This window comes from Dipteris shenzhenensis, chromosome 23 (genome assembly GCF_047967505.1).
Source record: "Dipteris shenzhenensis isolate YYH24624 ecotype China chromosome 23, Dip_SZ_1.0, whole genome shotgun sequence".
Taxonomy (NCBI): domain Eukaryota; kingdom Viridiplantae; phylum Streptophyta; class Polypodiopsida; order Gleicheniales; family Dipteridaceae; genus Dipteris; species Dipteris shenzhenensis.
The window spans coordinates 28,280,652-28,424,830 of record NC_141618.1 but is presented as its reverse complement, the minus strand read 5'-3'; the positions used below and the strand labels follow the sequence as shown (position 1 = coordinate 28,424,830).

The 144,179-nt window shown below is 40.9% G+C and overlaps 2 protein-coding genes across 3 annotated transcripts; one reads left to right on the top strand and one right to left on the bottom strand.

Annotated features, from left to right (window-relative positions):
• Positions 1–8,525: 8,525 nt before the first annotated feature.
• On the bottom strand, positions 8,526–23,967 carry LOC147887213 (uncharacterized). 2 transcript variants are annotated; one of them, XM_087394114.1, is made up of 10 exons: positions 23,628–23,967; positions 23,046–23,089; positions 19,045–19,171; positions 18,800–18,926; positions 17,981–18,681; positions 17,447–17,819; positions 17,030–17,342; positions 10,570–10,731; positions 9,962–10,489; positions 8,526–9,814 (listed from the first exon to the last, which is right to left on the bottom strand). In XM_087394114.1, the coding sequence occupies exons 1-10, from the start codon at positions 23,815–23,817 to the stop codon at positions 9,503–9,505; spliced, it is 2,877 nt and encodes a 958-aa protein (XP_087250240.1). In that variant the 5' UTR covers positions 23,818–23,967; the 3' UTR covers positions 8,526–9,502. The 2 variants fall into 2 exon arrangements, with proteins under 2 accessions (XP_087250240.1, XP_087250239.1); XM_087394113.1 differs by having other exon boundaries at positions 8,527–9,814; positions 17,981–18,687.
• A 36,545-nt stretch (positions 23,968–60,512) lies between these two features.
• On the top strand, positions 60,513–132,236 carry LOC147887212 (putative UDP-glucuronate:xylan alpha-glucuronosyltransferase 3). Its single transcript, XM_087394245.1, has 7 exons — positions 60,513–60,744; positions 60,841–60,937; positions 62,385–62,453; positions 129,753–129,965; positions 130,085–130,770; positions 131,051–131,421; positions 131,643–132,236. Exons 1-7 carry the CDS (start codon positions 60,513–60,515, stop codon positions 132,234–132,236), a joined length of 2,262 nt encoding a protein of 753 aa, XP_087250371.1.
• The last annotated feature ends 11,943 nt before the right edge of the window (positions 132,237–144,179 follow it).

The following is a 144,179-nucleotide window of genomic DNA, read 5'->3' as shown; positions in this document are numbered from 1 at the left end:
CTAATCGCTTTCTTTTATACACACTCTCTGTACACACACCCGCACGTGCACACACACACATGCACACACACACACACACACACACATATATATAGAGAGAGAGAGAGAGTCTGTGTAAGAGAGAGGGAAATATATTTTGATCCCTTCTCTATTACATTAGAGAACTAAAAGTCTTTCTGGAACTGTATTTCCATTTCTTGTCTATTACAACTTTAGAAAACACATTAGTCTCTATGGAAGTAAATTTCCATCACTTGACTATTACACCATTAGAGAGAGCATAAGTCCTCGAAAGTGCCTACTATGGCATTGGCTTCATAAAAACAAGCAGACTTTAAATCCACAGACCATGCATAACCAGGACTGGCATTGCAAATCTCCTCACAGACTCTCCTCACAACCTGTTTCGAATCTTTTGCTAACTTGTGAGCATTGAGCAACTCCTCTTTTCTCTTCACCGTTTCGTTTAATACATCTTTTAGCCGCCGTCATATCCTGTACAAAAATTTAGCTCGTTAGCATAAGAGTTACGTGATTAAAAGAAGCAAAAAGGAAAGCTAGAGTTATTCACCTCTTATGCTGAGTTCAAATCAAGTAGCCATGTGCGTAACATATCCTCCTCGAATGATTTTTTGCTCATGGGTCCATACAAAAGGGATCTAAGACAGAATTTGAGTTCAGTAAATGAAGTCATGAGTAACTGGCCATTGTCTTGGAAGGAAAGTGAGAGAAGGAAAGTGAGGGAGCGATAGTGAGGGATGTGCACTGAGCCACCCCTCCTTCAACAATGATAGAAAGTGAGGGAACAGACAATGACATAAAGTGAAAGAAACACCCTTCTTGTCCTCGATCACTTTCGGTAAATTATTTATTCACTTTTTGTATACTTTAGTTTGAAATGGCTCTAGAGGCAATATGGGGTTAAGTGGCATGTGATGTCAATTAGTGGGCTGGCCCAACTGCTAGCAAAGGTCGCAACTTTTTGCAAACCATCTGGCATCCTTCTGCATGGTTGGCCACCATAAACCCGCCTGTAAAATTTTCTTTGTGGTGACCTTGCCTGCAAAATTGCCACTCGAAACCCCGCAATGGGCTTCCATTAGCACTGCCTCCTACTCGTGAGGTGGAACACACCACACCAACGCCTCTATCAGGTGTCGCCGATACAATTGGCCTAGGACTACAAGGATCGGCTCTGCAATGCCAAGCATTTCCTCTGGTCTCTATTCATGTACTTGGGCATGATGCCAATAGATAGGAGTGAGAGCATCTCATCATACCACCATAAGCATGGTCCTTCTAGAACGACTTCAGCCTCTCCCATGATCAGATCCCGCCTAAAAAATTGCCGCTAGTTCCACATCAGGACACTTGTCCTCTACTCTTGTTGGCAGTTCTCCAAACTCTAATCGAGATAGGTAATCTGCAACTGCATGCTCTGAGCCCGATTAATGAATCACATCAAAATCATATTCCTAAAACAGTAGCAACACCCAACGTGCCAATCAACCTGTAAGACTTTGTTGTTTTACCAAATACAACAATGTGGAATGATCAACATGGAGTACAAAAGGTCGGCCCAAAAAATAATGCTGGAATTTCTTAACGGAATAGATCATGCATAGTCCTTCTCGCTCCATGACAAAGTAATTCTTTTCAGTTGTTGAGAGTCGACTTGTGTAGTACATTGGACGATACCATTTATCCACATCTTCTTGCATCAAGACACTCCCAATAGCTCTATCTGAGGCATCCACAAACACATGAAAATTATTGTCCCAATCTGAAGATAGCAGCACCAGTGCTCTGGAAAGCTGAATCTTGAGTTGTTGGTATGCTTAGTCGCACTCTGTGGTCCACACAAATGCCTTTGGTTCCACATGAGCCAATGCATTCAAGGGATTCGCCATGTGAGCCAAGAACCGCAGATGTCTACCATGCCATTGAATTTGGCCCAAGAACCACAAGCACTCCTTAGGTGTTGTTGGCGCTAGGGCTTGCATAATTATTGCCACTTTGTCTGGATCCACCGCAATTCCTTCTGTCGAGATCACATGCTCCAGGAGTCGGCCGCTGCAGATTGCGAATACGCATTTCATAGGATTCAGACTGAAGGAAACTTCCTTGCATCGTTGGAAACACTTCCACAAATGCTCTAGGTGCTCAGTGAATGTTCCAAACACACTAAGGTCATCCAGGAAAATCCGCATGAAATCCATCAAATAAGAGCCGAAAATCTCCTACATTGCTTTCTGAAAAGTCGAGGGAGCAATTAAACCACAACTATGCAGACATACACCCCCCATGATGTTATGAATGTTGTTTTGGGCTATCTTCGAGAGCCGTTCAGATTTGGTTGTACCCGCTATATCCATCCAAGAAAGAGTACACCTCATGCCCCGCCACTTCGTCCAGCATAGAATCCATGTACGGTAAAGGAAATGGATCAAGTACAGTGGCCGCATTCAACTTGCGGTAGTCAACACAAATCCGCTGATGGGCTTTTTTTGTGTGACTGGTATATTTTTGTATCAAATGAAATATGCTATGTAAATCACAAATAAGAGCACTCATGCGTAGAAGATAGTAGCAATGACCTGCCAAATGCAGCACTATTTCAAATTGATATTGTCCCTAAATAGTGCATAGGGATAATTGGGTATTTAATGACATTGAAGACCACTCCCTAAAATGAAACCACTGGATGCTAACAAGTTGATCCTAAAAGTTCCCCCTTATCAATTGATAGTAGGTCAACTATACAAGATGAGTAGGGATAAAATACAAAGGAGATGTGTTATGCCCCATGAAATCATGACAATATTAGAGAAGCCCATGAAGCCATAGTAGGAGTTCACTTTGCTGGTGAAGCAACAGCAAGGAAAATCCTCTTAGCAAAATATTTGTGGCCAACACTTTGGGCCAATGCCTATGACTATGTGAATAGATGTGATGTATGCCAAAAAATAATTAAACTACAACACAAAGAGTTCAATCCCTTGACAATGATTGTTTCACAAAAAAAACCATTAGAAAAATGGGGGTTTGAATTTTTTGTACCAATACATCCAATTGTAATGGGAACATGATCATGCTACATCATTGTGGCCATAGACTACTTGACCAAGTGGGAAAAAGCTAAAGCAATAAGGAAAGCACATGCCAGAAGCATAGAAATTTTCTTATATGAGAATGTGTTCATGGTATGGATGCCCCATTGAAATTGTGTTAGATAGAGGCACACATTTCATCAATGAGGTAATCAAGGAATTTTGATTGGCTTTATGATTGTTCGTAGAAAAAGCATGGGGTAGTCTAGGGTTATCGGTGGTTTTCTATCATTACTACAAAATCCCTCAATCTTATCCCAAGGTAATGACATGTCCACCATGCCAACCTTGTACCTGGTGATCCCAACTCACAAAGAAAAAGATGCATCGAAGGATTACTTGGCCCATTTCACCTCTAACTTGACATATCTCACCACTCTCTCTACCAATCTCATAAGCTCACTCCCCCTTGCTTCTACCACTCTCTTAACCTTTCCCAAGCTCCAAGCAAATATCTTTTCCCTTCACTACCTCTTTACTAATGCCTCTCTACCACTTCCACCTCTCCCAACACTCTCAAACTTGCCAGCCCCTCACTCTTAACTTCTTCTCTTTTATTGCTAATCCAACCACTAAGGATTACCACCTTGCTCAATCCATTTGCTCTATCCTTCTGCCACTCCCCTCATATTGCTCCCACTATTAGACCCCATCCGATTGCTCACCATGTCCCCAAGTTCTCTCCATGTATTGCCATCACATATGACACCGATTGAGATGCGTTCAGCAAAATGGACATGATATTTGATTTCAGTATCAACACATGGATGATATTAATTGCACTCTCATGTCCAATTCCAATTATGGGAATGATTATGATGTAATTCCAATTTCAAGAAACCCCATGAAGGAATTCTAGGACAAATACTCAAATATGAAGACTCGTGCGGATGGGACCTACTTCCTTGTCAACATCCACTAACATCAGATAAGTTGGATCCCCAACTTGATTGGAGATTACCCAAACTCTTTTGATGAGTTCTTGTTGAATTAATACCTCTATGCACCTCCATGCCTCAGTACCCGTCCCAAGTTCTATGTAGTGCCACACCGGCACCATTGGGATACCAACATACACACCTTGGTGAGGATCATACCATTGATTAGCCACGAATCAAGCCATACTCTGGAATGGAATGGAACATCCAAGGCACATTGCTCCGGGCACTTCAACAACATGAAGAATGCATGCACAACAACATTGACTGCATCCTACAATAAAACGCTATCTTTTGCAAACCCTTGGAATTCATTCTTGAGGTTCCGCTCCACATTGACCACTATCTACCTACATTGGAACATGATCGACTTGCATGCGATGAGTTCCACAGCCATTGGGTTATGTGCATGGCTTCCCAACCCTTTTGATATCACAATAGACCATAACCGAGGACGGGCAATGAAAATGTTCTGGCACTATGTTAACTCCATGTCAACGAGGGATCAAGAAGCATAGAATGTATTTGTAGAGTTGTGGCAAGGCTCTGCTTGTGCTTACATGAGTATAGTAATAATCTCTCAAGAATCTTTCTTAGGAATCCTACATGTGCATTCTACATGAACTCCTACATGTGATTCCTATATGTGCATTCTAGATGCAAGTTCTACCTGCAATTTCTACATGTTACAGAGAGTAGATCTTCAAACTTTATAAATATCTCATGATGGAATGAAGCCCATACTTTTTGGGGAATTGTGTCCAGTTCTACTTTGGTGTTCTATGCAATTGTCTCCAAGTGTCCATGCTCATTTTACCTAAGACAAGAAGCTATTATCTAGGGGTATGAACTTGTATTTCAATGCTCATCTCTTGGGTAACCCCACGTGTTAATAAACCAAATACTTTATTGGAGCATTGTATGTGTATTCTATGTCAGCTTGTGCATATGATTAATCATGTTTAAAGGATAACGATCAAACATCTCATTATAAATGTCTAACTGAGGATACAGCCTCAAAAACATCCTCTCAACTGTGTAAAAGCACAAAGCTCTTTTTGAGCTTTAGAGGAGTGGCTTCTGAACTCATTTAAGGACCTGTAGCACCACGAAAGATGACGTTTGGATATCTTAGAGATTTTTTGTCGTATCTATTTAGCACCATATAAGAATGTGCCTTAACGCTTCATAATTACATAAGGTGAGTCAGGTATGTACTATGTGAGGCACAGTATCAGACAATGATCCACATGTGGGCAGATACTAGCTGTTGGTAATAAATGCAATTCTTTCCCAAAGCAACATGTCCCCCCACCCTCCCCCCAACAAAAACACATTACACCTTATAATAATTAATAGGCTACATCTTACACTACTATGCTCATTAAAGATCTGATACATAGATATGGCTTCAACTTTGATTGTTCATGTAATACCCAAAAAATAAGGCAAAGGAAATGAAATACCAAGAGGTTGGCCTAATTCATTTGCCTCATGTATGCACATCTTGGGGCCTCTAGCCACCTTTTTCAACATGTATCCCATTTCCATGTAAGGTTGTACACATTACAATACAAACATATTGCATGATAGATCACTTCAAAATGGAGTCTTAGAACACTCAAATGCCCTCTATGTTTGTCATTCATGTTATTATACTAAAAAATCTATCTTGCTTTCTCAGATGCATCTATTGAGTGCATCACAAATATGTAAGCAATCTCAAATCTAATGCTTCTACAATGCCACTCCATGTCTCCAATGCCTTGAAATGCACAAAAATCCAACCCCCTTCCATCGACTTCCAAGTAGCTATGGGTCACCCCCAAAGAGTAGCAAATGAGCTCATCGTTGATGCACTTCCAACGTTGACTATCTCTCAATGATAGTTGAACTCCAATGGAAAGGTCTATGACAATGTGGATTATTTATAACTATAGCTAGTATGATTCCATTAATCTAGTTTGCTCACTTTGGTCTCATTAGGTCAACAAACATTAGAGGGGTCCTCTCCTATTTCGATCTACCCACTTATTACCTCAACTCAATCTTATTTTCTGAGCTCGACGAGGTCATTTTCAATAGAGTTTTGCAACAAGGTTATGGAGAAACTTTAGCCATGTAGAGCTAAATTTTTCTCTCTCTTTTTCATGTTCCTGAGGTGTTTTCTAGGGCGTATTGATGTTGATACATTTTAAGGTCAATTTGCTCCACTATTAAAGAGCATTGTTACAAAAAGGAGTTATTACAAAGCATGTTGTTGGGCTATGGGATCGTCATTAAGACCAAAAACTTGAGACTTTAGGGCTTCTCTAACAATGCTTTAAACTAAAAGCCATGTTGATTTCTTCAATGAAAATCTTGACAAGAGAAGTTTTTTTAAGTATATAGAAGTTTGATAAGAATGAACAAAATTCCTATGGTTAATGGCGCCTAGGCACATCATGTTGAATGGCACCTACAAAATCCTAGCCAAAGCTATGGTTAGATGGGGTAAAATTCATTCTAGCTAGATGTATTCATCACGGGCAGTATGGCTTCATATACGGGCGAAATATCCATGAAGCCATTCCCAACATGCTCTTGGCTATTGAGGCGGCTGTGGCCAGCAACCACTAGTTCCTTCTGATGAATCTAGATTTGGAAAAAGCGTACGACAGGGTGAGCTAGGAATTTATTCTTCAAACTGTGTCCAAGGTTGGTTATGGTGAAGAATTTCTTAGTATGACATCCACCCTTATCTCCAATTCCCCGACTACTGTTTGTATCAACGTATAACAATCATGGAGCATTCTCCCTCCGTCGCTCTGTTCGTCAGGGGTGCCCGTTGGCCCCCCTAGTCTTTGCTATAGTGGCTAAGCCGTTACTACGTCAGCTTGATCACCATGTGCAACGTGGATCACTTTCCTGATCAGAGTCTATTTACAACCCAATTTTTTGCAGAGGACAATACTAACTCATTGGTGGGCGATAAAGAAAATCTTGATTGCTTGCTCAGCATATATGCAAACTTCGCTGAAGTGTCTGGACTCACGGGTAAAGACCTAAAAGACCACGGCTTGATTCATCCACACAACTACATTGGCTACCCACCTACGGTTATCGCACTATTTCCCATGGTGAACTATTCAAATACTTGGGTTGTCCATTAGAATGCGGGGTCATGCTCAAGCAAAGAGCAGATTCGTGCATTGACAAAGTTCGACACATCTTTTACAAGTGGAAGGATAAGACTGTCTCTTCACAAGAGAATCACTATTCTCAAGCATGTCACAAGAGGCCTTAAAGGTTTAGTGTGATCGTTTATGCGCAAAGTGGCTGATCAGGCTACATACCTTGCAACCTCGGGCAGTCATGAGCAGACATTGGATACAGCAAGAGGGTGTGGTCAGAATCGACCACAGAATGGCCACCTGGCAGGAACTGCTACTGTGACCTTTTGCTCTCCAAATCTCACACTTGACAGCATTGATTGCTACATGGCGAAAGATGTTGGGCAAATGCTAGTGCGTGGGTTCTCAGGCAGATAACTGGAGATGGTTCTTTACCTCAAAATATACGGATTAGCCGCGACGCATTTGGTAATCACATAGCGCTTGTACAAATTAAACCGATTGTAGCAAGACGAATGAACGCACGGGGCATCTGCAACAAGTGGTCACACCTATGGGACTTAGTACGCCACAATTGCCGCTCACCTATCGAGCTACAGCAACAATTTGGCCTGACTACAAATGCCTTAGGTTACAATATTTCGCAATTGCATTCGATAAAATATTGATGAGTAGAAGCTACTCATAAAGCCTCTGAAGCAAAAACTCATTTCAACATGTAAGATTTACCTCAAACAAGCTCTAAAATCAATGTTTGATTCGGTTCCTCCAAGAACCATGTGCTTCAAGCTTAGACAAAAGGTTAGAATATTTCTTGATTGCATTCAATTAAATATTGACGAGTAGAAGCTGTTCATAAAGCCTCTAAAGGCTTAAGCAAATTCTCATTTCAACGCTTCAGATCTCAACAAGGGCTGTTCCAATTACACATTGGAAGAGTGTTGGAAACCAATGCTTCTTATGTAATAACGTTTAAGGTCTAATGGTTGCTTAGCCAATTAATCCTAGAAGGGTTGTTTATAAGATCACAAGGATAGTTATGTGGTGTACTCATGTCTCTTGTTGAGCTCTCCTCTCCACCTTCTATACTGTGCTTACGCTTGTGTGAACCTGAATCCACAAATCTTTACACAACACCTCTAGTAGATCCTAGTACCCCATGGAACATCCTTCCGCTGTCAAGCAAGGTATGCTTGCATGGGGGTCCTACGCTTACACAATGTATGTGTATAAAACACAAGCAAACCATGTCGGTGAGTGGGCACCCCAAAAAAAAAAACAAACAAACAAATTGACAAGTCTTCATTTTTTAAAATTTAAGACAAGTAGGATATCCAAGGTTTCCATTTTGGAGATTAACATTCAAATATAGGCCAAAAGGTTTGAATTCAAAGATAAGATAAAAGTTGTATGCATAGCTAACATTTGTATTGATTCAAAACATTTAGCTAGATAGAAGACTTATTAGCAGCTTTTAGTCAGTCTACCAGATGGCATCCACCATGCCATAGATTATAGAGCATTGTAACTCGTAAGTAGTTTTACATGCCCTTAGCATCCTTACAAAGTTCTTCCAGCGAGATCAGCACCAACTCCAACAAATAAACATTTGGTGTAGTTTTGAGCCCTGCCTGCCATACAACGTTGGTGCACCATGAGAAGTAAACATACACATTGCATGTAGACGAAAATTACACATTGAAGTAAAGCAGGACAGCATCACACAGCAAGGTGATAGTTTCGCATGCCAGCGTATTATTGGAAAAGACGAGATAACTCCCTTGCAAAAAGGCATGAGAGCACTTCTTGAGTTGTGACTGCTTGCCATTGGGAAGACTAATACAAAGCAGTCTGCTTCACAACTGGCAAAAAAATCTCTGGCCAGAAACCCTGTAACATGATTAATATCTAAAACCAAATCTTGCTCTCCTATATCCTACACAGTTATGTGAGCAAAAGACATATTCACTGATGTGGACACAGAAACCTGGATAGAATCCTCATCTCCCGGCTTTCTCCTTAGGTCGAATGAGTCCAATATGGAACAATTGGGGCACTTCCAATGTTAAAATCCTTCTCTTATCCCCCGGTTTCATAACTCCTTGTCAGTGTATAGACAAACCCTTCAAAGTAATTTTCGGCGTAAATTAACACTCGCTAAATGAAAATCTATCAGTTTTGCACACTTATTATGTACACTCTGCCCAGAACTGTGGTTGTCCCACACATAGCTACCCACCAAGCCTAAAGGGAAGCCATATCTCATCAGTGCCACCTGGCCATCTGTCTGAATATGACAAGCTTGCAGCCCAATGGTCAGTTGCTACTTTCTATTTGTCTGTTAGTAATTGTTTGTCCAGTTCAGTTGTCCACGCTGTGGTTGCTGCTGATAAGCTCCACTTTGGGCACCTCCTCCAACAGCACCTAATGATTGAGGCTGCTGAAGCAGTTGATGGACAGTCGGGGCTGTTCCCGACTGCGATTGATGATACAAATTTGCATAAGCAGCAGCAGGAACTGCATGCATAGGTTGTGTGTGAGCATATCCTGAATGCTGGCCTTGACCCAGCATGTTATAGAACGAATTAGTTTGCATTCCCGCAATGTCACGTGATGGCTGTGTCTGGATCCAAACTGTAGAGCCCTCTGCTTGCTGCATGGAAAATCAGTTGAAGAACTAAGCATTAGTGAGGAGATGGACCAAAGTCTAACAGGCTTAAAAGCTTATACAGCAGAATGCTCATAGCAGTCTAAGGGACTTAAAAGCCAACCAAAACTGCATTAAGTTGGAATCACATACCTGTTGACCTGGAATGTACAGATTATTTTCTTTATACTGTGGAACACTAACATCGTCATAGCCCGAAGCAGTTGCAGTAGTAGCGGTAGGATTGACAGTAGCAAACCCTGCAGGAGATGCAGTAAAATTCCCATAACCTGCAGCTACTGCTGCATGTGGTGCACTAGCTGCCGCTGCTCCAGGTTTGTATTGAGGTAAAGAATATTTAATAGCAGCATTACCAGTAGGAGTGTATGGACCAGCACCAGCAGGTGCATAACTGTTGCCCGAGGGTGCTTGAGGGTAGCCTGTATTTGCTGTATAACTATGCTGATAGGGAGAGGGCATATATCCATAGCTAGGGGGTACATACTGAAACCCAAAAACGTTTGCACTGAATGGAGTCATTGGAATGCCTGCATGCTGTGCAGGATACGCATGAATCGGTACGTGCTGCTGAGGTATCGTCAGGCCTGTTTGTGCAACACCCACCATCTGTGAAGTCTGCCCTGTATGGCCAGTTGCAGGCATGACTAAAGAGTTTCCACCCTGATATAGAAAGAACACTTCAGTAAGGATCTCTTTTATTAATAACTCCTTGCACGAAGCTATATTTCCAAAACAACTACCTCTTGTGAAGAAGAAAGACCTTGTCCTGTCATCAGACTGACCCCAGAATTGTACTTGTTTGCAGTGTTTGTCGGTACAAAATGGCTGTAACGTGCATCCACATCAGAGGTGGGTCGAAACACTGGACTGTAGTAATTTCCACCTGCATCCGAGTAATGTGACTGCATCCAAAAAGTACCCTCCTCATGTTAATATGGTAAAACAAGAAAAAAATGGTCAGATTACTTAAAGACACTTGCAAAGTTTCAGCTGACTGCGCGATTTAAAACGGTAGGTACATAGGAACGTACACAAGTGCATACCTGTTTTAGTCACACACGCATACACTTGCATGCACACATACATATTTATGTATAATTTACATACATATACGATATAAACTAAACAATATAATATGCACAAGCATGCATTTGCACGTACCTAGGTACACATGCATCTATGTATGTATATCTGAATCCAGAAATATACCCGGACTTATCATGTTAAAAAAAATAAAATTGTAATTTTATATTCCCACTAGATACATCAATTCTACAATGCATTTTGGGGACTAGAGATATCTTCACAAACTTCATCACTACCACATAGAATCTATAGATAGATTGTACAAAGCATATCAACAAACTAATCCATAAATGAAGATACATTGTACAAAGACCCCTAAAACAATTCTCTAGGGACAAGAGCTGAAAGCCAACCTCCAACTTTGACGAAGACTAGCACATGGAAAAAACTACAATAATTTTTTCACTTAGCCCCCTAGCTTAGATGAACCTTTTTCATACATACATACATACATACATACACACACACACACACACATATATATATATACAAACACACAAACTTTGTTCATCTCCAAGACAAAGAGTTCTAAGAAGAATTGCATAGGAAAGGTAGCTGACTGCACATACGCAGTCACCAAACTAGAGCCACATGGCTTTGTAAGACTAGAATATCTCAAATTACAAACCTTGAGAGCCGTTTTACATACAAATAACCAAAAAGAGTGCTGCACAGGAGAGAGAGAGAGAGAGAGAGAGGTAGAGGTATTCTTCAAATAAGGAATATAAAATCAAAAATCAGCAACCGTTATGTCTTCCTTTGACTGTTGCTGGCCGAAACTCAACAAAAATTTCTGTAAGTGAAAGTACATGTGATGCATGCCCTGCCTCCTCTCACGCTTTCCATCAGCACCCAATCCCAATCTCGTCTCCCTTTCCACTCCATCACTGCCTCCTGGCCTTGCACAGCGTAGATCCCCCTTGAGCTGTCTTTGGCCTCTTTGGTCCCCCACAGCCCCATCCTAACTAGCTGTCATTTGCCCCTGGGTTCATCTCCATCCTCCCTTGCAAGGATGATCCCTCTATTTCACACCTTCCCTTATTGGGGCTGCTGGGCTACTCCTTCACATCTTTATGTGCTGATCCACAAAAGCCACACTTCCACATGCATGCTACTCCTTTTGCATTGTCATATACCTTGTCCCACCAAAGAAATTTTGGTTGACCATAGGTAAAAGGTCAGAGGATGAAGGAGAGGGAGAAAGAGGGGAGAGGAGCTGCAAAGGCATATCGGTCGACAACATCAAGCAAAATCTGAATGATCATTGAAAAAATGCAACCAGAGACTAGCTTAAATGGCTATGCTCACTAGGAAGTGATGAATGCTTAATGCTACAAGTAGACATTTGCAAATTGGGCTTGCATGCCCATTAGACAGATGTCAAGTTAGCTTTCTCAATGGAGATTATACTCGGGTCACTAAGGTGACTAACTCGGCTAGTCAGAGCATTTGCCCCGATGATTCAATCGAGGGACTCAAATAACACGAGCGATGTCAAACTATTTACACTTGTCTCCAAAGGAACTTGCCTACGGTCTCCCTCCTATCAAGAATGTTGACCATAGGATCAAACTTGTACCTCTTGTGGGTTAGGCAATATTACAAGGCTAGCTCGACTAGAGAGGATGAAATTGCGCAGCAACTTCAAAATACCTCAGACCAGTTCACTTAGGAACAAGGTTGTTCTAGAGCTAAAGGTCACAAGGAAAGATTGCTCTTGGAAAAGTATTGAATCTCTTTGACACCAATTTTCAAAGTTTGTCTTCGTCCTTCTCTGAATAATGTTATGTCCACATCAATGCATAACGTCGTTAGTATTATGGAGGCCCGGTTACCTTAGAATCATGTAACCAAGACTCTGACAATTAGAACATGAAGTACCTTTGGTACAATTAAGGTGATCTTAGGGTTGAGACATGCCTTAACTCATTTGGAGCATTCTTGGGGTGTGAAGTCTCTCGAGAATACCTAACTAGGAAGGAGCCTACCCAAGCATATGATTCCAAAACACATCCATATCAAATGGGGATGCATGGCATGGGACACGTGCTCTTACTTGGGAGATCTCTCATTTGAAATTACTAGACATATAGCTCAAAGGTGATTCTTGCGAAGATATGGTTGGGTGGGGACGCACTAGCCTACACCATGGGTGTCCCTGTGTTTGTGTTCTAGCCTCTAATAGTAGCTAATTGATACAAGACTGTGTAGATCCCCAGGGTTAGCTGTGGCCAACCCATGAGGGATGCTACAAAAGGAGGGAAAGGCGAAGGTGGGAGAAAGACGGATGAGGGGAAGGGAAAGGGGAGTAGAGGGGTGGCCTACGAGGATGTACCACCCCCCAAGACAATCCAAGCTCGCAAGCAGTGGCCTAATTTTGCAGCCACTTAGGCTATAGGTAGAACAGCATTCACTCCAAGCTAGAGTGGAGCAATAGTGTCCAGCCAATTTACACCAGACCAATTCACACTTTGTGAGCATGAGCATCGCACGTTGACTTACTTATCTAGATATGCAAATTTCACATTGTGTGCAAGTCTTGTGAGTGTGATTCTCTGGATTGAAGAGATCCTTGGGACACCATATTCTACTAGGGGCTAGCTACAGGTGTGCTGCCCTAATCTTTGACATGTTACTCAAGAAGGAAGGATGCCCTTTGATTGACCGAAAGCATCTCCACAATCGATTAAGTATGAACTATCAAGTTTGGTGCAAGAAGGATTGAATTTCACTTTGCACTTTCCATTTTTCTCTACTTCTATGTATTTGCATAAGCCCATTCCTAACTTCAATGAAGGAGGGACGTAGGATGGAACAAACTATCCTTTGTTATAGTGTCACACACATAACTACCTATGGCAAGGACGATTTGAAACAACATCATGAATACGAAGCTCAATCCATGCTATGGGAACGGGTAAGCTAGTGACAATTGCGACCTAGGAGCGATTCAAGAGTGGGGAGACAAGAATGTCACGGCGCTTTCCACGATCGTCGGGATGACATGCTTTGGGCAGCTTCCACCATATTGTTAAAATCATTTGCTCCTCCGAACTATCCAAGGGAGGCGTACAATACAAAAAGCTTAGATAGTGCTCAACTTCTAGAACCAATCATTTACAATTGAGGGATTATGAGTGTGCAAAGGTGAAACGTCATCAAAGACCAACAAACAATGATGGGCTATAAGGCTATTAAAAATGACCCAACAGAGGGTACACACAGTGGAAGACTTATAGTAATGCCCAGGAGCTCACACAGTGTGGTGTGGGGTGTGAAATCACAAACTTCTTTACTTAATGTGCATCACATAGATGTGCAGACTCATCAATAGACAATGAACCAGCCACATATAGAAGACACCAAAACTTATATATTTCCGTCCAAAACTATGGACACAATACAAAAGAGATAGATCCAGAGTCCCACCAAGGGTGTGGTCCTCTGATCTAACCACAAGGTCCTCCTATCTGCCGGCTATCTCTAGACTCGAGTCCGCGTTCTCCACCTCGAGCCTCTGTAGACTTTCCGTCCAGAACAATCGTCTCCACCTTGCTGTCTGGAAACCAGCCTAGGTGGGCTGCCACTCAAGCTCAGTCTGCAGCTCCTTCAGGGTCACCTTCACCTTCTGTGTATAGGCCCAAGGCTTGCCTTCTTGCTGCTCCTGTCCGCTGTCAGAGGGCTGCTCCAAAGAATGTGATCACGACACCTTGCTGCCCTAAAAGACAGCCAAGGTCCAGCCTCTAGGAACTCAGTCTGCAGCTCACCTTCAACTCTCCTTCACCCCCAGTGTGAGGCCCAAGGGAGTGGCTCCTGGCTGCTCCTGTCTACTCCTGCTTTTGCTGAGCTGTTGGATGATGAATGAGGGCTGGAGGCCCTCCTTTTATAGGCCCAAGGGCCTGTCATAAAAACCGACCAACCTGCCTCATACTGGCCGACCAGTCTGCTGCTGGTCCAGCCCTTTAAGAGCTCACAACCCGGGGCCTTTTGGCCCAAACTTCTAGGGCCCTTGGCCCTCCAATTAAGGCAAGGGCCCTAGCCAGGCCCTTTTGGGCTGCTGCTAGGCTGCCCTTTGCTGCTGCTGGAGACCCTATTGCAGGCTGTACTCCTGCCCATAGCCTCTGCCATCTGCCCTGTATCTTTCTTCATGCAGGCGCCTTCCTGCTGTAGCATCCTTGCCTCCTGCCAGGCCTTCACCAGCCACGTATGCATACCGTACCCTTCCGTACTGCTGCGCCGTCTGTCCTTGCTGGAAATCCCTGCGCAATCAGGCTGCTGCAGGTCCCTGATGTCCATGTGTCTGCCCTGTACATCAGGAGCTCCACGACTTGCCAGGTACCCTTCTTGCTTTGTGTGAGGTGCTGCCCATGTGGCAGTCCCCCTCCCTTTCTCTTCTCTGGGCATCTTCTGCCCTAGGTCTCCCTCCCCCACGCTCTCCTCATTTGGGGGCTTACAGATGGGGAGGTGACCATTCCAACAAAGGCAATATGAATGCATTAGCAATGCTCTTGCTGAGCAAAAACCCACAAATATAAAGACTAAACACTGCAAAATGTTCAAAGCTCCTCACTTTTGCGTGATGTTAGTGTAAGCGCAAACTATTAGAAATTAATGCTCAATTAGCATACTCGTTGATGTTATTTTTGCACCAATCAATTAACCTTTTAAAAATCTGGCATCAGCATGTATATCATGTCAAAAGGCAAAGTACAGTTAAGCTAAGCACACGTAGCTTATCATTACAATGGGCACTAGTACATCAGCTTAGGGTTTAGAAACCCTATCTTTTCAGTTTGGTGTGTCTTTTTTTCATGTGAGTACTTCACACGTGTTTTTGTGTGCTGTCCTCCTCCGATTCTGATAGTTCTATCAATACAAGCAGACTATTTTCTCATTTCCACCTACTTCACGATGTCCCAACACAAACGAGGGTGAAGATGTTCGATGAATATGATGACAAGGGCACAATCAGAGTTAAGGGTAAGCCAACAAGGTAAGCCCACGAGGGATGAATACTTCAAAGGGCAAAAAGTCTTCGAACAATGGGGACGAATAAAAAATGAAATGTTACTAGTGCGATAAGCCCAGACACTTTGCAAGAGAATGCAAGAAGAAAAAGGTAAATTAGAAGAGCAAAAAGAAGGGCGAGCCCAAAAAAGAAGATTCAAAATCAAATGAGGCACGTCTCTTGAAGAGCTCTTGAGGCATCCATGCACATGTCTAACATGCATCAGTAGCTATGATGAGTATCCCGCCACATGTGTATAGGAAAAGTTGACTACAAGAATCATGAGAAAGCTTCTGGTGACTGTACTTCTTCTATGGTGAATAGGTTCACTTATTTGACAGATAAATATCACTCTAGTAGGCATTTACAGTGCTTGGACACTCTAAAGTCCCATCCCATCCATCGGTTTGGTTGTGCAGTACATTTGAGAAAAGGATGGTCCTCCTTCAAACCCACTCTTGTGTCTTCTGCAAATGCACTCTCTTTAAGAACTCAACCTTCATCATGAAGTGTCTCAATCAATCTTGCTGTTCTATATCAGGAGTGTATCTTCTGTGTAATAATATGCAGCAGAGTTCTTCTTTACAGAGATGGGACCCAATGCAGTGTCACTTGTTCCTTTTCCTCTTTCCTCTACCTTGAAACATTTAGATTCAACAAGTTCAGTCTTCCACTGTGTAGTTAAGTTATCTTGGTGTATGAATGTCATGCCAGTATGGTAAAGGTTCAATGTAATTTTACATTCCATTTCATTTGTGAAAATGTAGGTGTATTTCGTTTTCATTTTTAACCCTCGGGGTTGTAAAGACAGCATCAGGGGTTGGTTGCCTCTGCAGTTATATCAAGAGGCATTTGCTGCCATCTTTTCACTCTTCTAGGTGATTTGGGAGCATCCGCAAGCTGATCATGTAAAAGCAACCAAGAAATGCTTACACTTATTCTTCACTTGACATAGATATGTTTTAGTGCAAGCAATTAGAATCACTTGATCGAGAAGCAACAGTGTTTGATATCCTGAAATATAATTTACAATAATTTGAGATATGGAGAGCTTATCCATATGCCAGTAACGAAGACGCTTGCACTTGCTATGGAAAGAGACTTACCACAAAACTAGGCAGCCGAGAGACCTCTTGAGGCTGAGATTCTGAAGGTTCGTATGTATACTGGCTGCCCATGAGCTGAGGCACTATCCCAAAACCCGGATAATTGGGTAGAGTTGAAAGGTAGGGATATTGTGCACTTTGTTGCACAACTGGTGCAGACTTTGACACCTCTGGCCGTGACACCACAGGTGAAATCACAGGCATAGGCATACTAATTGCAACATCATCACTACTAGGAACAGCCTCTACAGGGGGGGCTGTAGACTGATAACTGTAAGTCTGCTCAAGAGATACAGGTGTGGAGACCTTCAAGCTGCACATACCATCAAGTTCAATTAGTCCACATAAATAATACTCTACGATAACAGCCACTGCAAAAGTAATGCCAAATGACATCAAAGGTGTTCAAAAATAAACCTAGAGGCATTCGGCGCCTCAGCTGGAGCCTCTAAATCATCTTCGACCCGTACTGAACTCTTGTTGTCATCTTCACTTGAAAAATTAGTAGAAAATGGGGTATCAAAATCCTCTCCAAAGCTTCCAAAATTCAAATGAGTTCGATCTGCCTCAGGAACCTGCAGGTGATTTGGGATGATGACAGGCTGATCATCCTGTATGCTAAGCTGTTGAAATTTAGAACTGGAATCTAACAGCATTCCTGTGCTATGTTGAGGTGTTGCAGGTGGAGATTGTCTAGCAGCTTCGTTGACTGAAGATGCTTCTATTACAACCTCAGAAAATACATTACTTTTGATAGGAGGTGATTTAGGCTTCCATTCCAATCCAGATCCTGCAAGATTCCAAGACAAAATAAAAATATACCTTTGTAAGACTAGAATATATCCAATCGTACAAATTCAGATTTTTGTTGTTCCAAAGTCCAAAATAAGAACCTTCAAAACATTTTACACCAACATTTCAAAGCTTGCACAGGGGGGTGGGAGACTGCACCTTTTTGACTCCCCACGGGCTGCTGTTGTGTCTGATAGACCACCCTGCCATTGAACTGGCTTGAAATAAGAGTGTTCCTTGATACAGAAGCTGCAGGCGACCCTGAGGAGGGTGAGATAACCGGTCCTTCGGACAAGCTACCAACTTCCATCAGTGGAGCTTGAGTTACAGCTTGCTCCTGAGGAGACAATGAGACTGAAGGAGAGGGGATGTCAGCCTCATCTACTTTTACATCAGCCTCAGCAGAAAATACATTCATGCTTGATTGAGGAATTTGTGGTGACAACTGTAAGGACTCTATCATTGGACCAGCCTCCATGGAGAGCAGAGGCGCCTCCTCTCCAGCAGATCTCTGAATTGCCTCCATCCCAATGTCTTCTTTACCATCCAGAGGACCCCTTGCATGGGACTCAACGTACGTCTGCTCAACAGGATCTGTTGATGGTGACAATACACCAGGGACCACATTGGGACTTGATGAAGCAAGCTGCTGAGTCGCCAAAGCTTTTGAGTTCGATACTGAGGCTGTAGCAGTAGCATACTTCTGTGCACTGCTGGATTTGACAATGTCAGCCATCGTAGCTTGACCAGGACCTGCACTCCAGCTTCCACGAGACATTTGAGGAGGTCTTGTATATGGAGCACTCCCATTTGGTACCATGATGGAATCAGCAGCCGTTGTGACCACAGCATTGGCATTGCTACCACTACAACATAAAGGGGGGGAGAGTTGTTTTAACACACAGTTGACTTGGCATTCCTTCAGCGCAATAACACTGAGATATCGATGTACCATGACAAACTCAATTGTTACGTCACCTTGCACCGCCCAAATTAGTCTTGGTCTGGACCTGTGGCTGTACTGGCTGCACTGACGATGTTGAAGTTGGTGCTCTTGAATTGTCCCTTCCACTTAGGGATTGCCCTCTGCCACCGCCACTGAGTTCTACATCATATTGTTGAAAGCCACGGTCCTTAAAAAATACAGAATATTACAGCCACTAGAAAACGCCACAGTTCCTGAAAGGCTGAAAAATGAACAGGACTTTATGCCCATTCTATACCAAAGTTATAGCGTGGAATATAATTTCCCCGTCCAGTGCCACGATCAGGGACCCTTCCACTGCGCAAAGAGGAGGAACCTGCACCAGAAGGCCTTGACCTGGCTTCTCCAGACTCCTTGCTAACATTCTACACAGTACAACAAGAAATAGTTTCTGAACTGCTGTCTAATAAAGAAGTCCGAATCTTTCACTTTTAACACACACTTTTTTTTTTATAATACTATATATTTTAAAAAACACACTTTTAACACAACGCACGCACGCACACGCACACGCACGTATATGTGTATGATCCTCCCCCCACCCCACATGGTCCAATTTAAAATAATCTCCCAAAAAAAATTGTTCAGACTAGGTCAAGATTACAAAAGACACCAGATTCAGCAACCCCCAACATCACTACTTTTTGGTGTCTGATGAGCTAGAAGATCGCACACTCACTGTGTGCCTCTTTACTCTAGATGCAAACCTCCCACAAAGCCCAAGACTCTAAATTTTGCAAGGTGTCCTCTTAGTATTAACGCTCTGCCACATGCACTCGAACTTCAGTAACATCAAATCCACAATCCTGATGTTCCAAACATGACCTAAGTAACTATGGGATTAAGAATCACCTAGCACACTACCAAAACTTTAAAAAGCGACCAAAACCTCTCCTAATAGTCAAATCGTTGACTGTAAGCACTGTAGTTACTCCACAACCAGTCGGAGTCCTTCAACTTAGGAAAGCTCGTACATGAGCAGACCATTGAGAGCTTGTTCATGGGCACCTTCACTCAGACACTCACCAAGATTGGTCTACATGCCTAGTGCAAAGGCTATCCATCAGACAGCCACTTAGCGCACATGGGGATTTCATTGCGGATGCACACAAGAAGCACAGTGGGCAGCATGCGCTACACAACCAGCCAGAGCCTTCCAGACACACTCGGTCAACGGCAGATTGGATACAATACCTGCAAGGATCGAAGCAATCACCATCATTACTGCCTCTCAACATCAAGCCACTTCATGTTACCCACGAGGACAAATACTCAAGGACACCTGCAGCAAATAGCGAAAAAGTCCCAATTTTTGCCCAAAAGGAGCTCAAAGATACAAGTGACTCACATATCACACATGACATGGCAAGAACTACTCCCAACACATGGAGCCTTTTCCTTGTTTTTACTAGATTCATCAATAGCCTATTGGAGATATGATAGATACCTCTAGCAACTAGTTCCCACCACGTGCGGTATACTATCATGATGCTTTCAGTTTTCAATCTCATGAACAGTACCACTCTCTCTCAAGAGGGGCACGGTTTTGGGCCTCTCAACTGATCTATTTTCATGACCAAGTGTGTGTTGGTCCCTATTTGATGGAGATGCAGCGACACAAAGAGACCTTATTGCAACAGTTCAAACAACAAAATTGACATGTGATGAGAGACAAAGACAAATCGAGCTCAACGACATGTCACGGATTTCTACGCATTCACCCCTGCCTCAAGAGGACATAGTGGAATTGAGGAGGAGATAGCCAGCATGAGAACAGCATGGATCAGTGGGAAGGGATGGCAGAGAGCGGTGGAGCCAGAGACACAAAGAACACACATGATGCAAAGTTTGACCAGAGCATGATGGAGGTTCAGCCCATCCCAACTCTACTAAAAGGGGAAGCATCGCTCTTGATATGGACAACCAGATATAGAGATCACAAAGACTACGCCCCCCACCACAACAAGAGACACTTGTCTCATAGGCCTGCTATCCCTCCCTCCCTCACCCCCTCCTCCCTCCCTCACCCCCTCCTCCCTCCCTCCCTCCCCCCCCCCTTCCCCCCTTCCCCCCCCCCCCCCTCTCTCTCTCTCTCTCTCTCAACCAACAACAAGCTTACAAAGACACCTAGGGTGCTTTGCAGAGAGAAAGACTTGACAATCAATATTGGGAAGACCAAGGGTACGACTTTCAACACCTCGAGAGTAATACTTCATCGACACAACTTCACTTACTGAGGGAAGCAAGTGGAGATCATACAGTCAAGCATCTATCTAGGCACAGTCTTCACAGGGCCAATTTTCACGGTGACCCAAGCAACCAAGACACACGACCTACAAGAGAGCTCTGGATCGATGAGAGCAAGTGTTTCGAGGACCCCTCAAGGAAGGGGTGGCTGTTTGATACACTTGTGAGATGACAAACATGAATGCAACCCCCTTCTAAGGAAATGACCTATCAGCAATTGACTTGAGGCGATTTGAGAGATTCCATGTCGCTATGGGATCCAAGATGATTCGGAGAAAGCCCTTAGTCTCCCACCAAATTGTACAGGCAAAGTTCACCATAACACCACTTTAGATTGATGCCATCTTCTAGACAATGACATATCTTGACAAGGTTTGGGCCTTATCTAGCAACATTGACACTGGTGACATCCAGACGACTAGCTGATAGAGGGATTAGCACCGCTTGGTATGCACGCATATCCAGATGGTTTGTCAATCAGTGGATTCAAACGGACAACCTCCTCTCCTTTCAGTACAACTTGGATGCCCCTGATTCTCTGATCCCGCACGATGGGATCAATCGTATCATACGGTTCGATCTACTCCAACCATATACATCATAGACTTTCGGGTAACCAAAAGTTCCCCACCAAGGTCTAGTTCTACCGTGACCCCTTCATGAGAACATCAAAGGATGGAGCGATTATCAAACTAGTATCTAGCAAGGAGAGCCACAAGCACACCTAGAGAGCAACAGATCTACAAGGTATGCACACTAGCGAAGTGTTGGAGGTGGTGGCCTTTACATCTAATGCATACTTGGGTTAATATGAAAGAAAGATATCAAGCAGGGATGCCTGCACTGTTACACATGTACAAGAGGAGATATCCATACCTTAAGCATATCTACCCTTGGGAAGGGAGACCTTGTATATATTAGCCTCTTCAACCCTCCACAATCATCCCCTCCCAGGGTTTTTTGGGAGACTATGGAGCTTTGGTGGGCAGCTAGGGGTCGAGACGTGGAGACCCCGTACCCGACTCACGTCTCGGGTGCCACATGGCACATTCCGCCCACACATTCAAAGCAAATTTTAACGGCAAATGTCACATCTGTTGACACATGGCAGGTTGCACAGTTTTTGGAGTCCAGACATTGGGTCTATGCGCTCATGCAAAGGCATCGTAGAAAGAATCATCACAACATCAACACGCAATAACTTGGACAAAAACTTCACAAAGGAAATTTGCATGTCCGCTACTGTTCAAAAACATACATCTATTAACATGCCAAACTCATATACCTAGATGAATCCAGGAACATTCCCAAACTTATCCTCTAAAACCACAACATAGTGTAGTTTCAATCTCACGATAGTCACTCAAGAGATTGAAAACCATAAACTCCATCACGCATAGCAAGGACTAGCTACTATGACATCCCCACTGACATCATCAACGCCCAACAGTGGGTGTAGACCATAGTATAAAAATTTGCTCTCACACATACAAATCCACACACCCACACATACTTGAACATCCATTTATATAAAAGTCTTCGTACTGAGTTTCTGTCGACACTCCAGAGGTGAAGGGCAAACTCAGCCATGATGAAGGCTAAATATCTAGACAATAAAAGGCAAGAATCTGGTTACTAATATACTATTATACTATCTCCAACTAGAAAACTCATCACCTCTAAGAAAACTCATCACCTCTAAGAAGGGCAAGAACATGGATTCTTGTTCTTAGTTATTGCACCTGCAAAGAAGTTGAGCTTGGATACATACTGTCGCTTACACAAGATATATGATATGACTAAAAAAGAGAGAGCCGGTAAAAATTTATTGACAAAACCAAATGTCTCTAGGTGGCATGTGGACTTCATAAAGTAGTAGTACATATATGACAACAATCGCATAGCTTCTCATGCAGATCCAATTTGTATATAGGGTGTACAACATGTATTGCTACTTCGTCACAATCATACGCTCAGATCAGCAGCACTAACCTCTTTCTTCTTGTCTCGCTTCCGCTTGACTTCATGAAAGGTATCTGCACTCCACAAGTCACCCTGATCAGCAAGACAATCCAAGCAGAACCATACAATGCCAGAATGACTTTGAGAGTTGAAAGCGCTGGCAACAGCTAAGAACACAGCAACAACGCCAACGGGCATACAGAAAAACAGACTTTTTAAGCGAGATAAGCTCCGAGGCATCGAGGTAATGAGTGCAATACGTGCACACTAAAAAGCAATGCGAGATCATTTCAGGGAGGTAAATCATTGAGACGCGAGGAGTATCACGGTCAAAATCTAAGCGCCGATGTGCACGAACAGAAAGATTACGTTGTGAAGACGAAGGACGATGTGAGGTAACCCATGTCATCCCAGCGTAAGATCAGATAGCGACCAGCCTCCGATAGTTTCTAGGGAGTGATCTGACTTTCCCGGTAGAAATTACGGACGCGACCGAGCACTACGCTACAACAGAGATGCAGCAATCTTCTGGAGACGACACAATTTCTCCCAAATTTCCGGCAAGGGGATGAGGGACGGAGCCAAAACCGGCAGGAGGGGAAGGAGGGCTACCTTGACTGAGGAGTCGTTGGACGGTCTCATTGGGATCCATGTTACATTCTTTGAGCATAGCATAGATCTCATCGTCACTGTTTCTGACGATTTCCTTGAGGTCCTGGACGACCTTACGGGCGTTGGAAGGGATGGAGGAGGAGGAGGAGGAGGAGCCGGCAGGAAAGGCGAGGCGAGCACCAGAACTCATGGTGGGGGGAAGGGAAAAGGGAGGGGAGGTAGGATATGGTGAAGCTAAAGCATGAAGCTTTAGGGTTTGGGAAGGGGGAAGTGGGGAAGAAGAAGAAGAAGAAAAAGTAGTAGTAGCATCAGAAGAAGAAGAGACAGTAGTAGCTCAAAAGACTATACTGTGTTTTTTGTTTTGTTTTTTTTTTAAGTATACAATACAAAGACTATACAGAGCAGTGCTTTTTTTTTCCTTCCCCTTCCAATTTTTGTAAATCCTCCCTCCTTTCCCACACTTCCCACATGCCCTTATATCCTCTCCCCTCTCTCCTCCTTCACCCCTCCTCTTCTCTCTACACTTTTATCATGTCCCTGAGAGTGTTCAAGGAGAGGGGGTGGTGGGGTAGGGGAGGGAAGGTGCGGGCGCACGGGGTTTGTAGGATATAGAACTCTACATATCCATCTCGTCATCAAGCAATGTCTGACTCCCTCACCCCTGTCCCCTTCACCCTTCATGTCCTTTCTACCCTTTCATCACCTCCTCACTTTCCTATATCCCTCTTTCAAACTCTCCCTACATAATCGATCTCATCATCGCACAACCATGTGTGACTTGCTCACCTATGCACTTGCTCGCGTCCTGGGCAGCAAAAGCCACTAATTGCTTTACAGAGCCCAACCTCCTAATCAATCACATCTATAAAGCTTTACGAATCATGAAAAAAAAAAATGCACGCACAACATGTTAACAAATCAGCCCACAACCCAACCCCCAACTCATTACCCTCATGTGTAGTGGCAACAAACAAGACAATTCTCACTTGGTGGGGCTAGCCAAGGGTCCTAGCACCTAAATAGAACTCGGATGTGAATTAATACATATATTTCCGTTGCATAAAAGTCCATTGATACTCTATAACCATTTTGACACGTGCTGACATAGGGTTGACTAGGATAGGATATATGTAACCACTTTTTCTATCTATTGTCTTAAACATAGGTTCCACGCTACAATCTCAAGGCAGTTCTTAAGGATGGGGGGAAATGTGTGTTTATTCCACTCAATTCCCATTCTAAATCAGCTAGTTTAGAATAGGATGAAAGCGTGGAATACAAGTCCATTATAGCCCCATCCTAAATTATTACATCCATTAAGACTCTAATAATGGCCCTATTCTCTGGCATTTCCTTATAAGTCTTAGACATCCCTTCAATGTATATGAGGTTATTGAAACCTCATTCCACAGACTAAAGTGGAAATCATTTAATATGTCCTACAATATATAAAATAATGGAACATATGCATGTATATTATACTAGTAATGCATGAGGAATTATGTCAATACAAGCTTTAAAATATAGCATGCATGCATGTAGAGAAATGCATGAGGAGCTGTATGTTTATGTGATATATAGTGGAAATCATTCAATATGTCCTACAAGATATAAAATAATGGTACACGTATATCATTCTTGTAAAGCATGAAAAATGTTGTGTGTGTGATATATAGTAGATAGGACTCTATATAGTTGCCAAGTGTTGAATGTGTTGGTCCCACATAGACTAAACATGGACTTGTAAATTGCATGCTTTAAGTGTTGTTGTATTAGAGCATGACCCCTCGCAATAAGTCATAGCATTGTTTCTTTGGAATTAAAGCACAAGTCACAACATTATCCCTTTGGAATTGGAATGTCTATCTTGAGTATCGCACATATTTGCCTTTTATAGAAGTGTGTAGTGGATGTTAAGATGTTGAAATTTCACACATGGATGTGTGGCACTACATGAATACTATGATAATCATCTCTATGTCTCCCATTGCGACAATTTTGCTATGTTCATTTTTTTGTGTTCTCTTATAGTAAGGACAAGCTGTTTCATTTGAAATATAAGCAGTAGCCACATTCAATGAGTTAAGTGAGTACATGTAAGTTATGCCTTTACATGTGAAAGACATCATGCATGTTGAAACGTGAATTGATCGACTTTTGCATATAAAGCAAATGTTTCCCAAAGGTAATCATTATTCCCTACAAATAGTTCATCATTGTTCCAAAGTCAGCCATTGTTCCATACAAATAGTTCATCATGTCGGTGTTTCATCAATGCCCATAGCATGCCATTTATGCACATCATTTATTTATTGCACTAGCTTTATTAAAATTCAAGTACACCTTATCGTGTTAGTGTTTGAAAAAACTATTGACTATGTGCAGCGTATTCTTATTTTAACATTGTCTATAAGTACTCTAAGATAGCTCATTCCTTCTATTGGAGATACATGTGTAGCCATATCACTATGATGTCTCACAAGACACTCATATGTTGATTTAAATGTCATGTGGCACTCATTTTACAAGGAGAACATACACTCAATATTGATTTAGATTTCATTGATTGAATTTGTACTTTTAATTATGGCAAACAAGTCGATATATTTGATCAATTAGTGGTCACCTAAGGCATGCGTCATGCAATTTGGCTATGCTTGCCATTATTTGTCCATTTATTCCTCTACTCTAACCCTATAGATTCATAGACCATGCATCTTAAGCTTGAATGATCATGTAAATAACCTCACAATGGCACCAAATATTATTGTTGGCTCATATACATTTTGCATTTTGCAAAATGTCATGTAACTCTGTTTGGCATGGGATCGCATGACATTTTGCAAAAAGCAAAATTCAACGCAATATTTCCTACATCATATTATCTAAGGTTATGTTACAAAATGATTATTGACCAAAGATTTTGCTTGACTGTGAGAGAACGTGTTTTGAAAATACATTAGGAATACAAGAGTATAGTATATAGCTATTCTATTTAGATAAAATATGCATGTGAAATAATAAGTCATCAAGGAATAGATGAGGAATGGCACGTTGTGTTTTAAAAATTCTTTAGTATGCCTTGATACCTCTTGATAGCACAAAGACACAATACATCACCTAAATTGTTACAATAAGTAAAGCAAGAAGCTAGCCTATAAACTACCTAGTTGCCTTAAGATGCTATTAGTCTCTGCTAGTCTCTTACAAAACCACCGAGGTAGTCTAGAATTTGCTAGACAAGGACACTAGATGGTATTTTCAATATTAATATTACTTTGAAGTCATCAATTCGCTACATGTAAACTTTTCTTTTCAATGCACACAGTGTAGCTTGCTTCAGCAAAATAGTTTGATAAAAAGAAGTGACTATTGTAGGCATGCCTAAAGCTAGCAATATGTTAATGCATAATTTTTTTTACACCCCATGCCTGCTTTGATGGTGTCAGTAATCAGCAAATGGGACTCTCCATTAGTGCCTCTAAATGAGCAAGTGTCAACTACTAGGTAGCTACAACTACTTCATTCTACTTCAAATGCTTGTGACTACAACTCAAATAGAAGCAATTGAATGACAATACATGCAACACGCCCAACCTATGACACCCATGACATAGCAATAATGAAGTGGAAGGTTAGCTAAAAACTAGCAATGGCTTGTAAAGGCAACAAACATAGATGAACACAATAGATCAACATAGACATCAAGTGTATGAACGAATAAGCTCGACTACAATACAAACACGGATGACCAGCTTATAACTATTCTCATACTAGTGCATATACAGCACCACTAACGCTATGTAGAGGCAAGAAAGCAACACATTTTACCACGATTGGCAAAACAACCGCAATGGAAAATAGATAGCAACTCTAACTATAGTAGCAATAGGCATAGGGGCCGAAGCAAAAATGTGCCAAAACAATTGCGATGGAAAATAGACAGCAACTCTGACTACAGTAGTAACATGCACGGGACCGAAGCAAAAATACAGAAGTAAGAAACTATTGAGAAACCATCTCCACATCATATATTCAATATTGTGCATAGCACTAACACATAGAGTGCTATAAAGGAAAGGGTTAGATGCTCACTTGCCTCTGAGATTGTGTGGGAGCTATGTATTAGCCTCTATATCGACACATTTGACCCAGCACCTAAAATGAACAAAGAAAAGGAATTATTTGTTGCTTTTACTTTGCTCGACGGTTGGTCTAAATTTGGATCAGAGTAGATTAGAACATCCTTATAGGAGATAATTCACAAAAGCCAATCCAAGCCATGCCCAAAAGATTCCTAAATAAATCCTACTCAAAGCCAGTCCCTTCGCTCACATGCGGTTTCACATCATTACATTTTTTGAAACTTGACGTTCCACAGTTCAGTGAGTAGACCTCAGAGTGTTCAGAGGCATTGATCAATTGATCAGAGGGCGAATAGCACATGATTTGATTTTACACACATGCCCCATGTTGAGAGTTCACACTCAACATCATGTGATCATGTGTGCATAGAACCATACGTGATCATATGTGCATAGCACTAACCTTATAGAGTGCTATAAAGGAAATGGTTAGATCCCCTAACCCTAACCCTAAAAGGGTTTGTATATATTCTATTTTTTCAACTAAATCTAGTGTATAGTTAGTCATTTGTGGTGTGCTCTCTAGCTGTGCCCTCTCTCCTCATCTCCACTCTTCTCCTCTCCCCTCTTCATATTTTGTCATGGTATCAGAGCTCCCTTGCCTTCCACTGAGGCATTGCGATTCTTGAGAGTGATTGAGAGATTGAGAGTTCTCTTGAGTGATTGAGAGATCCTTCCCTTCACTTCCATTGAGAGAAATTTCTATCCATTCATTTTGTGAGAGTTTCATTGAGAGATTCATTCAACTCTCTATTCCGTTCATTCTTCCGTGAGAGTGAGTGGTTCTTCATAGTGAGAGACATCTCTTCCATTGAGAGATTGTGTGAAAGAGAGAGTTCATTCCCTTTAGAGATCTATTTTGTGAGAGAGATCTGTGATAGTTTTTCAAGAGAGAGAGCTTTGAGATTTTCAACAAGAGCAACCGACTAAAATGGCCTCCCTTCCACCGACTCTAAGCCACAGCGCTGTCCAGCCCCAACAACTCTCCATCCTCTTGCTCACGGGCTACTCCATAGCTTCTGCTTGGGACTCCTTCAGTGGATGACTCGTCCTAGCAGCAGTGACATGGCCTACTTGTAGCTAGCCACCATCGACGACCAGCAAGCAGGTCCACGAACCTCCTACTCCAAGCGCCACTACAACCCGCTGCTCTAGTCGACATAGAAGACCTTCGGCTTCACATAGAAGCTCCGAGCTTCATCAACAGCCTCTACACATGCAAAATGGCTCGCACTACTACCCGCGGCTTCTCACCTCAACGACCAAGCACAACACTCCCTCAACGAGCCAAACAATGGTAGGCTCAGCTACGGATTGCATGCCCAAGCCCTCTCCATCAATGGCACCATCCCCAAGGATTGCAAAGCTCCAACGAAGAAGAAGATGGAATCTTTGAGATTCTGTCAAAATCTCAAAAGATTTTGGTCGTCCTCCTTACGACACGTGGTAGTTACCTTGGTCAACCTTATCCTCAGGGTCACCACACTAGGGCTTCAGCCACGTGATAGACCTTATCTACCACATCACCATCGGGTGCCACATCATCAGCTTATCCCTATGCCACGTCAATAATCCATGTCATCAGTGACACATCATCAAGCCATGCCATCAGGCCATGTCATCACTACCATGTCACCTGTGCCACCTCAACAATGCCACCTCATCAATGCCACCTTAGCAGTGCCACCTCAGTAGTCCATTTAGCGCTGACCTCTGCAGGCACATATAGTGCTTCACAGTCACTTCATGTGACCACTTCTGCCACCTCAGCACAGGACTTCACAGGCACACCTCTTGCTAGGCATAGTGCCACATCATCACTGCATGTGACTCACAGTGACACATCATCATTGAGCACCATTTGCACTCCTTTTGCCCCTCCACCTAGATCAAGTCATATCTCTTGATCCAGGAAGAATTTGAGGGCGCTCCAAAAAGGAAAGTCACTCATTTTTTTGTGCTCTACGCGCTCGTCACATCATGCACACATTTTGGTGCAAGTTACACTCACATTTGAGCCTCGCCGACAAAACCACTTCCTTCACGCACATTTGCCTCTACATCGATGCATTTGACCTAGCACTTAAAAAGAACAAAAGAAAAGGAATTATTTGGTGTTCTTTCATTGATTGACGGTTGGTTTAGATCTAGATTAGAGTAGACTAGATCGCCATAGAGGGGACGCTTTGAATTTTCCCAAGTTGCCAATCTAAGCCATGCCTGAAATTCTCGACTAGTACCTACTCGGAGTCAGTCCGTACGCTCACATACGGTTTCACATCATTACATTACCTGAAACCTTACGTTCATCAGTTCAATGAGTAGACTTTAGAGAGTTCAAAGGCATTGCAGATTGATTTAGTGGGTAGATAGCATTTGATTTCACACACACATGCCACCATCGTAAAGCCTATTCGGCTATCTCACGGCATCGTGCACATCATTTTAGCCTTGTAAAGCCTCTTCGCTATTCCCGTCATTGCCACAAGCCTTGTAATACAGAGCAGATTTTATATATTGTAGTTCTATCTTCATCGATGGTTCAGAGATTTCACTTGGCATATTCAGTGTATTTGTAGTTGATTCATACAGAGATTTTCATGACACTTTTTGAGTACATTTCTTGCACCATGTCGACTGGCAACCTCAATCTAGAGGCATCTGCTAAGTTAGACAACTCCAATTACGGTATATGGAAATACCAAATGGAGACCATTCTTGTGCTTCAGGACAAATGGGCATATGTTGATGGGTCCACACCTAGACCATTGGACGATCCAGCCACCAGTAGCTCTACTCCATCTGTTGTCATAGCACCAGCAACGGAATCTACAACGGGATCTACATCTACACAAACGGTTTCTGCACCAGTAGCAGATCTTGCCATTGCCGGAGCTGAAGCAGAATGGGATAAGAAAGACAAGTATTCCTATCACCTGATCAAGCAGAATGTACAAGATGTCAACTAAACACAGTCAAGACATCAAAAGAAGCATGGGATATGTTTGCAGCTCTCTACGAGTCCAAGAACACATCCAGGATTCTCACCCTGAGAAACCAGATCAACCAGAGTTTCCGCAATAGCAGTGAAACTGGTCATGCTTATGTACTCCGCATAAAAGACTACAACAATCAACTTGCAGTAGTAGGAGAGACTATGAACCCTGCAGAAATGGTTCAAGTAATCCTAAATGGACTATGAGAGGGATATGAAAATCTAGTCCAGAGTATTTCCATCCAACAGCAAATTCCGACACTGGAAGAACTTCAGTCAATTCTACTTGGTGAAGAACTCAGGATTCAGGCCATTCAAGCATGTAAAGGTCATTCTAATGATTAGGCATTCACAGCTTGAGATAGAAGCAGAGGCAAAGGTAGAGGCAGAGGTAGATCATACCAGAAAAGTGGTCATTAGCAACAAAATCAAAGTTAGCATCCGCATCAGCATCAGCAACATCGAAATTAGCAAAGAGGAAATCATTCCAATCGAGGAAGATTTCAAGGACAAGGGAATGCATCCACCAATGTGTCAAACATTCAGTGCAACTACTATCACAAGTTTGGACACTATGAAAGAGATTGCCGCAAGAAGTAGTACGACCAAGGCGGTCAATCCAACAGTAATCGAGGGAATTCTCGAGGCAGAGGAAATCATCATGGTGGACATTCTAGTCACAGTCATTTTGCAAATGAACATGGAAATATGTTTCTTGCAAGCGAGGAATTGCATTAGACTGATACAGTGTACCTAGACACTAATTTCAATCCCAAAGAGGATTACAGCTATCAAGTCAACCAAGTGGAACAGGATCCTTGGTACATCGACAGCGGTGCATAATCTCATGTGACAAATCATCAAGAATGGTTCATAGAAATGAAGCCATTAGAGGGACAAAAGAATGTCATCTACACAGCAGACAATACACCAAATCCAGTACAAGGGACAAGTGTTATCCCTATGAACAATTTCACTGGTACAAAAGGATTAGTCAAAGATGTGCTCTATGTTCCGAAGCTTAGCAAGAACCTTTTGTTAGTAGGTCAAACGCCGGAACACAACTATAAAGTCATCTTCGACAGTGATGAATGCATTATCAGAGACAAATCCAAAAGATGTCAGCTAGTAGCAAAAGGTGTCAAGGAAGGACGCTTATACAAAATGCTAGCTACAGTACTAGATAAGCATGCCACATCAGCTCAAATGCAAAAGATGCCACTATCTGCAAAATGGCACAAGAGATATGGTCATATCAACTTCAAGTACTTGGTAGATCTCAGGAATCAGAATATGGTAATTGGGATTTCGAAGCTACAGTTTCTTGGAAAAGTTTGTGAAGCATGCTTCGGCAAACAAAAGCGAGCCAACTTTGTGAGAAGTACCTCTCGTGCACGAGGTATTCTTGATTTGATTCATACAGATGTATGGAGTTATGCCTGGACCTGCAGCATCAATGGTTCACTTTACTACTTGACCTTCATTGACGACTATAGCAGATATTGTTGGGTCTATTTTTTGAAAGAGAAATCTGAAGTGTTTTCTAGATTTCAAGAATTTAAAGCCATGGTAGAAAACCAGACAGGTAGAAAGATCAAGGTCATGAGATCAGACAGAGGCGGTGAATACATGTCTTCAGCATTCATGAATTTTTGCAAAAATCACGGCATACAAAGACAATTCACATGTGCAGATACTCCTCAGCAGAATGCAAGAGCTGAAAGGAAGAAAGGGACTTTAGCAAACAGTGCTAGAGCAATGCTTAGTGACAAGCATCTTCCAAATCAGTATTGGGGAGAAGCAATAGCTATAGCTAACTACTTGCTTAATCAGCTTCCTACCGAACTGATACAAGGTATGACTCCTTATGAAGCATTCACTGGACATAAGCCACGCATTGGGCATCTCTGCATATTTGGTTGCATAGCATATGCCCACATACATGATGATCATCACAGAAAATTGGATGCAAAGTCATGCAAATGCATCATGGTTGGCTACAATGAAGAAAGCAAAGCATACAAATTGTATGATCCCATCAACCACAAAGTCATTATCTCCAGAGATGTAATCTTTGATGAGGAATCAGAATGGAAAACCTCACCTACACAGGAGATAGAAGCATCGACTTCACAGTCATCTACAGAACAGGTTAATGAAGAAGAGCAAGAATTGCTAGCAACACCCCAAGCAGAGCCACAGCAACTCAGACGGTCTACTAGGGAAAGCAGACCTCCAGCCAGATTGACATATGCTCAAAAAGGCAAAGCAATTCAGGTGGAAACCACCAACTATGCTCTTATGACTACATCATGGCTACAGAAGAGCCAGTGTACTTCGAAGACACAGTAGACAAGCCAAAATGGCAAACTGCTATGAATGAAGAAATGGATGCTTTGTATAAGAATAATACTTGTGAATTATGCGACCTTGCACCAGGAAAGAAGGCCATAGCCAACAAATGGGTATACAAAGTGAAGTACAATCTAGATGGTAGTATTCAGAGATACAAAGCCAGATTAGTTGCAAAAGGATTTGCACAACAATATGGTTAAGACTATGATGAGACTTATGCTCCAGTAGCAAAGATGGATTCCATACGGTTCTTGATATCACTAGCGACACTCAACAAATGGAATGTGTATCAGCTCGATGTCAAGAATGCATTTCTCAATGGTTACCTAGATGAGGAAGTCTACATGCAACAACCAGCAGGTTATGTTGAACCAGGAAAGGAGAATAAGGTTTGCCATCTCAAGAAAAGTCTCTACGGCTTAAAACAAGCACCTAGAAGTTGGTACAGTAGAATTGGCAAGTATTTTGCTGATCTGGGATACATGAAATCCAATGCAGATCATACTCTCTGCTACAAAGTTCAAGGGGAAGACATTACGATTGAGTTCGACATGAAAGATCTTGGACTTATGCACTATTGTCTTGGAATTGAGTTCTGGAGAGATTCAGATAGCACATTCATGAGTCAGCTTAAGTATGTTGACAATCTCCTGAAGAAGTTTCATATGGCAGATTGCAAGATTGCAGCCACTCCCATGGAACAGAGTTTGAAACTTACTAAAGATTCGGAAAAGCCTATAGTCAATGACCGATACTACAAGCAAATCATCGGATCTCTTATATATCTGACAATCACACAGCCAAATATTTGTTATGTAGTAAGCTCACTAGCACAGTTTATGGCAAATCCAAAACAGTCTCACTGGAATGCAGCCAAAAGAGTCTTGCGATACATCAGAGGTACAAGACAGTTTGGGATAGAATACAGAGGAAGTCATCCACAGTTGCATGGATACTATGACAGTGACTATGCCGGAGATCATGAGACTAGGAGATCGACACATGGATATGCATTTTTCCTTGGTCAAGGTGCTATATCAGCCAAAAGACTATGGACTGAAGCAGAATATAGAGCACTCACTACCGGTGCATGTGAGGCTATATGGCTCAAAAGACTAAAGTTAGAAATAGATTACTTTGATGAATCAAAGCCAACAATAATATACTGTGATAATCAATCGACTCAAGCATTGGCCAAAAATCTAGTATATCACTCTAGGACAAAGCACATTGATGTCAGAGAGCACTTCATCAGAGAAAGAGTGTTACTTGGTGATATCACACTACAGCATTGTGATAGCAAAGAAAATGTTACAGACATCTTTACCAAACCACTCGATAAAGAGCTATTTGAGAAACACCGACTAGCTCTTGGTTTGACGCAAAGGAAGGACATTCCCATTAAAGGGGTGTGATGGAATGTAATGCTCAGTCCTTCTTCGATTCCCCAGAATCATCATCTTGAGGAAAGGCCTACTTCATGATGTTGACCTTGAGGGAAGGTGTTGAGAGTTCACGCTCAACATCATGTGATCATGTGTGCATAGCACCATCACGTGATCATGTGTGCATAGCACTAACCTTATAGAGTGCTATAAAGGAAAGGGTTAGATCCCCTAACCCTAACCCTAAAAGGGTTTGTATATATTCTATTTTTTCAACTAAATCTAGTGTAGAGTTAGTCATTTGTGGTGTGCTCTCTAGCTGTGCCCTCTCTCCTCATGTCCACTCTTCTCCTCTCCCCTCTTCATATTTTGTCACCCCACACATGCCATCATTGTAAAGCCTATTTGGCTATTTTCTGACATTGTGCACATCATTTCAAACCTTGTAAAACCTCTTGGCTATTCCCGGCATCATATTCCACAAGCCTTATAACAGATTGGTTATATATTGCAATTCTATCTTCATTGATAGTTCATATTTCACTTGATACAGTCAGTGTATTGCAATTGATTCAGACAATGATTTCACAAACACTTTGCATACATTTCTTGCACCATGTCTACGACTAGCAATCTTAATTTGAAGGCATCTACTAAGTTAGACAACTCCAATCATGGAACATGGGAATATCAAATGGAGACCATTCTTGACACTGGGAGTATGTTAATGGGTCTACACCTAGACCATTCTTGACACTGGGAGTATGTTAATGGGTCTACACCTAGACCATTGGATGATCTAGCCAATAGTAGCTCCACTCCCGATATTGCCACACCACTAGCGGTGGGATCTATAGCTGCACCACTAGTCTTTGCACGTGTTATCAGATCCTGCCATTGCCCGAGCACAAGCAAAATGGGACAAGAAAGACAAATATGCATATCATTTGATCAAGAAGAATGTGCAAGATGTCATGGTTGGACAGCTCAACACAGTCAAGACATCAAAAGAAGCATGGGATATGTTTAGAGATCTTTATGAGTTTAAGAACACTTCTAGGATTCTCACATTGAGAAAACAAATCAACCAAAGTTTCAGCAATAGCAGTGAAACCAATCATGATTATGTACTTAGGATCAAGGATTACAACAATCCACTTGCAGCAGCAGGAGAATCCATGAATCTCGTAGAAATGGTTCAAGTCATCCTATATGGACTAGGAGAGGGATACGAGAATCTACTCCAGAGTATTGCCATTCAACAGTAAATTCCAACACTTAAAGAGCTACAATCAATTTTACTTGGTGAAGAACTCAGGACGCAAGCCATTCACGCATGCAAAGGTCATTCCAATGATCAAGCATTCACAGATTCAGATAGAAGCGGAGGCAGAGGTAGATCCTTTTAGCAAAGTGGTCATCATCAATAACAAAGTCAAAATTAGCATCAGCATCAGCATCCTCCTTAGCAACATTAGCATCAATAAAGAGGAAATTTAGCAAAGTGGTCATCATCAACAACAAAGTCAGAATTAGCATCAGCATCAGCATCCTCCTTAGCAACATTAGCATCAATAAAGAGGAAATCATTCCAACAGAGGAAGATTCCAAGGATGAGGGAAGGCATCCACCAATGTGTCAAACATTCTGTGCAACTACTACCATAAATTTGGACACTATGAAAGAGATTGCCGCAAGAAGCAGTACGACTGTCAATCCAACAATCGAGGGAATTTTCGAGGAAGAGGAAATCATTGCGGTGGACATTCAAGTTACATACATTATGCCAATGATCCTGAGAATATGTTTCTTGCAAGCGAGGATATGCAGAAGACTAAAATAGTGTATCTTGACATTGATTGTAATTCAAAAATGGAATGCAATTATCAAGTCGACCAAGCAAATCAGGATCCTTGGTACATCGACAGCTGTGCATCATCTCATATGACAAAACATCAATAATGGTTCACAAAGATGAAACCATTAGAAGGACAGACCAATGTTATTTACACTGTAGATAACAAATTGAATCTAGTTCAAGGAAAAGGCATAGTCCCTATGAACAATTTCACTGGTACAAAAGGATTGGTAAAAGACGTACTCTATGTTTTGAAGCTCAGCAAGAACCTCTTATCAGATGATCAAATGACGGAACACAACTAGTGAGTCATCTTCGATGGAGATGAATGCACAACCATAGACAAATCCAAAGGATATCAACTAGTAGGAAAAGCAATCAAGGAAGGAGCTTGTTCAAAATGCTAGCTTCAATACTAGATTTGCATGCCATGTCAGCTCAACCACAACAGATGCCACTTTCCGCAGTATGGCACAAGAGTTATGGACATGTCAATTTCAAAAGCTTGATAGAACTCAAAAATCAGAATTTGGCTTTGTAGTCCGGTGAGTAAGCATGGCATCCTTAACTAATGCCTTTTCACAAATGATGGAAACCCTACTAAGGATTCATAGTTTTGTCCTTCGTGAAGTATCTTGCGATTGTGATCGTCGAATATATGGAAGGAATGACATCAATTGTGGATGTACAACTTTTCAACTTGTATCCTCATAAGAGTGCTATAGCTCTACACTCCCCCAAAACCCTCAAGATGCTGCAATGCACATTCATTGATAATATATAGAGGAGGAGGATTCATGTACAACCCTAGAGTCAAATTTTGCAAATACCATGGTTGATGAAACTAAATTATTGAAAGTGTAGAACATGTATTAAAGGATGAGATCTATGAACCTATAAATCTAGACCAAAACAAACTCTAAAATATCCACATATCCTACTCTATACCAAGATTTCATAGTACGAGTTACATCAATGGAAGTTACTCTAGCTGACATACAACAAAATAGAAAGCATAGATCATGAGATTTGATAGCCGTCTGGACAAGTGACTAGACAAAAAGTTTATCGGCCTATGGGAGGGACCATATCGAGTCAAAAAGAAGTTCGCGAATGGAACCTATGAGCTTGAGGATGTTGATGGCATGGTGATACCTGGACGCACTAATATCGCCTTGAATTCTTCTATGTTGGACCACCTTGAGGGCCAGCAGACCCTCTATCACTAGAGAGGATCTGCTGGAGGGGGGGAAAGATGTGATGCCAAAAATTGATATTTTGTATTTGGCATTGGTATTGTTTTCTTCTATGTTTGATAAGAGTTTGAGTATCAAGTGATAGCCTAGCAGCTCTCACTTATTTCTATTTTCTAAGATATTATATGGGATTGAGAGGACGAGTGGAGTAGATCGTTGTAAATACCATAGGTATGAATTATACATACCTTGGTATGGGGTGAGAGTTATTTGGGTATGGGATATTATGGGGTTTTTAGAAAATAGGAAGAGTGAGTCATATAAAGAGGTGGCCTCATGTCCATATGTTCCAATAATATAAGAGAGGCCACATGCCAAGCATGTGGAAGGCATGTGGAGGAGTGTGGAGTCAAGTGGAATAAGGAGGATGTGGAAAAGAGAGGGTCCCTATGGGCTCCATGTGGGGTTTTTCTTGACTTTCTCAATATTTTAAGAGTCTTGAGCATCTTTTGATGAGCCAAAAAGGACATGGATGGTGACATACAGGCTTATGTCATTGATGGGGAAAAGAATCTACAGGTAGCAATTGTAAATGGGTGAAGGACGGTGACAAAATCTCTATAAAAGTAGCCCTCCTCGCCCTTGTTCATCATCTCTTCCACCATTAGGCCTCATGTTGCTGTAGCCCTATTCTCCTCAAGCCTCTTCCATGAGCCTTCTCTCCCTCTTGTAGATATTCTCTTATGAAGACTCTTGAGTCCACCTCTCTCTAGTTCATTCTCTCTCTATGAGTAGTCTTGGAGCTTTTGCTTCCTCTTGTACGTATGAAACCTCTTCTTCTCCCTTGTGTTTGTAGTATTTTCATTTGCATTGGAGTGGAGTCTCACTCTATTGGTAATGAAGGTCACTTCAGGTTCTCTCTCTTAAGTGTCTCTTCCCTTTTTCCATTGCTTTCTCTTCCAAAGTGCTCAAAGGTGTTGTCTATTCGGTCGCTCATTGCGCATACATGGTTTATCTATTTCCCAAGTCACAAAGGGAGCTCTTCCTTTCCTCCTAGGTGACCTCTATGGGACTTGGATCATTGATGAAGTCTAATCATGGAGGTAGTATTCTCCCAAGTCGGCACCGGTAGAAGGAGTAGGTGTTTTTCATGATAGGTTGACCCCTTGCCAGTATTTTTCTCATAACATTTCATTCGATGGTCCAATTTGAACGAAACTTATATCAATGGGAAGTTCTCTTCAAGGAGCATCATCTTATGTCTTCAGTTATTGTATTAGATGTTAAACCAAAAATCTATGACTCTCTGTGTGTGACTATTTATTTTTGAGATAATTTTTATCCCCGCCCAGTAAACTGTCCATATCTTTCCGACCGCTTCTTTGTCTCTTATGAAACTTAGATAGTGAAGCCCATTTCAAGGCACATCTCAATATGTGATTGAATAGTTTATATCATGTCTTTGCTGAAAGTTATGGGTCTCTGTCTCTTATGATAGTTTGGAGAGTGTTTTGAGATAAGTGTAAAGGTGTCTATGAAGGAGTTGCAATGTTTCCACGGAACCTACCCATCCGACCCAATCAGCCCCTTCAAACTCCTCAATATATATCAGTTCTATATATCAGTTCATGTCATGTTGAGCCACAAGATCTTCTTTCAACATGGTATCACTCTTGTCTTTGGCACAAACGACCTGGCTTGCTGAGATTATGGCCTCCGCTGATCCTTTCCTTCTCCCTATGCTTGAGTACAACATCACTTGGGATGTTATCATCTTCATTCTCATATAAGGGAGGATAGTATGGTGTGGTCTCTTGGTATAAAACCTTATTTTTAATGTCCCTTTCCTGGTGATAAATATCTCTATCACTCAATTCAAAAGTAGTAGGAAGTGAAGAGGTGCATGATATTTATTACCCCCAACTTCATGTTACATCTTTTTGGTGGAGACACTAGGTACATTTGGTATTGGATTCATCCCACCTTACTAAACAGTCTTGGGTATACTTGATTGCATGTTATGCCTAGTATAGGCATGTGTTTTTTGATGTGATAAAGAAGATGCCTAGAAGAAATCCATTAGAAGAGATTGTAACCCGTTGTGTGGACAAAAATGAAAAAAATGTTTTTCACTTGTTGCATGCTGATGGGTAGCTGCATAGCTATGTATATAGCTAGTTGGTGGTGAGCTATGGACACTCTCATGAAGGACTCCACACTGATGATATACTTCCTTGAGATGGTAGATACTTCTACAGGGACTTTTGGGAGATAATGAAAAGCAGTGTGGTTGTAGCAGGCACTCCAAAGCATGGCATCCAAAGTGTGATGGTGTTTTGTTAAGGGATGACATGTACTCTTCATGGTTGTCCTGAGCCATATGTGCATGAAAGCATGAGTTTCTTTTTTTGAATGCCTTGTTTCCATTGAGTTGGGATTGTGTTCATCATATGTGGATGGTCGGTGGGCAATTAGATGCTAAGCGCTTGTGGCATGCTTTAGTGTGTTAAAGGATGGGATTCTGGGCATCAATGGTCTTGGTGTAATGTTTTTGAGGCAAGGTGGAAGAGTGGTAGAACATGAAACATGATGTGATAAGGAAGGAGGCCATGCATGCTACGTAGAAGGAAAGGAGCCTTCTCGTCGATGAGCTGGTAGGCATACGGGATGACAGCAATCAAGAGAAGTTGGCAGAGGAGCTCCTTAGCTAGCTAGGGGAGCGCAATTATGAGTTCGAAAAGGGATCGTGGGCATTTAGAGGAGGTTGCAGCGTTGGGGAACCGTGCAAGGGAGAACCATAAGGGGAGGAACTCACAGAGGGATTCTGGGGAGCTAGAGAGAGAGCCATTCTAGAGGTCACTTGGTTGGTCCTGGAGGAGCTGTGAAGATTGCAGGTGACTTGCCAGAGCTATGGATGTTGAGCTGGTGCTGTAGGGCATGCTGGGAGATCAATTCTGTCACGAGAAAGGTGAATTTTGAAAGAGGGCTGTTGTTTTCTTTGAAGGAGAGTGGTGGGCAGCCAGTTCCCAAGTGAGGGCTTTAATTTCATCATGAAGAAGTGCTAGAATATGATGCTACAGGGTGCAAAGAAGCAGAACGATTTCTAGAATAGGTGTTTCCTGTGTCTGGGAGGAGGGCAACCTGGAGAAAAGCATTCCAGTGGACTGGAATTGCTGTCTGGAGGTAGGTGACTTGAAGAAGAGGTTCAGGGTGCTGTTTTTTTGCTGATACTGAGAGCTACAAGCAAAAACATTTTTGCCAAGAGGAAGAATTTGATGGAATTCACTATCTGGGTGTAGGAAAATGCATGTACACTTGGTTTTTAACTGGATTTTGCCAGTAGAAGTGGGCTATTGCTGATTTTTGAGAAGAGGGTGCTAGTAGGAGACTTTTCAAGGTGGATGCTTGCTGGAAATCAGGAAATTCAGGATTGTTTTGATAGTTGTGATTGCTACTGCCCTGGGGAAGTGATATTTAGGTGAATCAAAGCTAAAACAGAAAGGAAAAGTGTGTTTTCTGAGCTGGCTAAGTGGCTGTATCAAATCAACAGCATTTGACTCAGTTTGGAAGGACTTCCAGTGGAGAAGACAGGAGGAAAAGAGGGCCGGTCTGACATTTTGCAAGGCTGGTCTAAAAATCAGAATTTAGAGAGCATACAGATCATGTATCTTGTCCTGAATGTAGACTTAGAAATGGATGAACGATGGCATGTGGTCACTGGTGTTGTTTGTAATAGATGAAGAGTGAGCTGATGGGGAGTGGCCTGCAGAAGATGATATGCTTGAAGAAATCTATTGGTTGGTTTTATGTAATGAATACAAACTGGAATAAAGTTTGTCTTTTGTATATGGTTCTTCTCTTCCTCTAGTGTTTTGGTGAACTGTTTGAAGATGTCTAATGGGTGTGATGATGAGGGTTGGTGGATTTGGGTTGAGAGAGATTGTGGTGCCTTCTGTTTGGAGTAATGGTGAGTATATGGAAGAGGTTGTAGTAGTTATAAAGGCAGTATAGTGCTCTATCTTTTATGCAATCATATTTTTGGTGCCTCCACAAAGGCCTGTGCACTTCAGTTTACAAGTGTGAAGCTGTGCAGTCAGTTGTATTGTTGAAGAGCTAAAAGAGATGGCACAGGACTTTCTAGAGTTCTGGGGGTTACCGCATGAAAGTGTGTCTAAGTTTCTGGAAAAGATGGAGTTTACAGCCTTGATGAAGTACAGAGCAACTCCAAAGATCCTTTCTTAGATCTTGACCTTTTGTTTACAGGGTGATGCAAAAGCATGGTTACCAATGTTTGTGACCACCTTTAGAAATGCTCAACAGCATAACCCTGAGTATGGTGTGGTCAGAGCTGCTTTCTTAGCACAGGTATCAATGTAAGGAGTCTGAATGAAGTATGGAAGGAGTTGTGCACAATTCAGCAAAAGGATAGTCAAGATGTGGATCAGTATGTGATAGAGTTTGGTAGATTGTAGAGTCTATGGTGTGAGGCTTTGATTCCTAAAGTACCCCCGTAGATGATAAAGAGAGACCGGTGGTCTGGAGCCTACCCTCCATCTGAGGTGGAGTTGAAGAATCTGGATAGCCTTGAGGAGGTTGTGAGAGTTGCTCATGAGGAGTGGAAGGTGAAGCGTCTGAGGCAGTTGGGAATACAGGAAGAACCGAAGAAGTATGTGAATGTTCTAGAGATGGTGAATGTACATCCTGAGAAAGAAGCTATAGCAATTCCTAAACAGGAGGATTCATTCAAGAAAGATATTCATGAAGCAGTGGAGCTCATGAAGTCTTTAAGCTTGAATTGGATAGAGTCTGCAGGAAGAGGAAGAGGCAGAGATGTTATGGGAAGGAAGACTGATGCATCATCTAGTTTTGAAGGAAATTCAGCAGATATTGGCAGAGGACGAGGGTATCTGAGTAATGTGCAATGCTGGAATTGTGGTGAATGGGGTCATATTAGTCTGCAATGTGAGAAACCAGCCAAAGCTAATGGTGGTATGTATCAGTTGTCTATAGGAATGAATGATAGGGTGATTGACCCTACTATGTAGATGAAGGATGCAATTCAGCCCAATGTTCATGAAGTCTATAAGGTCACATTTGTAGAGTAGGATATGGGACAGATTAACCTCTTGGAAATGGAGAAGGGTAAGGTTTTTGGAATCAGCCCTGAAGAGTTTTCAGATGATGAGGAGTATGGAAGTATTGATGATGTGCAACCAGTTATGGTTCAGCCTATGATTAGGGAAGTGATGAAGACTCCAGTGTGCTATCTACCATGTGAACAGTTTACTAAATTTTCCTTGCATGTTATTAGGGATGAGGGTAAGGGTTCCTGTATGTCTATTTGTCATGATTTCAATGTGGAAGAGGTTGCTGGTCATACTGTTAAATAGGCTGAAACTGATTATGAGCATGTTGATTGTACTACTGACTCTTGGTAGAGAAATCCAGATATGTTGTTTAAGAAGATTATTGATGATGCTATTGATTGTGAAAGTGATGTTGATGCTGAGGAACCTGATGTCTTTGAGTATGGATATGACTTGGATGATCTCTTTGATTCAGAAATGAGTAATGATTTGCATGTGCCTATACTTCAGCCAGTCAAGGTAGAATGTGATGATCAAAATATTACTAATGAAGATACTATGGATGAAGTGACTCAAGTGATGAGTTGGATATTGCAGCTTGTGAGAATTTGGGTGATGAGCTGAACTATATTCTTGATGATGCATTGGATGATCTATTGGAATTGGTTTCCTTGGAGAAGATAACAAATACTTGCGTACCAGTTGTGCAGGAAGGGAGTGATGGTGTGATTGATGATGAGTTAGATGCTATTCTAGATGATGTCCTGATAGATATAACATGTGTGGTTGCTGATCATAAGGTGTGTGTTTCTTGTCATGCCCAAGAGAATGAGTCAATTGTCAATAGTGAGAATGCATGTGAGGTTATTGTTGTTGGTCAAGGGGACCAAAATGCTTTGCCTAGCAGTTTAGGGCTTAGACTTGGTAGAGATGCCTTTGCAAGATGTGGAGAATCTTGAAGGATCACCAGGGGTCTTGAAGCTTGAGAAACTACAGGGAAGTGGTAATGATGAGTCTATAGTGCATGAAGTTGCTGTGCTTGATGTTGATGGGCTGAAGGGAAATGAGTTTATGGTGGATACACCTCATATTGATGCTCAACATATGGATGAGTGGTCTTGCTATAGTCTTAGTTTGGCAGTTTGTCCAGAGGAAGAGTTGGAAACCAATGATGTAGGTTGCAAATTGGATGACCATGAGATGGAAGTTGATGATTAGATGTTTGTGAATTCAGTACATGATTATCAGTGGGATTCAGATGTATCAAAGAGGAGTAGAAGTGAGGAATGGTTATTTCCATCACAAGATTATGTGAGCTGGTATGGAGGAGGAAATGCAATAGTATATATTAATGATGCCATATATAAAGAACCTAGGGGGTTGCTGAAAATGGAAGATCATGATAGGATGGATCAATGGTTATTTGACAGAGGAAAATGCTTGAAGAATTGGAAGGTGTCTACACCGAGATTTCTTTTTGATCCAAGGGGATGGTGGATTATGCATATTTGGCAGTGGAGGGTTCAAAGTTTTCCTTTTGATTCGGGAAAAGAAGAGCAGAGGCATAGAGTACAAGCTTGCTTTGTTTTTGATCCAAGTGGTTTGCTGATTTTTTTCTTTTAGTTGCTAGACATGAATGTCATAGCAGAAGAGTGGGATTGCTAGAGATGTGTGGACAAAAAAGAAAAAAATGTTTTTCACTTGTTGCATGCTAATGGGTAGGTGCATAGCTATGTATAGCGGCTAGTTGGTGGTGGCTTTGAGCTATGGACACTCTCATGAAGGACTCCACACTGATGATATACTTTCTTGAGATGGTAGATATTTCTACAAGGACTTCTAGGAGATAATGAAAAGCAGTGTGGTTGTAGCAGGCACTCTAGAGCATGGCATCCAAAGTGTGATGGTGTTTTGTTGAGGGATGACATGTACTCTTCATGGTTGTCCTGAGCCATATGTGCATGAAAGCATGAGTTTCTTTTTTTGAATGCCTTGTTTCCATTGAGTCAGGATTGTGTTCATCATATGTGGATGGTCGGTGTGCAATTAGATGCTAAGTGCTTGTGGCATGCTTTGGTGTGTTAAAGGATGGGATTTTGGGCATCAATGGTCTTGGTGTAATGTTTTTGAGGCAAGGTGGAAGAGTGGTAAAAAAGGAAGCATGACGTGGCTAATTTATAAGGAAGGAGGCCATGGATGCTACGTAGAAGGAAAGGAGGCTTCTTGACGATGAACTAACAGGCACACGGGATGACAGCAATGAAGAGAAGCTGGCAAAGGAGCTCCTTGGCTAGCTGGGGGAGGGCAACTGTGAGTTCGAAAAAGGATCATGGGCACTTAGAGGAGGTTGCAGCGTTGGGGAACCGCGCAAGGGAGAACCATAAGGGGAGGAACTCATGGAGGGATTCTGGGGAGCCAAAGAGAGAGCCATTCTGGAGGTCACTTGGTTGGTCCTGGAGGAGCTGTGAAGATTGCAGGTGACTTGCTGGAGCTATGGATGTTGAGCTATTGCATTTGTATTATACTCATACATGTGAAAATCGAGTGTACTCTGAACTTTATCCCAAATCCCATGTGGACACCTAAGGAAACCCATTAAATCTTCTAGTAGATCTAGTCATACCCTTTGTCCTTTCTATATTTTATTTTTAAGGCTTCCTTAGGAAAGACACATTGTGTAATCTATCTCCTTGCCAAAAAATATGTTGCCTCTCTATCCCTTTCTTTTTTATGAATCATCCAACAAAAGGGGTTGGGTAAAAGGAAGCTAGTAGGGAGAATCAATTTCTTATGTTTACCCAATGTTGTCCAAATCTCATCATCCAATCAAGCCTTATCTTGATGTACTTTGAGCCATTGTCATTTTTAGGTAAGTACAAGAGCCTATAGATGTTGGCATCCATAACAAGTTCTTTCCAAAACAATACTTCTTAAATTGGAGCCTTTGATTTAGTGATCACTACTCTTTCTCTAGCTTGTTTGGATAGTTCTAGGCATAACAACCCAGATCATGGCATAAGTAAAATAAATCAAGGCAAGGACAAATCTAGATCTGTATTATAAATCTTTCTACATCATATGGGATGACCTTTGCGCAATCCCAAAATACCTAAGCTCTATTCATGCCCCTTGGAGTTCTAGTGGCTAGAAGAGTGGCTATAATCTTGCCAACAACAAATGCATCAATTTCATTAATGGATTGGGAGAATACCACTTCACTTACAAGTCATAATAATGTGTGGAAAACCATGGAATCTTAATTATATGTTCAATATTTGTGCCACAAGTGTATTAAGTTTCCAAATCATGTAAGGTTGGGAATTTGATTTAGGCTATAATGCAAAGGGCAAGTGCCAAGCTGAGTAAGAGCCTAGGTGGATTCCTACTTTCCACAAGGCAAAATCCTCCAACTCCATGAAAGGACACTACAATATCCCCTTTGGGACACACACTCTACAATCCTCCATAAGCCTTCAAGTGCCTAGCATGTGAAATTTCTTAGAATATTGATTAAAGATGAATATGAGGCTTAATTCTTTGTGTGGCTCATTCCTCCTATTTGCACAATGCTCATCATATCATATTTTGAATAAATTCTCACCACATACAATATATTTATTCATACATTGGATCTTTACAACAATCTACTCTAGCCATTCTTGCACTTGTTTATAGTATCCTATACAATTGAAAATAAAGCAATAGCCACTAGGCCACCATTTGATACCTTCTATAGCAATATTATTTGATGAATGTATAATAGATATCATTACAAAAATAAAAGATATCCAAATTTTCTTATACATCCCCCAATAGATCCTCTATTATAACATAGAGAGGGTTTTCTGGCCATCAAGGTGGTCAAACATAGAAGAACTGGAGTGTTATAGTTACTAGTGCATCCTCAATTCGATAGGTACATTTGGTGAATTTCATATTGACTTGATATGGTCCTTCCCATCATCAAGAAAAAAAATTATCTAGCTACTTATCCAAACGGCTATCAAATCTCACAGTAAATTCTCCTTCTAAAATATGTGTGTTCTTGAATAATTTGGTTTCATACTTGGCCCTACATCATTTTTCAAAAGCTTCCAAGTTTTGCAAAGCCTACAATATATGTTATCCAAGGGCTTCCAATTACACGAAGTGTTTTAGCATGGAAAATTCAAAGGTCCATATCTTTGAAAGTCCAAATCAAATGTTTTCTTCATAATCCCATCAACAAACCCCTTACACAATAAAAGTGATAGTTCCCTTGGATCTCTTTATAAATTTCCAAATATTCTAGGAAATACATGTTTGGGGACTAATAATGCCAGGTGGGATTCCCATGAGCCTTGAAAAGGGGTTTGCCTCCTAGGGTTGGGAGGTCCCCATACCTACCAAAAAGACATCCCACTAGACTTGGAGAGGTCCCCACAATTTTCCAAAATGTGTAGCACCTCTCTTCTTAGTAGGTCCCCCACTCTTAAAAACTATCTTTGCATACCACTCGTTTGAAAAAATGAAAAGGTTTAAAAATTCCCAAATGAGCCACAATCCATTCTGAAACATCTCCCCCCCCCACCTCCCCTCCCCTACCCCCAACCATTCCCTCACCATTTCCATGCACTAAGTCCTTTTCCAACACCAAAATACTTCATCTTTATGTGTAAAGTTTAATTTCTTGTCTTTGGTAACATTTTTCTTTAATGACTTTAGAGATAAGTTTTAATTGTGTGTGTGTCTGAGAGAGAGAGAGAGAGCGCGCTTGTGATGAAAGTGCATATAGTTATATTTTAATGGCAAATAGAAAATTCTTTTAAAGTTTACTTTATATAGTTTATCATGATTAAAGATTAAAGTTTACTTTATATAGGATTGCATAGTGTCTTATATTCAAACTCCAATTGATGCATGGGTTTAGGTTTTAAGTAATATGATGGATCATGGATGCATGGGTTTAGGTTTTAAGTATTAGGATGGATGCAAATGAATATGACCATTGGATTATATTTGTTTTCAATTAACCATAGCCTTCCTTAAATTATTTATTATGAAATAATATATTGACACTATTCCATTGATGACTTTAGGAATGCATGTGATGGAGGCATGTGACTTTAGGATTGCATGTGATGGATTTAGGGATTGCATAGTGCAAAATAATTATGAACATTGGATGCATATAAATTAATCACTAAGCATTTAAATAAATGAATTCCACTAGATCATATAGTACACCATCATAGAACTTCAATGAACTTAAATAGAACTTCAATGAACTTAAAACAGAGGCATATATTTCCATCATAAAGAGATTGTATACATATATTTCCATTATAAAGAGAATGTATAACTTCATTCAATGTCATGGTCCTGGGATACAATTGTCCTAAGCCCAACACCATATACAATACCATTGATAATTGGGCTTTACAAAGAGGACAAATTGATCTAGTTGGCAAGTAATCTACTAGACAATAAAGATGAAATTTATGGCTACAAGGCAGAGAGTAATAGAGTACAATTATCAAACAAGCATTGGCATATTGGGCACAAGCAATCATCTAGGCTATCAGAGGGAAGGGGTTCCACATCATATGGTTGTCAGGATGGATGGTGACAAATAGCTAACCGCACCTCCATGCTTGCATCTCTGATTAGTGTTACACGTGCTTCGTGGGCCTCTTGCCACAACCGCATGTTGAGGTCCTCCAAGCTCTTCAATTGGCACGTAGAGCAATAGTCTCATTTTGCAACTCTGGCTCCAGTTCGCGGTCTTTTAGTTTCTAGGCATTGGACCTGCTCAAACTGGGCCACGTTCTCTTCACGAAGTTGCACCACTTGTTGCTCCTATGGGCCATGCGCACCCTCTAATGCCCTAGACAATTGTGATTGGGTGATTGTCACTTCTATATGACAAGGCATATGCTTGTCCTTGTAAGAGGAGTCGTCCACGTGTTACCCTTAATGAAGTGCACGTATAAGAATTTGGCATACATCGCCACTTCGTTATGGTGTGGGGGCTTTCCATATACCTCGATGTAGATTTGCCTGGCATTTTGCCAAATTCGTTCATCTCGGCAATTGGCTATCTTCCACCTCCCATGTTGGTCCAAAGCTTGGGTTGGGGTGCTTCCATCTCCCTCTGTTCTTCTGGGTCTCCTCGTCTGACTACCTGCATCTGCCTCTTCATTTGCCTCTAAGGGCCAGATTGCTTGGAGCGCTTGCAGCTTGTTTACTTCTTTCCATTGCATGCCTGCAAAACCAACACCCATGGTGTTGATTGCTAGTCAGATACTTATTGGCAATATCTTTAAACAAAAATTAAATTATTAAACATACAGACCTCTAGGTTGAGTGTACATGGATGTACGTGCAATAGTCTCTGGCACATGCTCGGGTGTTGTGCTGGCAACCTTGCATAGCTACTCGAACTATAACCATTGATGCTCAACAGGTTAAGCCTCCTCTTGCATTAATGGATGCTTGTCTACTCTTTTGGAGACTTCCTCCTCCCTATGTAGAGGAGGAGTATCCTCTCCTTGTGATGACAGTTTCGAATAGTGTAGTGTGGATATTGTAGTTTGGATAGCATAGTATAGATAAATTCCCTAAGTGTAGTATGCAAAGTCTGCATGCATCAAATTCAATATTTGTGAGTTCATCTTGTGTGAGATAGGACATAAGATGCAAATGTCATGTACAATATGCTTCATGAAAGATGAAGATGTTACATATGCTATGCAAAATGTACAATCTTGGATAAATGATATCAAATGTTGCAATCTTTATATAATATAAAAGGCTATACATCCACAACATAAATGACATCTTTTTAAATTATAAATGATTTCAAGGCCAATAATTTTATTTTTGAACAAGAAGTTTATTAACGATAAGTTTGACAGACAATGGCATCCCAAAATATTACAAGGCAAAAAATTTGGCTTATGTTGCAAGCCTAAGGGCAAGAGACATCTCTTCCATAGGCCTCATAGCCAATTCTTCCTCACATTCTACTCTCTTTAAGATATCACTGGTCTCTACAGGCGGTTTTCTCTTATCGGCAATGCGACGCATCATTTGTTCATGCACATAATGCTTAATGGCATTAACAACATGAGAGGGAGGCATTTTTTGATCATTCTCAATATAAGCCCAAGCATCTTCAAAAAATTGATCGCCGACCAGTGCTTGCTTGGATCTTGCCTGGGTGGGAATCGTCTCAACAATGATCTAGCCCATTGCATAGGTATTTACATGGCAGGTATATCTACCTCTTAAGGCTACTTCTTGTTGCTTGAGTGCAAGCCACTTTTTTCGCCTGTGCTCTTCCTGGGTTAGGGGAGAATTGGGGTCTCAAAAGGGCCTCATAAGGAATGGATTAGGGAATGCATAGTGGGCTAATGCAAGGGGCTTGGAGGGTCCCAAAGAGGCCTAACCAGCCCGACCTAGGTGGGTTAAGCCCACATTTGAGCCCACCTCTCTCCCCATCAATGAGGGAGGGGGCCACTTTTTGAAATTTGAAATTTAAATATCAAATCTCCTTCCCTCCCTCTCTCTCTCTCCCTCCCTCCCTCTCTCTCCCTCCCTTCCTCCCTCTCTCTCCCTCCCTCCTCCCTCCCTCCCTCCTCCTCCCTCTCCCTCTCCCTCCCTCCCCCTCCCTCCTCCTTTCCCCTCCTCTGTCTTGCTCCTCCTCCTCCTTCTGGCTCCTCCTCCCTCCTTCCTCTCCCCTCCTTCTCGAGCCACCCAAGCTCCCTCTCCTCTACTCCTCCCTCCTGCAAAATCTCTCCCCTCCTCCTTCCTCCTGTAGCATCTCTCCCCTCCTCCTCCCTTCTACAGCAGCTCTTTCCATCCCTTCTACACCTGTCGCCCTACTCTTCTACACCTCTTCCTCTTTTCCTCACCTGCTTCTCCTCCTCCCTCTTCCTTGCTACTCTCTCCCTCTCACTGCTCCATCTTTGCCAGCTCTCCCCTACATTTTAACCTGCATCACTGATACCTCTCTTTGAGTACTCATGGCACCATTTGAGATCTCTCTAAGAAACAACATGCAGTTGTAGGCAACTCTCCACCCACAGTTGTGGCCATCTTTTTGCTCCACTGGTAGACGTTGTCAGTTTATGTTTCTAATATAATGTTTTTCTTTACAGCATATTCTTTATGCACATGCACCATGGTTTGTGGAGCAATGGGGCCCTCTATCCATTTGGAATACTCAAGGAATGGAGAAATCACACTAAAGAGCAAAGTTAGCATATTTCAAGAATACAAGGCATGGGGGTGGTATCGTGCGAAGCAATGCACTACACGAAATGTTTGATTGGATTTATAGATGTCTAGAGGCCAAGACTTTCAAGCACAATAAGGTAGAGGTCTCAAGTCTCGCAAAAGCAATTCAACATGTCAAGAAGTCAAGGAAATGTGCTGCTTAGAAGTCCTCAACAGGGAGCCAAGGGGTTGCGCTTTGGTTGCAACAACGTAGAGTCAGACAAGGGAGGCGTTGGGTCCTAAGAGAGCCCCAAACGTAAAATGTTTGATGAATAAAGTAAACACTATTTTAAGTCAATTATAGATTCCAAAATTCACAAATTTGTTTGGAAATTGCAAAATTGCATGTGCGACATGGTAGGGCGGAGGGGTGAGTGGGTAAGTATTATCGAACTAGTGACAAAAGACTGGGGGGGAGGGGGTGAACTCAAAAATACCTAATTTAAAAGAGAAATCCTAAAGTGCTTTAAAAAAGACTATATAAAGCACTTCAAAACCCTAGAATCCCTCATTTCTATGGCACAAGTTAAACAAACTGCTAGACCCATTGGACGTCGTTTAGATGCTACCCATTCTCCTCCTCACAAGTCCATGGCCTCCGAACACACTGCAAGCCCCAGTGGCCAAGATGGCAATGATCAGCACAGATCTGAAGGCGGTTCTCATCCTCAGGAGTCCAAGCAACACGAGTCCCCACTCTCATGGGGATCCCAAGGATCTCAGCACCATGAGGAGTCCGAGCACGATGAAGGATCCAAGCATGATTAGGTGTCCTCTCACTCCTTCCACACAACTAACCATGGAAGTAGAGAGGTATCCCAAGAGGGGCAAAGTAGTCCAGTCAATCGTGATCAACTGCCCCTCCCTCCTCCATGGGGTCTTGGCATGGAGCATCTAGACCAACAAGGGGAGCAAGAAAGGCAAAGAGAGGAGATGGAGAGATTACAAGGGCCACAACAAGAGGAAGTATTTGGTGGGCTCGTAGATATAATGAACCTTCGCCCCCCAATCCTCCAACCAAGCAGACTGCATGAAAGAGCACCATCAATCCTCTGTGCCTCAATATTATCAGATATGAGGAGCCTCTAGTACAAGCTGAGCAAGAGCCTTAGCCTAATATCTCACAGCCTCATGAAAAGGAAAAGAGACCAAGGAAAAAGCAAACCCCTAGGTGCAACAAGCCACCGCGAAGGACCCACCAGACACAGGAAGAGGAGTCTAAAGAGGTGCTTGAAAGGGAGGAGAGGCAAAAGAGTTTCAAAGCATACAAGTGGCCATGGAGCCATGTCGAGAGGCTAGTGCAGGTCCCCCAAAGATTAAGAGGCACAAAAAATCAGGCATGAAGGCACTTCAGGAGATCCACAAGTTCCAAACCACTATGGACAATCTCATTCCTCGTGCACCCTTCCAGTGTGTTGTACGTGAAATAGCACAGCATTACGAGGATGATGTGTGTTTCACTTTAGGTGCTATGGGAGCAATTTAGGAGGCAATGGAGTAGATGACAGTAGGTCTTTTTGAAGACATGAACTTATGTGCTATCCATGCCAAAAGAGTAACAGTGATGGACAAGGACCTTGCACTCGCCAAGCGCATCCACTCCGATCCCTCCCTTAGGCCCTAAATATTGTTTAGGTTCATTTGGTGTAACCTGAATCATTTTGTAAATCTTTGCCCTTTGAGGCCATTGAATAAAAGATATTTTTATGTTCTATTACTATTCCCATGTTATTATACATGTTATTGTTGAGATATCGAGCTCCACGCATGATATGCCAGGGTGACCGTTGTGCATTTATGTCACTGACTTATTAGCTGCAGATGCGGTTGGTACACCGCCCATGAATAATAGCTGGATGACAGCTATCCTTATATACTCTAGTTCATGGCTCAGTTAGTATGCCACCTTAGTTAGCTGAGTTTGGTTTGAGACCCACATATAGGGTTCTTCTATTCCTTTGTACTAGAGTTCTTTTGGCTTTCACAACTAAGAAGAGGAAAACTATTTTCAGCCTCCACCTTTATGTGTATTCCCTCATTGTGTAAGTGAGAAAGCCGCAAGTGAGACTCCTTCGTTCTCTCCCACTATCTTCACATGGTATCAGAGCCTGGTTCGTGGTAAGGAGCTCAAGAAAGCAAACCAAGTTTACAGTATCCTGGTAAGAGGACTAGTGTTGCTTTCCTTTTTTGAGTTTGGGAGCAAATCTCTGTAGGTAGCACAGCCAGAAAGTGCAAGAGTGCATTGTCTCAGATTGAGATGCCCTTCATGGTGTGGCGAGAGGGCAATATATGCTACGAGATTGGGCAAAGTCCTCAGTGACTTTATTTTATGATTCGAGGCCATTTCGGGGCCCATTTTGGAGGTGGAAGTTCTCCGCAAGCACTGAGAAAAAGGCCCTGTTTTTGCTGTGTGACCACTGCTCTGCAGGTCAGTGAAGAGTTGCCGTAGAAATTGCATCGTATGCCTATGCGTAGAGATACTGGGAGTTACAGAATCATCCTTATTGCCTGTTGATGCAAAATCGTCACTAGGAAGTGACTGTATGGTCAAATACCACTTTTGTCAGTTTTGCAGATTTACCCGTTGTGAGGCAGGAAAGCTATGTTTTCTGCAGTGATAGAATATTTTGCTGTGTTCTATAATGGCGTGTGATTCTCTTTCATAGATTGTCACTAAAAAGCTTGACAAGAACAACTTCCAAGCATGGAAGTTTAGAATGACGAATTTCCTTATGGGAAAAGGCTATTGGGAGTTCATTATAGGAAATGAAGAAGAACCAGTTCTTCCTAATGTTCCCAATCAACAGGAAATGCAAGCATTTAAAGGATGGCATGAGAGAGCCAGAAAAGTTATGTACTGGCTGTCTATCAGTATTTCAGATTCTATGATTGTGCATATTCAGGATGCAAGTACTCCAAAGGAGGCATGGGATACTTTGGCAAAAATGTACAGCACAAATATGCAAGCCAGGAAAATGCAGCTCAAGCACAATGTGCAGAGAGAAAATATGAGCATCAATGACTACCACATCAAGGTGAAGAAAATTGCAGATGCACTTGCTTCCATTGGGTCGCCAGTGGAAGATGATGATTTAGTTTCTGTGACCTTGAATGGTCTAGGAAAGGATTATGCACAGTTCCGGACATCCATTGCTGTCCGTGAAAAATTTCCTGATTTTGAGGAGTTGTTTGCTCTTCTAATTTCTGAAGAGTAGAGAAATGGTGGTGCATAGGAGGAACTTCAAAAGAAACTGTCTTCTACTCAAATGCTGGAAGAGGTAGAGGCAGAGGTAGAGGAGGCCGATCTAGAGGCCATGGTAGAAATCAGAATATACAGTAAACTCAAGAAAACTAGTCCTTTGGAGGAGAACGTGGTAACTCTAGAGGCAGGGGGAGCCAAAGAGGTCGTGGTGGATGGCAAAGAGGCCAAAATGCAAACATCAATGTTGAATGCTACTATTGTGGTAAAATGGGTCATATGGCTAAAGAATGCTACAAAAAGTAGAATGACATTATGAATGGAAAATTGCAGCAAGGCATTTATGCATCCTCTAGTAGACAGGCTGATGACAGAAATGAGCATTTGTTTATGGTGCAACACATGACCAATTCTGTGACAAGTGTAGAAGAAAGTAATGATGTGTGGTATGTTGACTCAGGTGCATCAAACCACATGACAGGTCATGCGAAATCGATGCAGGAGGCGAGAAAAATGGAAAGACCAGGATTTGTGGAGACTGGTGATGATACTACACATCCTATTGTACAGATTGGTAAAATTCCTTTGTCTATGCAGGATGGGAAAAAGAAATACCTGTCTGATGTATTTCATGTCCCGAATATCACCAAGAACCTGGTTTCTGTTGGTTAAATGGTTGAGCAGGGCTTGCAAGTCAGATTTAATCCTCATGGATGCTTTGTTGAGGATATGAAAAATAACGGTTGCTTGATAGCAAAAGGAAAGAAGAAGGGTAGGATGTTTACATCGGATGTGGACATGCCTAAATTGAGTGCAGCAATGTTTGCACATGGGACCGGTGTAGTTGCAGGTATTGATATCTGGCATAAACGTATTGGTCATGTTAATGTACAGTGACTTAAATCAATGCAGGCCCAAAACATTGTTGCAGGATTGCCTAAATTCAAGGTTGCAGAAATGCATAAGGTATGTGAAGCCTGTCAATTTGGAAAACAGGCAAGGAAACCATTTCTTAGACATGTTTAAGAGAGTAAGAAGCCATTGGAATTAATCCACTTTGATGTGTGGACTACTAAAGCTGCATCTATTGGAGGCTGCCATTACTTTATCACTTTTATTGATGACTACAACAGAAAAGTTTGGGTGTACTTTATGAAAAAGAAAAGTGAAGTGTTTGGGCATTTCAAAGCTTTTAAAGCTATGGTTGAAAAAGAAACAGGCATGCAAATAAAATGCCTAAGGTTAGATGGAGGGGGAGAGTACCTCTCAAATGAGTTTGCAAGGTTCTTGTAGGAGCATGGCATAAAGCAGTAATATTCATGTAGTCATACCCCACAATAAGATGGACTTGCAAAAAGGAAAAATAGGCATATTGGAGAGGTATCTCAGGCCATGCTAAATGAAAAAGACCTACCAGATTATTATTGGGCTGAAGCAGTTGCTACAATAGTTTACATAATGAACAAGACTCCCACTGCAACAATACATGGCATGATGCCAGAGGAGATGTATACTGGTAGGAAAGCAGATATTTCTCATTTGAAAATTTTTGGTTGCATTACCTATGTTTATGTCCTAGATGAGTTGAGGTCCAAGTTGGATCCAAAAGCTGAGAAGTGCATCTTTATTGGTTATTCTCTGCAGTAGAAAGGGTATAGATGTTATAACCCTTCTACTCGTAAGTTTATAGTGAGCAGAGATGTTTTTGATGAGATGAGTAGCTGGTATAAACCAGTAAATGTGATTGATGATGTAGATGCACAAAATGGTAATGCTACACAGAATTCATAACAGCAAACACAAAATATTAGTGGACCTACAGTGTCCTCTAGCAATGGTTCACATACTTCGCCATGGACAGAGGCAGATTGAGATCAGGAGAATCTCCTTAAAGCAATGTGGATCGTGGTATGCAGGCATCACGAAAAGGAAAAGACAAGGTAGATCAGCCCATGTTTGATGTGAATGCATATGTGGATGGTGAATCCAGTGGCTCAGAACAGAGCATTGATGATGAGTTGGGTATTCCTTCCATTGTTACACCTGGAGTAAGGAAGACCAGGGATGTTTTGAGAGCACCTGGAAGTGAGCCTATTTTACACAGGTCTACCAGAGCTAGGTATCTTGTGGATAGGCTGAAATATGATGGATTTATAGCCATTCACTATGCCTATATGGTCAAAGTGATACAGGAACCATAACCCACCTCTTTTGAGCAAGCCATGGGAAAAGAAAAATGGGAGAAAGCCATGGATGAAGAAATGGATGTCTTGGAAGCAAATGCTACATGGGAATTGGTGCCTTTGCCTAAAGACAAGAATGCAATTGGTTGTAAGTGGGTTTATAAGGTGAAGCACAATGCAGATGGTTCTGTGAACAGATACAAGGCAAGATTAGTTGTCAAGGGGTATGCACAGACATATGGCATTGATTATGAAGAAACATTCAGTCCAGTTGCAAGGATGGCAACTGTAAGAGTAGTCATTGCTATGGCTACATCAAAGGGATGGCCTTTACATTAGATGGATGTAAAGAATGCCTTCTTGCATGGTGATTTGCAAGAAGAGGTCTTTATGGAGCAGCCACCGGGTTATGTTCATGCTATTCATCCTGAGTTTGTTTGCAGGTTGAAGAAAGCTTTGTTTGGTTTTAAGCAAGTACCTAGAGCATGGTCTGACAAGATAGGACAGTATCTTGTCACTATTGGATTTCAGATTTCCAAGGCAAATTTCTCACTTTATGTGAGAAAAACAGAGAAAGGTATTATGCTGCTTGTCATTTATGTTGATGATTTGATCATCACAGGTGATAGTGATGAAGATATCCTTCATGTGAAAATGCTATTGAAGCAAAAGTTTGAGATGAAGGATTTGGGAGAGCTACGTTATTTCTTGGGCATTCAGGTGATTAGATCACCAAGTGGGATACGGCTCTCGCAGAGGCAGTATGGCTTGGACATGCTGTCCAAATATGGGATGACAGGCTGTAAGCCTATTTTAGTTCCTTTGGAGCAGAATGTGAAGCTGAGCGCAGATGCAGGTGAGCTTCTGGAAGACCCTACTATGTATAGGCAAATAGTAGGAAGTTTGATTTATATGACTATTACCAGGCCAGATTTGAGCTATGCTGTTGGATTGGTAAGTCAGTTTATGCAGGCTCCAAGGAAACCACATTTGGATGCGGCTAGACGCATACTCAGGTATAAGAAATCCACATTGCAGTATGGACTATTTTATGAGGCTGGGGTTCAGATACAGTTGCAAGGATACACTGATGCTGATTGGGCTGGTAGTATTTCAGATAGACGATCTACCAGTGGATATGTGTTCTCTTTTGGGAGTGCTGTAGTCACTTGGAGCAGTAAGAAATAACCTACAATTGCCTTGTCGAGCACAGAGGCTAAGTACAGGGGTGCAGCAATGGCTGCATGTGAGGTAGCTTGGTTGCATAAGCTACTTTATGATATGCATCAGTCTAGAGATGGGCTAGTTGTCATTTATTGTGACAACATGAGCAGTATACACTTGGCAAATAACCCAGTCTATCATGCTAGAACAAAGCACATTGAGGTGCATTATCACTATGTGCGGGAGAAGGTTTTACTAGGTCTTATTGATCTAGTTTATGTCAGCACAGAGGATCAGGTAGTTGACATATTCACGAAGGCATTGGGCACAGAGAATCTGCACAAGTTTAAAGACCTACTTGGTGTGCACGAATTGGGATTGAGCTCGAGGGAGAGTGTTGAGATATCGAGCTCCACTCATGATATGCCAGGGTGACCGTTGTGCATTTATGTCACCGACTTGTTAGCTACAGATGCGGTTGGTACACCGCCCATGAATAATAGCTGGATGATAGCTATCCTTATGTACTCTAGTTAGTGGCTCAGTTAGTATGCCACCTTAGTTAGCTAAGTTTGGTTTGAGAGCCACATATAGGATTCTTCTATTTCTTTGTACTAGAGTTCTTTTGGCTTTCACAACTAACAAGAGGAAAACTATTTTCAGCCTCCACCTTTGTGTGTATTCCCCCATTGTGTAAGTGAGAAAGCCGCAAGTGAGACTCCTTCCTCCTCTCCACTATCTTCACAGTTACGTGATGCTTTCCATCAGTTTATGCAAGTTCAGTGTGAATTTGAGTGGTCAAATGATGTTTTTCCACCATGGCACAGAAGGCAACTGTGTTTGGCATCGTGCGGGGAGCCCAAAAATGCCAAAACTCGCTATGGCACGTATGGGGCCTATTTGACCAAGTCAAAGAGGCCTTATACGAATAATTTAATATTACCCCTTGAACAACATTGTCCTAGTAGTCACTCTCTAAAGCCCATTAGAGCTTGGGAAGCTTAAGGTGGCTAGGTTAAGGTTAAGGACAAGATGTTTGAAAGTATGCGAGTGTCCTTGAAAGCTTTTTCCAAAATTTTTAACATAAAGAAAAAACATGATTTGATTCACACAGTGCTAAATAGTGATGGAAACTTACTTGCCCATAAATAAAGTTGAAGAGGAGAGAGAGAGAGAGAGAGAGAGAGAGAGAGAGAGAGAGAGAGAGACGAGGGGCTCGCAACAAGTATAATTTTAGTAAAGTAGGTGTCGCTTTTTGTTTCCATGTAAATATCATAGTGTGCTTCTCAAATACACATTCATTAACCTACTCTATTAGTTGCAATTCTCTTATCTCTTTCACGTAAGACCCTCATATTCTCCATTGCTCATGTTGTTGGCACCTACATTGTCAAGAGGCCTTGCTAAATGGATAGTGATGTATTGTCTTATAGCAAATTACATTAGGGGGGAGGGGAAGGGTGGCATAATCAAAAGATGGAATTTTCCAAGACAAGAGGGCAGGTCAAGTGAGAGGATGTTCCAAGGATTGGAAGTAGAGAGTGAAAGTGTGCTCAATGTCATGGATAGCAACAAAGTCTCTATAAAGAGGGGAAAGAAAAGTCAAGAGCAACAAGCCTTTAAAAAAAATATTATAGTTGGAAGGGTCCAAGAAATAAGCTCCATCACATGTCATAAACTAACATTGAATAGAAGAAGGGCTAAAGTTATTGTTCAAGAAGGTCCTAGTCTAGTCTTTCGATAGTGAAAAAGTGATTGGAATTAAAATAAAAGTTAGGTAAAGATGGAGCTATTAAAAGGAGGAAACGACTTGTCGTGGTGTTAGTGATGGGAATGGTTCTCGAGAGTGGTCTTTAAAGAGGAATCTTGAAGAGGAGCATTTAGATTGTGACCTAGTTTTTGACTAGAAACCACCAACGTGGAGTTTTTGAGGAAGGTCGAAGGCAAATATTAATCCAATGATGAAGAATGCATGATTTTATAAAGCAATCAATTGAGATGGTGATTTAGGGTTGAAAATGCTCCACAAAATGGTGAGCATGATTAGTAAATTATGGGGAGATTTTGACTTAAAAAGTGGGTTGATCCGGTAGAGGAGATAAAAACTCGGTTGCCCTTGAACATTTAAGAGATAAGGAAAGAACTTGGGGACCAAGGTCACCCCCAAATCGTGATGTGTGATATTGCAGGTCGTCATTTGAGGGTGAGCTTGTGTGGACCCATGTCCATTCTTCCCTCATGTGGAAGGCCCGGCTAGGATAAGCCATTGAAGCAAAATTAGAGAGTTTTTTTTTTTTGGGGGAATTCGCATGGTGGGTTGAATAAGCGTGATTGAGCGACTGCCAAGAGATAGAGAAAGGACAAAGTCACCCTCAAATTATGGTAACCTTGGGACTTTGCCCACACGGAAGGCGTAGTATTCCTCCTTCGATGTTTTGGCACCTAGCCCAGCAACAAACACAAGCCGAGATACCTTTGGCATTTTGCTTCACTTGCCAACAACCTTTAACCGGCTTCCTAACCGCTTTCTTTTGGTTGCCTTTGCATAAGCTTTGACTACCTCCTCTCCTCCTCTTCCATCTTCATATTCATCTCTCTCACCATCTTCTCATCTATCTTCTCTTCATGCTCACCTTCTCTCAATACCTTCATTTCGTTGATCAAACCCATTCTCATCTATCTTCTCTTCATGCTCACCTTCTCTCAATACCTTCATTTCGTTGATCAAACCCAGTTTAATCAACTCGTCCCTCCATGCCGGCCTCACCTCACCACCACCTCTCTCCTCCTCCTCACCGCCTCGTTTGCCCTTCCTTTCCTATCCATAGCTTCGATGATAATATCCCTCTTCACCCTCGAATGCCATTTTCTTCTGTCACTCCCCAGAAGCGCCTCAAACTGCTCGACTTGCAGCCTACTTTTTTTGCCAGAGAAGACTTGGAGCCTAGTTCCGTTTGCAGAGAAGACTTGCTGCCTAGCTTGGGCTCCGTAGTCGATTTTGGGTCCCATGAAATTGCGACTCCCAGAGCAAAAGAGAACAGAATTCCAGATGTTCTCGTATGTCCGCCGGCTCCACGCAAGTCGAAATCCAAGCCTATCAGGCAATCATCACCTCCCGAAGGCTTTTACGTGTCCCCAGATTTGGAACTGTTTGTATCATCCCAGAAACGAACTTGACCGCCTGCTTGGAGCTTGTAAAACAGTTTAGCGTAGGATTTTGCAACAATGGTACGGTTCTCACCGTAAGCCCAAGGCTTATCCAGCTTGTTTACACTCAATGCTGTATAAGAGGTCGCTGGTATCCATCTGCAATGTACACTACAAACTTCTGTTAAATTTAGGCCACCTTTGGCAGGTAAGCATTCTCTGGACGCTTTGGGAAATCAGACACGGTTGTTCTTGTTGAAACGCAAGCCGCTATGTCGTTTCGACTAAGTAGCGTGGCGCTGTGTTGGTTGCACAAAATCCTTGAACCATCTGTCTGGTAATTTCGCAGCCCCGACAACGCCTTTCCATACTTTGCCATGAGTTCAACAACAGTCTGACCGAGAAAGGAGTAATGGTACTAAGTAGTGCATGCAATGCTTGATGATTCTGTATTTAAGGTTGATGCATTTTATCTTGTTATCGTTTTATCACGTCTTCTTCCTCAGAAGGGTCTTTGTCTTTGGGTGCGTGTGTTCATTCCCTCATATGCGCCTTCAGTCGTGATGGGAACGCTAAATGTTCCTATGAGGTTAGAAGCTCTCTGAGTCAATTTGCATTGTTGCTACGAAGTAAAAATACCTCTCTCTCTCTCTCTCTCTCTCTCTCTCTCTCTCTCACAGCTTTCTCCCCATAATGGCTGAATCGTGGGAGCTCTTCCCCTCAGGACTGCACAAGCTCACTTCTGTAATTTGCTAGCACTCTGTCTCTCTCTCTGTCTCTCATCTCTCTCTCTCTCTCTCTAGTCTCTCTGTCTCTCTCTCTCTCTCTCTCTCTCACACACACACACACACACACACACACACACACACACACGCACACACATACACACATACACACCCCTCCCCCCCTCCTTTACTCCCCCACCTCTATTCTCTCTGCCTCCCCTCCCCCGCCCTCTCTCTCTGTCTCTCTCTCTCTCTCTCTCTCTCTCTGCGTTTAAGGACGAAACGGAATGTTATACATAATTAGATGTCCTAGGGTAGTCACTTTTACGACGTATACTATCAGACGAGTTAACGAGGAAGATAAGATATAAAAGAGTTACGTACATTCTGTGCAGGGGCAGGACTCCTTGAAGCATAGAAACAGGTACAATACTTACAAAATTGGAGTGTAAATCTGTACAGACATTACACCCTTTATGGGCATAAAAGGCTCCCTATGCAAATGCGAAAGATAAGAGAGCGAAGAGACACTGAGTAATATTCAAGGCATGTAGGATACGCCAGTGTCACTTTTCTTATGGCAGATGAAGTTGCTTGTAAAATCTTCGAATCTCAGAGTAGGGAATCCGGCCATGTGATTATTTTGATCACTTTGCAAGAGATTACCTCGGCAATTATGCATTGACCTAGTCCGTCATGACGTATATTTCACTATTAATTCCAAATTGTTTTTAAAGATAAATATATATTGCAAGAGAAAGAGTTACCTTTTTCTTTCTTTTGAATGTTAGATTATTCAACCTTGTGGATTCTAGAAAGTACTTTGCATTATCACGAAATAAGCAAAGAAAAATGATGATCTTGGAAACTTCTCTAAGTATTCTTCAAATGGCAAGTTTCCCTTTTGCAATTCCTCAATTGTAATTCTACATGCTTTACAAACATGTTGTCCATTAATGGCTCAAATTTACATCTTTCTAAGAACCTATTTGAGAGAGCATGTATTTCTTCATCTCATCAATCCTATATCCGCTCTATATGTTATTGCTTCATGAACAGCTATGTTACTCTATCTGAAGTCTTCAAAAGCCTTGAACAAGTCTACTCACTTTTGAAAACTTTTGAAAGGTAACAATACCCAATTGAGGATAATCACTTTGAGATCTCATAAGTAGCATAAGATGTAAATTGATATTGGTTGCAGATGGTCTTGTCATTGTCCTTGCATCCTTATAAATCTTTGTGCGAGACAAATATCCAACTTTCTTTGATTATTAGACAAATAAGCTTATTCAATCTACATTGTTGGCATAGAAGGTTGGTTAATTTCCTATATGTATCTCATCCTTAGGAAGGTGTAAGTCTAGCATGCTTACAAAAAACTTAGAAGAGAATCTATAAGTACAACTTACTTATCTACATTCCCTTCACTATCTAACACCTTGCCTGGTCACTCATTGAGTGGAGGCCTTTGGAATCCTTTTTCTAGGTAAAGGTGTGGCTATCACACCATTACTCTATCTTCTATAGTTGGTGATAGTGGAATTTCACTGCTTTCTGGAGGTTGAGTCATGTGCTTAGAGAGGTGTAGCTTACAGTACTTTAGGTGTTCCTCTACTCTCAATAGTGTTAATCCAATCCCATGTATACTACAAAGTGCCCAAGGTAATAAGCCAAAGTTCTTTCAAATCTGGCACTGCATCAAGAAATACTTCTTATCACTTGTTCCTCACTTAAACTATAAGTGATTGCCTTTGACGTTGTTTCTACAAGGCGCTATTGTGAAAGCCTTTTTAGCCACCTATCTCCATGATGTGCCAGCATTTCTCATTAGCCCCAATACTAAAATTTGAGCTTGCCGCTTTGTCCATGATGATCAACAAAACACTTTGCATTTTGTTTCAAGCATCTATTAGCCACGATCAATAAAGTTCTCAATCATGATAATTTTGGTTATTGTCATTTCTTGCCAATTCAAAGTTCAATCTATAAAACAAGATCCTATTAGCTAACCTATTATATCTTCCTCACCTCTTTCCTACCCGGATCTTTTCTCTCTTTATCTCTTATCCCTTGCGTCTCTCTCTACATTTTTTTGTGCACTCTCTCTCTCTTTCTCCATATAATATGTATATATATATATATATATGCATTTATGAGAGGGTGACTCTCTTTCTTCTCTTGTAACTTTATGTTGCCAATGGGTAGAATTGTAAGGATATTGACACCAGCCTTTGATTGTTAGCCGTCAACAAGCAATTTCGAGAACTTTTGCTATCCTATATAGCCTGTGTGTGGGCTTTGGACTTTCTTTTCGTTTGGCCCTATTTTTAGCTATTGTAACTTCTTTGGATCTCCAAATAAGGTGTCAAAACTACAAGCCCACCACAGGGTTTTAAATTGAGCAACATGGCTATCTGGATCTTCTTTGTCCTCACCATGGAACTCAAAAAAATTGCATTTTAGGCTTGCTAACTCTGGATATTCCATTGGACAAACTAGTGGAATTACTGGTAGTGGCCTATTCACCTGTGGACTTATAGGTGATGGTGGAGGTGGTTTTGTACTCTTGCTCCTTGGCCTATTTGGCAAAGCTTGGAAAGCCTGATTCTCTTCATCTTGGTCAAATTCTACGTTTGAAATTGCTTTGTTTTCTTCCTCAGTCCTTTCATCTGCATTTGTTTCTTTTTCTTTAGATCTTTTGTCCAAATTTGTTTCTTTTCCTTTGGATTTTTTTGTCTAAATCTATTTCTTTTTCTTCAAATCTTTTGATCAAGTCTTTTTCTCTGGCTATACGGATTCTTATCTGAGTCTTATACTTTGTATTTGAAATCTTTTTCCTAATCTTCTTCTTTGTCATTGATGTTTGTGACTATATCTTTTGCGGCTTGTTTGAAATCTGTTGCTACCTCATCCCCAAGCTCTTTAAGTTTTGGGATATCTAGTGGTAGCTCATGAACTTCCTCCTCATTTACTTGCAAGAGATCAAATGGCATATGGTGATTCTTGTTGAATTCGATTGGCTCGCCTAAAAAATGCTTGAAATTTCACGATTCTCCCTTAATTCATCCTCGGTTCTTTTGACATTGGTTTCTTCCCATGTCACCATTTGGATTACACTTTCCTTGCTTGATAAATGTGACTGTGCCATTCCATCACTTACTTTCACTTCTTCATCATCTTTTTGCTACTTTTGTTGCTCAAAGAGTCGGAGTTGTAAGCACATTCTTTCGGATATGGGATTGTCATCTTGGCGATTTGCAAACATTCATTCTCTTGTAAGTGCATTGCCATTCCAATAATGTCATCATAATCAATTCAAATTAATCTACATTGTACCTGATTTCAAACTTGTTTGGGACTATCGAAGCTTGCCTTCTTCCAAAAACATCAGATTGAGACAATCTCATCCATTGGATTAAACTTTTTTTCCACATTTTTGGATGTGGCATATAGATGATCACATTGCTCCAGGGTGCACACTGATCTTAGTCTTCAATTACCAGATAACTTGTTGGGTATTTAAACCTACAGGATCGGTAGTGTTAATGGAATACAAGACTCACCATATTTTTTCATGAATAGATTACTAGAACTACTAACACATTGTTGAGACAGAATGATGTATTTGTAGAACATCTAAGAGCTTTGAATTACAAAGTAAAATGCATCTTACTGTCTCTCATTTCAGATTTAGAAGGGAACACACAAGACATTGCATCAAAGTGGAAATAGATGAACACTGTACAAAATATAAGATAGTCAGATCCAAGTCTTTATTACTCATAAGAATAGATCATTATAAGGATGTGTATTGCGTGTTCTCTTCTCATGAACTCATGCTTCTTGCTCACACATTCTCTCTCTATTATACCTGACTTGGTAGTTGTATATATGCTTACAAGTTCTAACTGTCAAAACACTTAACCATTATGATATTAGCTTTGGGTTGATGAGTTGATGCCTTAACAATGATGGTGATCCTTGGTAGAACAATGTTATTACATGTCTCATCACAAAATATACAGAGCGATATTTCCAAAGTATGTCTCCTTGGATACATTAGGGTAAAGTAGTAAAAAAAACAATGTTGGTTTCATTCCACAATGCCATCCACAGGTTTACAGAAGTTGTTTATAAGCATTTGCAAGCTTTGGGTTTGCACCAACCAGATGCCCCTTCCTCCTCATATTCAGATGCCCTTACTTGTCTGACTTCTTTCTTGCCTGCTACTACTAATATAGGTTCAACATCAACCACATTCATGCCTCCACTTCATGCTGCACCATTCAAATCTCTTGTGTTGTTTTTGGCCACTGTTTCTCTACCTACAATTTCAAAAATAAGAATACAATTAGCATTAGACCTAGGTATCTAATATCCATCTTGGCACATTGACATTCACCTTTGCCATTCTTCTTCTTCTTGGTGGTCTACCCCGGTTTGTAGGGGAATGTGTTCTTCCTCTTTTTTCAAGCAATATGTTCCAATGTCTCATTATCATCACCTACATGAATCAAAAACAATGTCAAATTAGGCTCTTAATGCAAGGCAATTGCATGTGCCTCCAGCTATAGAGACAATTCCAAAGGAGCTAAAATCATTACTAGTTGTATCCTTCATGGTACTCCGTCTCCATAACATTCTTCTTTAACTTGCATACATCGTCTCCTTAATGTTTGGCATCTTAGCTCTTACATCTTTTGTTAGTGGTTGGTACCTTAGCTCTTACATCCTTTGCTAGTGTCATAATATTACTTTGCCCGCTTATTAGTTCAAGTCTTACCAATGACTTGTCATCTAAATGAAAGATGTTCTTATGGTTCTTTGCTTCCTTCCTACCTTATGCTTTAGTGCCTCATAGGATATCTTATGTGATTTATATGTTATGTATATATCCATTCTACATTGAAGATATTATCCACATGAAACACAATGCAAGTATAGGCCTTGTATCTTGTAATCATCTACCATATCCTTCAAGCAATCGTAAAATCTTCCTTGCTTTGACAAAAATACCATTGCAACTCTTTTGTCCTTTATTGCTTGTTACTTCCCACTCCTGATCCATAACTCCCTTGCCTTAAATGAAAACTTAATAGTACGCTTGCTAATAAAAGCAATGAGGTTGTTTAGCCCATATGGAATGGGATATTTTGCCACCTATAAGAAGTCAAAACACAATTTTTGGAGAGGTTTTGGAAGGAGAAAACCCTCAATGATGTCAGGAGAAAGATAAGATAATTGAAAAAAAAGACGTTGTTTTTAGAAGACTACGCCAAGTAGTTCTTTCATCTAAATGCATGTCTGGATGCAATAGAAAGACCGACCATTGAAACCATGGTGGAACAAGTCTACAAAGGGCTAAAATTGGAAATTCAAGTTTGGTTGGTGGCCTAGTACTACTAGTAGGTGCAAATGGATTCAATACTTTGGTTGATGCAGCCAAAGGAGCCAAAAGATGTATAAAAACAAAAAAAAAGGAGAAGAAAAAATCGGAGTCAGAATTCGATGATGATCCCAAAGAAGATTTTGATGCTTTGGTTAGTGAATCTGAATCCAAATCTAATTTAAGCAGTGGACGAGTCCAACAGTGATTTAGACATTAAATCAAAGAAGAAAAAGAAGAAGAAGAAGAAGAAGAAGAAAAGGAAAGTAGCTCAAAAGTAGCAAAGAAGAGACAAAAGGAATAAAAGAAGATGAAGAAGGAGAAGGCGAAGTCCAAAAAGGCTTCTACATCTTTTGATTTGGGGAAACTTGTGGATCAAAAGTTGCAAAATTTAGGGCTGAATTAGGGTCGACCACACATTACAGGAGTAATGGGATCTCAAAAGGGCCTCGTAAGCAATGGATTACATTAAGACCAAGTGAACCCACTATGGTAACCCGTGGGCTAAGTGTCCCCTAGCATTTACTCAACTGACATGGATACCTTTATTTTGAAATTGATCAACCTTGTCCTTTGGATGGAGGTGGATGTATCAAAGGCTTAGGATGCTCAAAATGGAGAGAGGCACCTTTGGTAGGATCCAAGCTAGCAAGAGTTGACAAAAGAGGGGTGTAATAAAGAGGGAAAAGTTGCCATATGCTATGGACCATTGGATCTTGGACAAATCAAAGGTGGAGATGAAGAGATCAAACCAAGGGCTGAGATCTAAGCACATTTTAGAGGTGGAGATGATAGAAATTGATGGAGCTAAGATCAAGGGCTAAGAATGAGGCACATTTTGGAGGGTGGAGATGATGCATTTTGGAGGTGGAGATGATGTAGTGTGAAATTTGTAGCAAAAGCCACCCAACCGCAACATACTGGTATAACCGTAATGCTTGCAATAATCCACCACAATGGTCATAGAGAACTCCAGCAATATGTGCCAATGACGGTAGCCATTGGAGAGAATGCATCAAAAGCTTCGTAGTAGCAATATTAGATATACCACCACCACCACCACCAACAACAACAAAGAAATTGGGAAATCAAAGAAACTAGAACCAACAAAGAAAATGGAGTCAACAATCGAGACAATGTGGATATTGTGTAGGTGCAGATGGCCATAGGTTGGGACCAAATTGTGCTTTATGGTAAAGCATCAGGTTGAAAGGGGAATCCCAATCGTTTGATATGGTAACCAAGGTCCTTCACCACCACAAGTTGCATAAATAACAACCCCCATAAGCAAACACAGTGTTGATACAAGAATTATCGATTACTATGAGGAGTAGAGCAATAATGCACCATAAGAATCCCCTGCATGTGTGTGACTTCTTTGGGTGTATTCTGATTGAGATTGTACCAAAAAAATCATTGAGAGTGGAGGTTCTGGTAGTCACTAGTTCAAAAGGACCAATCCAAGAGAAACCGCAAGCAAGGAAAGATGTAAAGGACAAATTGTTGAGAGGGAAGGTTCAAGAAGAGGTCCAGATAACAACATTAAGAGAGATTCAAAAGGCACAATCCAAAGAGGTAAAAACCAAAGTTTGGCAACTAATGGACCCATAAGAAATGACTAAACCAATAAATCCACAAATTATCCTATAAAAAAATTAGTACTAACTTCGAGAAAAGGTTCGACAAACAGCCCGGCAAACAGTCTGATATCTCGTCTGATATCAACTCTAACAACAGTCCAATGAGCAATTTGAATCTAGGGGACCAATCAGTAGTCTAAGAGCAGGGGCCAAGTAGCCAAAAGCGCCTTTCCAGGTAAAAGTGGCTGATTAAAGACAAGTTCAACCACTAGGTGCTGTTTGAAATCAAATTATCTCAAGGCATGTAAAATTTGTGGTCCTTCAGATGGAAAAAGGAAAATTTTCATACCAATGCTATTGGGAAGACCATGGTTTAAAACAACCAAGGTAGAATAAGATTGGGTACCCTCTAAGATCATAGTCCAAAGCAAAAAAAAAAAACTCTACCTAGAAATGGTCCCAAAGGTGGCACTACAAAAAGAAAACAAACCATTGATTATACAGTGTGTCAATATGTTGTTAGTGATGGATGATGATGAGAAGCAAGGAATTTAGGATGAAAATTCATCCATTGTGTTGCTATTCGAGGTTGATGCGGGTCATATTGGTTAGCGATATGCCACTGAAGTGGTGACAACCTATCAAGTCATGCTGGAACCAATTGAAGTCTAGAATAGATCTGACAAAGAGCAAGTAGATCCAAAACTGGAAGAAAATCTGGAAGAAGAATTTGGCCAACAAAAACGAGGAAAAGATGTTATTCATAAAGTAGTAGATACCTATGAGGAGTAGATGAAGAAAACCTCAAGAGTATAGGAAGATGAGTTGGAAGAACTGAATTTGGGCTTGGAAGAAAAACCATAGACAATAAAAGTCAATGCCCATGTGGAAGGAACTTTCAAAACAGAATTGATGCAAATGGTTGATGGAATTTAAATATATACTTTCTAGGGAATACAACAACACTTGTGATATGCATGCAGTCACATGTTGCGTAGTCAAATTGCATTTTGCACCAATTCCATCATCTAAAATGAATTTGAAATTTGTAAAGCAAGCTGGAGTATCAAAGGTAACCTATTAATGCTCATGGGTGACTCCACGGTTTGTTCTTCTTATTGCTTGATCATTTTCTTGGAGGCTTGACTCCTAAGTGAACATCGCGTCGCCCATGTGACTTTGCACTTCTTCATGCTTAGGTCCATCTTGTTCCAACTACTCTCAAGCTTATCGAACTACTTCCAGCTTTCTCCTCAAAAGGGTCTTCTTCATGTTTAGGAAGACTATGTACTGTGCCTTGCATGATGAGGGGGTTGTAGGGGTTATCTGATGTGACTGACGGAATTGAGAAACACAGACTTGCATGAAGGATGAAATCATAGAGATTGTGGTATTCACACAATAGAACCATGGATGTTTGAATGGTAACCTCCACACATGCGAACCCTCATTCACTGTCACCCTTTTGAGTACTGATGGCCACTTTTATAACCCTGAGATATGAAACAACCACATTCGGGATGTTGGCCTAATTTTGATTTCCAACCAAATCTGAACTGTTAGACTTAACTTTGACAAAATCCAATTTGTTGGATCCATTTCGAGCTGATTTGACTATTTTTGACCCATCAGACATATTCCACAGAATGAGAAAAGACTTGATTCAGAATCCATTCATGGGTTTGGGCAAGATAAAACCATGCATAAACCAAAACGTCCCATGACCCATATCCTCCATGATTTTAAATGGCCCATTATACCACAACTTCTATTTACCCAAGAATTTTCCCAACTTGGAGTTTAATATCAAAACCCAATTCCCTTCTTTAAATAGCATGTATTTTACATTCCTTTTCACCCATGCCTGTCTTCATGAGTGAATTATTTGTGTTGTATACCGGGTTTTTATTTAGATCTTCTTCAAGATATGTGAGTTGCCCTTGGCAAAATGCCATTGAATGTTCCAGACCCAATTTATTTGCTGTAATTCAAAGAATACCAACAATGAACTCCATCAAAATGATGGCTTCCAACCCATAGACCAGTCGGAATGGTGTCATCCCTGTGGTGACTTTATGCGCTATTCGAAATGCCCACAAAGTTGAATCAAGTTCGGTATCCCAGTCCTTCTTATTTTTCAACACTATCATTTTTAGAATATGTTTAACTATTTTTATTAGTGCTTTCTACTTGCCCATTACATTGTGGGTGATATGTTGATGCCACTTTGTGTACAATCATGTCAATTGTCATTAGCTGCTTTACTACCCTTCCCAAGAAGTGGCATCCCTTATTCGATACCAATTCAAATGGACATCCAAAATGGGTTATGATCTTTTGATATAGGATTTTTACTGTATTAGTCGAGGAATTATCTTTGAGTCCTTGTGCCTCCACCCACTTGGTGCAGTAATCCATCGCTACCTTGAATGTACCGATTCATTGTGATTTGTGCCACAGGCTTTATTGGACCTATGAAATCTTATTCCCATTTTGGAAATGGATCGAGTGGGAGGATGGGATTCCAGGCCATGTCAGTAGGTTGTCCATCTCTTTAGCAATACCAAAACTTGGCCACAAATTCATGAAAATCCTTGAGCACAATTGGCCACCAAAACCAGGATTGAAAATGTTTCTTTCTCATGATCTCAGGCAAAGTGTCCACCTGCTCCCCCTTGATGAGCTTCTTGTAATACTGCATGCTACTCATGCCTCACTCATGCTCTAGGACATTACAATACTTTGCACACACCTTAAACTAGGTGGAATTGACTTACATGCAAAGTGGCATGCCCATCCCATAAGTACTTGATCGGATTACATAACTAGCAACGTGTTTTTTTACAGATGTGCATGACACTAAGGTAAAAATGGTATATAATGCTCGATTGACAATGCAAAGCATATCCGATGGGCACAATACTTTTCCTATGCCTCAACCTCTATGGTATTGACTTGTTTTCAAAGAGGCACACCCATCCGATAAGTACTTGGTCAGATAACAAACCTAAGGGCGTGTTTTTTTATGGATGTGCATATCATTAGGGGGAAAGTGGTGTATAATGCATGATCGACCATGCAAAGCATATCTGACTTGCATGCAAAGTGGAGCCCCCATCCGATAAGTACTTGTTTGAATAACACACCTAAGACCATGTTTTTTATGGTTGTATATGACACAGAGGCACAAATGGTATTTAATGCATGATATACCATGCAAAGCATAGCTGATGGGCACAATACTTTGCACACACCTCAACGTAGGTGTTATTGAGTTGCATGCGATGTGGTGTGTCCATCTGATGAGTACTTGATCAGATAACTTCTCCCACCAATAAATCAAGCACTAATTAAAATTTATAATAAATGAATAGATTATTAAAAAGAGACTAATATTTATGTAATTGTTGCTACTGTAGCTTGCTTTCGAGGGACTCTCACAAAGGAGATGGCTATAGATTTTGTTCCACGGATGGATGTGATTTTATATAGCAAAAGAGAAGTAGTTGCATTTGCTACAATCCATGATAGTGATCCCAATTCAGTTTGCCACTTTTGAAGACTTGGCAAAGATAAGGTGGCAGTTACTGTATCAAAGATTCTTAGCACACATGTTGAGCTAAAGTATAAATGTGGAGATATGGAAACACTTAGAGATGTTATGCCCTACAATACATCCAACAAATCATTTATAGCATGGGACAAAGATGAGACTTATGCAACAGACATTATCAAGAATACAAAGTGCACCACCTTGGATTTTACTATAAGGGACATTTTACAAATGAGATCATTTGCAAATAAGACTGTAGCAGAAGGTGAAGTATTGGGATTTGAACAAGTGGAGCAATGGTCATTTGCACAAATGAGGATTCTAAAAGTCACTGATGATGGTATGGCTGATAACATAACATCCTTATGTGATCCCCACTATGAGGTAGGCAAGAATATGAGATGGAGCATGCAATTTTTAAACATGAGAAAGAGGCACGTGGTTTTCAATGATAAAGACAAGGTATACTACAATATCAAAGGATGTAAAAAGCATGCCCATGTGCCAGGCTCTATCACTTCAAATGTGGATGATTTCAATGTACTCAATTATAGAAGTGACATCTTATCTGGAGTGGATGAGTTCATTGGTTGCGAGAAACAAAATGATTTTAGAAGCGAAGCCTTATCTAGGGTGGATGAATTCTTGCATAGTGAGAAGGGCAAAGGTTTCAATAGTGATGTCTTGTCAAGTGTGGATGAGTTCATGCATATTAACAAACCTGGTGTCAATCAAGCTTGTGGATTTGTGAAATCCATGCAAGATGTCCCAATGAGCGATGTTTTCTCAAGAGTGGAAGAGTTTCAAGGTTCTCAATACTCTCGTAGAATATTGAATTCATTGAATGGTCCTAAGAGTATGTTAAAAACGAGGATGAGATCAACAGAGGATTATTCAGTATTTAACTTTGATTGTGATATGGCCAAGGATGCAACGACCAATCATGGATGCTTGGTTACAAATAAATGTGAGGAGAAGAAGTCTATAAATACAGATAACAACGTGCACGAGGAATGAAAATGGTCATACATATGCATGAAGAGAAAGCGAATCCAGGCAGATCCACAAAAGCAACCAAAGAGGAAGAGAGTAATGGAGGAGAACATGTTAAATGCATTGGGATATCTATGTTGCAAGCAAAGATGTATGCACTTCATTGATCTTGCAGACATTAGGGAATGTAGAGGACATGTCTGGCAAAGAAGAGGAAGCGAAAGAAATGAATATCTTCTCACAAGTCTCTCTTGCTTTCTTCAGAATGGCAATAAAAGTCTAAGTTCAAGACAAAAGGTAAAACCTCTCGTAAATGGAAAAACGATTTGCAATAAGGCATATCGCAATATTACTGGATTATCCCATGGTACATATTGGGATTTAGTCACCAAGGCAAAGGGCAGGAACAAATTTAGAATTCATGGTAATAGAGGAAGGTCCAAATCAAGAATCTCAACTATCAAGGTAGTAGCAATTTTGCAAGACTTCATACATGAAAATGCTTTACCTCAACCCCATATATCCATCAAACTCCCTAACGGTGACACGATCACTAAAATGCACCTTCCAATGGGCTTGACAAAGCTCGAAGTATTTGACTCTATTGCAAAAAAGCAAAGGCAAAGAGGGGATGCTGTAGCTTCTTCTCATACTTTGTATACTCTTTGGAAGAAGAACTTTGGATATGTTAAATTCCCAAGGAGGCAAAAAATGTCAAAGTGCAATGTCTGTGATGATTTAAAGTGAGCGATTGAGAGTGCAACATGTCCAAATCAAAGGGAATTATACAAAAAAAACTAAAGATCTCATCATGACCTTATTTGACATTTTAGACAAAAATATGCATTTTGGAAGGAGCAAGCTATTTCCCATCCCAATGACTACATGTGCCTTATTGTAGATGGCATGGATCAGAATACAACAACATTGCCTCGTTTTGTTGCCACTCCACCTAAATTACAAGGAAAGAACTTTCTAAAGACACATCTATGTGGAATGCTAGTGCATGGAATTAAGTTCTTTGCAGATACATGGATTGATTCCTTGCATCTACATGATAACAATCAAGTTGTAACATCTATAATGAAGGCAATTCGCAATGTACATGCAGAAAAAGGTCACCTACCACCAACTTTGAGAATACAAGATGATAATTGCTGGCGAGAAAATAAGAATGTACTCATGTTTGCATTCTGCTCCATGTTAGTTGCTCATCGAATCTTCAATGAGGTCGAATGTGGATTTTTGTATGTTGGGCATACACATGAGGATATCGATCAGGTTTTTAGCATAGTCTCAAGAGAGCTTAAATGCAAGGATGTGGAGACAATAGATGACTTGGTAAGAAGATGTGGTAGGCAAGTTGGTGGTCGTAAGGAAAGTACAGTATGTGAGAGGCTCGAAAGAATGTATGATTGGAAGAGCTTCATTCTACCTTTCATACAAACAGATGGTAATGCATTGACAGGTCATACCAATCCACACTACTTTCGTTTTTTTTTTAAAGATGAAAAACCCATAGTGCAATGGCAACATTATTCTAATGATACAAAATGGGAACCTGAAGAACCTTACAGTCTCTTAACTTCAATCCCCAGCAAGGAAAGGTATCCAACATGGGATCCTATACAAGAATTCAATGAGAGGTCTAACTGTGAAATAGAAGGATTAAAAGCATTTATTACATACAAAGAGGAAATGCTCCGGAGATATCCTGATTCGAAGCCTACTTGGAGAGAATACACTACCACTGTAATTAACAAGACACGAAAATTAATAAAGGACCTTGAGAGAATGCGAGGCTCAAAGGATGTCAAGGAAGAATGCAATATATTTTGGCCAAATGTTCATAACGATTTGCGCCCAGCTCCAGTCTTTGAAAATGAATTTTAATCATTACTCCCATGTCCATATTGTGGACCGAAGAAGAGAGAGTTTATGGCACAAGTAGATATAGAGGTCGATTGTTTTGTTGTGGTTCGACCATTGGATGATGAAATATGAGAATGTGACATTTTGGGTTGCAAAAGTAGTTGATGTGCAAAGAGATGATCAAGGGAGAGCTACAACATTTATAGCAGTATGGTATGAGCCAAAGGGTAGGAAGGAGAATATGGATAACAACACATTGTATACTAATTGTATAATGAAGGAGTGGGTCCCAAATGATGAAGCGGTCAAGATCACAAGTTTCGACGGAGACAATCATAGTGTCTTGGCATTCAAGGGCAAAGAAATCAAAGAAGCACATGGGATATGAGGTAGAAGGAAAAATAAAAATACCATAGCAAAGTATTTTGCACATACATGAATTTTTAAGGATGCTCGCCATGGAGGAAGTAGAAGGAGACAGGGCAAATGAAGAATGTCCATGATTAAAGCTTTGTATTGAAGTCCATTTAAGGATTTTATTTGGGTACTAGGCAAGAAGCCAATTGACAATTATAATCAGAGTCATCACGTCCTATGTCAAATGAGAGTCAAAATATGCACTGGATGTCACCCAAGGGTCAAGGCTTGGCAAGACAACAGGGATTAATGCAGATGGCACCTGGCAAGGGACTGTCACATTGAGCAATAAGACAATGGGGAGTCAATGCACCCAAGGGGCAAGGCTTGGCAAGACAAGTGAATGCAGATGGCATCTGGCAAGGGACTGTCAAATTGAGCAATAAGACAATGGGGAGTCAAATTATGCAGATGGCATGAATTGAGGCTCTTTAAGAGCAACAATTTAAATTGTAAACATATGTTCAATCTATATCATTTTATACAAAGACTCCAGTTGAGAGCAACGTCTCTCAATGTAAACATATAATGATAGCTATAATTGCTATTATAATTCTTTGGCTCAATACAAAACTTGGGTCTTATGGCATCATGTCTTTTTTCTATTTATTAAAAATTTTAAAAATTTTGTGCATATTGCGAGTGAGAATGTTATTTACATGAAATATTTAAGTCTCCTTTCATGGATTTATAAATTTAACACTCAAGGAAAAATATTAAAAATAATTAAATTAACAAATAACTTAGGTATAGCTAGAATTTTTAAAATAGGATTATTTCAAATTCTTGCATGTTAGTGCAAAAGTATAGATTGAAAAAACAAGATTTTTATGTGAATATGATAGTGCCACAAAGTGAACTTTTGATTTGGGAAGAATATTTTTAGAAAGTAAAATTTTGATTTGGGAAGGATATTTTCACAAAGTAAACTTTTCATTTGGGAAGGATTTTTGGGCTTCATCCAAAAACAACAGAAAAAGTCCAAAATTAATGAAATAAGTGTTAATGGGGAAAGTAGGACGAGGTGGCAAGATTCCTTGTGCCAACCCTCCACTTGTCCTCCTAGATGTTTATGTATGTTAACATCCACAGAGTACAGTCGCCAAATGCAGGATGCATGATCTACTTCAACGGACAATCTCAGGGAGTTTGATCCTCCAAATACCCAAATTCTAAGGATTCCACGCATAGGTTGGATGTTCCAGCTAACACCCAAGACCAAATATTGCAAGCAACATGCACATTTCAAGTCTACATCCATGGAAATAGCCACGCTAGCAAAAATAGCCATGAAAGGAGTACAACTCAAAGTCAGGGAGTTTGATCCCCAAATATCTCGAGACAAAAGCATCCAGGCAACATGCAGGGTTGCCGTTGAGTGGCTTGTAGAAGCTCAACCTCGCCACTCTAAGTTTTGATCCGCATTCACGGGGTTCGAGCCCCAAATGGCTTAAGGCATTTGGGTGCTCAAGGAGTTTGAGCCCCAAATCACCTAAAACTAGGAGGCGCAAGGCTAACACAAGCGCTATTTGGGAGTTGATTAGGAACACCTAATGCCATGCTTGTCCCAAGTGCTTTAATATGGTTAACATAAGTGCTATTTCCACTAGTAGGGAGAGATGGAAAGAATAGCAATATGCCTTGGCACCCTATGGGCCCAAGAGCCTTTGGTTATAAAAGAGAAGGAGAGTGCTAAAAGAAAAAGGGTTGGCCCTCCCTTCAAAAGGTGACTTGTATAAAAGGCCAAAGTGTTGGCTTTGGTCTTCATTGTTGTTTGCACAAGTTTGAATACAAATTCCCTCTTCTCTTCTAAGAGAGTGTTTTGGGTGTTCTCTTGTTTCTGTTGTAGTGCCCTTGTGTTTGCCACTCCATCCCCCTTCACTCTCCCTCCACTCTCCTCTTCCCTTCTCCTTCTCCCTTCCTTCTCCCCTCTCCTCTCCCCTCTCCACCTTCTCTCTTTCTCGTGTGGAAACTCATTGCAATAATCTGGAGGCAGCTTGAGTGACACTTGTGGACGACTCGTGCATTGCATTGCTCTCACAAGGAGTAGCTTGGAGTGGAGGCTCCATCAGCATATATTCAACATCCCCATGACATGTGAGTCACCGCCAAGACCCACACATTTTTGGCATCATTGTCGGGGAGAAAAGGCATGCTTTTGCATTTGCAGTTGTTTTTCTTTGATATCTACCCATTGCACAAGTCTTCAAGCCTAACTTGGAGCTTGTTAGTGGAGTTGTAGGAGAAGAGAGAGGGAGGAAGTGAGAGTGAGGATGGAAAAGTAGGAAAACTATTTTTTCTTGTTGGAAAGTCATTTGGGAGCATTTGAAGCTTGTTTTTTATGCTTTTTAGTGCTTTGAGTTTGGGGGGTGTACTACTAAGAAATTTTATGTATCACGTTCATTCAAAGGGTATTTTAGATAGAAACCCCTCAACTAAAAACTTTTCCTAAATAAAAACACCCCTCCTTATAAACTAAGTGAATTTTTTCTAAAGTTATGTTAAAAAACCCCTCTTGTTATTGTAATCTTGTTAAATTTTTTCAAGATGTTGAATTAGAATACCCCTCCTTTTGAATGCACATGGTATCCTAAAAATTTTGAGGTGAATCCCCAAGGTTTTAAGTTGATAGGAGCTTAGGGTGTGTGATTCCAACAGGGGATTCACTAGTAGTAATAAGGAGACGTCACCTGCATGCAATAAATATATGAAAATTCTACTTATCTACCCCTATTTACAGGACCTTACCTTATAAAATGTACCTTCCTTCCGTTAGATAACCCCTCTCCCTTACACTCACGTGGTACCATACAATAAACCCTATTGGACCCCCTGGGGGTGATTCCTAAGGAGTGTGTGAGGTCCAAACCCATAAAAACACAACAAAAATGTTGATTCTTGCCAAATTTTGAAGTTGTTTTGTGTTCTAGAACTCACCCCTCATGAAATTTTATATTTTTGCTTGCAAAAAGTGTTTTTTCTTCAATTTTTTTTCATAGGTAGTGTAGCACCCCCCTAGTAGAACAAATCCAGGATATAATCTCAAAACCTTTAAAAAATCCAAAAAAATCAATCAGCGACACTGTGCTTCACTATCCCACTGAATCGGTGCCATAGGGTTATGCCGCCGACCAAATATCCCATCGGCTAGTGCATTAGCCGTATCCCATTGGTCAAACCCCGTTTACTCGATGTCATAGAGCTACCCCGTTGACCTAACTTTTGACCACGGCCTAACCTGCCGCCTCAATTATATGCATGTCAGAGTTACTATTCCGCCGACTTGATAGTCATTGACCCATGGCTTTAGAGATATCCCACCAACCTTTGCTATCTTGCTACTCTGCCCCGCCGGTGCGATGTATCGACCCCCACAACTGTGGTCATATCTGTATCCCTTCGATCATTGTGTTACGTTGATCATGCCACCCATTGTCATTCTTATTCCACCGCTCGTCTCTATATGCCTACTCTGCCAATCATCGCTTCACTCCTATCACGCTACCCATTGCAATTGTCAATCCCCACTACTGTCACCATAACTATATCATCGCCCAGCATGCTATCCATATTCCACTGACTTGTGATCTCGCCGCATGCATGGCAAGATCTATCCCGCCAATCATTGCAATACATCTATCCCACTGCCCATTGTCATTCCTATTCCGTTGCCCATCACTATACGCTTACTCCACCAATTGTCACTTCACTCCTATCTCACCGCCCATTGCAATTGTCAATCCCCACGCCCATTGAGATAACTATATCACCATCCGGTGCGCTATCTATATCCCATTGACGTGTGATCCCACTGCACACATGTGTACAAGGTAGAGATTAAATCCTAAAATCTACCTGTTAGTAGAAATACAACATCTTCATGAATGCATTCAGAACTTCTGAAAGAGAACACATCAACTCAAGATCTAGTGCAACATAGATAGTCGATTAAGGTAAACAACTGCATATTTCTTGTATTGCAAATGCTTCTGTCACAACAACATATATAGAATAGGCATAAAACTGGACAAAACAGAGTCCGATCAGAAACATCATACTTGCAGATGCACCTCATCAGCGGTTGCACAAATAACAAAGATAAATAGTTCATAAATGTGTTGGAGCTACACTCGCCCACACTGGCACAGCCGGTGGAACAATTAGTTTTGTGCCACAAAATTATGAGAAAATTATTGAGACTCGAACCCACTCATTTATCTGCTGTACATAGTAGATCCAATACATGGTCTACTGAGACTAAACTAGTTGGAATTAATTCATGATCAACATCATGATCTTCATGCTGAACTACCATAAACTACCCTTCATACTAGTCTTCCACTTGATCTTCAAATTGTTTCTGTTCATCTTATACCTATTTCTTTGGATCAATACTAGTCATGGAAAACTAGATTTAAGAATTACAACAAAACTATTGCAGTTCCAGCAACAGTCCTAGGCGACATCAGCAATACTTTAGGGTACTAATTCAGCCAAATTTTTTTAAGCTTTTGTTTGTACGGGTACCTGAAGATATAGCACCAGGGCCAAGTAATCAAAGTAGCGGTCGAGTGGAGCTGAAGGAAGACTTTGAGTAGTCGGTACAACTAGAAGAAATACTTCAAGCTTTTAAAGTTATTCATGAGTTGACTGGAGGAAACCCGGATACATTGATGTTCAATCACCATTCGGAGGATATATTCAATGTAGTGCAAAAGAAAGATGAGGATATGTATTCTTGAACCTTGTCCTTTAAGATATTTGCTGTATATTCCTCAGAAGCAAAAGCTTCATAAGGCCTCTGAGCCAAAATAAACAACCTTCCTTTTAAATTATCCCACACTCCTTGAGATATTACTACCAACTCATTTTAAAGATTGTCCATAGCATCTGCTACCACAAATAGTCCCTCTACCTCTGTTTCATCTGAAATGTCTTTCAACTACTACTCCAAAGTCTGCAATGCATCCAGTCTTGCTTGCAACCACAAGTTATTGGTTTGGAGCTCTGTGTTTGCATTTAGACACTACCTCCAAAACATTAAAAAACTGATCTTGCATCTCTTTTAGCCATTTAGTAACAATAGGAAGACATGCCTGCTATTGTTTTTCTATATGTTGCATTAGCTTTTGCTAGTCACTTGCCTTCTGCTCTTTATAAACCTAAAAATTTTTCTGTAACTGTGCCAAGTCTTGTTTGATAAAAATTTACTATTTTCTTCTTGTAGATCAAAAATATTAGTAGCAACTTGAGGCTAAGTTGCTTGCTGATAATATCATTTGCATCTCCAAACAACTCCTTGCCCTTCTCCTTGTTGCGAGACAGAGTCCTCTCCTTTTTAGGAGTAACATGACTGAATAAGGTTGTTACATAAGGAGCAATTCTTGAAAACTGATTCAGGGTGCGAACTTGCTTTCTGAAAATTTCCTGCAACAACTTTGTGCACAACAATGTAGCCCATGGCAACTTCTCCCCTTGCTTTACTGCCGCTAGGTAGGCATAATTTTCCTTTGCTATATAGTCATTGTGAACTAACAGAACCACTCGCTCTAGAACCAAGCTAACTATTGTTTCCTGAGACAGGATCCCATACTTTGCTTATCATATAGGAATTCTTATATGGATAGGGATTCCCACACTCTACCATCATCACATCATCCAAACACTTGTCTAGCTGAATCTCTTCCTCATAGTATGGAAGACAAAAAATTGCAGCTACCAACTCTAGTGTGATTCTAACCCCCAAAGAAATCTCTCCCGTTGTGCGCTGCAATATCTGGAACTAACTCAAGACTTTAGGGTTATCCCTCCACAACTCCCATGGTAAGCATGCAAACTCATACAACTTGATCTTCTTCAGCCACGCTTTGTTCAACATCAAATTTAGAAATACCTTGGATTGTTGAAAGACCGGTAGACTCTCAACCATTTGGTGCTTCTTCGATGTTTGCTTTTTTGGTGGTTCATTCGACTCTGTTTCTGAATCTTTTGAAACTTCTCGCAAATCCTCCTCTCGTAGCTTCACCTCTGTTTTCTCCCTCTTGTTGCATCGCACAGGTGCTACTTTCGATTTTGGGGCCATCTGTTCACTTGCTGTGGCCGACAGCAAATCAAGCTCTAGACATGACCTCGTGAGCTCTCCTTTGTTATGAAGATCAACACTCACAATGGAAATCCTCTAGGAAATACTAGCTTGAACACAACTTCAAATACAAGTTAGAGCAAATTGATTTTGGAAGGGATAAAAATAGTTGAACCCCACACATGTCAACTCAAACTGAAGAGAATTCTTATAATGACGAGATGCTACCCGGACTAGACGAACCGACCATGCTAACCGTTGCATCAATCTCGCACCTTGGGCATGCAGAATCATCACTGGCATGCGTGAAACATTGCCAATAGTACAAATAGTACTACTATTGCATTCGGAACTTTGAAACTTTGAAACTCAAATCAGGGCTCCGCATTTGGATCTCATGTCACTTCGGAAGTTCATATCTTTGGACCTATAAGTGGTCACTGAATACAACTTTGCCACCATGCACTACACCACCAAAACCTCTACCAAAGCCTCCACAAAAAGTGTTGGAGCATGATATGGTTTCAACCTATACCCATTGAATGGTTTCGGAATTACATTCCCATACATATCCTCCAATTTAAATGTTCCCTCTCCCAAGACCTCAACAATCTTGTAGGGACCATTATATCTCAACTTTAGTTTACCAAGACGAGGGCCCAATTTAGAATTAAAAATTAACACCAGATCCCCCTTCCGAAACACCTTAAATTTGATATTCCTATTGACCCATGCTTGTCTCCGCTTCTGAATCACATCTGAAATGTATGAACTAACAACCCAATCTTCTTCCAACTTTAGAAACTGCTGGATCCTATGATGAACTGACTCTTTTGGAGACAAAATATGTAGTTGATTTCTTATGCACAATCATATGTAAACTTGTTAGCTTTTTCATTACTTTGTTCAAAAAATGAACTCCTTCAGATACTATCTCAATTGGACACCCAAATCTAGTCATGACATTATAATATAGAAACTTAGCTGTGCTTGCAACTGTATTATCCCTCAAAGGAATTGCTTCCACCCACTTTGTACAGTAATCTGTAGCCACTAAGATATACTTGTTCCCAGTTTACTTGGTAGGAGGTTTGATAGGACCCATAAAATCAAGCCCCCATTTCTAGAAAGGACCTAGAGGTAGTACAGGTTGGTGTGGCATTCTATCTGCATCTATTGGTCTTCCGACAAGGTAAACAAGCCTTGGAAAATTTATGAGAATCCTTCAAGACTGTGGGCCACCACAAATTAGCCTGAAGTATCTTTTTCCCAATGATGTCACCCAGATAATGCCCTCTCAAACTTCCAACATGTGCTTCCATCAAGACAACTTTTCTCTCATAATCTAGGGCACACCTCCGGATCACCTGATTAATGCCTCTCTTGTACAACACCCCAGCTATGAAAAAAAATGGTTTACTTTATAGCACAAATTTCTTTCTTTGATCTCGGGACAATGACTGAGGTACCACCCCATCTATTAAAAAAAACAACATCTGATCATACCAATCCTACCCTTCCTCCATATTGACAAAAAATAAATGAGCATTTGGTAAATCATCTTGAACCCCCAAAGGTTCTTCACCACTCAGCAATCTACTTAAATAATATGCAACAACATTATGTTTTCCTAGTGTATGCACAATGTCATAATCATGTTCTTGAAGCAATAATATCCATCTATCTAGTCAGCCAAACAATTGTGGCTTATTCACCAAATAAATAAGTTCCTGATGATCCACATGTAGTACCACTTAGATTTCCCAACAAATAATGTCGAAATTTTTGGAGAGCATACACCATCTCCAATGCTTCTCTTTGAGTCACACTATAATTTCGTTCTTCTTTTGTCATTCTCCTGCTTGCATAGTGGCTGAAACCAACCTTTAACAAATTGTTGCATTAACACTGCTCCAATAGCCACATCTGAAGCATCCACAAAACTATGGAATGGCAACTTCCAATTAGGTGATTTAAGGATGGGTGCTACAACTAACATTTTCTTTAACAGAATGAAAGCCTTCCATTGTGGTTCTTCCCATGTAAACAATTCTCCCTTCTTGGTAAGCTTTGTTAGTGGCGGTACACAAACATGAGGTAGATACTGTAAAAATATGTCAACTGTGCCACTTGTTCTGCCCAACAAAGTGTGCTAACTACTTCAAGGTTCTAGGGGTAGGGGCATTCTGAATAACTTCCACTTTTCGTGGGTCTGTCATTCCTTCTTCTGAAATTATATGTTCCAGCAAGACACCCCTTTTTATAGCAGTAGCAAATGCACATTTCTCCGAGTTTAAGCTCACTCATGCAATTTTGCATCTCTCAAGGCCTAGCCTCAGATGCTACAAATGCTCATTCTTTTTTCCAAACACAGAAAAATCATCCAGAAGAACTATGATAAAAGTAGTCAAGTAAGAAGCAAAAACTTCTTGGACCCATTTCTGAAATGTGGGAGGTGCATTCTTAAGAACAAAAGTCATAACGTTACTAGCAAAAACTCCCCACTCCGTGATGAAAGCTGTCTTATCTCTGTCCTCTGGAGCCATCCTTATATGATTGTAGCCACTAAAACCATCCAAGAAACTATACATTTCGTGACTAGCTATAGCTTTAAGCATTGTGTCACAAAAAGGAAATGGAAAAGGGTCTCTTATTGTTGCTGCATTTAATTTTCTGTAATCAACACACACTCTTAGCTTACCATTCTTCTTAGGTACTATGACTATAGGTGAAAGCCAAGTTACCTTATCTACTGGGTAAATGAACCCCACCTTGAGTAGCTTATCAATTTCCTCCTTCACCCTCTAAGCATAGTTTGGATTCATTCTATATCTTTGCTGAACCACTGGGACAACATCTTTCTTTAAGTTAATTCTATCTTGGCAAAAAGATGGATCAACTCCTTTCTTATCAATGTAATGCCAAGCAAAAACATCCTTGAATTCCAATAACAATTTATGTAAAGCTTCAGAAAAAGTTACATCTAACAAAGCACTAACATGCACCAACTTTGGAGCTTGCTCTGTTCCAAGGTTCATCTTAGTTGAATCATCCTCTTGTACTCTTGCAAACTTCCTTAAGTAATCCTCAAATGTTGTTTCAACTTCAATGAATGCTTGAATTTCGGTTTTAATGTAAATTTCTTCCTTCTCCTCATCAACATTCCACTGGTCTACATAAACTCCATCTGATTTCTTTTCTTTGCCTTCTTCTTGGGCTTCCTTTGGACTGGGACAGTCCAAAATTGAAAATGCGGACATCTCCATTGCTAGAAAACTATGCATTGAAAGACTCTTGTACTGATTAAGAATACTCAAGACATCCACTTCAAAAATTGGCACAAGAGATGGATTTCTTTTCAGAAATAATTCCTCCTCATCATCTTCCACTTCAGCCACCACCATGTTAATGCCTTCAGGTCTGCCAAGGGTTGAAACCTATTTTGCAAGTTTGTTCATATAAATGAAAAAGAAAATCAAAGGGCAGATGAGTTGGCTACTCAAGCCAGTGTAGTACAAGACCAGGGGGTGGTTTCTTTGATAGACACTGGATGGCCAGAACTACAAGATGTTCAGCAATATGTGAAAGAAGGCATGTTTCCTCGAGGGTTAACTCAAAACAGAAGCAGAGATTGGTTACTTTTGGCCATGCCTCGGCTTGAGGATGTTGACAGCATGGTGATACCTAGATGCACCAATGAGTATCGCCTTAAATTCTTCTATGCTCAACCACTTTGAGGGCTAGGAGACCCTCTCTATCACTAGAGAGGATTTGCTGGGGGGGGGAAAGATGTGATGCCAAAAATTGATATTTTTTATTTGGCATTGGTATTGTTTTTCTCTATGTTTGATAAGAGTTTGAGTCTTAGGTGATAGCCTAGCGGCTCTGACTTATTTCTATTTTCTAAGATATTATATGGGATTGAGAGGATGAGTGGAATGGATCATTGTAAATACCATGTGTATGAATGATAAATACCTTGTTGTGGGATGAGAGTTATTTGTGTATGGGATATTATGGGGTTTTTAGAAAATAGAAAAAGTGAGTCATATAAAGAGGTGGGCTCATGTCCATGTGTTCCAATAATATAAGAGAGGCCACATGCCAAGCATGTGGAAGGCATGTGGAGGAGTGTGGAGTCAAGAGGAATCCTTCTAGAATTCCTTTTTGGAATAAGAAGGATGTGGAAATATGGAAAAGAGAGGCTCCCTATGGGCTCCATGTGGGGAGACTCTTGACTTTTTCAATCTTTTAAAAGTCTTGAGCATCTTTTGATGGGACACATGGCAAGAGTAGCCAAAAAGGACATGGATAGTGACATATAGGCTTATGTGATTGATGGGGAAAGGAATCTACAAGTAGCAATTGTAAATGGGTGAAGGAGGGTGACAAAATCTCTATAAAAGGAGCCCTCCTCTCGCTTGTTCAACATCTCTTCCACCATTAGGCCTCATGTTGCTGTAGCCCTAGTCTCCTCAAGCCTCTTCCATGAGCCTTCTCTCCCTCTTGTAGATATTCTCTAATGTAGACTCTTGAGTCCATCTGTCTATAGTTCATTCTCTCTCTATGAGTAGTCTTGGAGCTTTCACTCCCTCTTACTGACTTGCTGAGATTATGGCCTCCGCTGATCCTTTCCTTCTCCCTATGCTTGAGTATAACATCACTTGATGTTACCATCTTCATTCTCATATAAGGGAGGATGGTATGGTGTGGTCTCTTGGTATAAAAGCTTCTTTTTAATGTCCTTTTCCTAGTGATGAATATCTCTATCACTCAGTTCGAAAGCAGCAGGAAGTGAAGAGGTGCGTGAAGTTTATTACCCCCAACTTCATGTCACAGTGGCACTTGGAGGAACCATGCCACCTCAATGTTTTATAATATAACTACCATGGATTATGTACAACACACATGGATCCTCTTACTTGTAAGGGTGGCACATGGACATGCCCTTCCACCTCAATCTTGGGCCTTTGCCACTCCATATTATATTCTACTAATGCCACACACACATATTCACTTCTACTTATTACATTTACAATGGAAATTTTTTTGGTGGTAACAAATGCCCCCTAGGCATGAGATGCATACCATCCCAGTGCCTGGGACAACCACAAACAAAGAAAAGCTTGAGATGTTTGTTGTTGAACACCTTTCGTCCATGTGGTCAGTATAGCTCCTGGACTTTAGTAGATCTAACAGCCTAGGTTCTTGCCTTGATCAAAGAGAGTGCATTGTGCTAGTGCCATATTCACACACCCTAGATCATATACAAATCGTTCATTGCCCAAAAGGGCCGCAAAACCTGAATGTTGCATTAAAACAAACAACAGTTGGTCACTCCCCCTGGTTTGGTAAGGAAAAACCTCCAACACCTCCCCCCCATATGGAGGGGAATCTATCACATCTTTGAAATCATCATCCCACATAGACTGCTATAAGAATTGGGCTAAGCTCCTTTCTACATCAATCAAGGGATCACACCTTGTGGAATCATCATAAGATACATTTAGGATCTCCTCAATAGGCATCACATCAATCAATGTCTCAGCCTCAATATCATGTTTAATGCTCAACACTTCATCTAGGATCATGACTTCTTTAGTAACAAGTTCAACCCATAGTTGGTTGCATTGTTCTTCCATGTCCATCATGGCATCCTCCAATAATATTTTAGACACCTTAGGATCCGTTTCCTCATATATCATATCATTAGGTTCTAGGAGGCTCACAACATCAAAGGCCTTGGACACAAACCAATCATTTGAGCAAAAGTGATATCTGGCTTCCTCTTTGATAGGTCCTCCACTAAATCATATTCTCCCTACTCTTTCCCAATGGGATAATCCAAGGTCTTAAATTCTCTTAGGGACCTTCTACTCTTCTTCCTTTGGTAGGTAATTACTTCTTCAGCTTGTTTCCCCTTCTTAGCACTTGGAGTAGCTCCCTCGTCTTTGCCCCTATTTCCCAAGGCATGGCATCTTTCTCTTCTTCCAATTCAAGAAAACCAAAAGTAACCTCCTTCGGATGTTGCTGTCATCAGCACCCACTAACAAGACTTGAAGCTCATCCCGATGATTTCATCATCGAACAATTGATCCATCTAGGTCTTCAAACTCTTTATCATAAGGAATGTCTAAAGGAGGAGAAAGAGAACTTAAAGAAGTGAAAGCAATCTGTGGCTCATCATCAGTTGTAGATCCACTACAACTCTCAAGGGGAGGTGCTTCACAACCACTATCACATTTGATCTCACTGTCATCAGACCCCCTAGTAACTGAATTGGAAGTCTCCATGAAATGCACTTGAGGGATATTTAGACACTCTAACTAGTAGTTCCCCTTTTTATTGCAACCATGACAAACCACCTGGGACTTATCATATTGAGCAAGAGTAGCCTTACTTTTCAAATCCACCAATTCCCCATGGAGCTCATGAATGGTCTTCACAAGATCAGGAACTAAAGGAACATTAATAGGGGTAGAGGATGCATGTTGTCTAGGAGAAGGAGAAGTTAGGATAAGAAGAGATTTTGTCAAGGAAAATCCACCATGAGCCACTTTGACACTCGTTACAAAAGGGAAAGGAGGAATGATGACTCGATCACTAGACATTCTATCAAACTTCACCGCAATTGCCTTTGCATGCTCCATGGTTGTCGAACTCTTCTGCTTCAGCTTTAGGCAAAACTCATCTTTTGCACCATACACCATACGATTCAACACATATTGAGTCATTTGAGTAATGAACCCTTTATTTTCTGGCTACCGTAGCAATTATGCCATCACGTCCATTCAATCAACATATCGATGTGTTGTCTCCCCTTCTTCTTGCCTCAACTTTGCTACCATCAGATAAACATTCTTGGGTTCCTTGCCTTTGCCAAAATACTCAACCAGTGATACTATCAATCGTGGCCAGCTCTATCAAACAATATTAGTTTGCTTGTCATACCACACTTTTGCAAATCCATCCAAGAACATAGGAAGAACCAATAACCATCAATCCTCTATGAGGAAATTAAGAGACACACATTGGCATTGGAAAGCAATAAGATATTCTTGTTGGTTTTCACCCATGATTCCAAAAAATATGGGAATGTCTGCCATGAGAATTGAGAAAGAGAAGAGAAAGGAATGAGAAAAAGAGAGTGATTACCCCTCTTCCAAGAATTAGAAACCTATTAATGCACCAAATTGTCCACATGAATTGAATTACGATCATCTGAAAATCATAGATCCCACAAATCCAAAGTTGAAAACTAGAACTCTCGATCTTGTGAAGTCACATGCTCTACAGCCACACATGCAATAACCAGAAGATCCTCTAGTGCAGTTGCCAACCTTTACAAGGTTGGGGCTGCTATGAACACAATCTCGGATTGAATTTATGTTGTGCAATAATCAATCTACTCTTTCTTTCCTATTTTAGATGTGGGCAGCAAGATATATAGCCATCAATCCCCTAAGGGTGGGCACCTCTTGTAGAAGCCAACAATAACCTGGATACGAGCTGTAATCAACAAAATTCAAAAGTTATTCCTTCACACACACAAAATGGTTGTAGTAAGGTGACCCAAGGTTGTTGACCTTGCCAATTTGCAAGATGGGAATCAGCTTACATGATTGGGCCCTATTGGCTTTCTTGACTGAACCCTAGCTTTAGGTAGTTTATGTGGTTGTATGAAGAAAAGAAAGAATGTGGGCAACAAATCAAGACAAGCTACAATAGTAAACAATCACCTCTTGTTAGAAATTGATGTCATGTATTGCGGCATCCAAGAAAACTAGACTCCCAAAGAGGGACGACTACCTATGATAGAGCTGTAGCAAGTTGATGACTACATTGCCCTCAAGGAGACTCCATTGACTATGCATTGTGTTCTAGAGAGCAACCAAATGATAGAGGAAAGTCCCTAAACACTTCTCTAGTTCCCCTCTTGGCCATCAATTGCTAGCGTTGCCCATCTGTTCAAGTTGTTTGCCTTTCTTCAAGAGCACGTACTGCTTCCACATAGCCATTTCTACTTTTGGTTGCAGTAGGTATTGCTTCCATATAGCCATTTATACTTTTGGTTGCAACATTATGGCTTTAAAAGAATAAATTTTAGCTGGCCAAAGCTACCTACAATCTCCTGTTCATCAACAGTAAGGAAATTGTTGCCAATTCTGTCGCCTAGCAACAAAAAAGTATTGTTCTTCTTTGAAATGCAGGAAATTAGGCACGATGGAGCAGTTATTGGAAATCCTTCATAGTAGACACACCCGCTTCTGTAAGCTTGGAAGCAAAGTAGGGACTGTTACATGAATTTTCAAACACACCGTGATCTCTAGGAAGCAATTGGTAGGCTTGTCACACTAATAAAATCCACAATTTCATGATTGTTTGAGTTGTCCAACAAACCCCCACCGCTGTATGGATGGTATACATTTCCAATGAAACCTCCAATAGAGAAACAATAGTAGGAATAGTACGTTGAAAAAAAAAGTGACATTTTTTTGCAAAGAAACTTCATCAATCGTTGACATAGTACTTATCTCCCACTTGCGATCTTCTTTCAATCAAATGATCACAGACTCTTCGAATTCAGCCTGGAGCTTCAACTAAGCATTGATTTGGGCGATTCATTGGCTACATTGATATAGGAGAAGCACTACTTAGAGGGGGATGCGCATGGAGAGAAGGGGAGGATAGCTAGATTGAGTGATAGATGTGAGGGAAGGACATCGCTATAGTGAGTCGACGAGGCTAAGCAAAAAAGAGAGGGATTTGGCATTGCAACAGCAAATTGGGAAGACAAGGGGGTTTGGGGAAGAGTGAATGGAACTAAGGGAGCAATAGTGGAGACAAACGGCCGAGGGACAGATGTGAGGCTAAGTGAATGAAGGGGCCAAGAGGTAGGCACAGGAAAAGAAGAAATGAGAGCAAGAAGTGGGGGGTCATGGGAAGAGGAGAGAGGGAGAGAAAAAGAGGGGTGGGGGAAGTAGAAAGGGAGAGATGAGAGAGGGTGGGTAAAAGAAAGAAAAGAACAAAACAAAGAATGGGTTGAAGCAGGTGGACCGAAATGTAAGGAGGGAGAGAGCATGAGAGGGAATGAGAATGAGGGAGAGGGATTTAAAAAAAAAGGTTTAGCCTCTTTTCAATTTACACACTAGGAAGAAAAAGGGATGCAAAAAAAAACTTTATGAAAGTGTACGAAAAGCAACAGTGGAAAATAAAACTAATTGGATGAAACCCATTGTCGATGCCGTGGAGATTTGCATCCTAGCAACCACACCATTTTTGTTGTAAGACTTTGTGCCCCATTAACGCCCACCAATGGGAGAGGGAGAGAAGAAGAGGGATGAAGCGGCGACATAAGAGGACTAAAATGGAAAGAGGAGAAGACGATGTGGGAGTGGCAACATGAGTAGAGGGAAAATAGGATAGAGAAGGAGGAGGGCTCTCTCCTAATAAATGCCACCCCCTACATTCATGGTGTGAGAGGAGGTTTCTTCCATGTGAGCTTGGTGGGTACACACTCTCAATTGTGTGCGACAAGCCTTTTCCACTCAATTAAACCCCCATATCCTATAGTGTATCAAACTCCCATGGATTCTTCCTATATTATAATATACACAAACATCTAGGAGGACAAGTGGAGGGTTGGCACAAGGAATCTTGCCACCTCATCCTACTTTCCCCATTATTTAACTTGCATTCTTGGACTATCTACCCCCCCTTGGCCCACATGGGTCTATCCTACATGGAGGGAATAATCCAAGATAATATCCATCTCCACCTATTTTATATTACTTTTCCCATGGATCTTGGTCCATGTCTCACTAAATGCAGGCATGGGGCCACCTAGGTGCAGGGGTGGCACATGGAGGAACCATGCCACCTCAACGTTTTATAATATAACTACCATGGATTGTGTACAACACACCTATGGGTCCTCTTACTTGGAAGGGTTGCACATGGACATGCCCTGCTACCTCAACCTTGGGAGGCTTGCCACTCCATATTATATTCTACTAATGCCACACATACATATTCACTTCTACTTATTACATTTACAATGTTTTTTTTTTTGGGCAGTAACAATACCTGAAAAAATTCATCATGGTACTCCAAAAGTCCCTTTCGGTACCCCAGAAGTTATCTTATAGTACCTAGAAAGGTCCATGTGTCAACCTACAAATCACCTCTTGGTACCTCTTCAATGTACCTGATCCCATGTGTCAACCTACAAATCACCTCTTGGTACCTCTTCAATGTATCTGATTGTACCTTTCAAAGTATCTTATAGAGTCAAAGTACCCCAACATACCATCCCAAGGACCAAAGTACATTGTAGAGTATCCTAAAAAGTACCTTGTCATACCCGTAAATGTTCCTTATGTACCTTAATAATTCCTTATAGTATCTTGAAATTTCCCTCACAGTACCCTAGAGACTCCCTTATGGTACCCCAAAAAGTCCCTTGTGGTACCCTGAAAGTTCCCTTGTGATATCTCAAAAAGTCCCCTATGTTAAACTACAAATAATCTCTTGGTACCTTTTCAAGGTACTAGATTATACCTTTTGATGTACCTTATGGAATCAAAGTACCCCACCATACCATCTAAAATACATTGTAGAAGTCAAAGTACCCCAAGGTATGTTGAACTAAAAGTACCATATTGTACCTTTGAAGTACCTTATGAAACTCAAAGTACCCCAAGGTACTATCCAAACTACCCTCAGGTATGGCATTAGCCGGTCGAGCGTTCATTCCAATTAAATTCCTAAATTTTATAGATAATTTTATTTAAAAAAAGTTTTAATAGTTTTTAATTTCTGAATTAATTCCCAATGATTTAATTGCTCGACCAATCCTTGGCACAAGGTCTTACATGTATTCTACATGTTAGCTTGAAAGAAGAGTATAACTAAGATTGTGATGCTTTCATGTAATTAACTTACATGATTGTGACACATTGTTATAACTCTTTTATTGCTTGGGCAGTTTATCCTCCCAATTACATTGAGAGGACGCTTATTATAAGATGTTAGAACCGCTGTCTACAAGATTAGTGGCATTGTTAGGTATGCTTACTATCATATCACCTTCATTATATTTCATACAATTTTAAATCATGGGTATAAAATATTGAATCTTACAAGTGCATATGGAATAGGTGGATATCACAAAAAGAGATCTTTGTATCGACTAGCTAAGGTGAACTCCATTGAAGCAGTGTGCTTACTTGAGAAGCACTTCCCTCAAGCATTATGATGACTCAGGTGCACTTGCTTGTACACATAGTTGATGAGGTTGCCATTGCAAGAACCATTCATAGTGGTTGGATGTTTTTACTTGAATGGTTTACAAAAACTTTGAAGGGATTTGTAAGGCAAAGAGCTAGACCCAAAGCAAGCATGGTAGAGGGATGGCTTGTGCAAGAGTCATTAGTATACATCACAAAGTTTCTTGCATCCATGGATCCCGATATGCCACATGCTTGGAGCATCAAGGAGAATGATGGTGTTACTGCAGAGGTTTCCCAAGGTAAAGGGGTTGAAAGAAAGATGAGATAAGAGCAAAGAGAGAAATTCAATATGTTTTGTGTCCTCAATAGTCCCGAGATGCAAAGATGGGTGGAGAGATATGAAGAGGCCAAAGAAAAAAGAATAAATGAGAGGGAGAGATTTAGAGTCACGCATAGGCAGAGGGTGCCATATCCACCGGGACCTTGCTCTTCTCCCTAGGGCGGGAGCTTGTGGCTAGATGTATGCTCAATGTATGCCACATGTAAGTTTTTAACCTTTCTACTTAATTTTGGTATTTATGATCACAATCACTACAAAATGCATCCTCATTGTTTTAATCATGTTTTTTTGTAGTACAAAAAGTACAGTGCATTGTGGTCACATGGACAACATTTTTGTGTCGAACACATAGATCTAAGGAGAGTCACATATGATTGTGGAGTCATGGCTGACTTTGTACAAGATAGCCGAGTAAGTGCCTCTGATACCAATCTTCTCTCCTCGTAGTTAGATTATTGTGGGACCATACATCCATGAAGTTGATTTTAGATGATTTAGTATTTTCATTCTTGATGTCAAATGGTTTAGAACTATCTACAATGGTCCCAATGCTACAATCAGGAGAGGAAGCTGTGGCTTCTTTGCCATTGACTCCACCAAACCCTAGACCGATGAAAGTGATACCTTTGTTCTTCTAGAGCATTGTGAATAGGTACATACTAATGAATGGATTAAAAGCTAATATTTTCATTTTCAAAAAAATGTTGGTAGATGTTCATATATATATATATATATATATATTTATAATTGAGCATAAATGAATGTATCTTCAACATAGGTGGTCTTTCATTTGGATCGTTTGGATCCAAGATGGTGGTACGTGGTCCAAGTTGCTCCTTGAAGAAAACATATTTTTGAAGATATGAATGTGGATATGGAGATGATGGCAGAAGATCCAAATAATGTTGCTGATGGATCTAGGGAAGAGGATGAAGATGATGATCTGGGTAATGAAGAAGGTGACAATGATGCCATTATAATGGAGGAAGTTGGGGATCACGTCTTTGGGGAAGAAGAGGGAGAACTAGATGCTGGTGGACTAGAGGATCGAGTCTTAGGTAGACATACAATAGGGGATGATGATGTATGTGATCCATTGAGATAGAAATATTTGGTATGCAAGACTTGGATCAAGATGAAGCCATCGATGTAAATGTTACTGATTCATAGTTTTGACATCAATGAGACTTCTTATGTGTAATTTGGCCCTCACATTTTTATAGTGACATTTTGTACATTAATTTGTATGTTAAGTTCACTATCAATATATGAGTGTTTTGATCTAAATTTTGGTGTACATACTCTTATATTTTCTATCTTTCAAATGACCAAACTTGTGGTTCAAAATTATTTTGGGACCCTTGGAAATGAGGTTCTATAAAAATGTCGATATGGAAAATTATACCGAGAAGTTGGTGAAAGCATCGGTAAAAGTGTTAGTGCAAGGGTTGGTAGCAGTCGGTATGGTAGTTGGTTATATACTAACCCCTATATTGACATATATATCGAGACTACCATACCGACTACTATTTTGATGTCTACACCAACACCTTCCCTGCCTGCCAACTATACCGATGATCTTTGCTCGCAAATTGTTGGAAGACAGCATTGAAAAGAGGTACATGTCTTGTAGTTCCCTCGCACCCCTTGCTTCGGTGCCCCTCACTTTAGCTCTGCTACTCCCACTCTACATTCTAGATCCGCTACTCCCTCCACCACATGAAGGTTACAACGTTGGTATATACATGCTAACACCCACACTTGAAAGACTCCATTATCGATGCCCACACCAACACATATACTGGCTCATCCATTGTGATACTCAACTAATGGACACTCCGACACTTTTGACTTGCTACAAATTACGTTTCTTTGTATTTAGCATCAGTATCCATGTTGAAAAGTAGCCCATGTCTTGTACTAAGTAGGGATTATAGTGTAGGTTATAGGACGGTGTAGGAAAGATTTGCAGGTACGAGGTGTGAAATTTTGAAATTTACAAGAGCAGCGAAATTGTCAACCGTCAAGGTTTTCCCCCTCGGACAATACATGTCAACAAAATTGGATATCCCAAAAGTGAAACGTGGCCTAAATTGCTTCAAAACACAAATAGACCAAAGGGCATGCTATTGGGTTTGATGCTGTGCATGATGAAATCTCAGGGGATGCACTAGTATGAAGCCCTATGTATCACATGCGTTCAAGGGGTATTAAAAAAATCCCTCAACTAAAAGTTTTCTCCCAATAAAGCACCCCTCTTCATTTATGAACTGAATGAATTTTTCTTAAAGTTTAATTAAAAACCCCTTTTGTTATTGTAATTATGTTATTTTCTTTCAAAAAGTTGACTTAAATTAGCCCTCCTTTTGAATGCATGTGGTACACTGAAATTTTGTGAGGTAAACCACTCGAGGATGAATTGCAATGAATCTCGGCATGCTGTGTGTTAGCTCTTTCCCACAGCTTCCACAAGAAGAGAAGGGTATTCTCGATATGTAGGGTTCCGAGGCTTTTTGTCACCTACAGATATATCGAGGTTGTCGTTTGTGGTATACGTGTAGCTTAGGCCCTTGATTCGTATTCCGATGAGAGACATAGGCTTAAGTGTGGTAAGCAAACATAGTGCATGCATGTGTGAAAGGAACGTGCATCATCATGGCTGAGGTAATGAAGGCCTTTGCCTTCATTGGGGGTTATAGGTTTAGGAGGAGTTTAAGGCTTAGAGGGAGGTTTAGGGTTTAGAAGGAATTTCCAAGGTTTAGAAGGAGGTTCCATTGTTTAGAAGAGGTTCCAGAGTTTAGAAGGAGGTTCCAGAGTTTAGAAGAGGTTCCAGGATTAGAAGGAGGATCCAAGGTTCAGGGTAGAGTAGATGGTGGAGAACTCGTCTCCCTCGTAGATCACAGAGGTTAAAGGTTGAGGAAATAAGGGTTTAGGGGGAGCATAGGAGTGGGAGAGGAAGAAGGTGTAAGAGCATGGGGGGAAAGAAGAGAGAGGAGGGAGGAGGAGGAGGGAGGAGAAGGGAGGGGGAGGGAGGAGGAGAGGGAGAGGATGGGTTAAAGGAGAGGGGAAGAGAAGTTGCAAGGTTAGGACATACTTTTGGACATAGAGTGGAAAGAAGCATGGATACTTGAGACAATTGCTTGGAATACCAAAGTACAATTCAACACAATTCCTCAAAGAGTGTGGGCTTCATTCCATTATGGGGTATTTATACAAGTTGGAGAGCTTCTCTCTCTTCATGTAGGAATTGTAAGACATTCTCTCTCTACATGTAGAACTTACATATAGAAGTTGTATGTAGGAGTTGCATGTAGAACTCACATGTTTCATGTTTTATATAGGAGTTGCATGTAGAACTTGCATGTTTCATGTTGCATGTAGGAGTTGCATGTTAAACTCGCATGTAGAACATGCATGTAGGAATCACATGTAGGACTTGCATGTAGAACTCACATGTAAAGCATGCATGCAGGAATTGCATGTAGGACTTGCATGTAGGAGTTGCAAGTAGAAGTTGCAAGTAGGAGTTGCATGTAGAACTCGCATGTAGGAATTGCAAGTAGAACTTGCATGTTGAGGAATCCTAAGAGAGATTTCCTAGCCTTATGCAAGTATAAGCGGACTCGCTTTGCCACTACTCTACACACACATTTTGTACTACCTAAGTCCATGTTGGCAAAGAGACAACATACTCCCGAATCCATTTTATTACCCATCCTTGGGTTATGGCTTATTGTGAGCACATACCTGGGTTGCCATGTGTGTAGTCTAGTGGCTGTGGAACTTGTGTCATGCCAGTAGATCTTGTTGTAAAGTCTTGGCACCATACAAATTTTTGCTCAATTTCCAGGTAGTCTATATCCACCATTTGTTCGAACAGAGATACGTGGTATGCTTCTAAGAAGATGACTCTTTGATAGAGTCAGCTTGTAATCTGAGCATCGACCCATTCATTGGGATTGAAATCGAGTGGAGGCAAATGGGTATTGAGGTAACATGGGACCTCCAGAATGTATTTCAATGTTTTGCAGAAGATAGCACTTAGGCAAAGGAAGCGATCAATGTTGCTGTGCATTATTTGCTCATGATGTTGAAGTGCTCGGATCATTGTGCCTTGGATATTCCATTCTACACTATAGTATTTTTTGATCATTGGCCAATTAATGGTGTGACCTTCATCCAAAGTGTGTATGTTGGCTTCCCATTTTTTACGTCATGGAATGGCATAGAACTTGGGATGGGTTCTGAGACATGGAGGTGCACGTAGGTACTCTTTCAAGAAGATTACATCAAAGATCTTGGAACAATGGATCCAACTTTCTTATCCAATCTCCACTAATTTGATGCTGATGAAGGTTGGTAGGGAAGTTCATCCACCTCCAATTTTCATATCAGGATATTTGCTCAAAAACTCCTTGATGGGGACATTGGGAAGTGGTATCTCATCAAAATCACACCCATCATTGGAACTTGGCATGGGAGTACGAATTGGATTATCTGGATCCTGATATTCAAAATCAAATACCATGTCATTTTCTATTGATGGAAGAACAAGTAGTGTCAGAGGTGATGATGGGGCAGGGAGAGAATCTAGGGACATGGAGGAGAAATATGGAAGAGTATTACTTGTGGAAGGGGGAGCAGAGGGGAGGGGGGGAAGAATTGGGCAAATGGTTTGAGTAGCTTGGTAATCCTCAAGGGTAGGATTAGCAAGGGAAGGGAAGAAGCTAGGTGTGAGGGGTTCATAAGTTTGTGATTGTTGGGTTAGTTGAAAATGGTGAGAGGCATGAGCAAAGATATGATGGAGGGAATAGATGTTCGAATGGAGCTCGGGGAAGGTTAAGAGGGTGGTAGCAGAAAGGGTAAGTGAGGTCATGAGGTTGGCAGAGAGAGTGGTTAGATATGGGAAATTGGATATGAGGACACTTCCAAGGGGAAGCCACAGCAAGAAAAGTCCTCCTCATAGAATACTTGTTGCCAACACTTTGGGCAGATGCCTATGAATATGTAAAAGGTTGTGATTTATGCCAATGGACTATTAAACTGCAACACAAAGACTTCAATCCCCTAATAATAGTTGTTGCACAAATACCATTTGAAAAATGGGGGATTGACTATGTGGGCCACTGATTACTTTACCAAATGGGCTGAAGCTAAAGCAGTCAGAAAGGTAGATGCCAGAAGCACACCAAGATTCTTATATGAGAATATGATCACCCTTTTGAATGCCCCATTGAAATTGTGTCAAGATAGAGGCACACATTTTGTTAATGAGGTAATCCAAGAACTCTTGTCTGGGTTTATGGTAATCCATAGAAAAATCACACCCTACTACCCCCAAGGGAATGGACAGGCCGAATCCACCAACAAAATATTATGCATTATCCTCACAAAGGTAGTAGGACCACAACGTTCTGATTGGGTAAAGAAACTGAATGCAGCCTTATGGGCATACAAAATGACACTCAAGGTCAGTATAGGGAATACAACTTTTCAAGGTCAGTACGGCCTTGAAGTTGTGGTCCCACTAGAATTTGTAATACCAAGCCTACACATAGCAGCACAGGAATGCATGGGAGATCATGAATCCTTGAAAGAAAGACTCTATCAGTTGGAGAAGCATACAAAGACAAGACTAGTCACCTACCATCCCATGACAATAGAAAAATGCAGAAGAAAGGCATGGTTCGACAGAAATCTTAAAGCTAAAGACATCAAGGAAGGTGACTTGGTCTTGTTATACAATGCCAAAGTACACAAGGGGAAACTAAAGTATCTAGGTCAAGGACCCTACCGAGTAAGAAAGGTGAATCCCATTGGAGCTGTGTCGCTAGAAACATTGGATGGAGTCCAATTCAACACAACAATAAACGGGAGCCCCGACTGAAGCACTACTTCAAAATGCAAGCCATCCCCAACAAAAACGAAGATTTGGGAAACCCAAGTCTTCCTTAGTTAGGATTAGATTGTATCACAAACACTCACTTGGATATGTATGTCTTTGCACATATAGGTAGCATCAATCGATTTTAACCTAGGGCTCAAAAGTGATGCTTGAGTTCTAACTACCCTATGAAATCCTAGCAACAAAAAAAAAGCATATAGTTAGTCCCTACCTAGCTACTAGGTCATGTGCACTCACACACTTTTGCTTAGACACATAGATGATTGCATGAATAATTGTGCCACACTTTCATTCCACACTTTCAAAGCATGTATAAAAATAAGATCTCTCACAAACACACATAAAGGTCATACCTGCATGCCAACTAATCTAATGATCAATGGTACACTACATGCACATGGATGCAGGTTCAAAAAAAATGCCCACTAAAGAGGATGCATAGAAAGAGCCCATCGCCTCAACCATGAGACCCCCTCTAGAGTTCGCAGCCATCTACATCCTCTCATCCAATGGAGACAACTCCAAATCAAGATCATATCTGCTCATCCAACAATCAAATGGGAACATTCCATAGGGACCAAAACTCTGCGCATAATTTGCCAAGACTTGTCCAAAGATGAGAAAAATATATTTTGCCTATCTACATATGCCGCATTTATAGCACACCACCTTACTAGTGGAAAAGTTACCCCACAGTTCCCAACAAAAGAAGTTTTGAAAGTATAAACCACATGTGCGGATGAAGCTCGATCAAGAGACTTTAGAAAAAGAAAGTAAAAAGAGCCTAACAAATTGGTTAATGAAACTATGCCACCTAGTACACATGCACATATCAAGCTAGTTCAACACCATCAAAGGCCGATCTTCAAGAAGTGCCATAGTACTTCAAGAATTACACAAGTGGCAATGTCCCCTATTTTCATGTTCATACTGATGGATCCAAGTATGCAATTGGGAGTGTGCTTTGTCAACCCGGTGAACATAAGAAAGACTACCCATTCTACTTCGCCAGTCGACAACTCAATGATGCGAAAATCAACTATACCACCACAGAAAGAGAAGCCCTAGCAATGATGTATAGTGTCAAGAAATTTCGGCACTATCTATTGGCAAATGATTTTGTCTTCTACACTGGCCATCAAGGGGAGGTAGCAAGCTAAGGGTGTCCACGTCCGGACCACTTTCGGGTGAGTGTGACACCCGCTCGAGTGAAAATACAAAGGTTTTGCTTCGGTCTCCAATACCTCGATCGAGGTATAAGCTCCAATGAAAATCACACACGAGCACAATTGAGCCTAGCCAATACCTCGATCGAGGTACTGCGCTTTTTCACCGGACCGAGCCTCTACCTCGATCGAGGCTTGCTGGCAAGCCAGCTATACATGCCACATCTACCTCGTTCTAGGTATCGTGGCAATCCAGCTCTCAACCTCGATCGAGGTCAGGTGGCATGTCCAGCATACCTCGATCGAGGTATGTGCCATCCGACAGGGCAGCCAACAGGGCGGATGACATACCTCGATTGAGGTATGCTGGACACATGACTTGGCATCCCGCTTCTGCCAACATACCACGATCGAGGTATTGTGGCATGTCAAAACCTCCATCGACGTGGATGTACCGAGATGTATGGGCATGTCACAATACCTCGATCGAGGTATCATGGCATGGCAATACCTCGATCGAGGTAGATGTACCGAGATGTATGGGCATGTCAAGAATACCTCGATCGAGGTATCGTGGCATGCCAACGAGATGTATGGGCATCTCAAGAATACCTCGATCGAGGTATCGTGGCATGCCAATACCTCGATCGAGGTAGATGTGCCGAGATGTATGGGCATGTCAAGAATACCTCGATCGAGGTAGCTAAACCCTAATTTTTCTTATAAAAGGAGAGCGACCCCCCTCATTCCGCATCCACCGATTTCGGATTTGCCGGACTTCGATGGAATTGCGCAAGCGACAGAGAGCCACGAACGGGACATCGACGGAGCAGGAGCGGGAGAGTCCAGGTAGGGTTTTTTTTTATGTAGCATTTTTTTTTTGGTAGAATTTGATTAAATTTTAGTTTATAAGAAAAATTATAAAATGCATTTTAATGTTTTTCTAAAATTTATGAATTACGAGATTTTTTATTTAAAATGTGAAAATTAATTTTTTTTTTAAATAGAGCTTTTTTTAGTAAATAAAAAAACGTTCATATTAATAATTATAAAATATTTATAAATTTGAAATGTATTTGTAAATTTTTTTTTTAATTTTTAAATTACGACATTTATAATTTAAAATGTGAAAATTTTAAATTTAAAAAACGTAATTTAAAATTTTAGTTTATAAGAAAAATTATAAAATGCATTTTAATGTTTTTCTAAAATTTATAAATTACGAGATTTTTTATTTAAAATGTGAAAATTAATTTTTTTTTTAAATAGAGCTTTTTTCAGTAAATAAAAAAACGTTCATATTAATAATTATAAAATATTTATAAATTTGAAATGCATTTGTAATTTTTTTTTTAATTTTTAAATTACGACATTTATAATTTAAAATGTGAAAATTTTAAATTTAAAAAACGTTTAATGAGGCATTTTTTATTCAAAATGTGAAAATGTTAAATATTTTTGTTTTTTTTTGGTAGCATTTTCTTTTTGGTAGAATTTAATTAAATTTTGGGTTAAAAGAGAAATAATAAAAAATTTCTAAATTTCAAATGCAATATAATGTTTTTTTGAAATTTATGAATTACGACATTTTTTATTTAAAATGTGAAAATGAAATTTTTTTTTCAAAATAGAGCTTTTTTAGTAAATAAAAAAACGTTCATATTAATAATTATAAAATATTTATAAATTTGAAATGCATTTGGAATTTTTTTTAAAATTTTTGAATTACGACATTTATAATTTAAAATGTGAAAATTTTAAATTTAAAAAACGTTTAATGAGGCATTTTTTATTCAAAATGTGAAAATGTTCTATATTTCTGTTTTTTTTATGTAGCATTTTCTTTTTGGTAGAATTTAATTAAATTTTAGTTTATAAGGAAAATTATAAAAAATTTCTAAATTTATAATGCATTTTAATGTTTTTTTGAAATTTATAAATTACGACATTTTTTATTTAAAATGTGAAAATGAATTTTTTTTTTTAAAATAGAGCTATTTTTATTAAATAAAAAAACGTTCATAGGAATAATTATAAAGTATTTATAAATTTGAAATGCATTTGTAAATTTTTTTTAATTTTTGAATTACGACATTTATAATTTAAAATGTGAAAATTTTAAATTTAAAAAACGTTTAATGAGGCATTTTTTATTCAAAATGTAAAAATGTAAAAATTAGGTTTTTAAAAATCATCTTTAGGAATGGCCACTAGTTGAGGTGGATTGCCCAACCAAAATAGGAAATGAAGATACAAGACATTTTGTATAAGACTCGCTCGACTTATCAAATTAATACACAAACATAAACCTACTAGTCAACTATTGGAGTTGGACATTAAAGATTGACTAGTGACATGGTTGGTGACCAAAGCTTGAAGTTGACTAGACACTTTGGGACAAGCAAGTTCTTTAGAAGGAAACTAGGTTTAAGCTTGGGTAATCATCCCTAATATATTGGGAAATTACTAATGATAAATCATCCTTTAACTATTTGGCAATTAGTAAGGATCGATTCTACTAGGAAATATGTTGAAGGCATATGTCCCCTATTAGTCAATAGATTGATTAGACTAAGCATGCATGATAAGGCTATAGCTTGGAAATGCCTAGATAGTGGCTTAGTCCAAATCTTCAATATCCCTTAAGAAGACATGAAATAGTGGCTTAGACCTTAAGAAGACATGGAATAGTTTGCAAATGTCTAATTCTTCTAAGTTATGCATAGACTCTAGCATAACTGAAAAAAGAATATTACAAGATTGAGAATATTTGGATGGGTCTTCAAGAACTCGAATATTACGGTCTGTGCCTATAAACTGTTTGAGATTCTTATGCTATCACTATGGCATGCTTTAGATCTAGCACTTTGATCATGTTTGTTGTGTAGTTCCATAATTCATCTACTTCTCTTATATGTATAAGAAGAAAGAAATACGCCATAGAGAAACTAAAAGTTTAACTAGAACATTCATTGCACATGGGACTCTAGTGGATCTATATTCATTCCACATTCATGCTAATATATGCAAGTGTTTTGATCAACTATAGACCTAAGTTCAAATAGAGCCTGTTAATGACTGAATCTCTTCTAATCATCCCTTAATGATCATAGATAATAGTATGGGCCACTATAAGGATTGGTTAGGAGCTATTTTTGAAATGCCAAACTTTGAAATGAAGTCAATATTCATTGTGTTGAGGAAAATTTTGTCGGTGGATCTAGTTGAAGAGAGAAATCCATGTTGCATAACATTTGTCTGAGTTGAGCAGCCTCAAATCGACTTAAGAGAGAGAGAACTCCATAACCTTCAAGAGTCGACATTTGAAGCATCCCATTCCATGTTGTTTGCTACATGGCAGCTCGCCATGTGGCACACATACATCCCTTTTTGCACTGTAGGGAAACCTATGACTAATGTTAACAACATTTATCTTGTCTTTTACAAATGACTAAGATGTTTTCCCAAAAAGACTTTGTAACAATAATCACGTGAACCACCTCATAACCAAAATAGTATGGATGCTACATATCTCCTTTCCCTCGTTGAAACTATGTCACACATGGAATGTCAACCACATGCTCAAGGAATTATATGCTAGTTTCATTGTAAGCAAGGGTGGTCTCTTTCTTGCTAGTCCAACCATAGGCAACGGCGACGCTTATTACTTGAGCTCAACCAAAATTAACATTAGTTATCGTATGCAACCCTTCCCATTGCATAGGGACATCCAAGGATTTAATTTTCAAAGTTTTTGAATCCTCTTCTAGGGATCTTGTGCCCTTTGTTGTTGCTACGTATGTGGATGATCTCATTCCAAAACTATTTTTACAACTAGAAGTCGAGTGAGTCTTATACAAAATGTCTTGAACCAAGTGATGATCTATAGGAATGGCTACTAGTTGAGGTGGATTGCCCAACCAAAATAGATAATATTGAAAAGGCTTAATTATTTTCTCAAAGTTCTCGCTTTAAAAGGTCTGTAGTGTGAACCCGCTCTCTTTTTTAATGTGTAGTCCGAGAAATACTAGATGCGCCTTGCTTGTGTATCATTCAAAGTAATGTATTAGGTATCCTTCTATCTCCTCCATATCTATTGCAAACCCAAGGCAGTAAAGCATTCAAAGAAGGTCTTATTAACCAAACCTCTCCACTATCTGTCCTTAGTATAGGGGCCATTAGTGGACAATGTGGTCCTTACACCACATGCGAAAAAGTTTCATATTGGATAAAAAGTGAAAAAAGGGAAACATATAAGGAAAAAATATTTGAGACATCTAAGTTTAAAAATGCAACAACTAGAGTGAAAAAATTCTAATCAAAATTAAGAATTATTAATAATATTGATTAATATTGAGCCACACATTTGGCCCATCTACCGGTAGGTGCATAGGATCTACCTCATCAAGGAGTACGTACAAATAGTTTTCATTACGTAAATAGATTATAAGTCATATTGAATAGAATATTATTTTCATTACCCAAATAGAATATTAATTTCCATGTGTTTTTTTTGTGCATGCGCCAACCAGCACACAGGTTCTAGCACCACTATTCGTATCCAGATAGAGATGCTGAGAGCTGAGATGAGGGCACTGCAAGATGTTAGGGCACCCCCTCACTTGGTTGCGAGCCTGGATTCAGTTATTGAGGCTCTGAGTCGATTGGACACAGTTGAGGACGTTGTGGATAGCTTTCAGGCACAGGCTGAGGCGGAGATCACTGGTGGTGGCTTGGATTGGAGAGCCATTCGATAGTTGTTTGAGCGGGAGTCACATCACAGGGAGGCCTTGGAGGACATGTTTTGGGATGGTCACACCGAGGCGATGCGACCACGATCAGGGCTCCCCTTGCATATTTTACGGTGTAGGCACCCCATCATAGCAGCACACATTTATCCGAGATATCTTGCTGCGAATGGTGGTCGATTGCCTCACAACCGCCAGATAGCCAGGTCGTTTGCCATGCAGCTTTACGCTGAGTTTGTCCTTGGTCATCGGGTGGACTACCTCAGTACCCGTCCAAGATCAGGAGCGGGACGTGGTAGGATGGGGTGTCAGGAGCGTCAGATTGTAGGTGTTCGCGGCATCGACGCGAGGGACCAGAGTTGCACACCATCCCTGCACCGGCATTGCGAGCAGTGGGAGGACAGATTAGGGGGGATGTTCATTCAGTGGCATCATCCTTGCAGCACATGGTCTCTGCCCTATCGAGATCTATTGTGATTCCACCTCCCCCACCTCGATCATCGATGGAGCATCCCACATCTACACCACCTCCCACATCTACGGCACCTCAGCACGAGTTGGAGGCTCGAGAGAGACGGATTGCAGAGTTGGAGGCATTGTTGGCCGAGTCTAGGGACGAGGTTAGTTATTTTGATTATGTTAGTTTATTTTTTTGTAGCGTGTTTTGAACTGAATTTTTTTGGTTAATTCTCACCATGTACGCGACATGTTTGCATTGCAGGCACATCTATTGCGTCAGGAGATGGAGTCTCGCATACGACTGTTGCAGATAGATTTGGAGGAGCAGAGGATTCGGACACACATAGCATACCATCGCGCAGAGCACTATATTTTGTAGTTGAGGCATATTAGTCGTGATCCGTCGTGCCATAGGATCGACCCCAGTGTGGCCCTATACCCTGCTCCTCCTGTAGATGTGCCGACTAGGACACCCATAGACGCAGCAATCATAGCGAGGCTTCCTACTGCCACTTGTGTCCTTTGCCATGAGGACTTTGACACCGTAGGGTGGTTTGGACTAGGGTGCAGCCACATCGCACATCTCCATTGCATGACCCGCCACATGGTGGCACGTTCAGTGTGCCCTGTATGCTTTGTTGACATTGATGTGGCGACATACAGAGGACTGGGCATGGATGATCTATATCCTAGTCATCGTCAAGCTGTTGATCCATTCGCCCGTGTAGTCTTGACAGAGCACTATAGGGAGGAGGCACAGAGAGCATTGCTGATGCAGGAGGGTGCGGATACATCGGTGGTTGCATCATGCATTCCACGACGCTTTTCGTACGGTGATTTCATGCTAGGTGACGAGGCACGAGCGGAGGAGGCACGCTGGATTGAGCGAGAGGCAGAGCTGCAGACATCATTGCAGCAGTGGGTGGAGCAGCAGCTAGGGCGGGGCCGAGACCAGCGTCTTTCACATGTAGAGACGATTACTCGCGCTGGATTTGAGGCACGAGTATTCGCAGATGCACGGCTATGGGAGCTGAGACGCGCGTACATAGAGGAGGCGAGGGAGGCAGAGATGGCAGCAATGGCGTGTGCAGCATGCCCTCCTCTTCATCAGGATGAGGCTGGCCCATCTCATGCAGGTGATGAGGCTGGCCCATCTGAGCCGGCTTTGCCTGAGGGCACACAGCGGACGGTTGGGCAGCGGGTCATACAGGAGCCACGTCAGCGTTCCACTAGAGGATCATATGTAGAGTTATCAGATTCGGATTCAGATTGATTGTTTAGGCTTCACACGTTTCTTGTATAGGGATGCACTTTTGCAGCATGATGATGATGATGTACAGATTCATTTTGGTACTTTCATGATATTGTTCCCACTTTTATGATGTATGAGCATTTTCGTACTTTCATGATGTTCTTCACACTTTGTTTATCTCAGTTTATCTCAGTTTATAGTTTGTTTAATACATAAGGTATTTAAAAAAGAATGCCATGTGAAGTAATTGTAAACATTAAACATTAATTGTAAACATTAAACATTAAACATATCAAAATTCATCTTTTTTTGGATGAAAATTTTATTTTGCTGATAAAAGTTTTTCATTTTTTAAACAAAAATTTTATTCTATTCATGTTTGTCAATAAAGTGTGTTTCAAAATCCAATTTTTCATCAATTTTTCAAAAAGACAACTATTGTCATATTCATGCTTCCAAATCTAGCCTTCCGATCTTAATATCAAAATATGTTGAAATTCAACCATTTGATAAACTAATTTGTATAAAAAGAAAATTACTTTTTTTCGACAATGCCATAGCCCAATGTAAAATTGTTTCATCAAATGAAATTAGATATTAAAGTAACATCAATTTTACCAACTTTCAATTTATGCTATTTACAAAAAGTATTCTAGAAATGTATATTGGTACAAAACTTATCCATGACTCCGAGGGCAATGTTGTTACCTATGTGTAAATCAATTGATAAAAAATTCTTTCAACACCAATGAACTTGAGGGAATGTGTGATCTAGAGATACTTAAACAACATGACAAAAGGAAAAAATTCGAGAAATCACCAATGTGTGGACATGCTTAGTTTGTAGGGTGTAGAAATTCTTGTATATGGATTTGATATGGGCACTTGCATAGAAAACAATTGGTATTTCAAAGAAAAAGCTCTAGCAACTCTCTTAGTTGAATGAAGCAGTTTCTTCTCCTTTGCAATTTGTCATGTTTTTTAAATTAAAGGAGAGAATACTTTTTGCAAATGATAATACTAGACATTTTTAGGTTCTGCAATAAAATATAAGTAATATTTTATGCATTCTTTTTTCACAATTCTAGTTTTTTAATATTATTGACATGAAGCATATATTTTGTCCCTACAATTTTTAAAAAATATAAATTTTTTGGGGATTTTTTTCAAAAATGGAGTTAGACTTGTCCTTTGCATGATTTTGCTGTTATTTATTATGACTCAGTGTTTAATTTGTCTCTTATTGTTAACAATACTTGTGCTAATTGGTGATCAAAGAAAACAAGACCTAATTATTTGTCATATTCGAACCACAATCACATGTGCCTTCCAAATCACAATCGCATATGCCTTCCAAGTTTCTAAGGACTATTTCAATTTCCTTAATATGACATTTGCCAATGCACCAATCTAATTATTATGCATGTATAAAAGATAATGAACATAAAGAAGAGAAATCAACACAATTGGCAATTAATGCATGTATATGGGAATACAAGGAAGGTGTGGCATGCTAGCCCACCATTTTATTTCACTATTTTCTTTTGCATTTAGTGGTTTATGTACAAGAGAAAGGATTGGCGGTTGGTATAAGGAAAAGTGTTGGTATTTGGTTTATGTAAAAAGAAAGGGTTGTTGTGGCTATGCACCAAAAAAATATACACATATTAACAATCCCACTTCTCCCTCTTAAACTCTACTCATGTATGGGAGTACAAGGAAGGTGTGACATGTTAGGCCACAATTTAATTTTACTATTTTCTTTTGACTTTGGTGGTACGCTAACGTGTAGTCGTGCTAGTAGGGATTGCTTCTACGTGGCGCAAACCAAATCAGTTGGAGACCAAATCTTGCGTGGATGTACGTCTAGGGTAGCCTAAGAGGCGTGTGAAGTTTCGTCCCCAACAGGGTTTAGGATTTAGGGTCCAGGGTTTAGGGTCTAGGGTTTAGGGTTTAGTCATGCTAGTAGGGATTGCTTCTACGTGGCGCAAACCAAATCAGTTGGAGACCAAATCTTGCATGGATGTACATCTAGGGTAGCCTAAGAGGCGTGTGAAGTTTCGTCCCCAACAGGGTTTAGGATTTAAGGTCCAGGGTTTAGGGTTTAGGGTTTAGGGTTTAGTCGTGCTAGTAGGGATTGCTTCTGCGTGGCACAAACCAAATCAGTTGGAGACCAAATATTGCGTTGATGTACGTCTAGGGTAGCCTAAGATGCGTGTGATGTTTCGTCCCCAACAGGGTTTAGGATTTAGGGTCCAGGGTTTAGGGTTTAGGGTTTAGGGTTTAGTCGTGCTAGTAGGGATTGCTTCTACGTGGCGCAAACCAAATCAGTTGGAGACCAAATCTTGCGTTGATGTACATCTAGGGTAGCCTAAGAGGCGTGTGAAGTTTCGTCCCCAACAGGGTTTAGGATTTAGGGTCCAGGGTTTAGGGTTTAGGGTTTAGGGTTTAGGGTTTAGTCGTGCTAGTAGGGATTGCTTCTACATGGCGCAAACCAAATCAGTTGGAGACCAAATCTTGCATGGATGTATGTCTAGGGTAGCCTAAGAGGCGTGTGAAGTTTCGTCCCCAACAGGGTTTAGGATTTAGGGTCGAGGGTTTAGGGTTTAGCCGTGCTAGTAGGGATTGCTTCTACATGGCGCAAACAAAATCAGTTGGAGACCAAATCTTGCGTGGATGTACGTCTAGGGTAGCCTAAGATGCGTGTGAAGTTTTGTGCCCAACAGGGTTTAGGATTTAGGGTCCAGGGTTTAGGGTTTAGGGTTTAGGGTTTAGTCGTGCTAGTAGAAATTATAAAAATGTAAGCATTTGTCCTTCCACGTGGCGCATACCAAATCAGTTGGAGACCAAATCTTGCGTGGATGTACGTCTAGGGTAGCCTAAGAGGCATGTGAAGTTTCGTCCCCAACAGATAAGTCCACGTGCGTATTTCATTAGTACGTGCGCCATTTTTCATACGTAGTCACGAGTGCTAGTAGGGATTGTAAAAATGTACACAACTGTCCTTCCATGTAGCGCATACCAAATCAGTTGGGCACCAAATCTTGTGTGGATGTACGTCTACGGTAGCCTAAGAGTCGTGCGAAGTTTCATTTCCAACAGATAAGTCCACACGCGTATTTCGTTAGTACATGCGCCATAGCTTATACATAGTCGTGCTAGTAGGGATTGTAAAAATGTACGCATTGTACCTTCCACGTGGCGCATACCAAATCAATTCAGACCAAATCTTGCGTGGATGTACGTCTACGGTAGCCTAAGAGCCGTGCAAAGTTTAATCTCCAACAGATAAGTCCACATGCATATTTGGTTAGTACGTGCGCCATTTCTCACACGTAGTCGTGCTAGTAGGGATTGTAAAAATGTACGCATTATACCTTCCATGTGGCGCATACCAAATAAGTTGGAGACCAAATCTTGCGTGGATGTATGTCTAGGGTGGCCTAAGAGTCGTGCGAAGTTTCATTCCCAACAGATAAATCCACATGCATATTTTGTTAGTACATGCGCCATAGCTCATACGTAGTCGTGCTAGTAGGGATTGTAAAAATGTACACAATTGTCCTTCCATGTGGCGCATACCAAATCAGTTGGGCACCAAATCTTGCGTGGATGTACGTCTACGATAGCCTAAGAGCCGTGCAAAGTTTAATCTCCAACAGATAAGTCCACATGCAGATTTGGTTAGTACGTGCGCCATTTCTCACACGTAGTCGTGCTAGTGGGGAATGTAAAAATGTACGCATTATACCTTCCACGTGGCGCATACCAAATAAGGTGGAGACCAAATCTTACGTGGATGTATGTCTAGGGTGGCCTAAGAGTCGTGCGAAGTTTCATTCCCAACAGATAAGTCCACACACGCATTTTGTTAGTACATGCGCCATAGCTCATACGTAGTCACGAGTGCTAGTAGGGATTGTAAAAATGTACGCATTGTACCTTCCACGTGGCGCACACCAAATCAATTCAGACCAAATCTCGCGTGGATGTATGTCTAGGGTGGCCTAAGAGTCGTGCGAAGTTTCATCCCCAACAAGCAAGTCCACACGCGTATTTCGTTAGTACGTGCGCGAATTTTCTTAGTCACGTTTTTAAAATGTCCTAATGCACAAAACAAATTACAACATTACTACTAATAAACAATTTTTTGTATTACAAACACAACAAATCCCATTGAGAAGACATCGGACATCATGTTAAAAATAGAATCTAATACAATGATGTGTATGAACGTGTATACAGCCATCATAGTGAAATACAAAATATGAGTCCATGAAAATTACAATGGTACGGTCACACAGTGAGCCTATACATATCGAATACAAAAAAGTGTAATCAACTAGTGATACCCAATAAAAATCAATCTGATCAACTGATGATCCCAAAAAATATGATATGTAATGTGCTACTCCTCAGGATCAGCTCTCATGCCAATAGTTGCAAGTATGCTCTCGTGATCCGCCACTGCAAGGCGCCATCGTGGAGTGGATGTCGCCTTGCGAGTGCGAACACGACTCAAAGTAATCTTGATCCCAACAACAAGATGAGAATACATGTATGCCTCCTGATCCGCCATGTACGCCTAAAACTCAATATAGTGACCACGCCTCTGTATCTGCTGAAAATAGTGGCCACCTACGATCATGCTATGAGCATTGAAGTGCATCCCATGCCCATCCACTGTATCCTCATTCAGCACACTCTTCAGCATAGAGCATCGCAACAAGTAATAATCCACACCCTCCTCATTGCCCTCCGAAGCAATAACCGCGAAGATATCACCAATACGCAAAATATCTGTAAGCTGGTCATAATCTCTAGAGGAACTGAATCCCGCATCCTGATCATGATGTATCTCCTCCCAAGGCTGGAAGGGAGAAAGCACTCGCCGTACCCATGGATCGGCCCATGGTATCATGGAGCACCCTCCCCAATCATCATCAATGCATGCAGAGCAAAAACAATCTCCCTTACCGTGCCTTGTCTCGAAGTAGCTCCATGTGATCGGAATGCCTGTCTCATGGTGCCATCTGCAGAACCAATAAAACTGTCTAGCGGATTTGAACTGACCACCGCAACCATCTGACCAGATCCAGCGCCGCTGCCATGTGACACCATGATCCCTCAAGAAACTATCATGCAAAGTGAAGCAATGCTGCACAAAATGGGCATCATGCGATCGATCATCACTAATGTAGAAGTGATACTCTCGCACAATGATGCGTGAGTCCATGGTGCTATCAATGCCATCCACATGAGCCTGTGCATGACGATAGCTAATGTGCACAAATATAGCAACCTGCAATATGGCATTGAAAAAAAAATATGACTATTGAAATAATTCAATATAATGAGGCGGGGAAAAAATCAATACTCAATCACACGTCACCTGTTCGGAGAAATAATACTCCGATTGGATCTCATGCTGTGGTGCAAAGGTGTAATTCTCCGCAAAGTCCACCACTGAGACAACCACCCCTATAGGAAATGTCCTTAAACATGCACGAAACTGACGATCCTCCCATTTCGCAGTGTGCGAGTGGCGTATGTAGCAGTACAGCTTCCCTCGAAAACAGTCAATGAATACAACACGTGGTGTCTCCTTCCCCACAAGCTGCAACCTCCTCGACTGTGCACCACCATCTAATGTCAAGGTACAGTACTCATACTGCTGCCAACGAACCATCTGCACATCACAAGTATCTAGTGCAACTCGTGGCACTCTAGCAAAGTCACCACACAAAGTACACATGCCTTCCACATAATCAAGGGAGTGGAATAAAGCATCACCATCTCGTGTACACAATATGGAATGAATGAAGTCGCGAGGGCTAGTAGGAACCACTCCCCTATGACCATCAAGGGAATGGAATACGTCATACATCAATCCAAAATCCACATGGTAGCGACAACAGCATGTGTCACGCTCCTGAGAGCATCGCACAAACCATGGCCTGCATCGCTCAAATGACCTCTGCCCAATCTTGAACTCCGGGTGCGCCTCTACAAACTGAGTGTACAACTCAGTCTGGGTACACTCCAAAAAACATGCACCATGCTCAATGTACACACCGCGTGACACCCTCTTCCACAATGCCTTCTTGAACACCGGGGATGCTCTGCAATGCTCCTCCCAAAACTGTTGTATGAAGGACCTAGTGGAATCATCCAACAATCGATCGCTGCGAGGTGCACGACCACTCGAAGCCCAAAGAGCATCAGTCTCACTATCCTCTAGACTCTGCCTCCTAATGATGCCTGCTCGCAATGTGCGCGGTGCAATCTGAAGAAGACGTGAAGCGGTACGCACATGGCCTATCATATGAGGTCTACTAATGGCAGCCACAATAGCACGACATGCTGCCAAGGCATCACTGGAGTTCCTATGCTTAATAGAAGCATAGGAACGTTGAACACTGCTAAGGACCTCACTAGATACAACCCTATCTCTACGTGCACCAAGACCAGCAAGCCTCCTACACTCTACCAAGTCAGGGTGATCAATCAGGGATGTAAGAAGAGAAGACTGCGAAGCTGGCGTGAGGTCACAAAAAAAAGATTGCACAATCTTGCTAGTACGACGACGGATAGTGGACTTCGGCAAGTCACGTCGTGAAGCAACACTGCTGCTGCAAGGTGGGGCAAGGGGATCAATGGGAGATGGTAGGGTGGACGGGGGAAGGGAGGCGCCAAGCGGAGCAGGGGGAGGGGGAGAGGGAGGGGGAGGGGGGAGGGTGGAGGGGGAAGAGGTAGAGGTGGAGGCCAAAACGTAGGTGGCTAGGGGAAGGGCGGAGGCTAGAGGTAGGGGAGCGGATGAGCATGGGGGGACAATGGAGGTGGGGGTGGGGGTGGAGGTGGGATGTAGAGGTAGAGCTGGAGGTGGATCAGTGGTGGCAGTACGAGCTCGAGCTCTATAGGCTCTCTTGCGCTCACGAGCCTTCCGCTTGCGCTCCTCGTCAATGAGATTTGGGGGGGGGTTCCTACATCTTTCACATCTACTAGCTCTACGGCTTTGAGAACCCATTCTCAATGAAAGTAGGATGGAAGGTGTGACAAAGTGATGAGGAGGCAAGAATGGCTAAGAATGGGTGAAATGAACCAAAACGTGGTGTCTTATAGAGAGCCTCAACTCATCCACTAGATTGCTCTTCATTATTATTGGTGGAGAGGTGCTAAGATTGATACTAATTGGCTTAGTTTTGGTGGAGAGGTCTGCTATGCCCAGAGCCCCGATCAGACCTTATACCTCGATCGAGGTATTTAGTGCATTGCGCATGTATGTATGAACCTCGATCGAGGTATCTCTAGGTGTCCTCGGTCACATACCTCGAACGAGGTATTGTATGCCTCACCCAGGTTATATACCTCGATCGAGGTATTGTATGCATCGCACATCGTCATGTGTATACATCTGGTTGATGTGGCACCATGCATGGTCATGATGTGGTAATATAGTCTCTTCCTGCATGGTCATGATGTGGTATTGGGCCTCTTCGATGACATTGAAAGGTGATGTGGCATGATGAGTTGGCATTCATGAGGTGGTAGATTGACATGGCAAATTGAGGTGGAGGGATTGGTGACGTGGCAAGGTTGAGGAGGTATGCCAAGGTGGCATTGTGTGATCACATGGTTGATGATGTGGAATGATGAGGTGGCACATGTGGCAGCACGTGTGGCAATGTAAGGTGACATGGCAAGGAGTGATGTCACATCTGCTTGATGAGATGGCACCACGTGGTCTAACAACGTGGCATGGTTTTGATGACTCAGCCTTCCACATGGGCAGCATGCAGACTCCAAAGGCTTGCCACTAGGATCGGTGATGCTCCTAGCCTACCTCACCAAGCCTAATACCAAGCCTACCTTGTCTTGGTATTAGGCTTGGGTGGACCTTTTTCCCCCACAAAAGGGAGATTTAAATGTTGGAGGCCATATCGTACGTTTCCCTTACTCAAATTTAACCAAAATTTTTTCCTCTTATTCATCATGCAGAGGACTAAAAATATTGACATTTTTGAAATGTTTGGTTATGTTTGAGAATTACTAGATTTATTTTTAATATTCTTTGTTGATCCTCTAAGGAGTAAAAGTAAAAATTAAACTTCAATCTTCCTAAATCTAACCATTGGATTTGGGATTTGATGATTCAACCACACACCCTTATGTGCCTACTAACCTTCCACCGAATTGGATTTGCTTAATTATTCAAAATACTAAAAAAATGTGGTGTGCTACTAAAATGCATGTATTTTATGACTTTATTTATTATAAATAATTATTTATAATTAGATAAATCATTCAAAAAATTACCAATAAATCAAGTTAAGCTCTACATAATGCAAAGAGACCACTTACAAAGTTTCAATAACATTTAATCTAAAATGAGTGAGAAATTTAGAATTTAATATGACACTCTTTGTTCGTGACAAACGTGTGACCACCCTGGAACCATGCCGTGTGACACAAAGAAATTTTTTGTGTATGCATCGAATTTTCGATCAGACTATACGATTGTGTGCATAATAGCAAGTGTGATGTTGTGTCAGAAGACTTCAAAGACTAGATCCATAGGGAAGTAGGTGAGATTTGCATTTTTGTGTGCTAAAAAGCTTGTTTTTCCACCTCCTTAGGATTGGGGAGTGAACAAAAAGTGGACACCCTTAGCTTGCTACTTCCCCAAGCATTGCTTTATCTTGTGAATTGTCCGTGTACAATAGGAAGAATAACCAGATGGCTCCTCTTGCTTCAAGAATTCAACTTCAAAATAGTAGTCTGCAAAGGTACCCAACACTACATTACCAATCACATGTCTCGTGTCAAGTTGAGAAAAGAAGCCACTGGAGTAGAAGACAATTTGCCAGAGGCCACACTATTTCAAATAGATTCTATCCTAGAGTGGTGTGGAGATATCATTGGGTACTTAATGGTAGGAAGACCACCCCCTAAAATGAAAACTGCAGATGCTAGAAAACTAATTTTAAAGGCTGCACCCTATCAACTCATTGTAGGACAACTGTACAAGATGGGCTTCAAAGGCACAATAATGTTGTGTATGTCATCTCTCTCACCCATCTGCTCAGGGATATCTTTGATGTTGTCCATAGGTGGAGGGGGATTTGTGAGTTCAATCTAGCCTTTGAAACTCTCCTAGAGATTGGGACAATTCCATAGGAGGATTCAGATGGGAATTGACACAGGGCAACTCAGGATGCTAGAGAGTGTGGTTCCTTCAAGTTGACATGGCGGTACATTATGTTGTGGAGTTTGTTGTTGGAACAGAGGCTTGAGTACAATATCAATACTTTGTGGGGCCAAGTGATGGATTGGATCTTGAGCTAGTTTCTCAGCCTCAAATTGAGCATGCTTCTCAGCCTCAAATTGAGCTTGTTCCTTTTGTACCCATTGTTGAAGTTCCTGAAAATGAGCCTTCTCCACCTCTGCATTTGGGTATGGAGCTTCTTTTATTTGAGGCTCGGGAGATGATGTGGATGAGTTTGGCTGCTCATTGCTTGGTAGAGGTGGAGGCACTTGTGCTTTCTTTTCAAGAAGTCACTTTGGTTGGATTGGAATGTTAGGATCCTTGGTGGCCTCTTTTTGCTGGCACGTAATTACATTCACAAGTTCTAATATTATGCTTGCTAGCCCTAGACTTTGATGGTCCACCCCAATGATGTCGATTGGGATGTCAGGCTTAAGCTCTGTTTGTTATGGGACCTTATTTTTCATGGGACAATCCATACATGCATGTCCTATGCCAAAATCTCTGTAGAGTGGTTTGAAAGTAGCGGAGCTACCACGATGAGGGCACTCTATGATTTGGTGATTTTCTCCACACTCGTAGCACTGCTCGATATGTAATGGGTCGAACTTGATTTGCATAAACTGGTATTAGACCCTCTACGCCTTCTACATAGTACACTGGGTACTCTGCTTCATACTCGAATGGTGAGTCTACTTCCTCGGCTTGTAGTTGATGTATTGGAATTGCCTCAGGAGCTGGATTTGGTGCTCTTGGATATGGTCGTGGATTTGGATTCTTGAGTAGTTGCGGGACTAGTGTCCAAACAGGAACAAGATTCAGCCTCGAAGTTGGGGGCACTTGTGCAAGTGCCGGTTTCCTATACACTGGCATGGGTGCCGGTTGGTATTGTTGAGGTCGAGGCGGGTTGTGCATGTTGAAGATGCAACTGTTTTCATCATGGCCACCGATGACAGATATGGCACCACAATCTTGGTAGTGGATTTGCTTGTGCAGTGATCTTGGCTTTCAGGACTAGGCACTCATTTGCTATATGATTTGTCATGCAGTGTAAACACCAGATATTTTCTCGCAACTGAGACAAGTGAAGCTCTTGTTCCATGGCCTGCATCATGTCTTCTTTCAACTTCATGTTCATGGACTCTAGGAGATCTTCATTTGACATTTCGGTAGTGGAATTAGATTTGCCCTTTTTAGAGTGCTTATCTCGTGCACTGGATCTGCCATCATCACTATTGGTGTCAGAGTTGGTCATGCCATCCTCGATGTCAATGGCTATAGCATGAGTAGCACTAACCGTTTCATAGCTGCTAATCTTTTTCATGTCCTTCCAGATTTTCCTCAATCCTGCAATGAACCAGGCTGTGAGGTACTTTGCATCAGGGCGTGGGTCACATTTGGCAATTATCTTTTCATTTTGCCTAGATACATGTGTGCATCTTCTCGATGGCCTTGTTTGATCTTGCTTAGTTGGAGAGCGAGATCATCTTGTAATCTCTCTGTTTGAAAGTGCCTTTTGAATTTTGTTTGAAGCAGGTCCCATGTGGCTCTCTCTTCCACTAGGAGGTCTAGGTACCATTATGATGCTTCATCGGTTAAGGCCATGGGAAACCAAGTGCCCTTGGTTTCATTGGATTGATCTCCACCTGCTCAGCATGTGGCATCAAAATGCTGAAGGAATCGGGCTAGATCTCCACCTGCTCAGCATGTGACATCAGAATGTTGGAGGAATCGGGCTAGATCTCCCCTGCCATTATATTTAGGAAGTTACAGTTTTCCTAGGGGGCACCTGCCTTAATTGTTATTATTTCTACGATTAAGGAAATTATTAGCCTCTACATTGAGGTCAATATCCCCATCATCATCGGCGATGATGTCCAACCATGTTGTGGCATGGAGGAGTCAAAGAGATTTCTTGAATTTTAGGGAAGGAATCGGGGTAGAGGATTGTCAAAGGCAATGGTTGCATTGGAGTTGTATGCAGATTTGGCGAGCATTGGAGTCGGAGGCACATTGGTCGAAGCGTAGCTCCATGTAGATTGGACGAGAGTTGCAAAGGGTGTCTCTGCCACAAGTGCAGATGTTGATGTAGTTGTATTAGGAGGGTTAAATTTGTGTTAGTGTTGTAGGGACAATCATGTTAATAATGTGCCTAAGATAGCCCCACGTGTGTAGGGAAATGTGCCGGTGCAGACAGATCGTCAATCGGAGGTCACGGCATAAAGATATGAGCGAATTAGTGTGAAACAAGGCTCACGTGGGGGCACGAATGAGTGAGTGCTAAGGATGTCAAAATGGTGTGCAATGGGTTAGAAAAATGCCCTGTATCATGGTGTTTCCGTGTGTGAAATTTTGGTTCTCAAATGGGGTCCAGTTTGGGTCCCAAACGAGCGTGATACAAAGTGTTGAAGTAGGGGTAAAATTGCCAGCCTTTTTTGTATGGGGGGGGGCTTGGTTTTAAGGTTAGTGTGAATGGGCTTTAAGTCCAACTGAGGGGTTGGAACCAGGTTAATTTCGGTTAGTCTAACTAACCTATTAGCCTAACTGTCCAATTACTATAATTGAACTATTAGTTTAACTAACCTAACTACTTCCACTAACTAGAGTTAGAGTACTAACTGAAGGTTAGTTAAGATAACCTAACCAATTGTAACTAGTCTACCTAGATTATGCTAACGTAATTGTAACTATAGCGAACTACAATTAGTTAAACTAACTAGAAGAGGGTTAATGCTACCTACTAACCTAACCTAAGTTACAAATAACCTAACTAAGGTTAGTTCTAGTTAGGTTAGGGTTTTTGGTTCTTTTTCTTTAAGGATTATTTTTTAAATAATTTTCTTTTAAACAAAAAAATTTGGGGGGGGGGCATCGTGTAGCGTTCTGTGTTTGAGGGGGCGGGAGGTTTCGCGATCGGAGGGGGGTTGGAGATGCAAGGAGGGGGATTGTTGTGGAGGCCTTTGAAGGCCTAAGGTAGTTCAGGCTTGAGGCAACTCAGGCCGCGCCGCCATGCATCGAGCAAGCACCGCTGGCTAGGTGTCGCCGCCTCTAGTGGCCGACTGCGCCACTGCTGGCGGGTGCTGTGGGCTGCAAGCCCTTGCTTCAAGGCTTAATAAGCCTTTAGACTTCAGATTAGGAAGGGCCTTAAGCCCTTAGATTAAGAATAGAGAGAGGACCAGCCAGCGAGGGGGGTAGAGAGAGAGAGAGAGAGAGAGAGAGAGAGAGAGAGAGAGAGAGAGAAGAGGGGAGGCAGAGATGGAGGAGGGGGGGTGGGGAGTGGTGCAGATGGAGGGGGGGGGGCGGAGGGGGTGGAGACGGGGGGGGAGAGGGTGGTGGAGGGGGTGGAGGGGGCAGGGGGGAGGGAAGGGGGATGGAAGGGCAGGGGGTATGGAGGGGGTGGTGGAGAGGGGAGGCATGGAGATGGAGGGGGGGGTGGTGGAGATGGAGGAGGAGGGGGGGGATGGAGGAGAGGGGGGGGAAGGGGGGTGGTGGAGGAGGAAAGGGGGTGGTGGTGGAGGGGGGGGGTGGAGGGTGGTGGTGGAGGGGTGGTGGTGGAGAGTGGGGGGGTTGAGATGGAGGAGGGGGGGGGATAGAGGGGATGGTGGTGGAGGGGGGATGGTGGAGGGGGGGGACGAGCATTTTTCAAACGAAACCTTCCGAGCATTTGAGCAAAGGAAAAAAAAAGCTTCCAACTATATAAAAATATGGCAAAAATAGATCGGAACAAAACATAGATTCACTTAGAAAGATGCCTCATGAAAGGGTTTCTCTTAAGAAACCTCACTGAAGCAAGCCATCAAGGTAATTTCGCTATCAAAACCCCTTTGAAGTAGGTCTTCCAAGGTAGTTTCTTTGGCAAAACTACCATGGATAGCACTTTTAAAAGTGGCATAACTTTCACATCCAAGTCCAAATATAGTCATTCAACCACTCAAATTGATCAGAAAACCCCATTTGAGCACATCTATGGGGTTATATTTTGAAAAATATTGCATATATAGTGTTAAATATTACATGTATATTATGAGAGTGATATATAAGCCCAAGTTAATACTTATTTATAGTAATTTATTTATTTTTAGAAACATATCCATAAATATCTTGTTATTTATGCTATTAAAACACTAGAAAGCTCTTATCATATTGATATAAATGTGTTTAATAAGTAATTATATATGTATAATATTATTACATTAAGAGTAATTATGAGGGATGTTTCTTAAAGGAATTATTTTGCAACACTTTTTTAAGGTAATAACAGGGGTACAAAGGATGTCTATGAATAAAAAAATTTATGTTATGTAAAATTGAATGAGTGACAATTCTGTATATTTTTATGATAAAGGGATCTAGTTCTAGTGAAAATAAAAGTGTAAGAACCATGTTTCCTTAAAAAAATGCAATTTTTTAAATATCTTGAAAAACACGCTCAGATAAACCTGCTCATAGGTTTTTGCTGGTAAAATTGATGCATCTAGGGAGGGGGAGGGGGGCAAAAAAGAAAAAAAAGAAAAAAACTTGACGGATGGAAAACTTTGATGGAAATCCAAAGGGAGGAAGAGATGGTCACCTAAACACTCTCCAAGTCTTTCTCGATGTAATGGGATTGTTGAGGACGAATGGACGGTAGGTGGATGCTAGGTTATCATGAGATGGGCTTGAAGTAGGGTGTTGGTCGATGGAGAGGGAGAAGTGTCTTACGTAGGGCTCGGAATGGGGAAGAGGATGTAGGCAAGATGTGAAAGAAGAAGAATGAGGGGGTGGAGTGGGTTTTTATAGGAAATGGGTATAGGTTTAAGGTTAAACCCTAAACCCTTTTCGAGTCACAACTTTTCATGGTTAGCTCGGTTTACTCTTCTGCAAAAAGGTGAAATGATCGAAATTGCAAGCTCTACACATTCGTGGCATATTTTTAAGAAATAAAGAAAATTTCTTAAGGTAGTAACCCAAGATTGATGCGTCAGATTGATATGTTTGACTAGAGTTGGAAAAAATTTTACTCTCCTTGCCCCTGAGTGTTATGTTCTTGAAAATTCATAGTAGTTTGTTTTTTACAGATACTTGCATATGTTTACTCGTTTCTTGAGATGCTAGTCTCCCTGGCAATGGTGCCAAATGTTTGCTCTTTCCCACGGCTTCTGTAGGAAGAGTAGGGTATTCTCAGTATGCAGGGTTCTGACACTTTTTATCACCTACAAATATATAGGGGTTGTAGTTTGTAGTATACGTGTAGCTTAGGACCTTGAGTCGTATTTCGATGAGAGAGATAGGCTTAAGTGTGGTAAGCAAACATAGTGCATGCATGTGTGAAAGGAACATGCATCATCATGGTTGAGGTAATGAAGGCTTTCGCCTTCATTGGGGGTTGCAGGGTTTGGGAGGAGTTTAAGGGTTAGAGGGAGGTTCAGGGTGCAGAAGGAGGTTCCAAGGTTTAGAAGGAGGTTCCAGAGTTTAGAAGAGGTTTCAGAGTTTAGAAGGAGGTTCCAGAGTTTAGAAGGAGGATCCAAGGTTTAGGGTAGAGTACATGGTGGAGAACTCGTCTCCCTCGTAAATCATGGAGGTTAAGGGTAAAGGAACTAAGGGTTTAGAGGAAGCATAGGAGTGGGAGAGGAAGACAGTGTAAGAGCATGGGGGGAAAGAAGAGAGAGGAGGAGCGAGGAGGAGGGAGGAGGAGGAGGAAGAGAAGGGAGGAGGAGGAGGGAGGAGGAGAGGGAGAGGATGGGTTGCAAGGTTGGAGGAGAGAGGAGGAGGAGTTGCACGGTTAGGACATGCTTTTGGACATGGAGTGCAAGGAAGCATGGACACTTGAGACAATTGCTTGGAATACCAAAGTAGAACTCAATACAATGCCCCAAAGAGTGTGGGCTTCATTCCATTATGGGGTATTTATACAAGTTGGAGAGCTTCTCGGGGGGGTCACTATGTACAAACCCTCTATATCACGTGCATTCAAGGCCTATATTTAAAATCCCTTATCTGTAAAATTTTTCATTAATAAAATGTACCCCTTTTCTATACAAATCTGTAATTTTTTTCCAAAACTATTTAAAATAGTGCCTTATGTATATTTATTTCTGTAAATTTTAGAAATAAAAAATATCCTTTTGTTGAACTCACGTGATAGAGTTACATATGATGAGTGACCCCCCCGAGGAGAGCTTCTCTCTCTGCATGTAGAAATTGGAGAGAAATTGTAAGATAGTCTCTCTCTACATGTAGAACTTGCATATAGAAGTTGCATGTAGGAGTTGCATGTAGAACTCGCATGTTTCATGTTACATGTAGAACTCGCATGTAGGAAACACATGTAGGAGTTGCATGTAGAACTCGCATGTAGAACATGCATGTAGGAATCACATGTAGGACTTGCATGTAGGAGTTACAAGTAGAAGTTTCATGTAGGAGTTGTATGTAGGAGTTGCATGTAGAACTCGCATGTAGGAATTGGAAGTAGAACTTGCATGTTGAGGATTCATAAGAGAGATTACTCCTAGCCTTATGCAAGTATAGGCAAAGCTTTGTTGCTACTCTACACACACATTTTGTACTACCTAAGTCCATGTTGGCACAGAGACAACACTGTGCATGATGAAATGCAATGAATTTTGGCATGCTTATGAGCTATATAATAGGAAACTGCATGAGAAAAGAACCAATACAAATTTGTAAATAATTTGGTATTTATTGAAAGATCTTTGCATGTGCACGAATTACACATTTTTTAATTCTTCCATTCAAGGGTAAATCTAGATACCAATATCACCAGCTATCAATGTTTTAAGACCACCATGGAGTAGTCCCACTAAATTGGATACTAAAACTTCAATCCATTTTGGTTTTCAACAAGTCTAAAAAGAGTTATGGAGTGTGCCCTCAGATGGGTGTGCATAATTTTAGCACAACCTTGGAGGCCCCTTAAACCATACCTAAGGTTCTCATTTAGGTGTGTCCTTGGGTTGAGGAGAATCTCACATAGTGTACTTTTGGATTATTACTTGGTTGCATGTACATGCAGAACAAAAATTTAATGTTTTTGAATCAATTATTATATCCTATACCCTTCAGGATGCATTCTACAAATGCAACATATCACTTGTAATGCTTTAATGGTCTCGCTCCATATATTTAATCCATTTTCTTGGGTCTCATGTTCAATATTGGAATGTTCATTACAACTTGTAGACAAAGTTTGTCGATTATGGGTCAAGCAAGATACCTATACACAAAAAATGCCCTTAAACGCACCAAATTGGCTACACACAAGCAAACATTGACCATTGACCTACTTTGTTGTGGCAATGAGTGGTCAAACTTTATCCCCTTATATGGAAATTTGATTGTACTCATGGTCCCTATACTTTAGTAGCACAAAAGTGACTATTTGAAACATGTGTTTTCTATAAGCAATGCATGCACTACTAGAGTGATTTCAAATACACCTAAACATAAGAAAGGGGGAAGAATGTTAGAATAAATACCAAGATTTTGCAACTTGCTACTCTAAAACTTTTTGAATATGTATGCTACATTACTAGCACATTAAGCATGACTATTCGTAACATATAACTTCAATAAAGAATATATGCACTAGTACAATGCTTTTAATTAAACCTAAGCATAACAATCCATACACTATTATACTGATTTTAAATACACCTAAATGTAAAAAAGGGGTAATAGTGTTAGAATAAATACCACAATTTTGCAACTTGTTACTTCAAAACCTTTTGTATATGCATGATGAATTACCAACACAAATGTGACTATTCACAAGAAATATCTTTTATAATGAATGGATGCACTATTATAGTGATTTCAAATAATGGTGAAGAGTGCTAGAATCAATACCATGGTTGTGTAACTTCTTACTTCAAAACTTTTTGTATATTCATGCTTTTGGCATTGTCTTTCTTTCTATGAGATATTGTGGAATCGCATCCACAAACTTCTACCATACACGTTATTATGGTATATGAATAAAACTTTGGAGTATCAAGACACTCTAAGTGTATCATTAAATATCAATTTCCAACAATGATTATACGTGTATCGTGTCCAAGGGCATAACATGCTACTTCAAAAAAGTTTGTATATGGATGCATTGCACATTGTCTTTCTTTCATATGAGATCAACCTTCTACCATTGGTGGCATCATGTGCTATCATCAATTCTTTAGCATACCACATCACACACATGAGTGTTCTTCATTATTCTATTATTGACCATGTGTTCCCATGCATTAAAATATGAGAAAAGTGCATGCTCGAGGCCATATAGGAACACATGATGTGTGCATCTATGCAAGTACACTCTATAATACTTCAGATTCTTCTCCATGATGGAGGAAAGGGTGGATGATTGATTATAAATATAGCAAGATTTTCCTTGAACTTTGTAGAAAAAGGACCCCTCACCTCCATGTTTGTTGAAAGGTGGTGACTTTGTACAAAAGGGACCCCTCAACTCCATGTTTGTTAAAATGACCTAGTCTAATTTTCCTAAACCAAAAAATCAAGATTATACATTATCATGAAGGACTTTCATTCAAACACACTTGATTTAACAACTAGATGACTATGCAATGCGGCACTCTTGAGGGTGATCCTAATAGGTGGTTGAGTGTGCATACAGACACATGCACGTGCATAGGCACATTCATGAAGTGCATGCATGCATGAACATGGGGACATATACCTTGTGTGGTCACACATGCACATGCACATGAACATGAACATGAACATGCAAGCATGCACACATGCATGCATGGGTGTACATCTGCATGGCAGTGCGTGGGGATGTGCGCGTGCACACACATACACACACACACAAATGAAGGCATACATGGTATTGCATGCATGTGAACTATGCATGTGTACCATCAACATGGGTGGATGGAGGCATATGATCCAATTGTATAGTTGTTCTCTCGTACATACACTTAGAAATAGATGAGAAGTTGTTATACATGTTGTCATTATGCACGTACTAGTACCTCAACATAGATGAAATGGTGTTGGAAAGGTATTTTAGTCATTTGATGGATATGATATTTTTGATGGCTCTCCTCACCCTCTCCTCACCTACATAATAGGTCTCACCTAATTTAGATATTAATTTTGGCCTCCAGGTGCCAATTATCCTATGCTTTTACATAGGATAATTTCCAAGGCTATAGGATAATCCTTTTTAAGTATGTTTTCTAGGGTATAATTTTCCAAGTGCCAATTATCCTATGCTTTTACATAGGATAATTTCCAAGGCTATAGGATAATCCTTTTTAAGTATGTTTTTTAGGGTATTAATTTTGGCCTCGAGGGGCCAATTATCCTATGCCTTTAGAGAAGATAAATTCCAAAGCTATAGGATAATCCTTTTAAGCTATGCTTTTAGGGTATATTAATCCTTAATTGTTTGAGGCAATGGTTAGAAGGCCCCTTTAATTTTTATCTCTTAAGGAGAGAGGGGTGTATGAATCTTAAAGGGATGAGGATAAATGAGGACTTGCTTTCTTAAATTCTAAGCCTTATCACTAGCCTAAACTTGATCTATGTAGCACTTATATTTTCTAAAAAGAGTTCCATTAATACAATTCACTCTTTGGAACCCCTCCCCCCCCTCCAAGCCAAAAAGGGTTTACTTGTCTCTCTTATTAATGGCCCTTCTATTACGTATGCACGATGCCTCTTCTCTCATGCAAGCTCCTTTGTTGTGCCCCCTTAGGTTAAGGTCTAGGTTGCATGCACAAACTACATTGTGATTATAGCTAGTTATTCAACAAGAAGGGCTAAAAAGTTAGTCTGACCTACCTCAATGCATTACGACTTAATTGACAATAGATCCTCAAAATAATAGGGGTTGGAATTGTAAATCCCAACTTCAAGAGGTGCACATTACTTGGCTCATGCTCGCCCTTGTCACATTAGATTAATGGCTCGCTTTTCACTCCCTCTCTTTGCCTCCAAAACTATTTAATAGCAATTTGCATTTTCGCAATCCCACGGGACATAATAATTTTGTAAAAAGAAAATGTGTGGCGCTCTACTTATCTTAGTGTAAAACATTTACACACAACGGTTCAGTTGCGCATCGTTAGGCCGAAGCACAAATTGACAACGGAACCCAGTCGAGTTCGCTTCCCTCATGGAAAACTTCGTCTGCCGTGCCAGGAAAACGTAAAATAATTACATAAATAAAATACATGTGAAGCACAAGGGAGGTACGCTGACTACGATTTTCAATGGCAGGATTAATATATAACAGAATCATATGCGGCGCTTCAGAGTACATTTAAAAACACATGCGAAGCACAAGGGAGCTAAGTTGACTAGTTTGCCTGAGAAGATTATATAGTACAATCATATGTGACGCTTAAGTGGACATTGTTGAGAGTTTTGGACCGAAGACAAATGGAAAACGCGGTCACGTTGAGGTACTGACTGGCTCTCATATTGCTACCACGAGAGAGAGAGAGAGAGAGAGAGAGAGATTAGATACAGACGACCCAGTTCTTCGCCCGAAGCAGTGCGTTACAATGGCTAACCGATCCAGACTTGCACCATTCGGTGCGAGAGTGCACATAGTTGACCTGACAGATCTTCCTAGAGCAATCGTTTGGTTTAAGTTCTCAATGAACTGCTATAGCCCTTCCCGTCTATGATCCACCCCTGTGACTGTTACATCTCTGTTCGCTTCCATGTCGTGCCTAATGCTTACGGAGGATATTCTGAATGCTCTACTGTTTTGGCGCCGATTAAGCTTTTGTCATCTCCCGTTTCTCTCATCCCTGGCGTGAGCTGAGAAATTTCACGTTGTACGTTTGTGCGATTCCTGCGCCAACTGCAAGGCAACCTGACTACAAAAGATTGCGTCAATGAAGGATAGTTGTATTAAGTGATTAGCTTTTCGTTGCACTAACTAGGTAATTTTCGGGATCAAAGTAAGTTAGCATTTGCATTGTTTTTCGGATGGAGTACGGGGACCGTTTGAGAGTCCTTCCAACCCTCAGAGAGGTCTTGCACATAACGTGTATTGTTGATTGTGGAATTACAACGAGGTATTATATGCGTTCATTGGAGGCGTGAGTTGTGCGTGTGTGAATAAGTCTTTTACTTAACGAGTAAGAGAGGCTCGATTACATATTATGTCATAACAATGAAAACTATAATTCCCATATCAACTTCAATTTCATGAGGTAAAAGAGAAACTTCTTCAGGACACAAGCTATTGCTTTTGGTAAAGACTTCTTCATCTTGTAATGGGCATTTCTCCCTTGGAAGGGGGAGAGAAAGTTCTTTTGTGTTTGTTTCGTGGTTCTTATTTAGCACACGAGGACTTAATAAATCTTCTTGATCATTTACATCATCATCATCTTGATCGAATATGTGTCTTCATCACCATTCATTTGCTCCTTTAGGTTCTTTGCCATTTGTTGGTGCTCCCTCATCAGCATTTTCTTCATCGCTGTCAACATGGTCTTCATAAGCTACGTTGTCATTATCTTCAGCTTTGCCTTTATATTCGCCACCTTAATCTTGATTGTCATCATCTTTATCTGAGCCATTTTCATTGCCATATGGATCACTAGATCATCTTTTGAGGGGCCACTATCTAGATACCCTATGTATTGCGTGCTTTCAAGGCCTATTTGCAAAACCCCTTATCTATGAATTTGTCATTAATAAATTGTACTATTTTTTAATTCAATTTGTAAAGTCTTTCCAAAATACTTTTTACACCATTCTTTTGTAAGTGAAAATGTGAGAAAAAATAAATGAAATATGTCCTTGTATTGATATCACATGATAGTCACATATATTATTGGGTGATCCTTGGCCAAGATCGCATCCTCATGAGTTTGGCCACTATCTTCTGCATCTCTGGGTAGGAGGTCGCCTCTTTTCAGTGCGTGTCCATCTTGGAATTATACTTTTTCCTTTGCATCTCTTTGACTCGGTAGGAGGTTGCCTATGCCTTCATCTTTATGCCTAGCATGTATGGATGGTACTCAGGGGGGGGGGGGGGTCACTATGTATAAACCCTCTATATCACGTGCATTCAAGGCCCATTTTTAAAATCCCTTATCTATAAATCTTTCATTAATAAAATGTACCTTTTTCTATACAAATCTATAAAAATTTTCCAAAATTGTTCTATAGACTCCCTTGTGTAAGTTAATTCTTGTTAGATTTAAAAATATAAAATATCCCTCTGTTGAACTCACGTGACAGGCCGGTTACATATGATGAGTGACCCTCCCGAGGGATGGTAGGGGTTTTTTGCTGTTTCTCCTCTTTAAGGTAGGAATTTACCTTTCTTTTCTTCGTGCCTTTTAATTGGGAACTACAGGTGGTTGTCTGCCTCTCCTTGATGTGACTAGTTTATCTTCCATAGTGCTTCAAATCTCTATTCAACTGCTATAGATGTAGCTATTATAGTGCTTGACTCGATTTATTCTAACATAGCTACCATGTAGCTTTCTTTGTTAAATTTAGCGCTTCACAAATTTTATTCTAACATCCTCCCATTAATCAAGCACTTTTTTAGTCCATCAAACAATCTATTCATTTAACATTCTTCTCTAGAAGAATTCCAGTATTGATACTTGTCCATCCTGACTGCATTTGCTTGAGGAGTCCTCTTCAAATCTTCCATCTTCTTCCTTTAACTGGTTCCACAATTCACTCTTGCTCATATCAACTTGAGAAAGGTGCACAAGAACTTGCATTGATATTGCTTTTCCTCTTGAATTGTTTCAAACATGCATAAAGGTCTATAGGTGTGCCTATGTTCAAAGGGAAACCTACCAATTAGCGGGCACCCAATTGTTTTTTTTTTTTGCGGTTAAAGACTAGTAACATTCCATTAAAGAGAAAGGAAAGGTGTACAAAGTAAAGAAGAAAAGGAAGAACCTCAGTTCCATATTCTCCCTATCATCCTAAGACTCTCGTTTGTTTTGCACCCAATTGGTTCATCATGGAAGCGGGCACCCAATTGTTGCATGTCACCTAGAAAGAAGCCTGGGATACACTTGCATGGCTCTATGAAACAAAGTAGAACATACTTAAGCTGTCAACTAATCAACATGAAGATGTACGATAGCGATTTCATTACTGCTCACATGGTGAAATTCAAAGCATATGTTGACCAATTGCAGTCTTAGAGTGACGACTCTTCAAGAGGGCGTTTGCGTAATGGTCTTTAATACCTTGCATGATGACCAATTGAACGTGATACCAAGCGTTGTTTTAGAAAAGATGAAGTTCAAGGATTTGACACCCATACTTCTCAATAAAAGATTAAGAAACAAAGGTACCTTTGCATCTTGGAGCAATTTAGAATATAGATTTGAAGGACTACATAAATGGAGATTCAAAGCGCTATGGAAAAGAGCGACTTGTTTTAAAATTGGTTGTAGCTAGGGATCGAATGATCATGTAATACGTCAAGGAATATTAGGGATTTTCCCTTGTTTGTTCGTGTTCTCATGTATCTCTGCTCTCATGTTTGACTGATTGCTCTATGCTTAAGATCTTTAAACGTCTAATTTGTAGATGGTGTAAGAGGTCTAACTTAACGTCTAATTTGTACATGGTGTAAGAGCTCTAACTTCTTCGTGGGCCTGACGTCGACAAAGAATGAAGTGATTAAGTAATGCTGCAATTGAATCATGGTGGGTGAAGATTGCCATTGATTTGCGTACGCCCGCGAAGAAACTAAGGGGCCAGGGCTCTAGTGGAGCGTTTTCTAAAAAAACGATGTGGAGCCATCAATTCTTCGTTTGTTGGATAGATTTGATGAACAAAACTCTCACACCTGGAAGATTCGCCTATTGACGATAATACTGCTAAGCAAGGAGTTCAGGAAGATAGTGACGAGAGATGCTCCAACGCCACCGAAAGAGCAGGCGGACGAACTTGTAGTGTGGGGCGTTTGTGAACGTTTATTGTCTTATTCTAAAAGAAAATGTATAAAGGGTGAGCTTAGCTAATGTTCACAGCAATATCTACAGGGTGGATTGACCCTGTTGGATCTCCATTAATTCAGGCTGAATCGAGCTTTCCCATCTCATGCAGATCGTGTCCTCTTTCAAGATTCTTCTGAATTGATTGACATATTTGTTTCTACCTGTCTTTGTGCTGAATATTCTTCTGATTCTTGTTTTGATTTGTGTGCAGAGAGGGTGAGGAAAATGGCGAGAGAAATAAGTTTGTACGGTTCTCTGATTTCTTTCGAGGAATAGAAAAACAGGTGACATTGCATCTTAGGCTAAAGTTAGTTCTTTTTTTACTCCTGTTCCTGACGGCGTTTCTAATAGTGACATTTCCGATCGTCTCCTTCGAATCTGAGCGTGACCTTCTGGTCACAGCACAACAGCACTGGAACGCGAGGTATGATCAACTCCTGCGTTACTGAGAAGTCCTATCAATCGAGGTTGGTGCTAGCTATGTTGAAAATTGCAGTGGATTACAGTAGAAGGACTGATTGTGTATAATATTATTCCGTGCAGTTTCGGGCGCGTAAAGCAGGTAGCCTTGATGTGGGAGAGTAGCTCTGAGAGTAGCGGCGAGAATCAACCATTGAAGACAAAAGAGAACTTGGGGTGGTTCCGATCTTCCAGTCGGCTACCGTCATACTGGGATCAGCTAGAATCCTTGCTTGCGTCTGTAGCCGAGGATGCCCGTGGGCATTTGAAGATCGGGCTCCTTAATTTTGAAGAGGACGGCGCGACTAAGTATCCATGGGTTTCATTCACAGAAATCGCTCCATTGGTCTTCGAATTCGAGCATGCAGACAGAAACTTGACTTGGAAACATCTCTATCCAGGATGGATCGACGAGGAGGAATTGTACGGGAAACCCAAATGCCCATCGCTTCCAATGCCAACAATCAAAGCGGGCACCACATTGGACGTGCTTGTTGCAAGGGTACCTTGTGAGAAATCTGAAGATTGGGCAAGGGATGTAGATCGACTTCATCTGCAGCTTGCAGCTGCAAACATTGCAGTGAATACACACAGTACACATGTGCTCCTATTGAGCGAGTGTCTGCCAGTGCCCAATCTCTTCAATTGCAGAGAGCTGCTCGCAAAGACTGGGGATCTTTGGCTGTACGCAGTCAACCTCCCAAAGATGAGGAGGAAGTTGGCGCTGCCTGTCGGATCATGTGAGGTTGCGGTGCCGTTGAACACGAAATGTAAGTTACTGAACTTCCTTCTTACTTGTAACTTCTTCCCCGATTAGAGGATGAGAATCATGGCCCCTCAATGATCTATAGACTATAGCTTCACGGAGATTTTTTGCAACTCTGATTGTCATCGACTGATACTGGATTTCTCCCCGGAGTGAAGCTTTGAGTATACGGTATAGTTGTGTGGTCTCCTTGAGTGTTCGCGAGTTTCTGTGCGTCGATCTGGTCGCCACCATACGCGGCGCTTATCGGATTTCCTAAACATCGACCATCGAATGTGTTGCAGCTCCCGGGCCTGCCCACGACTCGAATGCCAAACGAGAAGCCTACGCAACAATCCTGCACTCAGCAGATCTCTACGTCTGCGGAGCCATTGCACTGGCTCAAAGCATCCGGCGGACGGGCTCGACGCGGGACATGGTGATTCTAGTAGACGATAACATCTCTGGTGATAAGCGGCAGGGGTTGGAGGCAGCGGGCTGGATAGTAGAACCGATAGAGAGGATCCGAAATCCTAGGGCGGATCGAAAGAGCTACAACAGGTGGAATTACAGCAAGCTAAGGCTATGGCAACTCGAGAGGTACGAGAAGGTGATATTCATGGATGCAGATGTGTTGGTATGGAGGAACATGGATTTTCTCTTCCTGGAGGATGAGGTAAATTTCATTTCGTTGTTCACAGAAAACATTTTTTCTTCACATACAACCACCTTCAAGTTCAAAATTTTAAACGCAAGGCACGATTGTTCACAACAAGAAAAGAAAACATTTTGCTTAACAAATTCAAAAACCTCCCAAAAATTTGCAGTTTTTAAAACCTTCTATTTACTTTCCAAAATTTGCCATTCACATACCTTGGTTTTTTGTGAACACTTCAGCTGATGGCGACACAGAATGCAGAGATGATATTCAATTCTGGAGTGATGGTGGTGGAACCATCGGGATGCATGTTCGAGCTACTCATGAGCAAAGTGGATGAGATCGTCTCCTATAACGGAGGTGACCAAGGCTTTCTGAATGAGATCTTCACGTGGTGGCATCGTCTTCCTCATCGCATGAACTTCCTCAAATACTTTATGTCCTCCTCCCCAGAAAACACCGAGCTCTTCTCCTCCTCTGTCATGCTCGGCCCTTCCCCTCCCCTCTACGTGTTGCACTTCCTTGGCATCAAACCTTGGCTTTGCTTCCGTGACTATGATTGTAACTGGGACTTCCCCCACCACCGCCGCTTTGCTAGTGACACTGCCCATGCTTCTTGGTGGGCCTTCCATGACACCCTCTTGTCCCACCTCTCGGTCGCCCACCTTTGTGCTCTCTCCCCCAAACAGAGCACCGCCTTGACCTCAGCCCGCTCACTCTCTGCCCAACTCTCTTCACAACCATCTACATCCAGCCCCCTTTCTGACCCCCGCTTCCACTGGCAAAGGAGCATCTCCGATCCTCGCTTCCTTTACCACTACGTCTCGGCTTAAGCACATGGATTGCCTCATATAGATTGCATCATTCTAAGAATTCTAATAACACTCTCACCTCCCTCTCACCCTCAGGCTAATAGTGTATTAGACTAGTAACAGATGCAATAATTGTAAAACAAAAAATTGTTGACAAAATTAATACTTTGATTTATCATGTCTATTTAAATGTAAATTGAATTTCTTAGATTTTGATGTGATCACCTATAAAACTCTTCATCAATTTAGACACTTGGACTTATCGAATAAAGGCAATAGACAATATACTTAACCAATTGAAATCAATATTTGGATCCAAAATACTCCCTATAATGTGGAGCATAGAGTCATTTACATTTTACAAAACCTTATAATGTGGACTATGGATGTTTTTGTGTCCTCATTAAAGTTGTAAGAAGTCATCTTTTTTACAAGATAGACACAAGATTACAAATGCATTCGCCTCCCTGATTGGGAATGACTCAAACATGTACCCATTGTAAGTGATAGTGTGGTAGTTGTGTTCAAAAACAAGGTATTAATGATCCTGCAAAACTCAGTGCCAAACTTGAGCTTCAGACCCGAGCTTGTTTAAAACTCTCAAAATGAAGGTCAAGCTCATTTTGTCATACGCCTTTTCCAAATCCAGATTCAAGAGTTAAAACTATTTATTCTAAGTGAGAGAGTAATCAATAGCCATTGGATTGCCTCCTCATTGCCTCGTTGGATGTTGTGGCCATGTAGAAATCCATATTGGCATGGATGGAGCTCCTGAGCTAAGATGAACTTAATTCATAATGCTAATGCTTTGGCCAAAACCTTCTAAGACCCATTCAACATGGTGTCCATTTTTGCTACTTTATCAAGAAGGTGAAACTCTATAGCCTTTTCAAAACGTCAAGTTTAAAAGTACCACCATTACAAAACAGTTCAATTTCGAATGCTTCTTACTTAGAAAATTATAAACTTGGAAATAATCTTCAAGTTTGAGAGGCATTGAAATGAGCATCGATATCTTTGGCAACATAATCAGTGACATCTAAATAAAATTGAAAATCTTAATGGAATAAACCTTTGACAATGTCTGGAAAAATGTTGATAGAAACATCAATTCAATAGCTAGAATTCAAAACTTGATTTTTGAAGATAGATTAGAACTCATGTGTGTTTTGGCATACTCACAACTAATAAAATGGTGATGACATAGATGAGACATGAAGACAACATAGAGTAAGACTTTTGTTCATCAACCACCTAGATCTCATGCATGCAATATAACTTGTAGTTGGTCTACTTCTGCCAACCGCTTATGTGTGTTCATTCACATTAGGGTCTGTCTTCGCATCTTGTACTGCTTTGGTTGGAATTTTTGTTCAATTTTGAGGGTTTTTAGAATTGTTAATCTAATGATAAGTTGCTTTTGCAAGTGAAAGGACCATTTAATGATATGGCATCTTGGCAGCATCGAGGCAAGTGAAAGAACCATTTGATGCTATGGCATCTTGGTAGCATCGAGGTAAGTGGCTTTATGGGACTCCAGGGGAAAAGTCAAGTCACATCTATTGAGGGATTTGAATGAGCTCATTTTTGTTGAGCTTTCTACTAAAGGCAGAGGATAAAGATACATGGACAACGTTTTCTTTATGGTTTTACTCAGTCTTCCATGAGCCCATTTGTTTATGGGTGGCAGGGGCTTGCAAACTCGACTTTTACACCTAGTTCCTCTGTGCTGATTTGCATGACTTTAGAATTAAACTTTGTGCCTTGGTCAAAGAGGATTATGTTGGTGCAGATATGGCAAGGGATTGCATTCTTGAGGAGGACACTTACAATCGAGTTGGCCGAAGAATCTTGTAATGCTTTTGCTTTGCACCGTCTAGTTAAGTCTTTGGTGAACACAACATAAAAGTTTCCATTTGGTAGCTCTAGGAAAGGGCCAAAGAGGTCCCATTCTAGCAATCACATCATGACTCAAGATCCTAATTCTTACTTTCTTTGAACAATTTACATCAATAGACTTAGGCAGTAATGACACTTTATAACATGTTGCACTGCTACACGATGATTTGTGCCTTCTAGATGGTCTATTTGAAACACCTCCATCCACCCAATGTCAAAGCATCAACCCCATATCAGGTAATATTCTTACGCTATCCGAAATCAATATACTCATGTTCTCAGCATAAGATCCACATCCTAGACATTGGCATTCGGTAAGAAACTTAGTCAAATGACTAGGGTCGAGACTATACAAGGTCCACACACATTTGCAAATAGATAAAGAAGCCATTCGAGATGATGGGGTCAACATTTGCTTGGGTGTGGCCAATTGTGGAACTATTTTCCGGGCCATTTGGGGGCCGTGACGTGATGCACTTCTGGGTGAATATTTGAATTTTGCACTGACCTGCGCTCTTGCCAAAATTTTTTGCGACGTCATCAAGGTGCATTGGCATAATAATGAGACACAATCTATTTATTTTGAACACCGCATAGCTCGACACACAGCATCTCTACATTGCTTCATGCAGCACAGTCTTTGGCCTAAACCGCCTGACCACTTATCATGGCATAGCCTTTTGGCACAGCTTTGCTACCTGTCAATGGGCATTGCACCCATGCAGATCATAAAAATTGAAAGTTGGCTTGGAGAGACCACCGCGATGGTTCTTGGTATAATAATTAGATGCAATCTATCATTCTCAGCACCGCTGTAGTGTAGTCTCTGGCTAACCACCTGCCATTGTGCAGCCTTTTGCCGCATCTTTGCCTGCAGCCCATACAAATCATAGGTTGGCTTGGAGGGACCGCCTTGCTAGTTTTTGGTGTAATAATGAGACACAATCTATCATTTTGAGCATCTCCTCAACTAATCTCTGGCCTAACGACCTGTCATTGCCCTGAATTCAAGGTTGTCTTGGAGAGACCACCACGTTGGTTCTTAGAGTTATAATGCCGTTACCTATTTTTATGTATTATAGGAGGAGGTCTATGTTGACCAGCACGCTGGCAAATAAAAGGAGATCTATGACAGCCACCGCACTGGTTCTTGGAGTTATCTATTTGTGTACCAAGGAAAATGTATTCCATTGTGTAACCAAGCCAAATGCAATTGACGATATGGCCCTTGAGGAGTCCCCTTTAGGGGCAAGGGCCATATCGACATGCCATTTCTATCCAGTGGCATCCTAAAGATTGTATAATGCATGTCGATATGGCCCTTGCCCCTACCCGTCAAGGGCCATATCGTCAATTGCATTTTTTGAAAGTCTAATTGTATTTTTCTAGATGTATCTCGATGCAACCACAACGGTGTGTTGTTGGAGTTATTTTAGTGCTATTTTTGTCATAAACCAAGGAAATTGTAGTCCTTCTTTATGGTATTATAGTTCTTGTTGCATAAATATAAATGAGGAAAATAATATGATTTATCGAGTAAAAATTAAGCAAAAGAGATTACAAATGTACATCTACGTCCAATAACAGGTTATATAAAAATTAAAAACTTATATCGAGCTAGAATTGAAAGAGGATCTTACATTTATAAAAACTTGGCAATTGCTGAGAGCCTTAAAGGGCAAAGTTGATTATAGCTTAGCAACCATAACCATTCAAATATAAAAGTTAACAACAGTGCATACTGAGAGCCTCAAATTGAACAAAAAGAGATTACATAAATTTAATAAAATTGAGCAATTGCTGAGAGCCTTAGAGACCAAAACATTACATCTAGTGAGCCAAAAGATCATTGAGAGCCTTAGAGGCTAGAAGATTGCATCTAGCCATTGCTGAGAGCCTTTGAGTAAGAGAAAATTATTACAAATCAGTTTTTCACCAATCTAGCTTGTTGCATTAAAAATTTTTAGGGAGCCAAAGGAGGATACGATGGAGAGGCCAAAGACCATGCACATTGCTAGGACTCAGATTACGGCCCCCCACCAAGTCGAGAGTACCCTGCTCTAAAAATACTGAGGCCTTCATCATCATCTAGGGGGAACCCATACAACATAGCCATAAAGAGGCCCTTTGTGAGCATGTCATCTAAGGTGGTGACATGCAGATGTGGGGGGAATTGACTGTGGGAACGAAGGGTCTCCACTAGTACTAGCATTTCTACTCCAGTTGAGTGCAATGCAATGACCTTATATGAGAAGGCAGATAACATTGGGATCACAGAGCATCGAGTGAGTTTGGTAGTGCTCATGGTGAAGATGAGTGGGTGAGCAACAGATGAGAAGGGGAGTAGATGAGTGACTAGAGTTGGAGGGAGCATGGAGCAAAGTAGATCAGGGGTGGAAAAGAGCTAGAGAAGGGGTGTGGAGAAAAGTAGCAGAGTGTGTGGAGCAAAGTAGCAGACCAGGGGAGGATGAGAGCAACGTAGTAAAATTCCAAATGCCATGAATCTTATATATTATAAAGTTTGAGCCATTGTGGTCGTTGGAGCCTGAGGTTCCATCTGTATTAATTGTAGACCACCGTGGTGGAATCTTAGGTGCCACCCCAGACGGGCTGGTAATCATGAAGTAAATGCCATGTGGTAGGTGAGCAGACCACTCTCGTGGCTGGTAATTAACTTTCAGCTCGGTGGAATCTTAGCCATGACAAACTTGGCTGATGAGAGCCACTACCACCGGGGAGTAATTTCCATAAAGGTAAATCATGAAGCTCTAATCACTCATTACCATGCACTCTAGGTCTCTAATGAGCATGCGAGCCCAGTGATTAGTAATTTTTACTACACTCGTAGTGATCATGCATGCTTAAGCCTGGTGGTGGGTGAGCGGTGGCTGGTAATTTTAACTGCCAGCCCAGTGGAATCATAGCCACAATAGATTTGGCTATAATCACTCATTACCATATCCTCTAGTACTCTACTGAGCATGTGAGCTCAGTGACTCGTAAATTTTACTACACTCATAGTGATCATGCATGCTTAACCTAGTGGTGGGTGAGTAGTGGCTAGTAATTTAAACTGCCAACCCGGTGGAATTGTAGCCACTCGACAGATGTGGCTGATGAAAGCCACCACCACTGAGCAATAATTCCCACAAAGTTAAATCATGAAGCCTAATCACCTCTAATCCCTCATTACCATGCACTCTAGTACTCTCTTGAGCATGCAAGCCACTTAGTGACTGGTAATTTTTCTTGCACTCATAGTGATCATGCATGCTTAGGCCTAGTGGTCTGTGAGGAGGCCACTGCATTGGTTGGTAATGAACTGCCAGTCCAATGGAATCATAGCCATGACATATGTGGCTAATGAAAGGCACCACCACCATGCAGTAATTTCCAAAAAGTAAATCATGAAGCCTAATCACCTCTAATCCCTCATTTTCATGCACTCTAGTACTCTCCTAAGCATGCAAGCCCGCTGATTGGTAATTTTTACTGCACTCGTAGTGACCATGCTAAGCCCGGAAGTGGGTGAGCAGGTCACTGCGGCAGTTGGTAATTAAATGCCAGCCTAGTGGAATCATAGCCATGACATACATGGCTGATGAGAGACACCACCACCGGGCTATAACTTCCACAAAAGTAAATCATGAAGCCTAATCACCTCTAATCTCTTGCCTTTTGATATCTTTGTACTCATAATGCCTTGAATGGTTTTTGCAGTTGTATGTTGAAGATGATTCCTTCCTTGTGAGTTCTAGTGGGACAAGGGAGAGAGGTCTTGGCTAGCTTGCTAGCCTCTCTCAGTTATTAAGAGGCTCTCTTATGCAAAACTGTTAATTTATCACCGGCATTTAAGAAACAATGGTGAGACAGTTTTTAGAGCTATATGTTACACATATTCATGTGGGATTACATGATGATAAATGCATATGGATTACTTATTGAGTACTTGTTTGGATGTGACACATAGTTATATGGCTTTTACGATGAAGACATATGAATTTCTTGTTGAGCAGCACTCATTTGGCCATGGCACCTGTGGATTACTTATTGCATACATGGCAAGGTTCGGGTGACAATATTTATGAACACATATGGCTAATTGCTTGAGTACTAAACCAGGACGTGGCATATGGCTTGAGTACTAAACCAGGACGTGGCATATGGCTAACTACTTAAGTACTCGTCTACATGTGGCACATGGATGTTAATGAGTCCTTGTTTGGTTATGGGTGTTCATCTTCCTATCCAAACACCTTTATTGAGAGGAGGAAGCAAAAAGAAATAACCTAAACTTTCTTACTTGAAACTGAATTATCGTGATCTAGCTAGTCAAAATAATTGGTGCAAACTCTTTGAACAAGCCACCGTGGGCCATTTTCATCAATCATGATCACAATGTTGATTTATGATGCATCTTTGATAACTTTGCATATCAACTCAAAACCTAGTGATCAAGTGATCGAAACGATTAGAAAGAACATTTTGTGAATGATTGCATTGTCAGATTAACAAAAATCTTGTTGTTTTCTTTTTAGAGTCATGCTAGAGTGTATTGAAGCTTTCATACCATGTTGAGAGGAAGAAAAAGAGCATAGAGATGGACACAAGATTTTCTCCTAAAGAAGTGATTCTACTCATAGATCATAGGCATATATATATATATATATAGTTGAGGACTAGGCTAAGTTAGGGCAAGTTATATATATAAGCTCTGACAAGATCTATATGGTTCTTCAAAACTTTGATTGAGTTCTTGGGAGGTGATCAAGTCAGCCAACAGAAGGAAAAGATCATTCTTGTGGGAAAATACTCTGCTTACAATATTTTTGGCTACTATCGTGGCAAGATATACTCTAGGGCAAGATATTATCTTGCTTACACTACTTATGCCCTTGCATGTGGCATTACAAGCCCTCTAAACTTAGATGTTCATAGATAACACCATCTTTTCAAGTTTAGAGAGCCAGTTTTTGCACATAAAGCCATTCACTCACCAGTCAATCTGAAGAAGACAACCCAATTCAAAAGAAAGAGAGGCAGCAGGCGGAAGATGAAAAGGTGGAGGTGCAAGACAATCCTATTGATGAGATTTCAAGATATTCTAGCAGTTACAGTTGCAAAGAGGGACTTTAGTTTTAGCTAGAGAAAGTTAGTTCAGTATAGTGAGAAATCAAGCATCATATAGTCACTGTTTTGAGTATAGTGATTGTACAAACGTTGTATTTTAGTAAGCTTTCAAACTCTTGCAAGGTGTAGCAACTGAGCTTGAATCATATTGTATCTTTAATTTTGACAGTATGTTGTATTTAATTTCAAACCTTGCATAATACAACCACTGATTTACTCTAGGAACTTAAGTGTACATGTATTGAATTTGCAAAATTTACATAATATAGTCATTGCTTTGCTCTACTCAGCTGTACATTGTACATTTTGTTACAAAGTTCCTAAGCTCTATCTATCCACCTGTGCTTCACAAAAGTCTTTGATTGTATGCATACCACATGTCTCTATGCAGCAATTGAGTTATCCAATCTTTGCCTTCTTCTTTCTTTTTGGGCCATCTTGAAAGCTAGTTTGACTTTGATGTCGCCATTTTTTTCCTACATTGCAACCTTTGTATCATATGTTAATAGAACCATTGAAAAACTTCTTTGAGCTATTTGACTTCTATGCTCCTCCAAAATTTTTATCTCAGAAAAATGCATTTCGAGATGTGTAATGAGACTTCTCCATTCCTTGAGTTGACCAAATTGCAAGGCATCCATATTTTCTTACAAAATATGGAAGATAATATGATGCATTTACAATAAACAAGAAGTCATATTTTGTTGTTAAGAGATAACATAAGAAAATGCGAGTAAGCAAAGAATGAAATTTTATTACCATGTAATGTGCTATGTTGCAAGTTGTCCAAGCTTCTTTCATTGACTTTCCAAAAGCCTATAGTTCCTCCTCTAATGCATGGTGATCATTCTTGGTCCAAGTTTTTTTGTCAAAAAGTATGAAAACATTGTCTAAGGATTTCCATACTATTGTTTTAACAGTTTGTGTAATTCCTTTTGCTTCATGATGTTTAATTAAATGGCACATGTTTATGTGCCTCCATATGCCATATTGCACTCTGAAACATAGCGTGATTGTTTGCTTGGTTTTCTCTTGCCTTGGGTTGTGATAAAACCTTATAGCCTTCACTACACCACTAGATGGCTTCATGGGCACTTCCTTTCCTTTTTTTTATATTTTTAGATCTATTGTGATATGAACATCTCCTCCATGGAGGCCAATGTCCAACAATACTTTCTCGATTGCTTGAAGTGCATTCTTCCTATGCTTTTCAGGATGAAGTTTTTAGGCTATACACTCCTTCAATATGCATACAATTTCCAATATAATCATCTGCTTATTAGTTGAGTAGGCTCTTAACTTCCACACTTTTGCAGGCTTCGGTAAGAGCACACGTTTTGTCCTTTGATCTTTCAAGGTTGTTGATACTGCATTGAAAATGGATGTGTAACCTTTCGTACTCACTCTACTCTCATCGAGTGCCCCTTGGATTATGTTCACATCAACTTTGTTTGTCTACACACTATTGCACAACGATGCATTAGATTGTTTAAAAATTTTCTCCTCTAGCATGCTTTTCGCAATTGTAGTTGACAGTAAATATTTCATTTGTCTTACTGGAGGGGCAATAGGATCAACCTTTTCATTTTGAGGCTCAAGAATTTTCCTACAACAAGAATAAACAAAGGAATTTTTCTAAGATCAATTGCTATTATCATTGGTTATCACTTTCAGTTTTTCCAGCAATCACCATATCAATTAAACTTGAAGGAAATGTTGTGGCCTTCCTGACTTCAAATCCACGTGAACTCATTTCTTCTTCCTTCCCCTCTGCCATCTGTAAAAAATACAAAGCTTGTGAGATTGATAGGTTATAGTTAAATGTAATGCTTGTAAAAGAAAAGTAAAGGGTCATACCAGGATATGTGTCTGTGATTTCTTTGCATAATCTTGTGAACCAGGAAGATCATCCGTGTCATCGTCTGCATCACCTTTGTCTTTATACGGGGAGCCATCAAGATCTTCCATGTCATCATCTCCAATCCTCTTATGTTCCACCTCTTTCTCATAGTTCGACAGTTAGATCAGCTTGCAAGTGAAAGTGTGCCATGCAAGCCTTTCTTTCAATAATATTAGTGGAATATCCTTTTCTGAGAAGATCTTCAAAAAGATATCCCATTCGTGAATGTGAGTCATACCCTGTATCAGTTCTGTCAGAAGCTGATTAAGCAAATAGTTTGTAGTGGCTATTGCTTCTGCCCAGTATTCATTTGGAAGATGCTTCTCACTAAGCATTGCTCTGGCACTGTCTGGTAAAGTCCCATTATTCCTTTCAGCTCTTGCATTCTACTGAGGAGTATCTGCACAAGTAAATTGTCTTCGTATACCGTGACTTTTGCAAAAGTTCATGAATGCTGAAGACATGTATTCACCTCCTTTATTTGATCTCGTGACTTTGATCTATCTGCCTATCTAGTTTTCTACCATGGCTTTGAATTCTTGAAATCTGGAAAACACTTCAAATTTCTCTTTCAAAAAGTAGACCTAACAATATCTGTTGTAGTCGTCGATGAAAGTCAAGTAGTAAAGTGAACCATTGATGTTGTGGGTTTGGGCATAACCCCATACGTTTGTATGAATCAAATAAAGAATACCTCTTGCACGAGAGGTACTTGTCCAAAATTGGTTTGCTTTTTGTTTGCCGAAGCAGCATGCTTTGCAAAATTTTCCAAGAAACTATAGCTTTGGAATCCCAATTGCCATATTCTGATTCCTGAGATCTAACAAGTACTTGAAATTGACATGACCATATCTCTTGTCCATTTTGCGGATAGTGGCATTTGTTGCAGTTGAGCTAACATGGCATGCTTATCTGGTACTGTAGCTAGCATTCTATACAAGCATCCTTCCTTGACACCTTTTGCTACTAGTAGCTGCTGACATCTTTCGGATTTGTCTTTGATAGTGCATTCATCTCCGTCGAAGATGACTCGATAGTTGTGTTCCATCATTTGACCTACTGACAAGAGGTTCTTGTTGAGCTTCAGAACATAGAGTATGACTTTCACCAATCCTTTCGTACCAGTGAAATTGTTCAGAGGGATAACAGTTGTCCCTTGAACTGGATTTGGTCTATTGTTTGTTGTGTAGATGAAATTTTTCTGACCTTTTAATGGTTTAATCTCTATGAATCATTCTTGATGATTTGTCATGTGAGATGATGTAGTGCTAGCGATATACCAAGTATCCTATTCTGCTTGATTGACTTGATAGCTAAAATCCTCTTTGGGAATGTAATCAGTGTCTAGGTACATTGTATCAGTCTATTGCATTTCCTAGTTTGTAAGGAACATATTCCCATATTCATTTGCAAAATGATTGTGACTAGAATGTCCACCATGATGATTTCCTCTACCTTAGAAATTCCCTCGATTACTGCTGGATTGACCGCCTTGCGAGGCAATCTTATTCATAGTGTCCAAACTTGTGACAATATAGCTGCATTGGATGTTTGACACGTTGGTGGATGCATTCCCCTGTCCTTGAAATCTTCCTCGATTGGAACGATTTCCTCTTTGCTAATTATGATGTTGCTGAGGATGATGTTGATGCTGATTCTGATTCTGACTTTGCTGATGATGTCCACTTCTCTAGAATGATCTACCTCTACCTCTACCTCTTCCTCTACTTCTGTCCTAAGTTGTATGTGAAGCTGTGAATGCCTGATCATTAGAATGACCTTTTTGTGCTTGAATGGCTTGCATCCTATGTTCTTCACCAAGTAGGACTATCTGCAGCTCTTCAAGTGTTGGAATTTGCCATTGGATGGCAATACTCTAGACTAGATTCTCTTATCCCTCTCCTAGTCCATTCAGGATGACTTGAACCATTTCTGCTAGGTTCATGGTCTCTCCTACTACTGCTGCAAGTTGATTGTTGTAGTCTTTTATCTAGAGTACATAAGTATGACTGGTTTTGCTCCTGTTGCAAAAACTCTGGTTGATTTGGTTTCTCAGTGTGAGAATCCTAGATGCGTTCTTGGACTTGCAGAGAGTTGCAAACATATGCCATGCTTCTTTCGACGTCTTGACTGTGTTGAGCTATCCTAGCATGCCATCTTGCACATTTTTCTTGATCAGATGATAGGCATACTTATCTTTCTTATCCCATTCTGCCTAAGCTCCGGCAATGGTAGGATCTGCTATAGGTGCAAAAACTATTTGTGTAGCCGTAGATCCTATTGTAGATCTCATTGTTGGTGCTGTGTGACAATAGGTGGATTAGAGCTATTGGTGGCTGGATCATCCAATGGTCTAGGTGTAGATCCATCGACATACTCCCATTTATCGTGAAGTACAAGAATGAACTCCATTCGGTCTTTCCATGTGCCATAATTGAAGTTGTCCATTAGGGGAGAATTGGGGTCTCAAAAGGGCCTCATAAGGAATGGATTAGGGAATGCTTAGTGGGCTAATGCAAGGGGCTTGGAGGGTCCCAAAGAGGCCTAACCAGCCCAACCTAGGTGGGTTAAGCCCACATTTGAGCCCACCTCTCCCCCTATCAATGAGGGGAGGGGGCCACTTTTTGAATTTTGAATTTCAAATTTTGAATCTCCCTCCCTCCCTCTCTCTCTCTCTCTCTCCCTCCATCCCTTTTTTTCCCTCCCTCCCTACCTCCCTCCCTCCTCTTCCTCCCTCTCCCTCTCCCTCTCCCTCCCTCCCTCTCCCTCCTCCTCTCCCCTCGTCCATCTTGCTCCTCCTCCCTCCTCCCTCTCCCCTCCTCCTCCCTCCTTCCTCTCCCCTCCTTCTCCAATTGCCCAGGATCCCTCTCCTCTGCTCCTCCCTCTTGCAGAATCTCTCCCCTCCTCCTCCCTCCTATAGTATCTCTCCCCTCCTCCCTTCTACAGTAGCTCCTTCCCTCCCTTCTACACCTATCTCTCTACTCTTTTCCTCCTCTTCCTCTTGCCCTCATCTACTTCTCCTCCTTCCTCTTCCT

Bases quoted from the DNA above. Each gene is read 5' to 3' on its own strand.
- LOC147887213 (XM_087394113.1), bottom strand. From the start codon at position 23,817: ATGAGTTCTGGTGCTCGCCTCGCCTTTCCTGCCGGCTCCTCCTCCTCC. The intron at 19,172-23,045 runs GTTAGTGCTGCT...TGTACTGTGTAG, and splicing joins AGCGAGACAAGAAGAAAGAG to AATGTTAGCAAGGAGTCTGG. The intron at 18,688-18,799 runs GTGACGTAACAA...TTTATGTTGTAG, and splicing joins ACTAATTTGGGCGGTGCAAG to TGGTAGCAATGCCAATGCTG.
- LOC147887212 (XM_087394245.1), top strand. From the start codon at position 60,513: ATGTCCGCCGGCTCCACGCAAGTCGAAATCCAAGCCTATCAGGCAATC. The intron at 130,771-131,050 runs GTAAGTTACTGA...AATGTGTTGCAG, and splicing joins GGTGCCGTTGAACACGAAAT to CTCCCGGGCCTGCCCACGAC. The intron at 131,422-131,642 runs GTAAATTTCATT...TGAACACTTCAG, and splicing joins TTCTCTTCCTGGAGGATGAG to CTGATGGCGACACAGAATGC.